The sequence below is a fragment of the Phyllostomus discolor genome, chromosome X, assembly GCF_004126475.2.
Source record: "Phyllostomus discolor isolate MPI-MPIP mPhyDis1 chromosome X, mPhyDis1.pri.v3, whole genome shotgun sequence".
Lineage (NCBI taxonomy): Eukaryota > Metazoa > Chordata > Mammalia > Chiroptera > Phyllostomidae > Phyllostomus > Phyllostomus discolor.
In genome coordinates, this window is record NC_050198.1 from 49,121,660 (window position 1) to 49,265,838 (window position 144,179).

At 39.4% G+C, this 144,179-nt stretch overlaps 1 protein-coding gene across 5 annotated transcripts; it reads left to right on the top strand.

The window, feature by feature from the left end:
- Window positions 1-34,326: 34,326 nt before the first annotated feature.
- On the top strand, window positions 34,327-99,895 carry AMOT (angiomotin). Of its 5 annotated transcripts, none has more exons than XM_036017053.1 (15): window positions 34,327-34,417; window positions 35,076-35,278; window positions 42,922-42,996; window positions 49,607-49,754; window positions 51,652-52,585; window positions 59,678-60,161; window positions 63,808-63,952; window positions 64,809-64,901; window positions 67,378-67,523; window positions 82,743-82,892; window positions 83,662-83,852; window positions 92,874-92,996; window positions 93,755-93,987; window positions 95,112-95,777; window positions 96,133-99,895. In XM_036017053.1, the coding sequence occupies exons 5-15, from the start codon at window positions 51,714-51,716 to the stop codon at window positions 96,228-96,230; spliced, it is 3,201 nt and encodes a 1,066-aa protein (XP_035872946.1). In that variant the 5' UTR covers window positions 34,327-34,417; window positions 35,076-35,278; window positions 42,922-42,996; window positions 49,607-49,754; window positions 51,652-51,713; the 3' UTR covers window positions 96,231-99,895. The 5 variants fall into 5 exon arrangements, with proteins under 5 accessions (XP_035872946.1, XP_035872945.1, XP_035872944.1 ...); XM_036017052.1 differs by lacking the exon at window positions 34,327-34,417 and adding an exon at window positions 46,745-46,831 and having other exon boundaries at window positions 34,835-35,278; XM_036017051.1 differs by lacking the exon at window positions 34,327-34,417 and having other exon boundaries at window positions 34,835-35,278.
- The last annotated feature ends 44,284 nt before the right edge of the window (window positions 99,896-144,179 follow it).

The following is a 144,179-nucleotide window of genomic DNA, read 5'->3' on the forward strand; positions in this document are numbered from 1 at the left end:
TTGTAGTAAGTTCCTCATAATTTCCCTGTAGTTTTTCGTAGTTCACACTGAGTTCATTGAGATTCCTTATAACCATTGTTTTGAACTCAATATCTGATAGTTGACTTGCCTCTATTTCATTTAGCATTCTTTCTGAGGATTCCTCCTTTCCTTTAGATTTGGGACTTAGATTTAGATTCCTTCCCTGATTTCCTTTAGATTTTCCTTTAGATTTGTTTCTTTGTCTTCCCATTGTTTGTGGGGTGCTTCTTGTTTGCTCTTGTTTCCTAAATTGATCTGTTTTGACACTCTGACTTCGTGGTATGAACTTCTATGGTGGGAGTCCTGTGAAATACAGTGGTGCAGTCTCCTTCATCGCCAGAACTTGATGTTCTTGGGATGTCCTTTAGCTTTTGATGCTGGTTTTCTGGATGTAATTGGATTTTGATTATTGTTGGGTCATTCTTTTGTGGATCCTTCCCTGCTACTGGTTGACTGAGGGTCACTTTGTCTACCATGTCTTGTGTGCTATTGTGCAGGCACTGCCTGAACAGAACCACAGAACCGAAGAAACAAACCCACACCTGCAAATATAACTCCCCCTCCCACAATCCCAGTATCTATAACTAATGAACCAGTATTAATGAGGATGTAATGAGATTAAGACTATTATAAGAAAAGAGAGTGGATATGAGATGACCTACCAAAAGAGAAATGATTTTGAGAGGGTAGAGGGAAGAGCACTGATAAGAGTTGGGAGTTGGAACAATGGGAAGACAGAAGGTACAGTTTACCTCATGAGTAAGGAAAGAGATGAAGAGTGTGGAATGGGATATGAGAAGGGAAGCATATAATATTTGGTATAAACAGAAATTAAAATAGTATAAAATAAAATGAGAGAGAGAAAGAAAACAGAAGGAAAAATATTAAATAATTAATAAAAATATAGGAGACAAATTGGAGAGAAAGATCCACCAGAGTACTAGCAACAGCAAATGAGCTAAGATTAATATAGGTGGTATGGGAATAAGATGGAAAAAAGAAACAAAGAAAAGTCTAAGAGATGTTTAGAGGAATGGGGAGTGATTTTGCAACGATAGGGGGAGAGGGAATACTAAGAGTGAAGAACAAAAACTAGACTAAATGAGGAAAAAATTAAAATTTGGGATGTAAAGTAACAGAAAAAAAAAGGAGGATAAAGAAAAATAAAAGGGCAGGGTGAAAGAGAAATAGAAAAAAGACAAAAAAGAAAAAAAAACAGGCTAAGAAAGCATAATTAAAATTTGAGTCAAAAAAAAGAGTAGGAGGGGTCTAGTAAAAATGTGTCATTTGAACTACACAATTAGTGAAGCTCTAGAGATAACTTTGAAAAAACAATGCAACAACAACTACCCTACCCACAAGCAACTAGCAAAGTTTGTCACAGATTATAGAGAACATGGATATTCTCTAATAGTTGGGCCAAAGTATGTGAAATGACACTTGACAAAAGAATTTGTTTTTAGTGTCTGAACAGGGGAGAAATAGTAAGAGTGAGGAATGTAAACAAGTTGTAGCTAGAGAGAAAACCAAATTTGAAATGAGAAAATTGCAAGGAAAGAGGACTTAGGTAAGATGGGCTAAAAGAAGGGAGGGGCAAAATGTGTAAATTGAAATACACTACAGTATACAATCTAGTGACATTATATACAAATTTTCTGGACAAGAAATGAATATGATAAAGCTATGCAGGAAAAAAAATGTTACAAATCATGAAGGAAACCACAACGGCTTTCATATTGGTGGTCTCTTGTATTTACCACTTTTTTTTTCTGGATCTGCCTCTGGTGACATCAGATGTTGACCCTGTCTGACCTTAGGCAGCCTGTTCAATATTTCCAGTGATCTGCTGTCACTGGCTGTCTCTTTCAATTGTTAATATGGACCCTCTGCACTTAGCAGTCAGGTTTAAGCACTGCAGGGCGGTATCAAATCCCTCCTGTGGTGGTGGCTATTATTTCCCCTCAGGTAGATGCTGCTTGGAGGGCAGTGGTCTGCCTGAGCAGGATGATTGCTGCATTTTGGGGTTGGCTCAGCAGTGGATCCAGGCAGCTACTTTCTCAGCTCTCTCCCCAAAGCTTCCATCCCCAGTCTCTTTTCAAGTCTCTCTAGTCCACTCTGTGCCTCCTTTGCCAGTGATCTACTGTCTCTGGCTGTCTTCTTCAGTTGTTTATCTGGTCACTAGGACTCAGCAGTCAGGCTTAAGCACCAAAAGGCCAGAGCAGAGACCCTCCAGGGGTCAGGGCTATTGTTTCCCCTCAGGCTACTGCCACTCAGAGGGGAGTGGTCTTCCTGAGCAAAAGGTTGTTGCTGTCTAGGGGATGACTCATCACTGGGATCCCAGAAGCTACTCTCTCAGTTATCCCCCCAAGGCTTCAGTCCCTAGTCTCTCCTCAGGTGTATCCAACCCACTCTGCCCCTACTTTTGCCTGAGTCTTGGGTAAATGGCTGCAAATGAAAATTTGTGTGTTGGGCTTTTAAATGATTCTTGCATCTCCAACCATCTGTTTCTGGTAGAGAGCAACCTTGCTGCTTTCTCCACTGGTTGTTATCTGTGTACTTTTGAGCTCTGGTGTTGTAGGCTGGGAATCCTTGCTTAGGGTTTAGACCTCAATCTTCATCAGGGGATCCAACTGGCCATTCAATTATCCTGCCAACACTGTTACCTATGGGTGCCCATCCAGCCCTCTCAAGTCTCCACCACCCTCCTTACCAGACCGGTTGTGCTGAAGCTGGTTCTGTATGTCTAAAGTTATATGCTTCTCTTAAGCTATTGCTCAGTTTTTTGTTCCAGGTGGTTCCTCCACAATTGAGTTGTAATTCCACATTGGTCCTTGGAGGAGGACAGTGTGACTTCCATTCACTCCTCCTCCATCTTCCTTGGGGAGTTATTTTTTAATGGGTAAGGAGTTTCAGTTTGGGAAGACTACAAAATTCTGAAGAGTGATGGTGCTGACAGTTGCATAATATGAATGTACTTAATGTCACTGAATTATATACTTAAAATTGTTAAGATGCTAAACTTTGTGTTAGATGTATTTTATAATTTAATTTTCAATTAAAATTTTTTAAAAATTAAAATAACTGAATGAAAATGTTTTTCTCTCTTCTTGTCCTTCTTAGAAGATTTTTTGCCTCCCATTTGTCTCCCATTCAACTTATTTTCCATAATGCCATTAGAATGTCAATCTGACCACAACAGTCCCTACTATGGGATAAAATGCAGTCTTCAGCCTGACATAAAAAGCCCCTCACCTAGAGCCTCTGCCCAGCCCCATCTCTTAACACTGCTCTATTTTGTATCTCTGGCCATACCAATTTTTTTCTTATATTTTCAAACATGAGGCATTTAATGACTTCTTGTCTCTGCCAAAATGCCTTCTCAGTGTCCCTTATCTGCCTAAGGAACACTTTATCCATCAAGACTAGGCTTAGTGTCTGCTTTGTGGAGCTTTCTTTGAGAACCCCACCTAAAGCCAAGCAAAACACTGCCTCTTTTGTACTCCCACTCTACCTAATACAGCAGTCTATCCCTGCAGGTAGCATGCTGCATTGCAAAGGTTTGTTTGTATGTCTGTCTTTCACTAGACTGGGAGGACCTTATAGCTCATTCATGTTGTATCCCCAGGGTTCAGAGCACTGTACTTGCAATATAGGAATTGATTAGCATGTTATTAAGTGAGTGAATGGATATGGATAATTGGAAGCACAGATCTGTTCATTTTTATCCGCATTTCCACCACTTCTATCAAAATCTTTTTTTCTTCTATTCTTTTTTTAAATTTTATTTTAATAATTGTTCAAGTACAGCTTTCTCCCTTTTACTCCCATTCCAGCCCACCCAACGAACCCTCCTCACTTCCCTCCCATTACCACCCTCCCCCTAGCTTTTGTCCACGTGTCCTTTAAATTTGTTCCTATAAACCCTTCCTATTCTCCCCTGAAATTCCCTCTTCTCTCCCCTTTGCTCACTGTCAGTCTGTCCCCTATTTCAGTGTCTTTGGTTATATTTTGCTTGTTTCTTTGTTTTGTTGTTTAGGTTCCTGTTAAAGGTGAGATCATATGGTATTTGTCTTTCATTGCCTGGCTTGATTCGCTTAGCATAATGCTTTCCAGCTCCATCCATACTGTTGCATAGGGTAGGAGCTCCTTCTTTCTTTCTGCCGCATAGAATTCCATTGTGTAAATGTACCATAGTTTTTTGATCCATTAATTTACTGATGGGCATCCAGGTTGCTTCCAGCATCTAGCTATTGTAAATTGTGCTGCTATGAACATCGGGGTGCAAAGGTCCTTTTGTATTGGTGTTTCAGTGTTCTTAGGATATAGTCCCAGCAGTGGAATTGCTGGGTCAAAAGGCAGATCCATTTTTAGTTTTCTGAGGAAGTTCCATACTGCTTTCCACAGTGGTTGTACCAGTCTGCAGTCCCACCAACAGTGCATTAGGGTCCCCTTTTCTCCACAACCTCTCCAACACTTGTTGTTTATTGCTTTGTTTATGATAGCCATTCGGACTGGTGTGAAATGGTATCTCATTGTGGTTTTAATTTGCATCTCTCTGATGGCTAGCGATATTGAACATTGTTTCATGTGTCTTTGGATCTTCTGTATGTCCTCCTTAGAGAAGTGCCTGATCAAGTCCTTTGCCCATTTTTTAATTGGGTTACTTGCCTTCTTGGAGTGGAGTCATGTAAGTTCTTTATATATTTTGGAGATTAAACCCTTGTCTGAGGTATCATTGGCAAATATGTTTTCCCATACAGTTGGCTCTCTTTTTATTTTGATACCATTTTCTTCAGCTGTGCAAAAGCTTTTAATTTTGATGAGGTCCCATTTGTTTATTCTTTCCTTTATGTCCCTTGCTCTAGGAGATATGTCAGTAAAAAAGTTTCTGCGTGAAATATCTGAGATTTTCCTGTCTATGTTCTCTTCTAGGACTTTAATGGTGTCACGGTTATATTTAAGTCTTTTATCCACCTTGAATTTATTTTTGTATAAGGTGTAAGTTGGTGCTCAAGTTTCATTTTTTTGCATGTAGCTGTCCAGTTCTCCCAACACCATTTGTTGAAGAGGCTATTTTTATTCCATTTTATGTTGCTGCTTCCTTTGTCAAATATTAATTGATCATAGAGACTTGTGTTTATTTCTGGGCTCTCTGTTCTGTTCCATTGGTCTATGTGCCTGTTTTTATGCCAGTACCAGGCTGTTCAAAATCCTTTTTAAAAAAAATTCTTAAAGAGACTCTGTTGTCAGGGCAGCAAGCATACTAAAACCTGATGATGGGAAAGAAAAGGGGTGGCCAGCCTCAAATGCCTAAAATCTCTGCATTCCTTTTTCTCTACTGCCTTTAAAGAAACCACATCAATCTTAGAGCCAAGGGTGTTTCCCTTTTATACCTCCTGACTGATAAAGGGTTCAAAGTTGCTGCAGTGGACAGCAATGGAAAGGAGTCACTAAGGAAAAGAAACTTTATTCTGGTCTCCCTGTGTTAGAAGTGAGCTTTTTTTTCCCCCCATAGAAATACTATTGTGTATGTTGTACACAGTGCTTTACTTCAAGCACATTATGGGTTAAGTAGTCTTGGGTGGACTGGAATATGCCCATAATTTATAACATTGTTTATATGGGGAAATTATTTGTGAGTTCAAGAAAACAAACGTTTGGAACTTAACTTAGAGACTTCCTGAATTCTTTTTGGAAGTACAGTTCGTATCTCTATGGGAATCTAGAGATATATGAAAATGAAGGGTTTTAATCAGGGGAAAAGTTATCATGGCTATATTTAACTGTAATAGATAAGTATTATGACTATATTATACCAATCTTATGTGTAGTTCTCAAAATATCCATCTTTGCAACTAGTATTCTATTATATAACAAGGTAATTGAAATAACATGGGAAATGCAGGTGTCCATTTTAACCCACTCTTGTAAAGATCCATCATCCAATATAACCTATATGTGTCACACACAATGCTTGCAACTTTGCTTCAGGACACAAGCAGCCTGTAAAAGTGATGCACCCTCTCTCAAATACTTTTACACATTTTCAGACCATAAAAAAATGACTCGTTTGACTTACAGTTCATCATCAGGGTAAAATATCCCCTGAAATAAAAGTCTTCTATGTAGGTGCCCTCTGTATGTAAGCAGATGCATTTGAAAGCCCATATGACCTAAATGGTTATTTCTGGTCATTCACCTTCCCACATCCAAATGTTTGTGATATATCACTGTGTAGTTGAAGGCTGCAAGGCAATATACACGATTTGAGAGAAAACACTTCATTTATTGACACCACACAGAAGAGTTGAAGAAAGAGGGTTTATTCATGAAAAAAATAGAAGCAAAAATCTAAAACTGGTTTAAAGAATCACCATTTTCATGAAAAACAATCATGGATGTCTGTCAAATACTAATGACAGTCTGTCAATCACACCCCAGCCCCACCCCTCCCTGTTTTCAAGAGCTTGTCTTCTTATTGTAAAACTAGCTTTCAACATTTCCAAAGCAACAGAATTAAATTCCTGCTATGTGTGACTGAAATGTGTGCCAGGTTGTTTGGATTGTAATTCGAAGGCCCCAGTTATGTATGATCCTACTTGCAAATACAATGTCCTCATTCAAAACATCCTTGTGTCTACACAATGTCAAACAAATGGCAGGGCATTAAACAAATAATGAGCCGATTCAGTAACCTGTGCAGTGTCTCAGGTCATGCCTACACCATAGGTGGGCAACTTCAAATTATTCTGAGAGGCACAGTCATGCCTGCCCCACAGCAACAGTGGAATTGTCTGGGCCACCCTCCCACAGTCCTTCTGGATACAGAATATTTAACACATAGAACACATTCATTCACTAAATATTTAAATGAATGAACATTAAGAAGGCTCTTAGGTCTTTGTGAGATGGACTAAAGTCATCTGATAGTTTTTCCTATTTTAACCACCTGATTCATACTCATTTAAAGAGCTCATCTACTCAGACATACAATATTTTTCAATGTTCTCCCAGGGGCATCACTGGCAAATTAAGGGTATGGTTTACTGACTCAGGCCAAGGCTAGATTAAAAGGAATGGATATGTTAAAGGTGGGGCCTGTGGAAGGTAGATGGGGTAGACAATGGGCTGAAGAGTTCAGGGAAGGTGACAGAAGATATGGCCCTGGGGCCCTGCTTTTTAAGGGGGCTAAATTTGGCCTCCTTACCTCTGCTTCTCTCTACCTCTGAATCCATGCTTTCATTCTTCCCTGCAATCTCAAAACAACATGTGCACCAAGTCATAGTCCAAAATCAACCTTCTTGCCTTCCTATGGACATTTCTAGCACTTATTGTCACATTTAGCATGGACAACTCAACTGACTAACAGCCATTGCCATGGCTTGCCAACACAGCTGGATTATAATCTACTTGAAGAGAGGGATCTTGATTTCTATTTCTTAAAATAGCTGTACAATTCTATTCTTACAGTTCCTGCTAGATGTTTTAACTTGCTCTTCTTTGCTTACCAGTGTATATAGGACCTTCTGACCGGTAAAGACAATAACAACAAAAATATGACTCTGCCTTCCCTAATATTTTATCATCAACCTGGTTCTCTTCTTACTTTGTTCTTTTGCGTAGGTGATATTATCCAACCTCAGGATTTCAACTATAAACTGTGAAGATGGTTTCTAACTGGCTGTCATCAGTTCTAATTTTGCCTCAGAATGCCAGTCCTAGGTCTCAAAAGTGACTGATGACTTAAATAACCTGCTGTCATCTTGTACTTGCCTTTGGAACAAAATCTTCCCCTTTCTCCCAAATTGACTTTTGCTCCCTGATATACAGATTTCTGCTAATGGGGCATGAGTCTCCAAATTGTTTGTTTACTATGAACAAGACATTGACCCCAGAAATCATGTTGGTATCTTTAAATCTTCCTTCTAAATCTTTCCTCTCATTCTCTGTATTCAGTCTATCCTGAAATTTAGTAAATTCTTCCTTGAAATGTCACCCAAATCCAAACCTTCCTCCCTATTCCCCTTGCCACCCACTTCAGCAGTCCCAGAATTCATTATCTTAAACTTGCATTATAATAGCCTTCCAGCTGGACTCCATGCTAGAATCTCCTTCTTCTATTGCAATGGTTCTCAAACTTTGATGCATATAAGGAATACCTGGGGATCTTTTTAAAAATTTAAGGCAAGGACTATACCCCATACCATTAAATCAGAACCTCTAGGGTTGGAACCAAAGCATCAGTATTTTTTAAAGCCCCCAGTTGATTTTAAAGCATATCCAGATTGTGAACTAGTTCTTATTCCATTCTACTCACTACTGGCAGGACTTCTAAAAATACTGCTTTGATTTTGTGACATACTTGTTCAAAACTTTTAATAAGCCTCCATTGACCAACTTTAAGACTCCTTACAATCCGACTCAATTCTATTTCATGGGACCTATGCCTTCCCACCTCGATAACCATCTGCTGGAATGCCTTTCCTCTGCCTGTCCAAAATTTGTGCTCATCCTTCAAGGTCCAGTTCATTAAAAAAATGCGTTCCCTAGTGGATCCAGATCACAGATTATCTAACCTTTGGGTACTTATGGCACTTTTGTCCTGTATAGTCATTTCCTAAGCATCACCTTTTACTATAGTAATATTCTCTGTTTTTGTCTCATTTTCCTAATTGCTTTTTAAGTCCTGAGAATTTAGTCTGTATCTACCATATGAGCTAACTGTATTTATTCCAGAACTATGAATATTATATACATTCAATAAATATATTGATTGATTTATGTCCATACTATCATAAATATTTCAATCAACATTTAAGAAATTTATGTTTGTGCCATTGTAATATTATAAAATTAAGCAGTATGTTTAATCTCTATTCTTTTCAATAGACAGACTGACAGAAAAAAAGATAGCCTCACTTTCAGATGGGAGTGTTTGTTTTACATACTTTCTGGGTAAAGCTAAGACCTGTAGATATTCTGTACCTAATAAACCCAAGGGAGGCTATAAACAATTCAACATTTCCTGTTCACATAAGAGTGCTAATTCCACTTACCAAACAAGGATAGAAATATTGTTCCTTTAGATTGAGCCTCCTTTTTTGGCTCCTCAGGGCCAAGTATATACTCTCTAGTGGAGCCAGAGAAGGCAGAAAACCCTCCAACTGACCGTCTCATCAATGGGGCAGAATGTTGGGATAACAATAAAGATTTTTATGCTCAGGGGTGTTGAAATGGGCCATTTGTACCTGGAGTTCATGGTAGTATAGTATAAAAACCACTAGACCTGGTGTCAGAGGAGTTGGATTCAAATCTCAGCTCTGTCACATAATGGTGACAAATCACTAGGCCTATATGGACCTCAGTTTCAGCATTGGTAAAATGGGATTAATAATAAATAGCATAGTGTTTGGATTTGTTAAATAAGAAAATACATGTAACTGTCCTTAGAACACAGTGGGCATTCAATAAGCATTAGCATATTTGGATAATAATGCTAAAATAGCTTATTTACTTATTTAGCATAATAAATACACAAGTACATTAACAAAGGGGAGGCATTTGGTTTCCCAATAATTGTTCAATACAGTTAAAAATATTTTATTTGAAAATAATTTCCTTCAATTATTTAAGTGTATTTTATTGATTATGCTATTACAGTTGACCTATTGTTTTCACCCCTTTATGCTCTTATGCTCTGCACCCCCCTCCCACCAGCATTCCCTGCCTTATTCATGTCCATGGGTGGCACATATATGTTCTTTGGCTTCTACATTTCCTATACTATTCTTAACCTCCCGCTGTCTATTTGGACCTACCAATTTTGCTTCTTACTCCCTGTACATTTTCCCCCATTCTCCACCCTCCCCATCGCATGTGATAACCCCCCATGCGATCTCCAATTCTGTGATTCTATTCCTGTTCCAAATGTTTGCTTAGTTTATGTTTTGGCTTGTTTTTTAGGTTCAGTTGTTGATAGTTGTGAGTTTGTTGTCATTGTATTGTTCATATTTTTGATCATCTTCTTTTTCTTAGTTAAGTCCCTTTAACATTTCATATAATAAGGGCTTGGTGAAGGTGAACTCCTTCCACTTGACCTTATCTGAGAAGCACTTTATCTGCCTTTCCATTCTAAATGAAAGCTTTGCTGCAGGATAGAGGAATCTTGGATGTAGGTCCTCATCTTTCATGACTTCAAATACGTCTTTCAGCCCCTTCTTGCCTGTAAGGTTTCTTTTGAGAAATCAGATGATAGCCTTATGGGAACTCCTTTGTAGGTAACTTTCTCTTTACCTCTTGCTGCTTTTAGGATTTTCTCTTTGTCTTCAATCTTGGGTAGCTTAATGATGATGTGCCTTGGTGTGTTCTTCTCTGGGTCCAACTTCTATGGGACTCTCTGAGCTTCCTGGACTTCCTGGAAACCTATTTCCTTTGCCAGATTGGGGAAGTTCTCCTTCATTATTTGTTCAAATAAGTTTTCAATTTCTTGCTCTTCCTCTTCTCCTTCTGGCACCCCTATGATTCAGATGTTGGAATGTTTCAAGTTGTCCAGGAGGTTCCTACACCTCTCCTCATTTTTTAAAAATCCGTCCCTCTTCATTCTGGTGTGGTTGAATGTTTATTTCTTCCTTCTGCTCCAAATCATTGATTTGGGTCCCAGTTTACTTCCTTTCACTGTTGGTTCCCTGTATATTTTTTTCTTTATTTCACTTTGCATAGCCTTCACTTTTTCCTCTATTTTGCAACCATACTCAACCATTTTCTGTGAACATCCTGACTACCAGTGTTTTGAATTCTGCACCTGATAAGTTGGCTATCTCTTCATCACTTAGTTCTATTTTTGGAGTTTTGATCTGCTCTTTCATTTGGGCCATATTTCTTTTTCTCAGTGCACCTGTTCCTTTGTAAGGGGCAGAGCTTTAGGTATTCACCAGGGCAGGGCAACTCATGATGCCGTGTTGTGGCACTGCTAGTGGGGGAGTGTTCAGAGAGGGAACAATGCTGCTTGCTTGGCTCTCAGCTGGCTTTCAGTCACTTCCCCTGCTACCCACATGCAAATTGGGCCCTTCTGGTTCTGACTCCCAGGTAGGTTGGTTTGTATACATTCTAGGACCCTGTGGGTCTCTCCAACAAACTCTCCTGTGAGACTGGGAGGTTCTCCTTCCACCACAACCTCCATGGGTTTTACAGCCAGAGGTTTTGAGGCTTTATTTTACCATGCTGGAACCCTGAGTAGTGTGGTCTGTCTCCTTCTCCAGTTGTTCCTCCCAATTTATCCACATGCAAATGTGGGAATGCCCAGTCTGCCGGCTGCCCCCTTGCCTGCCCGAGTCCTCCAGCCACCACCTTGCCACACATCCTCTCCACCCCAGCTGTCCATCTCTGCCCCTCCTACCAATCTTAATGAATGTTTCTTCTTTAACTCCTTGGTTGCCAGACTTCAGTACACTTTGATGTTTTGGCAGTTCTGGTTACTTTTTGTTTTTAAATTTGTTGTTGTCCTTCTTTTGGTTGTGCGAGGAAGCAACGTGTATCTACCTATACCTCCATCTTGGCTGGAAGTGATCCCAAATTTGTAATCAGAGTCCAGCAGCCAATGTTTTCACGGGGCCTCTCAAGCATGCTGCATTACAGGGAAAAGCCACAGACTATTCTGCCAAGTCTCCTGCAAAATGTTCCTGGTGGCTATCCCTACCTTTATATAGGAGTTCATGGAATTGTATTTCTACCAAAGGGCTGAGAGCTGCCTCATCCTCCTGGTGCTGTGCAGCTATATCTTTATTTGCATCTACCAACCAATTAGAACAGCTCTGTGAGGACCAATCAGGATGTGCAATTTTGACCATTCAGGACAGTGCTTTTTGGACCAAAGAAACTGTGCAAATGTGGAGTCTTCATTTGCACAGAAATAGACCAGTCAGAGATCAGGGCAGGCAATTCCTATATATAAGCATGTAAGTCAGCTTCCCATTTATCTTTGGGAGTACACTTCCACTTTCCACTGGTGGCTGTTTCTCTGCTTTGTGAGCTGTTCTCATGAATAAAGTCTCTCCTTTTACTGAACCCCAGATTGATGACTACTGTTGTCACTGGATTGGCAGCAGCAACCTCTTTTTGACAGTAAGGTAGGACCAGATATTTGAGGAACTTGAATACCAACCAAAATAATCAGAAGTGTTTCATTTAGAGGCTTGTGAAACTGATGAAAGTGATATTTTATGAAAGTTAACCTGGTGATGGTTCAGAATGGTTTAGAGTGTGTATAAACTAGAGGTTAGGAAGACATTACAAAGCATTAAGAACAAAGAAGGCCAGTGCCAGGAATACACCTCTTATACATTCCATCCTGTTCTTCTTGATGCATAAATGCTTCTTAGTGAGGGATCAAGACTGACAGGTACCAAGCTTGACTTTATTGTGTCTTTCACCACCCCCTGAAGAATACCTTAATCATTACATACATCATAGTTCACAACCAAAGTCCACACACCTATCCTGGTTCAAGAGCAGCCAGACTGAGCCGGCAGGGCAAGGCCAGCCAATAGCCAAGACTATGAAAATGTTTCAAGGATACCTGGAGGTTTCCCCCCAATACAAATGTCTCTTTTACCTGCTGTTGAGTATTCAGAAGCCAAAGACATTTTATGACCTCACAGAAAGTCAAGGAGATAGGTTGACTAATGATTCCAAAATCAATACCACCTGTCACATCTCTTATAAGATCTGTGTATCAACCTGCCTGCTAAAATTCCTCGAATATTACATAGACATCTCAAAATTAACATGTAAAAAAACAAACATATCATCTGTCCATTATTCTCATCTGCCACCTCCTGTATTACCCATCTCCGTGAATGACACCACCATTCACCTTATTGCCTAACTACCCTAGCCAGAACCACAGATCTACAAAACTCCCTGCCCCCACAACTATCTCTCTGAAATCCTTACCTTTTCATTGCTTATTTCTTTACTAGTTGACTGTTGGAGACTTGTCTTATCCATTACTTTTTTGAGGAACGATTCCTCAGCTCTCCTAGTGTGGATTAGATGTTCTGCTATTTTCAATGGTACTATGGTCTTGCTTTGAATATAAAACTAATTATGCTCTGGCTGGTGTGGTTCAGTGGATTGAGTGCTGGCCTGCGAATCAAAGGGTCACCAGTTCCATTCCCAGTCAGGGCACATGCCTGGGTTGCAGACCAGGTCCCCAGTAGGGTGTGTGAGAGAGGCAACCACACAGTGATATTTTTCTCCCTCTTTCTCCCTCCTTTCCCTTTTTAAAACTAAGTAAACAAAACCTTTAAAAATAATAAAACATAAAATGAATGATGTTTTACTATATCATTATGATCTGTCTATTTTTCCCACTAGAAAATGAGTTCTTTAAGGGAAAGTGTTCATGTTTTTTTTTTTTTTTTCCTATCAATGATGTCTAGATATAGTACATCTTCCAGAGTACTTGTTACTGGGATGGATGAATGAATTTGAATGTGTTCATATGATATATAAAAGTTTGAAAACTGATTCCTTTTGGAGAGCAGGTTTGATAAATACAAGAAGGGAAAACATCATGGTGACAGGAGATTGAAAATATGGGTGCAGGGAGGATGTTCATATGTGGAGGATTCAGGGATGCTATGAGTAGATAAGAAGTCATACTGATGATACCACAGAAACTGCCTAAGGCTTGGAGAGGCCAAGCCTTAATGATATAAGAATTTGTATTTCAAAAGAGAAAAAGTGCAACCTATTTAGGAGAGTCAGCTGATTTCTGGGAGGTGGGATGTTAGCAGTGTAGTGGAGGTTAACAGGAGGCTATTGCTTACCCAGAGAGAAATTGTACTTATATTGTACAAGGAAGACTTTTAGGCTTTTGCTTTCAAGAAAACATCTGAATGAAAGCATAGCGAACCACCTATCCCTTTTCTCCCTGACCCTGACTGACTCTCTGCATGAGAGTTCCTTAGACCTTTGTAAGACAATCTATGAGATATTCTAGGGGTGTAGGAGTAGCCTTGAGGCACTGACTAGATGATATTATTTGAAGGAAATATATTTAAGTTCTTAGAGGGTATGGACATGCTGTACTCATTTCCACCTCATCCCATAAGGATCAAAGCAGAATCTTGCAGATAAGGAGGCACTCCTTTGGTTTATAACATGTTTAATGAGGCATTTCTGTACAGAAGAAATAGTATGGGACTGGGAAGCAGACAGACACTTTTTTCGTGTATAACACACACCCATGTTTTTGGCCCAAACCTTCAGGAAAAAAAAATCTTTCATTTTAATTTTTAATTCAATTATTTATTTATTTACATTTAGAAACAAAAACTGATTACTATATTTCAGTGTATTTTTTGCAAACAGATATCATTGCATTCTAGTGTTACACTTTTAACACATAAGCATAAACAAAAGAATAAAAACATATAGACACAGAATTAGTACTACCCATGTATAATATACACACTTATTTTCACTCAAAAATCTGGGCAAAATAGTGCACATTATACATAGCAAAATATGGTAGTTCTAACTTTCACACATTACTGCTCTGTAACCATGGGAAGCCACTTTAATTTTCTGTTCCCTCAGTTTTCTTTTCCTTAAAATTAAGATGTCAATATCTACTTCATGAGGTTGTTGTGAAGAATACATGGAGCTGAATTAGGTAAATAAAATGTGTGGCACAATCAGGCCAGGAGTTCATGCTTCATATATATCCTTTGTAACTGAGTATGTGAACATGACAGGGTACAGGACCTCCCCAAAAGGGCTCATCAACTGCATGCCCATTCTTCATTAGAGCTATATTTCTTTTGGTTGTGAGGAATTTTAATTTGTAAGATAGGCTTCCTTTAAAATAAAAAATAAGTCCTGGCTGGCGTAGCTCAGTGGATTGAGTGTAGGTTGCAAACCAAAGCATCGCAGGTTCGATTCCCAGTCAGGGTACATGCCTGGGTTGCGGGCCACATCCCCAGTGGGGTATATGTGAGAGGCAACCACACATTGATGTTTCTCTCTCTCTCTTTCTCCCTCCCTTCCCCTCTCTAAAAAATAAAAATAAAAAATAAATAAAATCTTTAAAAAAATTAAAAAAAAGGGAGACTTCCGGGCAAGATGGAGGCATAGGTAGACATACTGTGCCTCCTTGCACAACCAAAATAAGGACAACAAAAATTTAGAAACAAAAAAAAGCAGTACTGACAGAAAATTTAACTGTATGGAAGTCTGGCAACCAAGGAGTGAAATAGACACATTAATCCAGACCAGTAGGAGGGGCAGAGTCAGGTGGTGGGGCAGAGAGGGGTCGCAGCAAAAAAAGTGGCAGCTGGCCAACCCTGGGCATGGGGTGGCAGCGGGTGAACCCAGCGAGGTGGTGGTTTCTGGACGTGCATGGCATGCAAGGCGGCTGGTGGACCGGGTGGTCCCACACTTACACTCATATAAACCAGGCCAAACTGGGGAGTGAGACAGACCATACAACCCAGGGCTCCAGCACAGGGAAATAAAGCCTCTAAAAAAAATTGAAAATACCTGTGGGGTTTGAGGTGCCAGTAGAGACTCCCAGCCTCACAGGAGAGTTCATTAGAGAGATCCGCAGGATCCTAGAATGTACACAAACCTACCCACATGGAAATCAGCACCAGAAGGGCTCAGTTTGCTTGAGGGAAACAGCAGAAGGGACTGAAATCCAGCAGAGAGGAGAGCAAGCACCATTATACCCTCTTGAACCCTCCCCCACAAATAGAGCCACACTGCAGCTATGTGGGATGCCAGCCCTGGTGAACACCTAAGGCTCCGGCCATCGCTATGTAACAAGCACATCAAGACCAAAAAAAAATGGCCCTCATGAAAGAACAGATCAAAGCCTCAGAACAAATACAGCTAAGCAATGAAGAGATAGCCAACCTATCAGATGCACTCTTCAAAGCACGGGTGATTGGATGCTCACAGAATTGGTTGAATTTGGTCACAAATTAGATGAAAAATGAAGGCTATGTTAAGTAAAATGAAGGAAAATGCACAGGGAACAAATAGTGATGGGGAGGAAACTGGGACTCAACTAAATGGAGTGGACCAGAAGGAAGAAAGAAACAATCAAACAGGAAAGAAGGAAGAAACACAGATTCAAAAAAATGAGGAGAGGTTTAGGAACCTCCAGGACATCTTTAAATGTTCCAACATTTGAATTATAGGGGTACCAGAAGGAGAAGAAGAAGAGCAACAAGGGGGAAAGTTATTTGAACAAATAATAAAGAACTTCCCCAATTTGGCAAAGGAAATAGACTTCCAGAAAGTCCAGGAAGCTCAGAGAGTCCCAAAGAAGTTGGACCTAAGGAAGCACACACCAAGGCACATCATAATTACATTGCCAAAGATTAAAATGAAAGAGAGAATCCTAGAAGCAGCAAGAGAAAAGGAGACAGTTACCTACAAAGGAGTGCCCATCAGACTGTCAGCTGATTTCTCAAAAGAGACCTTACAGGCAAGAAGGGGCTGGAAAGAAATATTCCAAGTCATGAAAGACAAGGACCTACATCCCAGATTGCTCTATCCAGCAAAGCTCTCATTTAGAATGAAAGGGCAGATAAAGTGCTTCTCAGATAAGGTCAAGTTGAAGGAGTTCATCATCACCAAGCCCTTATTATATGAAATGTTAAAGGGGCTTATCTAAGAAAAAGAAGATAAAAAACATGTACAGTAAAAGGATAGCAAACTCACAATTATTAACAACCACACCTAAAACAAAAACAACTAAGCAAACAAGTAGAACAGGAACAGAACCACACAAATAGAGATCACATGGAGGGTTATCAACAGGGGAGTGGGAGGAGGAGAGAGGGGGAAAAGGTACAGAGAATAAGTAGCATAGATGGTTGGTAGAAAATAGAGACGGGGAGGGCAAGAATAGTATGGGAAATGTAGAAGCTAAAGAAAGAACTTATGACACATGGACATGAAATGAAGGGGGGAATGTGGGTGGGAGAGGGTATGCAGGGTGAAGGGGAGTGAAGGAGGATATGGGACAACTATAATAGCATAATTAATAAAATATATTAAAATTTTTTAGAACAAAAATAAGTAAAATAGTTTATGAAAGTTAATACCTTATGCTGACCCCTTATCAGTTAGTACCCTAGCAGGCAAAATTACCATAGTGAGCCAAACAAAGAATGTAACAGGACTCAAGAAAGGGCACTTACTGGGGATAGGCAGAGGGGAGAAAGTGGAGCATAATACAAAAGGGGGTCTTCAACCACAAATGTAGAAGTGAAATAAAGACAAATACTGCCTACTTCCTCAATTTGCTAAGGGCTTATCATGGTGGCAGCAAGGTCCAAGAGATAAGGCCTAGACTCTGTTACTGGGGTTAATATTTACTTGATATTTAATATCCACTTTCCCCCCACACTCACAATAAACCCTGAAGTGAAAGCTCATATTGTGATATAAATTTAACTATTTTATTACATCTGAGGAATGAAGTAGTGCCACAGTGTGGTGCCTGAACAGTGTTTCATAAAGTGTGTGAGGAGCTCCTCACTTTAAAGCAGGAGAAATGCCACTGGTAATATGGATTCATTGGGTAAGGTAAAGGCAGGAAACAAAATAAGAGCATTCCTACAAACTTTCTCTTTTCCACTCTCCTTTGATGGCCACCGCAGATGGGAGGGAGCTGTGTGAATGACTGTGCCCCTTGATAAAAGCAATTGTCAGAAATGCCCAGAGAAATCTGATCTTTAGAACACTTACACAGTGCATATACAGGAGAAAATAAGGCAAAAAATATATGTCTTTGCCAGGTCACAGGGTAGAAAAAGACATATGTGGGGCCCTGGAAATGCCCTAATTTGTCAAAGAAAACTGAAGTCTGCTTTAACCCAAGAAAATATGGCCAGTCTTAGTTCTGTATTCCCCCATGCCTAGCATAATGCCTGACACACAGTAGTCATGCAGTAAATGTCTCATGGGTACCCAAATAAGGTCATATATTAGTTTCTTATGGCTGCTTAACAAAGTGCCATAAACTGGATGGCTTAAAAGAACAGAAGTATATTCTCTCACATTTCTGAAGATCATAAGTCCAAAATGAAGGTGTTAAGAGGGCCACACTGCCTCTGAAGATTCTAGGAGAAGTTCTTTCCTTGCCATTTCCAACTTCTGGTAGTCACAGGTATTCCTTGACTTCTGGCAGTATAACTCCAATCTCTGCCTCCATCTTCACAGGACCATTTTCTTTCTGTGTGTTTCTAGTAAAATATCTTGCAAGTAAGAAGTACTCAGTAAATTTATATAATTTGATTTAGCATTGGAATCAGAAAAATTGATACATATGTAAAACATTATTGAGTACTTATATGCTAGCTGCTATTCAGTGTATTGTATGTGTATAAATTCATTTAATCCTCACAACAGCCTTAAGAAGTACCATTATCAACCCTATCTTTCATATGAGAAAGCTGAGACAGATATTAAGTAACTTGCTTAAGTTTGCACACCTCATTTGTGCAGAGCTTGGACTCTCAGAGCTAATGTTCTTAACTACTATACTTTGTAAAAGTATTCCATTTCATTTTTTTAAAAAATTATGGATCATCCAATGTTGTAAAAGGTAAAGCAGACCTGTGGAAATCATCCAGATTACATGAGGCTAAAGAGACATGAAAACTAATTTAAATACACAATCCTAGATTGGGTCCTGTATTGGAAGACAATATGTTATTAATGCCATTATTGGACTAATTGAAAAACACTTGCAAACAAGTGGTAGATTGGTTAAAATATAATACCAATGTTAAGTCACTGAAGCTATTAACTGTACTGTGGCATGAAAAAGAATATCTGCATATAGGAATTATACACCAAATAATTTAGAGGCAAAGTTCATGTTGCATGCAACTTACTTTCAAATGGTTTGGGACTACAGATATATTTGATAGTTACATAAAAGAAAATGGGTAAAATGCTAACAATAGGTGAAACTATTGTTAGTAAAGGGTATGTGTGCGTTTTATGTGCTATTTTATTCCTACAACTTTGATGTTTGAAATTATTTTCAGACTTCCAGCCAAGATGGAGGTATAGGTAGATACACGTTGCTTCCTCGCACAACCAAAAGAAGCACAACAACAAATTTAAAAACAAAAAGTAACCAGAACTGCCAAAACATCAAAGTGTACTGAAGTCTGGCAACCAAGGAGTTAAAGAAGAAACATTCATTAAGATTGGTAGGAGGGGCAGAGATGGACAGCTGGGGTGGAGAGGATGTGTGGCAAGGTGGTGCCTGGAGGACTCGGGCAGGCAAGGGGGCAGCCGGCAGACTGGGCATTCCCACATTTGCATGTGGATAAATTGGGAGGAACAACTGGAGAAGGAGACAGACCACACTACTCAGGGTTCCAGCATGGTAAAATAAAGCCTCAAAACCTCTGGCTGTAAAACCCATGGAGGTTGTGGTGGAAGGAGAACCTCCCAGTCTCACAGGAGAGTTTGTTGGAGAGACCCACAGGGTCCTAGAATGTATACAAACCAACCTACCTGGGAGTCAGAACCAGAAGGGCCCAATTTGCATGTGGGTAGCAGGGGAAGTGACTGAAAGCCAGCTGAGAGCCAAGCAAGCAGCATTGTTCCCTCTCTGAACACTCCCCCACTAGCAGTGCCACAACACGGCATCATGAGTTGCCCTGCCCTGGTGAATACCTAAAGCTCTGCCCCTTACAAAGGAACAGGTGCACTGAGAAAAAGAAATATGGCCCAAATGAAAGAGCAGATCAAAACTCCAAAAATAGAACTAAGTGATGAAGAGATAGCCAACTTATCAGGTGCAGAATTCAAAACACTGGTAGTCAGGATGTTCACAGAAAATGGTTGAGTATGGTTGCAAAATAGAGGAAAAAGTGAAGGCTATGCAAAGTGAAATAAAGAAAAAAATATACAGGGAACCAACAGTGAAAGGAAGTAAACTGGGACCCAAATCAATGATTTGGAGCAGAAGGAAGAAATAAACATTCAACCACACCAGAATGAAGAGGGACGGATTTTTAAAAAATGAGGAGAGGTGTAGGAACCTCCTGGACAACTTGAAACATTCCAACATCTGAATCATAGGGGTGCCAGAAGGAGAAGAGGAAGAGCAAGAAATTGAAAACTTATTTGAACAAATAATGAAGGAGAACTTCCCCAATCTGGCAAAGGAAATAGGTTTCCAGGAAGTCCAGGAAGCTCAGAGAGTCCCATAGAAGTTGGACCCAGAGAAGAACACACCAAGGCACATCATCATTAAGCTACCCAAGATTGAAGACAAAGAGAAAATCCTAAAAGCAGCAAGAGGTAAAGAGAAAGTTACCTACAAAGGAGTTCCCATAAGGCTATCATCTGATTTCTCAAAAGAAACCTTACAGGCAAGAAGGGGCTGAAAGACGTATTTGAAGTCATGAAAGATGAGGACCTACATCCAAGATTCCTCTATCCTGCAGCAAAGCTTTCATTTAGAATGGAAAGGCAGATAAAGTGCTTCTCAGATAAGGTCAAGTGGAAGGAGTTCACCTTCACCAAGCCCTTATTATATGAAATGTTAAAGGGACTTAACTAAGAAAAAGAAGATGATCAAAAATATGAACAATACAATGACAACAAACTCACAACTATCAACAACTGAACCTAAAAACAAGCCAAAACATAAACTAAGCAAACATTTGGAACAGGAATAGAATCACAGAATTGGAGATCGCATGGGGGGTTATCACATGCGATGGGGAGGGTGGAGAATGGGGGAAAATGTACAGGGAGTAAGAAGCAAAATTGGTAGGTCCAAATAGACAGCGGGAGGTTAAGAATAGTATAGGAAATGTAGAAGCCAAAGAACATATATGTGCCACCCATGGACATGAATAAGGCAGGGAATGCTGGTGGGAGGGGGGTGCAGAGCATAAGAGCATAAAGGGGTGAAAACAATAGGTCAACTGTAATAGCATAATCAATAAAATACACTTAAATATAAAAATAAATTTAAAAAACCACAAAAATTTGGGCCTGGTTTATCACAGGGGTCATTTTTGACAAGTATATTCTTCTCCAGGTCAACTTTAATTACATAGCTCAACTGAACTTTTCCTAGCCTCTACCCATACTGTCTACTCCCTTTTACTGGAAACAAACCAGAGTTTTTCAGATTGTAACCATCGGTAATGATATTATTGCATGAACTTGGGATGTCCCCTACTAACTTTCTACCTATAGTAATTCAAGGAGTCTTCATTGAACACATTCAGTATACCTTCTTTGCCAAGAAAATTCATGGGGCTCTCTTCCCTATTACAGCAAACCTGGTTACAGCATTCATATTTTCAAAATAAAATGATTGTGTGACAAATATATTTGTGCAATCAGAAGGACAATCCAGAGAGGCTGTTTAAAATTGAGGTTATTCTCTCACCTGAATTGTATTAGTTAACCCCTTACACAGTTATTTTATCATTTGTATCTCCAGCTATCCTGGAGTTTTTGGAGGCTGAGTCCAAGTTTAGGCTTCTTTGTACCCCAAATGGCCCCCAATCATGTGCTAGGTATCTCATAGTTATTCACTAAGTATTTGTGTTTGGACTAACTGCTGATGTTCTTTGAGTCTGATAACAGTGAATGGGTGTGGCCCTCCCTCAGTAACTACGAAGGTAATGCACAAAGAAAACCAATGAGTAAGATTAAATTCTGGCAGAAAATCCATTTTAGCAGAGGTGATTAGCCCTTCTGCTGAGTAAGCTGAGCCCTAGTAAACCGATCCTGCCTTCTCCAAAGAGCTATGGAAATAAATCACCTGGTGGGTAGAACAGTTAGTTTCCATTTGCAGTGGTATTTTAAGTGTCTCAATGGTTTAGTCTTCCACAGAAATTTCCCCATATTTAACATCTGCTCCATCTTTAAATTAGCTTGGGCATTTTTCTAAGACCTGGGGAAAATAAACAAGGATCTCCCACTTTCCAAGTGTCTATCCAAGCCAAAGAGGGGAGGGAAGGGAGCTGGGAGCTAATTTCACCAAAGGAAGTTAGTTTATTCCTGGGGAAAGAAATGAAACCTTAGTTCATGAGGTACAACAGAAGCCTTTTAAACTCTTCACAGCTAGACTAGAAAATGAATGGAACACATAAATGAAATGGTAAAATATGGCAATAAATAAGTCAGAAATTTCCTGTAACTTGGGAAAGAAGGTGATAAGGTCAAAACTGCTTAAAACTCTGCTTTGGATATTGTGGGACATTCTAGGGGCCAGCAAAATTTTTCTGTAAAGGGCCAGATAGTAAATATTTTAGGCTTTGCAAGCTACATACCTAGTCTCAGCGACACACTCTTTTCTATTTCTTTTAACAACTCTTTAAAAATGCTTTTAAAAACTCTTAGTAGCAGTTTGTCCACTCTTGCTCTAGAAGATGGTGGTATAAATTTCAATTTGATCTTTACTTGAAAAATACTTATTGTGGTAAAATCAATTCTGCAGAATCAGAGGGTGGAAACCCTCTTAGGCCACAGGGATGTCAAACTCATTTTCACCATGGGCCACATCAGCCTTGCGGTTGCCTTCAAAGGGCCAAATGTAATTTTAGGACTGTATAAATGTAACTACTCCTTAACTAGGGGCAAGGAGTTTGGTGCTGCTGCAAGGTAGAAACAAGGTGCTGGGCCAGATAAAACAAGGTGGAGGGCTGGATTTGGCCCATGGGCCTTGTGTTTGCAACCTGTGCTCTAGGATAAATGTGAAGATGATTTTGAATGAGTGAAAGAGTAAATCCAAGACTAATGAACCAGGGATCCTCAGCCTGCAAATAAGGCAACTACTCCTACCATGAAGAACTAGCTGGAGTAGGGGCCAGGTTTGAGTGAATATAAGGGTCTGTGCAAAAACTATTCAAATTGAAAAAAAATAATTGGGGATGTGATTTGAGCAGGACATTAAACATCTGGTCAAATTGAACCTGGGGAGTTCCCCTAGGAGCTTTCAGAGTAGACCCAAATGTAAAGCCAGGGCTCAAGGAGAAACAAACCCTCAGGGTGTTTTTTGACCACAAAGACAGAGGGGGGATGTCCTAGGATTTGTACGGAGCAACCAAGCCTGCACTTTGGGAATAAGTAAAATCTCTGCAAAATGTAGTTTACCTGCCTAGGATCAGTATAAAATACCTTATATAGTAGACCCTTAAGGATATAAAGGAATTATGCCTGAAAAATTGTAGTCTGGGGACTCTGAGAGTTCTGATGGAAGAGAGGAAGAATTTAGACATGCTGGCTTTCCCTTTCCTCCACAGGAACCACTTTTCACTAGGGAGAAGAAAACAGGCCTGAAGGTAGAAACTACATAGCATCTAAAGAGCACCTGAAAAATATGCTGTTGAGAAACCAAGGGAGGGGCTCCCCCTGATGCTTACTAAACAGACCTGAGGGCAATAACTCTTAAGCTTAGATCAACTTGTCAAGATGATAGGAAAAACAATGCTTTCCTTCATCCACTATACCCCCAAGCTAGAGCCTTTAAGACTGAATAAATGCTTGGTGTCTAATTGAGTGGAGGAAGGGTTAGTGTAAAAATAACCATATATTTAAGTTATCAAGGTTTCACAAACATTGTTTGATCTGAAGCTCACAGCAAGCCAGTGTGGTCTTAAAGGACAGGACAGAGATTGTTCTCCCTATTTTTTACAAATGAAGAAATTGAGAGTTACAAGGGTCGAGCTACTTGTCCAAGTTCTCACAGCTTGCCAGTAGCAGCATCACACTCAAATCTCTCAAGATTCCAAACCTAGTGCTACTTTTACACTACTGCCAGTGTTCATAGAAACATGAAGGTGGGAAATGGCTGGCAAAGAAGTACATTGCTGGGAGAGGTGGCTCAGTTGTGAATCGGAGAGGGTGGGATAGAAATGAACAATTAGGTTAGGATGGAGGAGTTGTGAAAAAACTTAAGGCTTTCAGAAGGCTGGGAATTGAAAAGACCTTTAAATTGAAACAGTTCTGAATCTAGAGTTTGTGTTCCAAGGAAACAGGGTGATGAGTTTTTGTTTCAATGTTCAGGGTAACCTGTGAAAGCCAGATTGGGGTTGGGATGGCTTTAAAGGGTTTCCACCTCGGGCAGAGGGATACACTAGAGCAATGAGTTTATCTACTCAGTTTACCAAAATGCTGAGAAAAATATATTTGATTTTCAATTTAAACACAAAGCAGTATCACAGGTAGGCACGGGTAACCAGGCTTTTGGTGTTCATGTACAAAGAACTGAACTGAACACACAGAGTTTATAGCAGAGAGCAGATTTATTAAGCAATAGTACACTCCACAGAACATGGGAATTGGCCAACTCTGGACAGAGACTGACCTCTGGGGCTGGAGGGATTCTATTCTTATAGAGTGGATAATTCCTGGCTATTTTGGCAGGGATTTATTGCACATGTATGAGTAGTTATATTACTTTAAAGCTACTGTGCCTGAGGTCTCCCCTGATTTTCCATGATTGGTCACCAGGGAAGGGAGTCCCACAATATTAATTTATTAAAATGATATTATAATGAAGCAGGGGTCCTGTAACATCTGCCCAGATGCATTCATGATTCACCATGATTCAGTGCCTTTCCAGAAAGCAGGAACAACCGGTCTTAGAACAGGCTCTTTGTCCTGTATCAATGTCTTTTATCTTAGCCCTGGGGCACCTCTGGAGTTTCTTACCTCCTGACTATCTACTGCCTCAGCAGGATGGGGAATTGAAAAGGATTACAAATGCCTCATTTACACAAAAATCTGTCATGAAATACAAGTTTCTTTCACTCAATAAATATTTCCTGAGCACCCACTATGTGCCAGATGCCGTATGTGCTAGGTGTTGGGATACAACAGCAAATAAGACATTATCTGTGACCTTGGGGAAACCTGAAGTCTAGTTGGGAATCCAGAAAATAAATAATGACAAAATAATGTAATAAGTAATCTGATAGAGGGACACCTATGGTAAGAACTGAAACCTAGGTTAAGGGAGAGGAAGAGAGGGTGCTGCTAGCCCACAGCACACAATGTTACTGTAACACCTGATCAATGCCTGCCCCACTCCTACAGGAGTGGAGCAGTAATGGAAATGCTGGAAATGTGATAGTGCATGAAACATGACACCTTGTGAAATGAACTACCAAAATTGTGAAACATAAGTTATGGTTCTGTTGTTCTGTAACAAGGTAAAACTGCAACTTTTTTAAATCAAGCTAGAAACTATGAACCACGAAAAATTATGAGCACATTCCTTTTCTTGCCCCCTTCTGACACTATGCTTCTAGAAAGGGGACTGTGGGACTAGAGAGGTAAGGTATTGAATTCATATTAAAACTTTGGTTCTTTAGTGTCACCTGAGTAGGAGCATGACAAAAATAATTGTAAAGCAGGGTTGTCAAACTCATTTTCACTGGGGGCACATCAGCCTCGTGGTTGCTTTCAAAGGGCCAAATGTAATTTTAGGATTGTATAAATGTAACTACTCCTTAACAGGTAAGTGAGAGCTGACGCTGCTGCCTGGTAGAAATAAGGTGCTGATAGGGGACTCAAAACTTGGAAAATTTTAGCTTAAGGTAAAAAGCTGTAAGTCTAGAAAGTAATGTGTATGTTAAGCTTTTGTTTCAGAAACTACAGATAAGGCCCATCCTGGCTCCTGAGAAAAGCAGCCGACCTCCTGGGGCACTGGCTAGAGATTAAGGCCTGGGGACTTGTTGGAGGCATCAGGGCCTTTTGTGTGACCACTCCCCACCCCTTGCGAACAGCTAACTGCCAAGAACAGGAAGGCTGCAGCTTTGCTCACCTAATCCTCCCTGATTTTCAAAGCCCTCACCGCACCTTTCTGGTCCTCCCCCACCCCCCTTATAAAAGATCTGGCCAGGAAAGAGAAGGCAAGATGGTTTGTTAGGGTATGAACCCGCCATCTTCTCGGATCGCCGGCCATCTGAATAAAGCGCCCATAAAAGATTCAATCGCTGCCATTGCTTATTGGATTTGGTAGTGACAGGCAGCCCGAACACCGGTGCCTTTTCCGGTTACAGTGCCAGGCCGAATAAAACAAGGTGGAGAGCCGGATTCAACCCACAGGCCCTGTGTTTGCCACCTGTGTTATAAAGGCATGTCATGATCCCATATTTATGCTCTTTGATCACCTGGAGACAATGAAGGAGGAAAGCTTACCCAAATGGAGTTTAAACCTACTGCTTAGGGCCACCCTATAGTAAATTTGGCTGTAGTAAACCTCTACTGAGAAACCTATAGTAGAAAAAAACTGCCACCTAGGATGGAAAAACTCATACAAGCCACTTGCTATTACTGTTTTGCAAGAATTTTGTTCATCTCTGTTATCTCTTATACAGAAATTACCTGGCTTCACCTGAGTTTTCTTCAAGGGTCTTTTAGCAACCCCTTGGATAGAAATTTAAGTTTGTATAGAAATTACGTGGCTTCACAGATGGTGAGCACTTTGTTAAAATGTAATACTACTGCTACTACTACTAATTATTATTATTATTATAAAAACACTATTTATTGAGTACCTACCATGGTCCAAGACTGTGTGGACAACATCACAAATCCTCAAAGATCTTTACATGTCTACCCACCATTCCCACATCTCTCCAAAATGTAAGCTCCATAAAGGCAGGGATTTTGCCTATTTTGTTCACCAGTGTATCCCAAATGATTAGAACAGTGTTGAACACACAGTGAATACTCAATACATATTTGTTTAACCAATAAATTTTAAAACTGAGACTTGAGAGTAAGTGCTTTATCCAAGGTCACATAACCAGCTGATTGTGGAGATACTATTTCAGTACTGCCTGAATGAAAAATGTCTGTCTGCAACTACACTGAGCTGCTTTTTAGTAAATCTATTCCTGGTTTGCAGTTCTGATTGGGGTATAGGAAGCAACATTATCCATAAAATTATCTGGAACTATCTTCTTGCCATCAAAGGCACCGAGACAGCCAGTCACACTCTAATTAATCTATTCCCTACTACTCATGCCTGCACTTTCTTCTGATCTCACTTATTTGCTAGGCACGAAATAAACATACTACCTTCTGCTTAAAGAGTTCACACCCACATTTCTTCATCACACTTTAAAACTCCCCGTTATACACCAAGATCAAGGAATTGGGAGGTGGGAAGATGTGGCTGACACTTCTGCTATAGCTCCACATTCTAGGATTTCATCAGCATTCTGAAAACTGTCAGCAGTCAAGAGTTACAAGGAAACCTAAAGATCACTTAGTTCAATATTCCCACCAAAGGACAGGGATAACTATAAAAAATTACTAACTCAGGCCATCCTATGGGTATCCATAAGGAAGCAAAGGAAGTAAGTAAGAAGGTGTGGGGTATACACAGTGCTACAGAATAAGCCTAAAGCTTCTCCCTTGACCAATAATTTTCTATACTGGGAGACAAAGTTAAATAATTTACCTATTGAATAAGTTAAATATTATATCATTTTATATTAAAACTACTTCTGTTTATCATATAGAATACGCAATTCACATGAATGTTTAAACATAAATATGAGACTGGGATAGAGGTTACCACTCAGGGGATACCTGTCTGAAGAAGTGACATTTATGCTGAAGCCTGAGAAATAAGATTGAGTTAGCAGTATGAAGAGCGGGAAAAGAGTAGATAGAGTGCAGGGGTTATGTGTAGTGTCATAGGCAGAAAAAAAATATATATGTAAGTGTTCTAAGGAAGGGGAAAGTGTGGGATTTGAAGAGCTATAGACCTGAGTGTCCCAGGCTCACACTCCACAGTGACAACATTCTATTATCCCAGGACCTCCTTTAGTACCTCCTAAGAGTCCTTTTTGCTCACCTACTTTCAAAGCACTATGAAAATCCTGTAGGGATTTTCCTGTAGGAATGGAGAAGTTCAACAGCCTGGGACCAAAGGTTTCTACAGATGCTCCAGTACCACCCCAAATTCCTTACCCAAGACTAGGAAGCCAGGGACACATAGCTGTCACCACTTAAGGATTTTCAACACTTGGTGAAACCATTTACTAGTTTAGATTACAAACTGCTTGTTATAACAAGAAGTAAACACTAGTCAGCTCATTGCACAAAATATTACAAATAACAATATCAGTTAATGTTTGTATATGGCTGTCGTTTTATCTTCACCACCACCCTATAAAATAGGTGCTGTTACTATGTATTTTACAAATGAAGGAACAGGCTCCAAATGTGTCCAAAGTTACATAGCTAGTGAGCAACAGAACACATACTGTGATACTAGGTCCTTTTGGTACTAAAGCCCATATACTTAGTACCATATTGCACTGCTGAGAAAGGTTGATAGGCAAGAGTGATTACAATGGACTTGATCCCTGTAGGCCACTAAGCAAACCAATTGACCTACCCCCCAGAATTCCCTAAAAAGACTGAATGGAGGGACAGAAAGTAATAAACTGTGTTAAGTGACTACTAGATGCCAGGCACCATGATATGGCCTCTAACTGTTATTTCATTTAATCCTCACGGCAACCCCTCACAGTGGACAAATTACCCCCACTTTACAGATGAGGGAACTGTGGCCCAGGGGGGTTAAATAATTTACCTCATTAGTCAATACTGGAGCTGTGACTGGCATCCAGCCTTGAGTGACTCCAAAAGTCTATACCTTTTCTATCAGAGCACACCAAAGATGGTTTAATATTTAACCTTTCCCAGGTTACATATTTGTACCTTAACAAGGGTCTTTCCTGGTGAATATCACAAGACCATGGCAGATCTGAAGAGGAGGCTGATTGAGGTCTGCAAGTTGGGCCTGCTTTAAATCACATGGGAATGGCATTGACCTAATTTCTGTGTGTAGTTCTTGAAGTTGGGCAGTGTGCCAGAGAAGATAAATCTCCACTGCAATCACAGCCTACTTCTCCTCCTCTAGTTGGGATAACAACTCTCAGACAATTTGGCAACTATAGAGACACAGAAAGCACCAAATCAATCAAGAGTTTATTTACAAAGGGTAATGCTGGAGCATGAACTTCTTTTCGATTGTGCAAACACTGTACATTTAAAGAGTTACTGACTCAGAAATTTCATTTCTATCTGACTCACTTTCAGTTATTTGTTTTTATCACTTGACTAAGTCACACTCTTCCTCCTATTCCACCACCTTTTGGAGTGCAGACTTTGATATGTATTCCTTGGTCTTCCTACCTCCCTCTTGCTCCAGCTAACCTAGGATTTTGCCAACAAACCCTATTGAGAATTATGGCCAGTCTGGCACTTTCCAGAAACTCAAGCTGCTGAAGGAGATATGGTATTTAGTAAAGCTGAAGTGAAGCCCTGCATAAATCATAAAGAGGCAAACCCAGGTTACTCAAATAGGACCCTAAGAGATGCTTGGGGAATAGACTTGCAGGCAGCTTTATTTTTCTACAGTCAATTTATTTCCAAAATGCTGGACCCCACAAGTACCCCAGGAGTAACTTGGCTCCCAAATGCTGCAGCAGGTCTTGGCCTTGGAGCATAGTTCTGGTGCTGTTTCCTGAATTCCCACATTGTTGTTTCTTACACATGGATCAGGCTTCAAACTTCCTGTGTCTGGACTGTGTGTGTGTGTGTGTGTGTGTGCGCGCGCGCGCGCACACATGCATGGAAAGAGTGGGAAGGGGGGAGAGGGATCCAAAAGGAAGAACATTTACCTCAATGCTTGTATTGTACATGTGTCCCTTTGTTCCTCTTGCATTCAGATAAAGCTGCTATTTTGTGATCAGCTGGCTTCTACATGAGCAAGGCTAGTATCCTTGTGAAGAAATAGGAGACTGGTTTTAGGAGGTGTGCTAGAGGAGGCTGCTTTTCAGTTTTTGTCTCACATATTTATAGGGTGGGAGGGGAGAATTATGTAGAGTAATAAATCCTTATGATTTATTTATCTGGTATAGGTGCTTGCCTTTGCTTTTGTTTCCAAATGCATTAAATAATTTAGTTGTTCACCAGGCAATTAGAAGAAGATGCATTCATTTCACACTCACAGTGACTTGATGGGTGAGTAAGAATGTCATTCAATACAAAGCACTATAGCTTTGTGGTCTTTTCTTCTAGAAGAACGTAGCCAGGGATTAAGGAATAGATTGTGAGTTGTGTTCTTCCTACTTTTCCTGTACATTGGGCAAAAGTATTGCATTCAAAAGGCAAACTTTTTAAATTAAAACATTTATTAATTGCTAAAATTAAGAACCAGGAGATTTTACATTAAAACATTTCATTTCTGGTTTCTCTTGAAAAATCAGAAGTCCTTGCCACATTGGGCCTACATTTCCCATTGTGTTGACCATGAAAAAGCTGCCCCATATACATGGGTCCTGCCTTCTTCTTGGCAGCCTCCATCATTGGTCTTGCTTCCTAACACCAAGCCTGAGGGTTGTTACCTCTATTTTTTATTGTGGATATATTTATATCATCTTTATCTATCTATATATCTATCTACAATCTATCTAAAATTTACAGTTTTAAGTGTACAATTCAGTGATGTTCAATACATTCAAAATGTTGAACAACTATGACCACTATTTCCAGAACTTTTCCATCATCCCAAACAGAAACTGTGCTCATTAAATAAGCACAGTTTCCCATTTCTCCCTCTCCTCAGGCCCTCCTACCCACTATGCTACTTTTTGTCTCTATGAATCTGCTTATTCTAGGTAGCTCATACAAGTAGAATCATACAATATTTATCCTTTTGTGTCTGGCTTCTTTACTTAGCATAATGTTTTTAGGGGAGACTGATTCCTTTAGAGCATAGACATTGATTTTATTGCATATTAAAGGAGGAGTTGTGTTTTATTGAAAAAAGACAAAGGCCAAACAAGACAGGTAATTGGGGATGGAGACTCTTGACTTTTAAGCTTAAAATGATCATTATATCCATTATCAATATGTGGAGGTTCTTAATGTACTTAGGCAGCCCAGTGTCTTTACAAAGGTGTTTTACAGTTAGCAGTTAATTCTCCTGGTATCTGCCAGAGGCTTCTCCATATTTTACAGTCATGATATAAAGACATAGGGATGCTTTGGGGATTAATTAAATGTGCACGGCATACTTTGCTGTATAAACTCACACTCTGGAACTAGTTTTAATTCCCTGCTTTCAACTTTCACAGCTCTCATTGTCCATCCCATTTACTTAGTGCACAATAAATGTTTGTTAGTTGTCTTTTTCTGCATATAACCTTGAAGGCAGGAGCCAAGTAGCATCCCTCCTGGCTTTTTCAATTTTGTGCATAATAGTAACTCAATCAATGTTTGTTGATGTTTGCCTCCCCTCCCCCTTCCTTTTAAGTAGAGCTAGCAAAACATAGCTTTAAATTCAAATTCAGTTTAAACAAATTGGAGGGTTTTCAGGGTAAAAAAGGAAAGAGAGTCTTGAGTAGCAGGAGACAAGGAATACCTAAGATGCTTAGAGACCTGGACAAAGCCTCCAAGATACCCCAAAAATCTGTTGTTTGCCACAGGCTAACAAGGGACTCACATACAACCTGATCCACCATTCATTTCAGAGCTTTGCTCATTCTTCCCTATTAAAATTTAAATTTGTAAGAGAAAAATAATGCTCAAGGCAGGATTTAAGGAGGGAGTATTAAGGAAATCATGTGTTTTAGGAATTTTCATTGTATTAAGGCCCCTTAGCTGTGGGGAAGGAGGTTGGAAAAGTCTTTTGAGTGCAACTTCAAGGCTGGGGGCAGGCATCCTAGAAACAAAGCCACCAGGCCTTTGCTACTAGGATTTATTCCCCAGCATTTTCTGTAATGGCAAAAGATGGGAAATGGCCAAAATCACCTCTCAGAAGGAGAATGAGAAAAATAATTTTGTCATATTGCCATGGTTGATGTGGTTGAGTGGACTGAGTGCCAGCCTGTGAACCAAATGGTGGCTGGTTGGATTCCCAGTCAGAGTACATGTCTGGGTTGCAGGCCAGGTCCCCAGTAAGGAATGCATGAGAGGCAATGACACACTGACGTTTCTCTCCCTCTCTTTCTCTACTCTAAAAACAAATAAATAAAATCTTTTTAAAAAAAGAAGTTTGTCATATCTATGTAATGGAACACCGAGCTATCATGACTAGGAATGAGGTAAAGGAAATTATCCTGAGATGGAAGGATATTTAAAGGACAATATATTTTGAAGATTACACATAGGCATAGAGAGAAAGGGAGAAAAGAACTATGAGAATGGAGTGGTAGGAAGGAATTCTTCACTCTTTTTAGTACAGTTTTAATTTTACCATGTTTATATTTTACTTTTTTCATTTTAACAACATTGTTAATTTTAACAACTATCCTGTTGCCATTGTTGCCAGTAGTAGTCTGCAGCATTTACCTACTTTGTCAAGCTCTGCTGTCCACCCCCAGCTCTGAATAACAAAGCAAGAATAATCTTCCCTTGACTCATAAAACAGGTGTCTCCATGTCTTTAACACTCAAAATTTCACCTTGCCCATGAAAAATCATCCGAATAACTTCACTTCACACAGAATCATACCAAGAGTACATTTTGCCTATGCTTCTGCTTCTGAATCTTTTGGCAGCACTAGGAGAGTGCTCTGCATACTGAGGTTACTGAGATTCTCTTCATGATGTGACAATGTTCCCTAAGAGCAAGCACACTTTGTCTTGCATGCCTTGATCCATGGCCCTTCAGAAAACTCCTGTTAGGTAGGCTTGATTTGGATGTTAATTTTTCATTGGCATGAATTCACTATAATAGATTTGTGTTGTAGAGGCCTTTACATGTATTTAGACTTGCTTCCTCTTTCTAACATTTTTCTAGGAAATATGAATCTGTAGAGAATGGTGGTTCCCACGGTAAATGTTCCCTCATATTTGTTTTCTCAAGTTTACTTCTGATATACACAGCATGATTTCCTTTTTCAGTACCAGCAGTACAATAGATTTAAGCTGTGGTGCTACTGAAGAACTGTTTAAAAAATAAATTTCACCCACCCTGGTTAGAAAAAGGGTAATTTATTACTCTAACTTCAGGGAGCCAACTTTATATCCACCCCAAAAACTGTAAGAAAAGGGTTGACTTTAAAAAATATAGTCATGAAACATACACACCGTGGATGTAAATGTTTAAAACAGATGAGCGAAATATTTGATTTTCAAACACTTGTGAGTCTCTCCACTATGTGACATGCGCAGGTAGAAACACAAATGGGCGTGAGATGCTTTGTGACTTACAGAGATTTCACATACTATTTGTTTTATTTTCATATACCAGTGCCATTAAGTTAATAGGGTATATCTTACAGCCTTTATTTACAGAGGAAAATGTTAAGTGACTTAAAAGTCGCACAATTAGTCCTGGCTGGTGTAGCTCAGTGGATTGAGCGCAGGCCTGTGAACCAAAGCATCGCTGGTTTGATCCCCAGTCAGGGCACATGCCTGGGTTGCAGGTCATATCCCCAGTATGGGGTGTGCTCGAGGCAACCACACACTGATGTTTCATTCCCTCTTTTTCTCCCTCCCTTCCCCATCTCTCTAAAATAAATAAGTAAATAAAAATCTTTAAAAAATAATTAAAAAGTCGCACAATTAGCTGATAAGTGCTACAGTCCTATATGAGTTCTTTACTTCCAAATTCCATGTTATTTGACAAGTTTCTGTTTACTACCCCTGCACTGTTTCTTTGTGCTTGCATTTCCCACATGTAAAATGGTTGATTTTCAGTGTCCCAGGATGATGTTCTTAATCTTGTGTTCTTAAGCAGTATCATTTTTTTCGCTGTAAGGAAACGTGATGACACTTCACATACTTTACCCTCCTCATGGCTTAATGAATAAAAGCGAAACGAAAGTTCACCTATTCCCAGAGGGCAGGACAATGCCATAGGGTGTACTGGAGCCGGCCAACACACTCTCTTAGGATTCTGAGAAGTCAAGCACCTCATCTTTTTCTTCTCAGCTGTAGCTGGGGGAGACCGGAGAGCTAGACAATAGCCTCTTGTTTCGTTTCATTAATTTTGAGGGCGGGTGGGAAAAAAGGATTGGATCGATGGCGTACGCGACCAATTGCAAGCAAATCCTAGGCCAGGCTTCACCAACCGGTAGTTGCAAAAAATGGTGGGTGGGGCTTACACTTCGCTTGCTGCACCCAGGTCGGACGTCAAGCCCTTCCAAGAGGCGGAGACTCCCCAGAGTTCCTCCCACGCCGTCCTTGACGCTAGCGCGGCCGCCACTGGGAGGGGGGTGGGTACGTGGGGGTGGGGAGGAAGAAAAGAGGGTGTCTTCCAGTGCTGCGACCTGGGTGGGGGCTTGCTGGCAATAGGAAGCAAGAGGGGAAGGAAAACAAACGAGCGGAGTGCTGCGCCTTTCCGCATATTTTAAGTAAGCTTTGTGAGAAGCGACTTTTCAGCATTTCTATTTTTTTCCCTTTCTCCTGCTGTGGGGTGAGGAGCTGTACTGGCTCTCCCACGCGACTCTGCTGCGCTGTTGCTGTAGATTATTATTGTTGTCTTGCAAAACCCTTTCCTTCCTTCCAGCCAGTCCTCATGTAGACTGTAACCGAATGGTGCCACGTTAATAGGGTAAGAGCGAGGACCCGGAGCTTTCGCCGAAGGGGCGGGACCCCGCCGTTCATTCGTTTGACACTTCCCCCGCCCTCTGGCCCCGCCTCTCTTCCTTCCCCTCTAACCCACCGCCCCCCTTGCTCCAGGGTCGAGGTAGGCTCCCTCCCTTTAGTCCCCGCCCTCTACTCCGCCCCCTACCATAGTCCATCCTCCCGACACCCCCCCCCCACCCTCACCCAGCCTCTTGCTCCTGGGCGGTTCTAGCCGCTCACCGCTTAAAGAAAAGCCACCCATTCCTTCCCCTTCCCTACCTCCTATCCTTTGCCCTGGAGCTGCCTTCCTCGCAGTCACGCCCCTTCCTTCCGAGGAGATTTCTGACTCCCCTAGCTGGTTGTCCCTGATTTATTCCTTCATCTCCTCTCTCTTTCGCTTCATCTTCTCTGGGTTCTCACTGCCCCTTTCACTCCCACCTCCAGTCTGTCTTGCCTCCTACCATCCGCTGCCCCACCCTCCTGCCCGGTATCCTGCCTGTCCACCGCCACCAAGGAGAGCCTGTAGAGAGCAGCGAGGAGAGGAGCAGCCGGGTGTTGGGGCTTCCCCCCTGCTCATCCCTGGCCTTTGGCCCTGGAACGAAGCCACTTGAACGAGAGTCGTCACCTTGTCTTCGTTGCCTTCAGGGGTAGGAGACTCGTGGTTAATTTTTGTGGGGAACTGGGGCAGGATCCATGGTGGCATGAACTTGACCATGCCCTCGGTGTGAGTCGATCTACAAGCGTGTGGGGATACCCATGTTTTATATTTTCTTAGCAGCTGGTCATGAGTTTTCCGAGATGTGCAGCAAGTTAAATTGGTTAAAAATGGGTGCCCCTTTCCCGTCCTATGGAGATGCTAGTGGGTGTCACAACTTGGTACTTTCTTGCCTCCTGGGGTTCTTGTAGGAAGGTAGGTCTTGAGGTTGTGAAGCACAAAAGAAATTAAAAACTTGAGGGAACTTGAAATCTACATTTAGCTTAGCAGGGAAGCCCGTGCTTATCTCAGATTGCTAGATGCATTCCTCCTAAATGCTTGGGGCTGGGGTGGGGGCTCACACTTCCATCCCCTGAGGGCCCTGAATTCTTGAAGTCTTGAAGTCTGGGAGTAGTCTACAATAATAACACTCGTGTGTGTGTGTGTGTGTGTGTGTGTGTGAGGTTGCCTCTTATCTGCCTTATATGTTAGTGATTAGTTTTGTGGGATTATGCAGGTGTCTTCAGGGTCCCAAGCCTAGGTCACTATGTTGGTGCTTCAACAGCAACATGTATTTGTCCATATATGAAAATGAAGAGAAGGGAAAGTGACAGTCTTTGTAGATTGTGAGCAATCCCTGGTAAATTACTACTAGTAATATAATAATAATTTGCAGTAAAGGATGAAATACAATCAAATGAGAGAGGAAAGGGAAAGTTTGTGAGAAACAGCATTTCTAATATCTAGCACGTATTTTAGAAAGAATTTTCTGACACCTTGGAGTGTCTAATTTGTTCTTCTCTCTTCCTTCTGCCCCACTATGAAGAGTGGAAGTTGGGAGGCATTGTAAAACTTTTTTTTTTAAAGATTTTATTTATTTATTTTTAGGGAGGGAAGGGAGGGAGGGAGAGGGAGAGGGAGAGGGAGAGAGAGAGAAAAACATCAATGTGCGGTTGCTGGGGGTTATGGCTTGCAACCTAGGAATGTACCCTGGCTGGGAATGGAACCTGGGACATGTTGGTTCCCAGCCCGCGCTCAATCCACTGAGCTACGCCAGCCAGGGCTGTAAAACTTTTTTTAAATATAACCCTCTTCTCCCATTCAGAGAGGAAGATAATCACCATAATCTTCAATAATGGAGGACTAAGGTTATTTAAGTCTTCTTGAGCTAGGCTTGTGAATACTACTTTCTCAAGCCAACCTTTCTGAAGCCACCTCAGTTAGACCTTTCAGCACCCTCATTTAGCAGCTAAGAGTAATTTGAGATGCCATTTTGGATGGGGAATAAATCTTCACCCATCTTTCACCTATCTCCAATTGGGCAAGCACGGCAGACTTACAAGAATGGTGGTGTTCAAAGACCTGTTACCAAGATGTTTACAACCTCATTGCTTATTTGGGAACAAATTATTGACTTATATCTTAAAGTAATTTCATTGGTTGATTTTAATGGGGGAAAGGAAAGCAGGAAGGGAGAGAAGGAACCTTACAGGGTGACAATTTTAAAGGCTATCATGTTTCACATCAGCTGAGAGGGATAAGTTGGCCGGACCAAACTATATTTTATAACTGTCCTGGGACATTTTAATAGCCAGGTGGTTGTAAAGTAGTTGCATCTATTTACAGATGATAACTCAGGTTCCAACTATTTTGTATGGGTTCATGCTGTGTCATTTATAGACTGTCTGTGGCCCTACATCATACTTCATTTTAAGATACTTCTTTCTTTGAAAAAAACTGGGTCTCTAAAATTGAAAGTGCTTTTCCTAACTTCAATATTCTCGATATGAAGTAAATGTTTGACCATGCTTGTATATAGAGTTTTTATGTGAAATCTGTGTATCTGTTTACTTATTTAAAAGTTTTTAGGAGGGAATTTTAAAATCATATTCAGTACTCTTTCGAATTTGGAAATTGAAATCGCATTTCTGGTTTATGAAATAGGATTTATTAGACTGATGGACAACCAAGGATTCTTGTGGAGTTACTTTATCTGAAGTTTTGTAAAGAATGAATCAGAGTCTTTCTAGAATGCCTTAAGAACAATCTATTCAGAAAGCAGAGGGATAGATACTATGACCTTGAGGTCCCACTGAGTGCCAGAATTCTAAGTAGGTACATCTGCTTCTTCGCCTCTCCTAAAGCTCTCTCAGGGCCTGTGCCTTCTTTAAAAGGGTGTCTTTGTAATTAAGCAGTCTTCCCCCATCCCCCTTTCTTCCTTTGATACAGCTTTTTAATGTGTTTTTTTTCCATTTGGAGACGAGTTTTTCACACTCTTCTACTTCCCTTTTAAGATTTCTTTTTTCTTTCTCCTACATTCTCGGGATAATTAGAAGTTCTTTTGTTTTGTTGGTTGTGGGGGTGTTTACCAATGAGGAGGAATAGAGGATATATTCCCTCTTTGGAAATGCCTATGGCCAGGTAGCTTCCTCCATGTGGGCTGAGCATTTGGAATGCATAAGAACAGCCTATTTTTAGGGACAGTCTGGAAGACATTGTCCTTTGTACCCATTAAACCCAGCTTAAAACCACTGAAAGGGTGGAGAGAGGTATGTGTGTCCATGCCCAAGCCTTTTAGGATAGTAAATTGGTAAATGTTACCAGATCTCCTAGTATATCACCTTTTTATCCCCATGGATTCAGTGGGTTTGAAGATCTGCTTGACAAGTTAATTAGCTTGGGGCTAAACCAACTTGTTTAGAATTGTGCTCCATGGATTTCTGGTCCCCAGAAATTTTTGTTGTTGGTTTACTACTCTGAGATGATGTCTTCAGTCTTGCTTACTTCTTTATTCCTTGTTGCCTTTTGTAGACTTGGGTCTAAATTTTAGGCTCCTACCCCCAAGTCAAGGGTTCGATCTAAGGAACAAAGAGTGCAATAAACAGACTGTTTATACTGTATTACTCTGCTTTGTGGTGGGTTTTGGAACCATTTTAAACCAGAGAAAGGAGGCAAGTTGCCCTGTCCACTCACAACACAAAATCTGGTCTTAAAAAATGGAAAATAGGAGGTAATTTGCTTTATAAAATAATCACTACAGGTTTCTTTGAAAGAAGTAGCTTTCCTATTTAGTGCCTTTGAGCTATTAGTTGATATATAAAAATTCACTGTAACTGAGCCTTCCCAGAAACCTGTATTGCAGAACAGGAGACATTAGAATTTTGTTGTAATGATTTTGTTTGAATTAAGTAAGGCCATTCATTAGTTGTCCTTTGAAACATTTTTGTTGCATGGGATGGAATTAATTGTCTGAATCATTTTGGCCTGTAATAATGCTGGCCACATTTAGTCCTAGCCTACAACCACTTATAGAAGGGATCTAGTATGACTTTCTGGAAATAAATCAGATTTCACAGATTTTTGTAACTGAAATAATGGGAAGGTCTACGCCATATACGTGAAATATTTTAATTTCTGTTGTTGTATTTGACTAACCCAAGGACACAGAAAATTGCTTTAGGTAAGTAACAGCAACTTAAATTTAAGAAGCCATTCAGTTTACTACCCTTAGCAAATTTCTTCCTCTGTGAATTGTGAGGGTTGGGCAGGGTGATTTTGAGAACCAGTTCTCAGGAGTTTATGGTTCTCTTCCTAGGCCTCGGTTTCTGGTGTGAATATGAATGATTCCTACTAGAATGGGGTGCAACGATTGTAAGAAATACAGTCATGTCATATGGATATTTTGTAAAAGTCTGGAATGATATCATCAATATAAATGCATTCCGTTTTTTATTTTAACAACATATCTAATTAAAAACCTAAGACCCTGCCCAAAACTTTGTCAAGAATGCCATCATCTAACAGATCACCTGCTTTCATTTTTTTCTAGTTCCTTTCAGTCCTTGTTTCTGAACTTATGTGAATTTTACATAGTCATAGAAATGTCCACTGTTGCTTTTAAATAGGTGCCCACCTAAGACTTACCTTTGTAAACCTGTGTGGAGGCCTGAAGTCAGAACCTGGCTGAATTTACATGAAAAATCGCATGTTTGTTTCTCGAATGCCAGGAGAAACTAGGTGTGATCATGCAGCTAGCAGGGCTATTAATTATACTTTCTTCACCTGCCATCACTCCTCCATCGTTCTTTTTAAGCAAAAAGCAAACGAGGGTTCAGTTTGCTTTGTCTAAATCACTAACAATGAGCCTCAAATCACTGTAGCATGATGTCCCATCAAGAGGGTACAAATTTGCGTAGACTATGAAATCTCCCAAATGAGAAAAGCAAAGCAAGAACACACAAAGATTTTACAGCTTTGAAAACAATACATTTAAGTTGCACAAAACAGTAGTAAGGAAACAAAGGATTGTAGACAATTAAATAGAGATGTAGGTGTAGTAAGATAACACACTTTAAATGGGTTCTTTGTTTGAGACATTCACCATATAGTGCAAGTTTAGTTACAGGGTCCTTTAATTTTCCTTTGATAGTAAAGTTATACATACGATCTTCAATTTTTTGATGGACTCATTTTTGGAAACCAGTGGTTTATCATAAATTGGATTAAACTTCTTTAATTAGAGTAGGAAGATGAAGTATGGATTTTTAGTACTTAGTACCAAATTCAGTACAGGAACATTTTTTATGATATGTATTCATGGGGAAATGCAAATGGATATATTTGCCAATATCTCCTAAGATAATTTCTGAAAATCTACTTTTTGAGACAATTAAATAGATAGAGATTTTCAACTCTATCTATTGTCCTTCACATTTGTAAAGTCACTTTCACTATTGCCCTCACTTCATGAAATATCATTACACTGTGTGACTTGAAGCTAGCATCTGGTTTCTCTGCCCAACCCTCTCTGATTTTCCATGTGAGCCAGGGTAAATGAATTAGCTACTCTGAGTTTCAGTTACCCTTCTGGGAAGTAAGGATATTAATACTTCACAGAGGTGTTCAGGCATGCTTCATATTGGGCACAAGCTTTGAGGTCATTGGAAGAAAGGCGTTTGCATGATGGCACAACACGCTTATTATAGGGTCCTGAGCAGGTGTTGACTTTCAATAAGATTTGCTCTCTTACAGTGTCCTTTGCTTCATTGCCTTATTGACTATAATTGGTTGTACCGTTATTGGTATTATTGACCCTCTTGGTTCTTAAAATAATTAAACATTTCATTCCATGGGGTAAGTTGAAGTTCTAGTAAGAGGACTCTGACATCTCCCAAGGTGATTAAAGATATCTTACAAAAGAGACATTAGTTGGAATGTGCCATAAAGTTTAATGAGTTCTTCACAGCTCTTCCAGAAGATTAAAAAGAGTAAAGCAAATTTCTGTGTGTCTATCTGCATGTAAGTGTGTGTGTGTTTTAAAGGAGAAAGTTTTGAGTAATATTTGCTTGTGACACAACACATACTGATGATAGCCAGTAACTGAAACCCAGCCATTGTGTTTTATATGCAGCTGGCTTTTATTAATAATGGAATATTTATGCTTGCTGTACAATTTGTGGCTCATTTCCATGTGTATGTCAGGACTTAAATACCCCCCAAAGCAACATTAAGATAACATTAAATATGAATGTGGCCAAGCTGGAAAGGGTGTGTTTTGGGGGGGTCTCTCTTATTTGTATTGGTGTTGCTTCAGATCACAATAACTGCCCCCCAAGTTTAGGCAATGATACCAGTCTTTTTTTTTCTTTGTATAACTCATAGCAACCTTTACATTTTGATCATTTTGATATGAACAAATGATTTCCCCTCCCATCATAATGAAGATTAAACTGATGTATGTGTTTTTTAAGAGCACATTTTCCCTGCACATGATTCTCATTATCTGAGAGGCCTGGACTCAATCAGTAAAGGAACAGAGAAACCACATAATTGAAAGGAGAATGACGGTTGTGCATACTTGGAATATTTGTGGGAAGGGGATTGCTGACATCAGAAAATTTAGTAGCCTGAGTGTTAACAGCATTGAAAAGAAACAAGCTTTTTTGTGTGTTTCTGTGCATTGAGAATTATTTTTAAGGGCATAAAAATATGGGTCAGGTTTGACATCCTTTTGTGAAGTTGCCCTGGAAACTTTGATGAAGGTTATTATAGAATAGTTCAATTAAAACCTTCCCTGTTAGGAAGCTAATTAGTATGTTACTTAATCATTTGGGTTGTTTTTAAGAGCCATGTGTTTGTATTGAATTAATAACACTTTTTCTCTTGTGATAGGAACCTGAGATAAAATCACAGGTGGGGGAAATTACCTATATGAAGAAATCTAATTTTTCATTATTACATTATGTTTTTAGTTCAGATTTTTGTTTCAATCTGTTTATATACTATGATCACATTTCAGTTTAGTAGCCAGGTTTACTTTCTTGAGCATGGACTGTAAACCAAAGCTTATTAATTTGAGTTTTCTGTATGAAATGGAGAAATATGACAAATGACAACAAACCGTTTTATTAAGATAACATTTTTTTCTTCAGTTCGTGTTTGCTCTGTGTGTATGCATTTGGGAGAGGCAAATTTTTTTTAAAGCAAACAATTTTTGGACCTAAAAAAATTCTGATGATACCCCTTTACTCCCAAGAACATTTTATTTGCCTTGAGCTCTCAGTTAGGCTTCCATTAGGTCAATGTGATGACTTTTCTGACACAGTACTCTTTGTGAGTAGGCCAGTAGTTATCCCTTGGCAGCCTGAAGGAGAGTGATGGGAACTGGAGCACAGGATTCCTAGCATGTTATTTCTTTTGTACTCCACCTTTTTAAAGTGAATGAATGCTTGATCCTGAGGTTTCAGGGCCATTTGAAATAGAATAAGTGCTCAGCTAAATATGTAATGTGGTATGCTGTGATACTCACTTCCCCCCAAAATAGTAAGAGTCAGTCATTCTGTACATATATCCCCTGACACTTTACCTGCAGCATATGTCTGCACTAAAGTTTTGGAGAGTGGTCAATTTGGCTGAGTTATATTACTTGTAGTTTAATTGATTTTACTCTAGTCTTTCCTGGGAAAGCAGGGTCTCGATTTAGTTTTGCTTGCAATGGCAACTCAGTCAAGGCAGGTTCTTATGGCTTGCAAGTCAGGGTGAGGAGGGCTGACTTTGGGGAATGACTCAGGCCCTTTGGTATGAAGATATGAAACGTTGGCTCCTGTCCCTGCACCTGCTGGATTCCACACCTGTAGTCAGCACCTGAGCCCCACTCAGCCACAAAAAAACAGACTGAAGGCAGATGGGGCTCCCTTCTAAAGGGGTACAGCAAAACAGGGAACTCCCAATTATGTTAGAGGAGAACCGCTGCAAATTATATTTACCTGTTGCAGTGTTGGTAAGGGGAAATTTTCTTCTAGGTGCAGTCCACTAACTTGTTCATGGTACTGTTGGAGTCTGGAGGAAATCTATTTTCCTAATGAATTTATCTGGTGAACTGTCCTCTTAAATACTGGAGAGTCAATTCTGTAGAGGTTTGTGTCTAATAAGCCAGCACAGGGCAGGAAGTCACAAGACCTGGATTCTTATTCTGGCCCCACCAGTGAGCTGTGGTGAAACCTTGGTCAAATTAGTTATCATTAGCTATCTGCCCTGGACCTAAGCTTTGGCAGTTGTAAAATCAAATTAATCACATCTGCCTTTATTTCCTCACAGAGCTGCTGCGAAGGACACATGAGATAACAGAAGTGAAAGAAATTTCGTCTTAGAAGAAAGACTGAGAAAATAAAGGTAATGGTATTATTGTTATTGCTATTCTCTGACTTTCATTCCTTTTCTTCTGTCGACTCTAGCAAAGTCTTTGGGAAGTTGTTATTTACTCAATATGCAATTATTAAGCATATTTTATCTACCAAGTAAAGTTCTGGCTGTTAGGAATGACGGTAAAAACTTGCACTTAGCCCATGCTTTCTAAGATCTTGTAGTCTAGCAACTTCATTTCTGGATCAAACTATTACAGTGATTTCTGCCTGGGTACTTAGAAGCTTAAAGGACAAAAATTAACTTCTTTTTCCTTTCTGTATTCCAACTAGGGACTTTCATTCCTGGAGCAGTATATCCCAAGGTCTAGATAGAAGGTATAAGGGGAAGGGGTGCAGGGGGAGAGCCATGGGTAAATAAAAGGATTTCTCTCTCACTCTGACACTTGCAAAGTACCTAACATGTGGTCACTTATTTTCAGGGTCCCAACCTAGATTCATCTTTGGTTCCATTCTGTTCCTGCTCTATGTGGTCCAGCCCACTCTTTGACCTTAGCTGTTATTCATATGCTAATCACTCTCCAAAATATATCTCAACCTATGTTTGATGCCTTCCTTTCCATGTTCCCCAACCTCAAGTTGGTTATCAGATTCCATGTCTCTTACTCAGCTCATAGGTCTTTTCCTCTGCGAAGCTTTGCTTAGGTGGCTCAGAGTTTTTGCAGGGTCCTCTGTGTTGCCAGAGCAATCTGCTTATACCTCTGGTTTCCTGTTGGATCCTGCCCCACTGCTTGACTTGGAGCTCCTTGAGGACTGGACTCTGTGTTATTTCTCTTTTTAAAATCCACCCTAGGGCCTATACAGTGTCTGGCTATAGTTAAGTGCTTGATAAATGTTTGTAGAAAATAAGGTATGATAAGTGCCCTAATAGAGATGTATATAAAGTCCAGTAGAAACACTGAGGAGAGAGAATTAGTTTTCCATGTTGAGTGTAGTTGGGAACAGGGGGATGATGGAGGAGGACTAGGGAAAAACCTTAGAGGAGAAGGTGGAAAGCACTATCCTATTCAGAGAATTCTCACTAAGCAGCCTGGGGAAGAAATGCCTGTTGTGTCTGCTCTTGCTAAGGCATCTCTGGCCTGTTTCCTCCCTTGCCTTAGGACTAGATGACTTTTATGGTTGAGTGTGCAAATAAACAAACCTCTGTCTATAACACATTGACCATTTAAGACAGGTGCCACTTAGCCATATAATATTAAATTGTGCTGACCTTAAATGTGCCTCCTTTAACTGTGGCTGAAAACAGAGGTACACAGGCTCATTGGTTATGTATGCTTAGATCTATATAGCACATTGTCCTTTGAAATATATTGAATATTGGTATCTGAAAACTAACCAATTTAATTCTGAGAATTTAGCAGGTTGGGTCAATAGAACTGAATGAATGCCTTCAAGCTGACTGTCAGATCATTCATTCCAAAGGCAAAAATGAAACATGAGATAAACCATTACAGGCCTCTTCAAAAGGAGAGGCCATGAACCTGTTCTTACCCACCTGATGCTTTTACTAATTAGCTTCTTGGCTGGGTGGCAATTTGGGACAAGTGCATGCCAGCTGGATTCACAAGGGAGCCCACATTCCACTCTGCCATTTTGAAAGCCACTGGGATACTACTACACTGGTTCTCTTGGCTCTTTTCCTTCCTGGGACTCCTGCTTTGCTGTGGTGGAGAAATGGGAGGAAGATAACTTTTCATTAAGTGAAGGGAAGATTTCATGGGGCTTTGGTGTTATGCTAGTTTTACTTTTTTAGTGGGTTTAATGGGTTTTTAGTCTGTTTACTTTTTTAGTGGGTAAAAAACATTCATGCTTCTTGACTCATTAATTTTAGTTTTAGGATTTTATCATTAGGAAACAATCCAAAATATTGAAAAAGACTAAATCACAAAGATGTTTTTGTAACTTTATTTAGATTAGAACAAAATTAAAAGGAATTTAAATGTCTGAATAATTGGAAAATAGGTAAGTGAATCTTGATACACTCATTTAACAGACTATTACACAGTCATTGCAATGTTTGTTATGAACTTCATGCCCCAACATGCAGAAGGTGCTTATAATAAAGTGAAATGTAGGATCCCAAGTTATATGTACATTCATATTTCATTGCTTTGCAAAAACACAAATACACAAAGAAAAAAGCTAAAGGAAATATTCTGTGTTAACAATGTTTGGGTTTAGTTGTTAAGATTGTGAGTGATTTTTCTTTGTTATAAGTATTTGTATATTGTGCATATATTACTTATAAAATAAGGTAAAAATAAAAGTGGGTAGTATGCCATTGAAGAGAGGATATTGGTAAAGCAGACAGCTTCTAGGTATATTCTGAAACTTTTCTCAGTTTATGCTCCATCTGATTTTGTGGACTGCTTATACTCTTCCTGAGGCAAGAAGAAATGGAATGTGATAGCTTGTTCTATTTATTCCTCCCTTGGGACTGATGTGTGTGGAGAGAGGTGGAGGGCTGGTGGCAACAGTATTTTTCTGGTCACCCAGTAGTATACATTTTAGGGTTAATCAATTTTGTTGACTTTTAACATGATAACTTAATTGCTTTATAATACAGAAAAATAAAACTGGGATCAAATTGAGCATACCTTTAAGTTGCCATCTCAGAAACAGATAAGTGACACTGATTCTCAGTAAGATTTGGAAGTGCAAAGGCCTTACTGTGGTTCTTAAAACAAATTTCTAACCTAATCTAGATTGAGGTAGAGATAGGAGCAAAGAGATGGGGCTGACCCAAAGCTTTTACTTAAGCTAGTGTTAGACATAAGTAAGAGTAAGGACCAAGTTGTTATATTGACAAGACCTAGAACAGGGGCCTGGAAACATTGATCAGTGGAGATTCCTGTTACTCCCTGACCTATCTGTATATCTTCATCTAAAAAGGAGAGACTGTGTAAGGTGCTTCTGCTGCCATACTTTTTACTAAATACATCCCTCTTACCTATTTGGATTTATCCCACTGCCATTGTCATTTTACTTCCAGTTGAATTGAAAAATTGGTGGTATCATTAAGCCAGGTCATAGTCTCTTAAAACTAGAGTCAATTCAATTTAATAAATATTTATTAAGCATCTCTAATGTGTAAGCTAATATACTATATAATAACCAGGGTCTGGCAGAAGTAAAACTTGCTTAAGTGTAGTTGGTAGGGTATGTGAATCTCTCACACAACATGGACAACAATTTGAACATTTCACCTAAAATGTCATGTTGTGCTTGAGTGTGATATTGTTTGTTACATAATTACATGTTTATATGATTTTGTAATAAAAATTTGTAATAAAAAAGGGACATTAATTGTGCCAGACCCTGTATTTTAGTGGAAGTACTATTCTGCTATGAATAATAAAACCTGTATTCTAGCCCTAGCTCTGACCGCTTTTAAGCTCTAGTGTCTTCACTTATAAAAAGAGGGGGTCAGACCACTGGATGGTCTCCCAAAAGTTTTTCTTGTTTGTACATCCACTGACTGAAGAACCTCTGCATACAGGCTGAGTTGCAAATAAAGGTTTTACAAAAACAACCTTACTTTATAAAATTGCTGCAGCCTTCTAGGGAAAAAAGCCACATTGAAATAATAATATTAACAGCTAACTTTTATTGAGCCTTTACTATGTACCAAGCTCTGTGTTTACACTTTACAGGGATCACCTGATTTCATCTTTATAAAAACCTTATGAGATATAAGCACCATTATCCCTATATTGCAGATGGTGAAATTTGAGACTTGAGGACATCAAGAGACACATATGAGGTCTGTTAGTTAGCCATAGATCCAGTATTTCAACTTGGACAGGGTAACTCTGGGCCTGGGCTCTTAACCATGGTATTTATACTGCCTGCCCATTACCCACTGAAAGTTTAGGGATAACCTGTAGATTGTCATTGTATTTTAGTTCTCAAAGGAAGTGAATTAGTATCTTGAGTTACAAGACTGTTGGGAAAGCTGTTCCCTAGACATTTCAGGCCACAATATGGACCAATCTCAGAGAACGTGAGAGAATTCAGTGGGCCATTTTGCCTCTCTTTTTGTGTGGGAAGTTTGTGCATGTGTGCGTGTGTGTGTGTTATGCACATGTACATACATGCAGATATAGGGAAAACTTTGAACTGGCTTCTTTCAATTTAGCTGGAAGTAAAGTTGTTTGAACAAGTTGACCAAGATTTTGCAGAGAAACAGGTTTCCTAGACTTAGATTCTTCATCCTGGTTGGTGGAGTGTGGGATGGGGGCAGAATAGGAGGAGAAGATAGAATGGGTAGAGAGAAGGTCTTATAGGCATATTTCAAAATTTATTTGAAGGGTAGAAATTGGGTCTGCCCTGGCCACCTTGTAATGTTGATTTTCTGGGAGTTGGCTTGGAAAACTTTGGGCTCTCACTAATGTGTTTTGGCTCAATCTCCCAGGTATACTGGAAGAGGCCAATGAATGCAAATGAAGTGAGAATTTAGTTGGGCCTTGCTGCCCTGTTATTATTACAGAACTATTGAATATATAGACTCAAATTGCACTTTTACAGAGAAAACCATGGATATCCTATCTTCCTCTATCAAATATCCTCAGAAATAGTGTGTGCAGGAAAAGCAAGGTTATTTTACTGATTGAAGATGATGTCAGACCCCTAGCAGTTGCTGTGATTAAAGCTGTGGGCAGATTAAAGGTTGCAGAGTTCATACCACTTTAGTTCTTGCACATGAGAACAGGAATATTTTCCTTTCATTTCTCTATTAAATAAATGGGGTAGTGTCTTCCTTTTTATGTTACTCTTAATGTGTAGACTAACGTAAGTTCTTTAAGAAAAAACATCAGCAAACTGGAGAGAAATCAAAGCTTTTTTTTTCCTTAGGCTAAGTTCTTTTCCTCTTTTAAACAGAAACAAAAAAGGCCAGGGGGTGTGGTAATGGGGAGGGATGGTCTGTGTCTGACTGACATAAAATTATTTGGGTTTTCAAAAGGATATGAAAGAGAGAGGATAAAATTAAGGGAAGAGAGTAAGACTTTGGACAAGTAAAGTTTTCTTGGTCAGGAGCAAGCCCGTCAAGATTAACATGAAGAACCTAAATAGTACTGGCAAAGAATTATATGGTGGTTTTTATCCAGGGGTTCTAGTTTAAAAGACTTGGGCTGTTTTCTGCATGTTTTAGTTGAAAAAAAAAAGACAACTTGTGTTCAGAATTGGACAATAGAAGCACAGTGGTTATTTGCCATAGCTGTGTCAACAGTCCAGCTTTGATTTCAATTACAACTTCCTCTCTTTGAAATTAGGGAAGACACCCCCAAATAATTACCTTGCAGATTAGAGACTGTTTTGCTTTTGACTGTGATTACACATTGGGCTGAAACAAGGTGGAAAGATAGATTTCCGTGTTTGCTCACTCTGTATCTGTTCAGTTTATTTTTGGCAATGTTGCAAGGAAATAATGTTAAATTAATGACTGTGTGGTTTTGTGGATTTTTTAAAAATTTGGATGTTTTGGACATGCTCTCAAAATACAGAGATGCATGTGTGCTTTGTTTGCATTGCCTTGCTCCACAAATGGTGTCTCTGGTGCAGATTAAAGTCTTTCCTTTAAGTGATAAGTGTGAGTCACAGATAAGCCAGGACAGAAAATCAGTATGTGGATCGTGTGAACACCACCTAAACACAAATGCCTGATAAACATTTTGGTGGGACCTGCAGGCCTTTTCTGAGGGACAAAATGGTATTTAGAACTGAGAACTATCTCAAATCCATATCTGGTCAGTGTTTGTAACTAATCTCTATAGTGTGAATCTAGTCTTTTCCTTTTGCAGAGATACTAGGGCTGTGCAAGTGCTGAGAAAGCAAGTGGGGGCATCCTCTTGAAGGACAAGGGTTTCTCCTAATGCATTGAGAAGGGTAGTTGCCTTTGCTACTCCAGTAAGAATGAATGGTCCATTGATCAGATTGTAAGCTCTGTGAGGGCAGGAACTATATGTTATGTGTCTTTTGTATTCCTCATTGAGTTTAGCATGAGACTGGCATATGTCTGGAATAGCCAGTATGCAATAGATACTTAATGACTTGGTTAAAAAGGAGTTTGGGGATGCTTCTGCCCATCTGAGGCTGTAGCAGTTGAATCAGGAGTTCCACTGAGCATTTATCTTTGACCAAAAACCTACCTTTTGATGACTGCCTTTCCTTCTAGGATGTGGGGCAGTAAGCTTCACTCACCTGTCCTACCACTGATAGCAGTTAAAAGGTTGCACCCTAAAGGTCACAGTGGTTGTGGCTTCTGTCATCACCCGTCAATCCAACTCAGAAATGAAGCAGCAGCTTTTTTGTGGCTGTGAGGCTAGAAAGAGCAAACTTTCAAGTCTCAGACCTGCACATTTCCACCTCCTGAAGACTGGCCAATCTCCTGAACACACTGCTGGATAGTGAGGCTCCTGTTTGTCCTGGTGGAAATGGACCCTGCCACTCATATAAAAGATAAGCACATGGGAAGACAAGTTATTCCCTTGGAAGGACTGGTTTGTTTAACTGTTGGCCATTGGTGGCAAAATGGAAACAACATTTTTATTTCTCCTTCCTCCCCTTCCTGAACATTTCAGAGTAACCACTGGTTGGACTTTGGCGGCGCTTAACGTGAACCTGAGTGTTAGGGGAGAGGTAATCTGCTGTTGCGGTTTCTGGAGCTGCTCATAAGCAAGAATTCCCTATCCTGATCAAGGCTTTACGCCTAAAAGAAAGCAGAAATAGGTATGGATCATTGGTGTATGTGCATGTCTGCCTGTGTGTGTGTTCATGCCTGTGTGCATGCAGGGTGGGGTGGGTGTGGAATGGGAGGGGGTATTGTACTTCCTTCAGGGTCTGGGGCAGCTCAGTGTCTGGATTTTCCTGCCTTGCAGGAGGGGTTTATAAGTGATTTTTGTGTAACCATACATACTCCTGTTTCCACTGTGTGAGCAAGGAAAAGTGGTTTGGTAGTCATCTTTCCAGTTTTTAGACATCAAAAGAGATATATATGTCATACTTGTCAGCCTATCAGAAATTCCCAATCTGATAGTTTAAATACAGGAGTTTGAATGAGTCACTGGGAGGGAGGGAAAGAGAACTCTACTGCAGGTTGCTCAAACCCTTGGTGTACACTTCCCCCAAAATTGGATTAATGAGACTTAAAAGGGGCCTTTGGAAGGTTAACTGTGGGGTCAAACTACTCTGCCCAATAATTGGAAAGTAGGTAGCAGTAAGCATGCAAGAAGTGTGAAAGGAGAGCAGATGACTTCTCTCCATCTACTATATACATCTTCTGGGTCACTCTTTCCCTGTAACATTAAAAGAAAGGGGTTCATGTTTCCAGAGAGACTGGAGGCTATTTAATATAGAAACCAGGGCCTTGGAATCAAAGTTCCAGAATTCTGATCTAGGAACCTGAAGGTGGGTTAGGTTGACCTTTACTGTGACTTTTTGTGTGACATCATGTCCATTATCCAATACTACTTAAGATTCTTAGAGTGAAAGTATCATTATTGAATAGTAATGTGAAATTGCAGTACATAATGTGAGACACAGATTGTGTCCAAAGACTTTTTGAGCTTGTAATGAGTTTGTGTGTACTAATATACCTACCATACAGAGGGAGAGAGAGACAGAGTGAGAGGTCACCTCTACTAATCTTCAGGTGTGGGGACAAAAGACAATAAAGGAGGAATCAATTGTTTGGGTTATCCTGTAAAACCACGGCATGCTTAGAATTTGAATTTTGAGTTGTCTTACTACTATGTTTCACTCAATCCACATTACTTCCTTAAGAAAAATTAGTGGTAGGGAAAGGATATTATAATTATACCCTTTCCAAAAGGACGACCTTCTTATGTTTCAGTTTCTAAATACTGTCAGAGTCACAGTTCAAATGAAAGAGGGTTTTCCCTCTAAACTCATCCTACCCAATAACAACATCCCAAACTGGCTGAAAGAGAAACTTTGTCAATAACGATTGTCCCAAGCCCTTTTCTTACTAAGCCAAGGAGCATCCAAAATGGACAGTACAAAAAAGATTTGTGTGTGTGTGTGTGTGTTTCAGAGCTTTATGAGATCAGAGAAAATTATTTTCATTAAGCAGGGATCATTTCTATCTGATGCAAGCCAAGCTCTCTCCACTTTTTATTTATATTGCTTATTATTTAGGATTTTATAACTTCCTTTACATGCTGAACTGCTTTACAGATCCTGTCTATGAGGTAACTTCTCTCAACTGTCCTGCCTCCACTGCCTCAGCCATAAGAGTTGGATATTTTTTTTTTTATTTAAATAGAATACAGAGAGATAAGCCTTGTAAGCAAGGACCTAGGGAATTTGTTTTCTATGATTACTCTACTTGACTGCTCCAGGCTTTCCCAGTCCTCTCAGGAGTTAAGTCAAGATTGAACATTTAACCCATGCTAAAAGTGAAACAGGAAACAAAGTTGCTTATGCCTCCAAGTTCCTCATCATATCAATGCTAGAGTCAAGAGTCACAAATAATTAATCTATTAATTCTAGATTCAATTTTCTGTATCTGCAATGGAATCCTCACCCCAAATACCCATTTTCTTCCCCTTTAGAGGAATGATTTATCCATCAACTGGGTGTTAAGCTTCCTGTTTCCCCTTCCTAGGTCAAGGGCAGCCCAGGTGCCCAATTTCCCTCTCTCTTCACAAGGCACCACCAGCAATAGAGATGAGAAATTCTGAAGAACAGCCAAGTGGAGGAACCACAGTGTTGCAGCGTCTGCTACAAGAGCAGCTTCGCTATGGCAATCCTAGTGAGAATCGCAACCTGCTTGCCATACACCAGCAAGCCACAGGAAATGGCCCTCCTTTCCCCAGTGGCAGTGGGAACCCATGTCCTCAGAATGATGTGTTGAGTTCCCAGGATCACCACCAACAGCTTGTGGCACATCCTGCTAGACAAGAACCCCAGGGGCAGGAAATCCAGTCAGAAAACATTATCATGGAGAAGCAGCTCTCCCCTCGTATGCAAAATAATGAAGAACTCCCAACCTATGAAGAAGCCAAAGTCCAGTCCCAGTACTTTCGTGGCCAACAGCATGCCAGTGTTGGAGCCGCTTTTTATGTCACTGGAGTCACCAACCAGAAGATGAGGACTGAGGGACGCCCATCAGTTCAGCGGCTTCATCCTGGGAAGATGCACCAAGATGAAGGACTCAGAGACCTTAAGCAAGGACATGTCCGCTCTTTGAGTGAACGACTAATGCAGATGTCTCTGGCCACCAGTGGAGTTAAGGCCCATCCACCTGTTACCAGCACTCCCCTAGCCCCACCACAACCCAATGACATCTACAAGAGTCCCACAAGTTCCAGTGATTTCTACAAGACTCAAGGGCTGCCTCCAAGTCAGCATAGCCTGAAGGGCATGGAACACCGAGGACCCCCACCAGAGTATCCCTTCAAGGGCATGCTACCCCAGTCTGTAGTGTGTAAGCCCCAAGAGCCAGGGCACTTCTATAGTGAACATCGTTTGAACCAGCCAGGGAGAACAGAGGGACAACTGATGAGGTATCAGCATCCTCCTGAGTATGGAGCAGCCAGGTAAGAGAGTTCTCTTTGTATAATTTTCTCACCTCCTCCCCAACCAGCGTCTGCTGTGTGTTAGGAATCTGAAGGGAAGGAATGGGCAGGGGTTTGGGATGACAGACTCTGCAATGCATGGCTGGCCCCTGACTTAATAAATTTACTGCCAACCTGAATTTCTGTCCATAATTAGCACTGCATTAACATTCCCTGAACTTTATAGGTTGAGTATGGCCTCAACTGCCTAGTGGATGATTTCAGCAGCTGTGTTTGCTGTTTCATCTCTTAGGATATTGAAAGAAGGGTCAATGTTCCATCTTGTGACTTACTAAGCCCTTCCTTTAGGAGCAGAAGCAAATTCACTTCTACTTATTTGCCTCTGCAAAGCTCTCATCACATATTTTTTTGTGAACACATCTTTCTGAAGAATTACTGTGGTTCTTTTAAGCACCAAACAAACACCCAGATATTACTGTGGGGAAACTATACATATGTAGGTTCAGAATGTAACTTGTCAACTTGTCTTGTACTTCCTTTTAGTTTATGAAGTCTGCATTGCTTCATCTTTCTTTTGTAGAGACTTTGTTAGTTGCCTATTATGTTTTTAGATATCTAATTTAAATTTACATCATATTATATAGAAATTTTGGTTGTATGCTAAAATATAGAAGGCAAAATACACCCAAGACTTTTGTACCACTTGCTGTTAGTTCAGGAGTACTGTACTGTTCCGTATATTTAGTTCTTCTTAAATATAGGAGTGGGCACAAGTAGGCTTATAGCTGTGAGTATGTGAAAGATGGAGTTTGTTTTTGTATTATTATTTATTAATTATTGTATTATTTAGTTGTATTACAACTGTAAACCTACTTTTGCCTATTCATGTATACTTCTGATTTATTTAAGGGCCAACTGTATCAACCAGACCTTAGATTCCATTGTTTCATTCATTGTTCCTATTGTTACTATTGGGACCATGTCTGTGATCAGTAGTATGTCAGCATATGGGACAGAGGGAATGTTTCAACCATGGGGAACAAAGATGGAAGTCATGTGGTATTCCTGCTCTGTTACCATGGGTAATTATGGGCAGCCATGAGATTTGAACTGCCTGGACCTAGGGTGGCCTTATCTATAAGGGACTCCTAGACTAGACCTGTTATCTCTTTGATGTCTCTTTGCCTCCTGTCTCCTTCTCATTCCTTTGGGGAAAAGCCTCTTGGCTTGAAGTTCTTCACTGGGTGACTCAGGAGACAAGGCAGTTATGAGGGTGGAGTAGAGGTCAGGTAAGATCATGCCTCTGCATTTCCTGGTGTTTCATCATTTTCTCCGTCCAGATCCAACTTTTTAGCTAGAGGCAATTCACTTTGGGTTCCACCCCTAACTTTTCCAGTTTAGGATATTTTTTCCTTAATTCAGGTTCATTTCCTAACCCTTTTTCAACCTTCTCTGTGCAGCTTTCAAAGAGCAGGAGCCTAAGTTCTGATAAGTGGCTTGGAACAGGAAATGGGGTAATAGACAGGGTCATTCCAGTTTAAATGAGAGCAAGAACCTAATTCCCACCTGCCCAATGAAACGGAAGACCCAGGGAGAGGTTGGTCTCTTGGATCGCTTAGTTTAGTGGAAACTTGTCCAAGCCAGGAAAATGTCAATGAAGCTGGTTTTTTTGTTTTGTTCTTCCCATTAGTATGGAAGAATCTATGGGACTCCCTACCTACTGTATGTGTATGGGCTGATGTCTGTTGCCTTGTGGGAGGGGAGTGTGTTGGTTGGGGTGTGGAGCAGAATCCAAAGCCCCACTCAGCACATGGCCCCCCTTCCCAGGAAAGCTATTTTCAGAACTCATTCACCAGTATTGTTCATGATCTGAAATGGCTCCCACAGTGTTTAAAGCTAGATGGAAAAGTCCTTTGATCTACCCAAATAAATAATAATGAACCCAAAAAGGGATTTTTTTTTCTTCCCATACTGATTAAACCACCAGAGAAATTTAGCTGCATCTATTTTACAGGAAGATACTGCATTTTCTCTTCCCTCATACATTATCTGTGGCTCTATTTTTCTATCCCCAAAAGCAGTAGAGCCCATGCTGATTACTCTCTCTTGAGCAGTATTTTAATACACAGCTTTGATTTAAAAGTTTTTCTTTTTCTCTGTGGGAAAGGAACAGGGTGCTTGATATGCTTGATGAATATTCAAACTTAAAAGATGCTCTGTGTGAAGTTTGGGTCTACATCAGACAAATTCTGGCAATAAAATGTTTGCAGGGCATGGGACAAGGGAGTGAAACCTATTTACAAATAACTGGCAAGGGGAGGTAGTTGAATTGCATTCCAGAATGTACACTTTTAAGTGGTGATACGTTTGTCCTCCTTATTTCCTTTAATAGGTTTGTGAGTACCTTTCCAAGTAACTGCTGCTAGCACCAAATAATTAGAAGACTAAATTTTTAGTTGTTTTTATTTTTTTAATTTTTAAAGATATGTTATTTATTTTTAGAGAGAGGGGAAGGGAGAGAGAAAGAGAGAGAGAGAAACATCAATATGTGGTTGCCTCTCACATGCCCCACCCCCACTGGGGATCTGGCCTGCAACCTAGGCATGTACCCTGATTGGGAATCAAATTGGTGACCCCTTGCTTCACAGTCCAGCAGCGCTCAATCCACTGCACCACACCAGCCAGGGCCTACATTCTTAGTTCTTAATCCACAAATTACAGATATGGATGCAAAGCAAGCTCTTTGAACAAAGTGCTGTTCAAAAAAACTTTTGTTTGCCTTTCAAGGTACAGTGAAATGTTAGAGATTTGCTGTTAAAATGAACAAAAGGTTATAAACAACATTTTTATTACTTCATCTTCCATATGCCCTCCTTCCCACTTAAAAAATAAATATCCTGAATGCTCAGATGTCCAGATAGCAAACCAGGCCAAGCAAGCCATGTGAAGAGTTAAACGTTTTCTGAATCTTTGGCTTTTTAATTGCTGAGCCTATTTTTGGGATTTATACATTTATCAACTGCCTTTAAAAATTAAGTCTTTTCTGTTTGTAAAACAGCCACCTCCTTTCAGTTGTTGAAATCATGCCCAGATCTGAGGTTTCTTGAAATCCTTGTTTAGTGGAATCTAAGGGTAACCTAACCCTGCAGTTCAGAGAAGAGCTGGCTGTGCAAGAGAAACAATAAAAAATTTGCGGCCCTCTCCTGGATTCACATATTTACCATCTCAGAGCCTGGAAAAGGCCCAATTTCTGTAGGGAGACTAAATTGGGTTCCAGGCTGTTGGTGGCACCTGCTCTGGTGAGAGTGTGAGGGCTTGTACACATGTGGGCCAGGAGTATGTAGTATGTGTGTGGGGGGTGGGTGATTGCATGGCTGGGGATGTGGGGGCCTCCAGTCAGTGAGGTAGCAGGATGGAAGGTGCTAGGTCAACTCAGTGGACTTACCTCTGCTATCCCTTTGTGTCTCTGTAAGCTGTCTATGTCTTGGAGGGAGTTCTCCCCTCTCTGGGGGGATGCTGATTTTGGCCATTGGCCTCAGTCCTGCATGTATGCCCTTTTCCCTTTTCTGCAGAGCACTAGGGACCCATGTTGTCTTAAGAACGGGCGAGATGAAGGGAGAGAAGGGGCAGGGAGGAAGCTCAGGGCTTCCATGGGATCATATGATTCTATTGTCTGCTGGAGGCTTGTTCCTGGTTAATATGCCAGTGGGCAGGAATTCATGCTGCTGTGCTGGGGAGTGTGCTACTAACCCAGCTACCACCTTTATTATTGCTGTTACTCTTATTACTTAATCTTGAGTGTATTTTTACTTCCTCTGACACCCCCCAGCTCTCCCCTACCCTTGCCATTTTTTAGTTCTCTCCTCTAAGTAGGAACTTCACAAGAGTTAATGTGGTTCTGCTTTTTCGTGGTGTGTGGATGCTAGATCCCAGAGGGAGTTCGTTGCCTGGAGGGCTTTCTCTTCCTTTGCAACTGCCCAAGCCTTGCTTCATGTTTGCAAACCTGCCAGGGATGGACTCTCTTGGTTTTCCCAGCACCATGGTGCACTGAAGTCTGCTTCCTTTTCCAGCCTGGGGAAACTGAGGGGTAGCTACCTTTACTCCACTTATCTCTTAGGCAGTGCCTAGAGTCATGGCCAGGGCCACTGCAGTCCTGGGCTTATTTGACTCTGAATGCCTCTTTTCACAGATTTTGTGGTCTTCTCCAGGAGGCTGTGAACTTTTCAGTGCATGGAGGGTCCATTCAGCATCCAGGCAGGAGGGAGACCAGTGGCCCATTTGTTTGAAGGAGAGGCCTAGGTTGCTCCTGGGGCCCAAGGGAGCTGGAGAGGGTGGGGAGGAAGCCCATTCAGAACTGGGCATTCAGTCTTTAAAAGAGAACATCTCCCAGGCCTTGGGTTTTCAAATTCTGACAATGAAGATGAAGGTTAATATGGTCATTTTTTCCCTTAAATTTTGAAATTTTGAGGACTATATTGGAGACCATGAAATGTAAGCTCCTGTTTTCTGCCCAACATATTCAAAAGCCCCAATAAATCCTGGGACATTATATTTACCTCTAGGGAGAATCTCCATCCAGAAAAAGTCTAGCCATTTTAATATAAGGAGAAGAGTTTCTGTGACACGATGTAACCAATCAGCCAAGAAGAGTGAACTGGAATGGACATGTGTGAACAATGACAACTTCACTGTACCAGTCAGTGGGGGTGGTAGATGCTATTAAGTGAGCATGTGTACTGCGTGGCTATTGCATTCAAAATGACTGAGTAAGTAGAGCAACAGATCTACATCAAATTTTGTGTTAAGCTTGAATATTCCCCTGCAGAAACTATTCAGATGATTCAGAAGACCACGGCTATGGACAACTGGTGATTGATAGCTTCATCACAACAATGCACCTGCTCAAGCATTATGTCTTGTGCAGAGTTCTTTGGTGAAACATCAAATCACCCAGGTGACTCAGCCGCCCTATAGCCCAGACTTGGCACCCTGCGACTTCTGGCTTTTCCCAAAACTAAAATTACCTTTGAAAGTGATTTATATTATATATAATATCATACAATTATAATAATTATTATATATAATATTAGCTTTTCCTTGAAGAAAAAGAAGAGCACATAGTCAATTTTACCTTTAAGGAAACTAAGGATCCACAGTATGGAAAATGGAGAAAGACTCTTCCCCAAATAAGTTTGCAAACAGCTCCCAGGCTTTTGATTGGATGAGTGCTTTGAGTTCTTGGAAAAAGGTTATGTAAAGGTAGTAACTTTCCAGTTGTAATCATGAGAACCATGTAACTTTTTCTATCCACAAATAGTTCTCATGCCCTTTTCAAAACTCAGTAATTCTTTATAGTGACATGTATGAAATTTAAAAAATGTGGGGACACCAGAGGCATTGATGGGGCTAAGAGACAGAATCTAGGGCTTGAGCAGGTTTGAGGGCTCTGTTGAACATCCAGGTAATTGGGTATCCATTAGCAAGTGTTTGGAATGATTTTGTAGCTATAAAAAGTCCTAATAGTGAGGATCTTTTGTAGGGAATATATAAATGAACAATAATGATAATTGGAATATGTATGGGAGGGATGTGCTTTAACATCCAGAATATCAGTTAAAAGTTATTTGCTTCTGGTGACTTGTCCTGGTTTCACCATGAATTTTGCAATTTAGTGTAAAGATTAAATGGATATCCCACGAGTAAAATCACTAACAGGGTCAACCAATCTCACTGAGAGGTAGATAAGAGACTCTTCGTAATTCCTGTTCAGCTCCAAAATGAGAAGAGCCCAGTATTTTTGTCATTCATTTGCAACCTCAGGAATGAAATAGGCTCTTGCAAATAAAATAACTTGAGCGATGTTACACAGCTAGTTAGCAGTAGAAATGATATTTAAACTCTGTTGGGATCCAAATCCCATGCCTGTAGCCAACTGTCTTCCCTGGATGGACATATATCAACTACAGTACAAGCATCCACAGGATGTGGGAGTATGAGGTTCACTGGTCATGCTTGGGGTGGGGTGTATAAGCTTTTTGTCATCAGTATATATTGACAGATATTCTTCCTGGTAGTGGTGATGATGGAAGTGATCCATTCATATACTCTGATTGTTTCTCTTAATGGCTAGTAGTACGGTGTTAGGTATAAAAACGGGAGAACTACATTAAACAATGTACCAAGGTTCTCTTTCTGTAACTTTCTATAAGCAATAGGCTGGCAATCTGAACATCAGTGTGTGAAAATCCATATATTATGGTAGTGGATGGACACTGGAAATGGGAATTGGGAAACAAGGGTTCTACTCTGGCATACCACTAACTCACTGTAGTATTTGACAGGTCATTTCCCCTTTCTGGACCTCTGTTTCTCCCTCTGTCCAATGACAGAGTTGGCATAAATCATTTCATTGAGGCCTTTCCAGTTCTTATAGTTTGTTATTCAGTACATCAAAAATTGTATAATAATATTGCATATAATCCCCTCAAAGCCATGGTATTATTACTACTAGTAGACATCAGCCAACTATTAATAACTATAATCAATAACAATTATTTGGTATCTCTAATAAGAATCTACATATCCTCAAGTAATTTTTTGTGGAAATGTTTATTATCAAAGAGACTTGCATATAGCAAGAAAGGGGGGGTGGTTTTGATTACTTTTTGCTATTTCCTTCTGGACAAGTGGAACACATTTTCTAAATTTGATTATTTATGTGTACCAGAGCACATGTAGCATGTCAGAAAAGGTTTACTTTAAAATGAGGTGAAAAAAATTACCTTGTAGAAGACATTTAAAATCCCTCAACTTGAGCACCAAGTGCATAGGCATACATCACTTTGATTTTCACAAAGCAACCTTTGAAGATCATCTGGTTCAGTCTTCCATGGGATGACATTCCTGTCTGTTAGGCAGTCACAGAAGGTCAGGCCTGGAAAGGATTATAGAGGTCTTGGCAGAGATCCCATAGTCCTAGTCTAACACTGCCCGCTCTTCATGTTGCAGGTGTCCTGGGGGTACTGGAAGCCTCTTCATCTGACTTTCTTGTGCCTTTCTCCTCCAGTACCTTCAGAGATAGCTTAACCTTAGCATGCCCTCCATGTTTTACAGGCCAATACAGGACATCTCATTGACGCTGTCAGCCAGGAACTCTCAGCCTCACAGCCCTACTTCTTCCCTCACGTCTGGGGGTTCCTTGTCCTTGCTGCAGTCTCCACCATCCACTAGATTATCTCCTGCCCAACATCCATTGATCCCAAACCAAGGAGACCACTCAGCTCACCTACCTAAGCCGCAGCAACATTTCCTTCCTAATCAGGCTCACCAGGGTGATCATTACCGTCTCACTCAGCCGGGCCTGAGTCAACAGCAACAGCAGCAACACCACCACCACCATCACCAGCAGCAGCCAGCAGAAGCCTATTCAGCTATGCCTAGGGCTCAGCAGTCTTCTGCTTCTTATCAGCCAATGCCAGCAGACCCTTTTGCCATTGTTTCCAGAGCCCAGCAGATGGTTGAGATCCTCTCAGATGAGAACCGAAACTTGCGTCAGGAGTTGGAAGGATGCTATGAGAAGGTGGCAAGACTGCAGAAGGTGAGCCCCTCCTCGTGTTGGGATGTTAGAGAGTCTCCTTTAAATCTTACATGTTTAATATCGATGTAAAAGTCTCTATTTGTGGGTACCTGCAGACTTATGGGCAGGTCTTCAGGATTCTTATAGCTGAAGATTAGATATGGATCAAATTTTGGAATATGCCTCTGCTCGCCTTTCTGGGAGAAGTAACATTTAACATTTATGGGAGGAAAAAAAAACATATTTGTACAGTTTTCCCAAACACCATAGCCTTGAGTAAACTTAATTGATTGTTTTAGAATTCTAGTAGGTAAAGAAGCATCTTCATAGGTTGAGAACACTGGTGATATCTGTGTAGATAAAGGACCCGCTAGTGTAAAGACTTTTGTCTTGATTGTATTTTTCCAAACACTGAATTTGAATTGTAAATATAAAACCATAGTTCCTAGAAATATCTCACCACTGAAGTTAGATCCTCCCTGCCTCTTTCTGCAAAGGGCTTAGAGCACTTTTCCTAGTGCGAGTTCCCGTGGTAACTTTTTCAACACTCCCTTCCTTATCCTCCTTTTTGCTTTGGTCCTTCCTTTCAGTTTAAAGTCAACATCTGCTCTCTTTCTCTGGTGTGTGTGGGGTGAGGAGGGGCTTCATACCACAGCTGGGTGACAGGTGACAGCCCTAGGCTGAGGAAGTAGAAAAAGGAATGACTGTCTCCAGTTCCCATTTTTTCCTGGGCCCCTCCTGTCTCCTGCAACTGGGTTTTTATCTCTTGAATGCCCTAAGCTAGGAACCTTTAGCTCTTGGCTTCCAGGGGCTGTTGGTGAATAGGGTTATGCCTTTAGCTGCCTCTTTGCAGCTTTTGTCATTGTAGAGCCCATGTGGTTTGATCTCAGACAAAATGTGAACTGTTCATCGAGGGGAGAGGAGGGGAGGGAGGGAAGGTTGCTTGGTATTGTTCAGCAACTCTGTCCTTAGGAGATACCCACAAGTGGAAATTTCAGGGGTCTGAATGAAGCTGAAAATTTGTAAACACCAAATCTGGGTCCTAAAGGAGAGAGGAGGACTTACCATAAGCTAAGTATATTTATGTAGTAAAAACACTTACCAACAATGTTCCCAAATCAGGATCGGGGTTGTTGGGGTTAAATGAGAACTGTTTCTCAATGGCTTTTCTTTCAATTTAAAATTTTCTCCCTTCACTCATTTAATTATAAAACCCATCACCCCTGTCACACTGATTCACTAAATGGATCATATTCACATATTAGTGGCAGACTGGCACAGTTTGGCTGATTAGGTTTAATAGTTGATACCTTCCCCAAACTCTGTATTCAGGGTGACCCCAGCCACATCTTTGATGCAATAACTGAAGGATGGACTCAGATTGTCTATAGGCTCTCTTCACCAAAGGATCTCAGGTGAATTTTTTTGAGGGAGAGGAAGGGTGACAGGAAGAGGAGCAGAATAACATTTATGTTGTTTATTCCCAAGTATGGGGAAAGATGCCTCAACCGAGTATAATTAGAACAGCTTGAGTGTTAGGGTAAGTGAAGGCCAACCCAGTACTGCAGTGGATGAGAGGCACAGGTTAGGTAGAAGAGGATAAGAAAGTGGGGAGAATGAGGTAAATACTAGATGGAGTTAGAACAAATAAGGAGGCACAAAGTTTATGAGGGATATAAATAAATAGAATAAGTCTGTAAATTCACCACCACCCTCCCTCTCCCCTGCCCTGACCATCATGCTGAGCAAACTAGAGGATAGTCCCTTCTGTGACTTCTTTTCCTGGAAGGTTCTGTTGACAGGGGTAGAACTTGCCCTTTTGGAGGGTATAGTATTTACACAGGAGGGTAGGGGAAGGATTAGTATAAGATCTTGACATAGTACTCTAAACAATGTGAGTGGAGGGACTGCCTTCCAGGTGTGGCATTCTGTGGGGAACTGGAAAGCCTTGTATTCTAAAGGCTACCCAGAGTAGACCAACACCAAGCTGCTCTTTCAAATGGAAATGTTTGTTTTCTCTACTGAGCACTTGAATATCACGCAGAAGCTTTATGAGGCTCAAGCCTTGCAGATCATGTCGCTAAATGTCACTCACCAGTTTTCCCCGTCTGTGCTGCTATCTTGGTGCCATCTGCAAGGAGAAAAACACTCTCAAGTCTGCTCTTTTCTGTGGTGTAAGCCTCATTTGTTTGCAGTCAGTCCTGCATCAGGCATAATTTTGGAGCAAGGGCAGCTGGAATCTGAGTTGTTTGGTAAACCCACCTTTCCTCAGGTCTCCCACTGGGGACCTGATATGTCTCCCCATAAAGTACCCTGAGCTTTGTTAAGGAGGATAGTGGAAAACTGAGAGGGAATGCAGAATGTTTGCAAGAATCTAATTTAATCTGAAAATTGCTTAATAGACCATGGGGTTTATTTGTCTTATACAAATTATATGCAAATATCTCTATGGTTATTTTATTATATGTGCAATGAAACTATATTGGTTCCAGAAAGACTTTGGAGTCAAATTTCTTATTTTCTTCTTGTTTTGGGCTGATTCATGGCAAAATCTTTTCTTTGCCTTTGATTTTTTGTGTTTTTTTTCCCATTTACAAGATTTTTAGGAGTGTCATAAAATACAACTCCATGCATTTTTGTTCAAAAATCTGTGCTGGTTTCCCACTGACTATGGAGTAAAGGTCAAATGCCTGGCATTAAGGTCCTTTGATGATCTGACTCCAGTCTATCTGTGCAGCCAGATCTCATCAGCTTCCCTCTGTGTACCCTACAGTGTCCAGACAAATAGGAGTACTGGTCATTCTGGGAATGCATTCGTAAATTCAGAATAAAATACTCTTCCTCCACCTCTGCTCACTGAAACTTGATGCAGCTCTTAGGATCTGATTCTAAATGCCACCTTCTCTCTGACATTGTCCTCTTGTTCCTTCACCCCCAACTAGGAATAACCTCTTCCTCCCCTGCACTTTATAGGACTACACCTACTTTTCTTAATAATGTCTCTTTCCCTGTATTCTTTTACTTAATTAACTCAAAAGCTCCTTGAGGGCAATGATAATGTTCTCACTCTTGTTTACGCACCCACAGCGTCTTAAAGATTTTTTCTAAATATTTGGCCCTTGGTAATTTTTTTAAAATTGAACTGAACTATTTTATGAGTCTGAAGCTTAGAGTTTCTACGGTTTGCTTCTGCCACTAACTTCATACTGGGAAAGGCAATGTAACTCCTCTCTGCTTAAGTGGGGATAGGTATTCTTGTGAAGACAGCTATCAGGGTAAATTGAAATAAATCTGAAAGCCCTTTAAGTGCTCTAGGATAACATTAATTATATACTATATACATTATTATTTTCAAAATTAAACAATTCTTACTAAGATATGAAAATCATTTATAACTATATTTATGAAATTTATTCTCTCCTACCAGCTTCTCTGAAGGCAGAAACTGTATTTGTTTTTAACCTGAGGAACTGTCCTGACCCAGTGAGATAATTACTGAGCTGAAGGTTGAATTTTGAAATCCTTCTGGGAAACTTTTCTTATTAGTGTTCTGCCTCCTGGCCATCTAAAAAGCCCTGGGCAAAGCTGTCATTGATTTGCATGTGTTTTCAGACCATTTTTTTTTCCATTGCTCCAACCACTCGCACTATCTTGTCTTTTTTTTCAGGTGGAGACAGAAATCCAGCGTGTCTCAGAAGCATATGAGAATCTTGTAAAGTCATCCTCCAAAAGAGAAGCCCTGGAGAAAGCCATGAGAAACAAGCTTGAGGGGGAGATTCGGAGAATGCATGACTTCAACAGGGACCTGAGAGGTGAGGGAATTAATTCTGAAGCATAAGTCAAGATGGTAAAGGGAAGGGCTATGGAGCATACATTGAGGCTGTTAGGTTTGTTCAGCCTACTAGTATGATTAGTAAATTATAGGGCACACACCAGGCCAGATTTTTGTGACTACAATAGCACTTGGTCCCAAGTTTGCTTAATCAAAGTGGGAAGAGCTGATGTGTTAACAGATGGTACCCAGCCTAGGACTTTTGGACCCACCTGGTTCACCGCCATAATTGGTACTGCCTCTCTTACTTTATAGCTTTTACAGAGGCTGGTCTTATCTTACATTGTTTCTAGGACTCCCACCTTGTATTTTTACCTTAACATAGTAAGATTGAAAATGTTGAGAAATAACACTTTCAAATCCCTTAAAAACTGATGACTTTGACCTTGGAGGTACTATTTTCTACCTTTGATTTTAGGTTATCTTATCTATAAAATAAGGGATCTGAACTAGATGCTGCCTATGGTCCCCTTGCAGCTTTGACATTACATGATTTTAAAGACTTTATACTGAATAACTTTGATGTTTTTCTCCAGGTGAATGAAAAATATATATTCCAGGATTGATTCTTTTGTTGAAATTTAGAATTCTGCACTTAGGTTTTATTAGCAAGGAGTGAAATTGTTAAGTACTCAACTCCTCTTTCTTTGCTATAGGCATGGAAGAGGTCTAGTATTGTTTGGCGATCCACATTTGCAAACCTATGTCTATGTTATCCATTTTTTGTGTAACAAGAAGAAGAAGGCTTGTTTTGCCCAAGATCAATATTGAAAGGGCCAACAGCATGTGCATGGAAATTAGTATATGGGGCTCTGCTGATTGTCTCAATTCCACAGAGCGTCTAGAGACTGCCAACAAGCAGCTTGCAGAGAAGGAATATGAGGGGACAGAGGATACCAGAAAAACCATCTCTCATCTCTTTGCAAAAAGTAAGTCTGAAAGTTTTAGCAGCTGGCATTAGTATGTGGATGGGAATGAGCTGTGGGAAAAGGTCACACAGTTCTATTTAGCCTAGAGCAGCCAGGACAGAGTGAATTTCATCTAGGGAATATTTTTTCCTGTTCAGGCATGAAGTTGGGAGAATTTGTTCTTTACTATCTAGGCCAAGAAAGCTACTTGCTACAACATCTAGTCACATCCACATGGCTTCTTTTTTTAATTAAACCAGAGAAATCTCTTGAAATCCATGCTTTTGTCATGGGTAGCTGAAAAGGACCTTAGTGACCATGGGGTCCTTTAATGTTGACAGGATTTGTTGTTGAAGGCTCCATGTGCTGGCTGTGGTAGAGATGGGATTAGCACACAGGACTGATGGTTACTGTTTGCATACCTAACCTGCTCCTGGAACCCTCTTAGTGAAAACACCTTGTATTATCATATCATTACTCCTTGGTGGGCTACAAGGGTAGCTAGAGGAAGAACACTGCTGTGGCTTGAACTATTGACTCTGTTTACAGAGTTGGAGGGTATGGGGGATTGCAGAACTATGTCTTCTTTATAATAGTGTTTTTTCCTTTGTGTGGAAATACTCCTAAGACCAGAACAATGAATTAATCTCTTCTTTATCATTCCCTAATGGACTCCACCCAGTTAGACAATGTTTCATTCTTTCCAATTGCCACTATAAAACAAGCAATAAAAACTACACAGTGGATTGAGTCCATAGAGAGAATGAGTTCAGAGGAAACATGAACTACCCCCACTTGTGCAGATGCCCTTAGTAGGTGTCCTCTGCCCTCAGCCTCCCTAGTATGGCTCCCAGATGGAGTAGTTCTTGGTGGGACTTGTCAGGCTCTATCTTTGCTGGGCCTATCCATGGCCCTTTCAAGTCATTCCATGTAGCTTACAGTCAGCTTTTACAAGTTTGTTTGATCTTCACTTGTAATACTGCCTTCCCTTTTTGGGTTGTTCCATTGTGCTCTGGCTTCAGAACTGGGGCAGTTTCTTTCTTATTTCCCTAAACCTCCTGTTCTATTGTTAGTATGTCTTAGAGGAAGGAATGTAGTTTTTTCTGGTGTCATCAGTGCCTAGTGTAAATTGTTGTGAAGTTGCTTTTCTGGTGTCAGTTATCCTGGAAGCTAGTTCATTGGTAGAAAGGGTGGCAGCCTCCCAGGACAAAATGAAACAAAACAAAATAAAACAAAAAAAATGTATGGATTCTTGGGCTGGATCTGTTAGTCAACATACCTCCCTATGTGGAGTAGTTATTTCAGGTGTTCTGGTAACTCTGCTACTAATTTATAAAATGTGGTAATGTAGCAGATCAAACTGTACTAACAGCAGAGTGAAAAAGTGTTAAATGGTTCTAGAAGGGAAAAGTGGGCTCTACCTCATAGGCACAGAAGAGGTCATGAATTGTGGCCCTTTAATTTCTATTGCCTCTGGACTTTGCTTTCAGTAGTAACTGTGGCAGGAGCCAAGAAAACCCTCTTGAAAAGCCTCCCTGAGGAGTGTGCTCAAACTACTGTACAGTAGAAAGAGATTAGAGGAGCTTGGACTTAAGTATGGTCTCTACTACTTATTTTACCAGTTGTGGGACCTTTTGCAAGTTACTCAAGTCTTCTGCGTCTCTGTTTTCTCATATGCAAAATAGAGAATAATAATATCTTCCTTATATGGTTGTTTTGAGGAATAAGTTCATATCAATACCTGATATGCACTAAGTATTCAACAAATATTCATTTTTGCCGAGCTATACCTGAATAGATATGTAAAGTCAGAGTGGGCAGGAAGGCGAGGCTGCCCTATTAAAGTTTCTCCTAAAAACTCAAGTATTAATGTCTCAAGAAGAGGGAATACTCTACCTCCAAATGAGAATCAAAACTGCTCGTTCAAGTTTCTGGTACAAGGTCTATCCTAGTTAGAAGGGGAGAGGCCTAGAAAAGCATGGAGAATAACTTTATGGTCATCTGTAGATACAATGCACTTATGGATGGATCTTAGTTAAAAAATGTTAGTGAATTAAGGTGGGATTTGAGGCTTTATGCATTTTATGAAATATAATTTTTAGATTGATTTAATGTACTTTCATGAAGAAGCAATGGGGGAATTGAGAGGGAGTGCTTTAATTGGTCTTTTGCCAATACATGACCATTTGAAGATATAAAATTGATTAGAGAAGCCTACTTGTTCTTCTGATGAGTATGTCTATTCTCCTTTGTGAAATACTTGTAACAGTCTTTATAGCTACTTTCTCATTGCTTTTGCACAACAACCACTGTTAAGTGACTATTCTTAATTTATAAAATAAGTTAGTGGTAGAGCCAGCGATCTTGGTTTCCTGGTTCATTTAGCTATGTGTTAGAGCACAAGAATATTTAGTAATGGATATGCTTGACAGTTATACTCAGGTAAGGTTTTGAGCCAGATTTAGAATGCCAGTGTTGGTATTTCATGTCCTGATAGATAAGGAAAGCCAGCGGGAGAAGGAAAAGCTTGAAGCAGAGTTGGCCACTGCCCGCTCTACCAACGAGGACCAAAGGCGGCACATCGAAATCCGAGACCAGGCCCTAAGCAACGCCCAGGCCAAGGTGGTAAAGCTTGAGGAAGAGGTATGTGTTGTTTCCTCAGATAGCCTGATAGTGGAAGAGTTGGGAAATCAAGGGCACCGAGGGCTCCCAATTTTGTTGAACTAGCAGTTGCATAGTCCCCCACCAGAAAAGTATCATTTGATACTTCTAGTTATATCTATGCTGATGTGTGTGGCTTTTGATTTCTTTTTTTCCACAAGTTTCTTCCTTTTACTCCAGAATAGAAAATCACCACAGTGAAGGAGCAGTTTCCATTTGCTCATTCGTATAATAAGTTAACAACCTCCCCCTAAGTTCTTACTGTGTACCTAGCCCTGCCTTAGCCTGTGACCTCTGATACACTCACACACACATACACACACATATCTGCCCTTACAGGACTTTATTTTGGATGGGCTAGAAAATTATTTCATATAATTTAAAGTACTGCAGTGGTGGGGGGTAAATGCAGGCAACTGTACTTGACAACAATAAAATAATTGAAATAAATACATAAATAAAATAAAGTACTCCAATGGTCTTGAAATTAGAATGGCCCTTGTTTCCCCATGCTCAGTGGGATGTTGGTTCCCTCAGGTGAAAAATGAATCTTGATGACTCTTCCTCTTGTTGTTGGACTCATTTTACAGATTGATTTTAGGATAAAAGCAATCTGGAGGGTCTCAGACAGGATGGTACCCAGGGACAGTTTACATTTTATGGCAAGCCAAAAGATGGGTCCTGGCTTTTACTGGCTAGGTTCTGGAATGTAGGTATGTGGTGGGGTGAAGTCGTCACTTATTTGTGTGCAACGCTGGATCCTTCCCTTGACAAATGCAAGGGCCCCCAAACTACTAAACATATGATTAATATATATCTGATTAGTCTCGATGTAGATGTTACTTAATTTCAACAATAAGCTGTGTTTGTGTGAAATACAGAGAGCTTTGCTACTGGCTTGTTATTAATTGATTCTGGATGTTAGTTGTCATTGTATTAGAGTACTGCTGACTCCTAGATGTTTTACACTTCAGGGCATGGGTGTGTTCCAGCAAAAAAAAAAAGGTGCTAAAGTATAACTTCATAAACAAAATTTCATATCTCACTGACTTATCTATTCTAAAATTTGAATTGTTTTAAGAGAAAAAGCCCCCATTAAAACAAGTTGAAAGTTATATAAATTTGAGACCAAAGTGTTTAGTGAACAAGCCCTCAGCATTCTGGCTATTGTATGTGAGTTATCTTTCTTACCTTCACTCATTGCCTGTTTCCTCTCACTCTGAGTAAGAATGGTTCTAGTTTCTAGAACTATCCTGACTTACAGATATACTTTGCTTCCTTTCTTGGGTATTAAAATGCTTGTTGGAGCTGGGTTATGGGTTTATACTGTTCTAGTAGGTAATACTATCTAACCTATGATGTCCTTTTACTTGAATTGCTTGTTAAATTTCAAGTTGTGTAAAATCAGGCTAATGTCCTGCTTCATGACTTGTCTACATCAGAAATATCATTAAGATGCTTTATTGTAAATGAGGAGTACTTATATATTCCTTGTGTCCAAATCTAGGGAGCTTAGCACACCCTTTAGCCATTTGGTACACCTCATATGTTCCCTTCCACCCTGTTTTTGCAAGGAAATCACAGAGTAAATAAATTATAGGATGAGAATAAGACTGTATTCTTTTAGAGAGGGGAAAACTGACAGACCTGCTGAAGAGAAGTAGCTTGCTGCTGGTCACATGGCAAGTTTTGGGTAGAGCCAGGAATAAAACTGGAATTTCATGACTCTTCATTCCCTAGACTCTGCTGCCTGTTTCCCTGTCTGAATCATCCTTTGGTTCCATTCCCAAAAAGAAAATGTGGGCACTTGTTCAGATTTAGTAACCTTTGCTTCTTTGAATTTTAAAAAATTGCTTTACCCATTGTGCCCTTCTTTTTCAACAGACTATAAGAAGCTTATTCCAACTGCTCTGAGGTTGAGGTGTATGAAACAACCTCACTCTGCTCCTCCAGGAAGGGCACCCAAGTAGTTGGAGAAAATGGGGACAAAGACTCTTTAACCATGTTGGCGTGCATTGTTTGAGGGCTCAATTGTAACTGATTATTAATTATGAAAATAATATACACGTATAGAGAGTATGTTAATCTGTAGTTCCTACTGTGCAGCTCTCCCTGCACCCGTTGCCTGAAATGCATTTCTGCTTTTATGCCAACTTCTAGGCTTTTCTGGGCATTTGTTCCAGCAATTTTTTAGTTTTCCATGGCCCTGTCCCCAAATATATAAATGTACAATTTATAATTTTAAGAAGAAATCCTAAATATTGGCCTAGGATTGAATATAGTGGCCAGATATCTCAAATAAGCTAATTAATTGTTATATTTTAGTCTTCAGCCAATTTGTACTTTTTCATGCAATCTAGTTGTTGGGAAATTCTGAGTTGCTGTTGTTAAAGGAGGTACATCATTTGATGGGTAGAACAGGATGATAGCCTTCTTCCTGAGAGAATGCAGAAACAGAGGCCATGTAATGTCTTCAAGACTCTCAAGTCACATCACCTCTAGCACATAAAGAAGCTTGAAACTATGATGCAGGGAAAATACAATGATTCTTATTTCCTCTTTTGTTTTAGCAGCTTTTGAGAGCAAGGTTTCCTCAGAATTGGTATTAGTTCTTTGACATTTTGCTTTTCTGCTGTGACTCGGCCCCCATTAGGGCTTGTTGTTCCTGGGGTAAATTTTTAAGTATGGAACATTAAGGAGGTATTTAAGGTGAATAGGTAGCTCTAGAACTAATGTAGTAAGGGGTCTTCACTTTGATTCCTTAACAAAATTAGTAGATTTCTAAATCAAGAAGGGCATTATGAATAGAAAAATGTATCCTGCTCTTTGAGATGGCTCAAGTCAAGTCATGTTTGAAGGCAGAGGGATATATCAGATCACTGCCTATGTCTCATGTAAACCGATAGTTTGGTTATGGTTTATAAATGACAGTGTAATTTTTTCTTACAAGTTCTTCCAAAAAAACCCTCATTAGTCTACTTAGAAAATGGTGGAGGGGCTGGAACGGGAGTAGGGGGGAGAAAACTGTACTTGAACAATGATTGAAATAAAAGAAATAAAAAAAAAATCCTCACCCCCCCCCCAAAAAAAAAGAAAATATTAAATAGGGGAATTTATGTAAACTAAGCCTTTTGTCTAGGGAATATTTTGTTAGCCTAAGTACAAAGTAACTCAAGTAACTACTGTGCACTGTGGCAAGATGTTCAGATTAATATATATGTCAAGTCATTGTATTGTGCAACTGAAACTAATATAATGTTATATATCAGTTATATCTTAATTTTAAAAAGATAGTCCTGACTGGTATGGCTCAGTTGGTGGGGCATCATCCTTCAAAGGATAAAGTTGCCTGTTTGATTCCTGGTCAGGGCACATGCCTATGTTGAGGGTTCAGTCTCTGTTTGGGGCACATACGAGAGGCAACCAATCGATGTTTATCTCATATCAATATTACCCTCTCTTTTCCCCCCCTCCCCTCTTTCTAAAAAATAAATAAATTTTTAAAATATATTTTATTGGTTATGCTATTACAGTTGTCCCATTTTCCCCCCTTCACTCCCCTCCACCCTGTACACCCTCTCCCACCCATACCCCCCCCTTTAGTCATGTCCATGTGTCATACTTATAATTTCTTTAGCTTCCACATTTCCCATACTATTCTTACCCTCCCCCTAGCTATTTTCAACCTACATTCTATGCTACTTATTCTCTGTACCTTTTCCCCCTCTCTCCTCCTCCCACTCCCCTGTTGTCCAACCCTCCATGTGTTTTCCATTTCTGTGGTTCTGTTCCTGTTCTAGTTGTTTGTTTAGTTTCTTTTGGTTTTGCTTTAGGTGTGGTTGTTAATAATTGTGAGTTTGCTGTCATTTTACTATACATGTTTTTTCTTTATCTTCTTTTCTTAGATAAGTCCCTTTAACATTTCATAAAATAAGGGCTTGGTGATGATGAACTCCTTTAAATTGACCTTATCTGAGAAGCACTTTATCTGCCCTTCCATTCTAAATGAGAGCTTTGCTGGATAGAGCAATCTGGGATGTAGGTCCTTGTCTTTTGTGACTTGGAATATTTCTTTCCAGCCCCTTCTTGCCTGTAAGGTCTCTTTTGAGAAATCAGCTGACAGTCTGATGGGAAATCCTTTGTAGGTGACTGTCCCCTTATCTCTTGCTGTTTCTAGGATTCTCTCATTAATTTTTACCTTGGCTAATGTAATGATGATGTGCCTTGGTGTGTTCCTCTCTGGCTCCAACTTCTTTGGGACTCTCTGGGCTTCCTGGAAGTCTATTTCCTTTGCCAGAGTAGGGAAGTTCTCCTTTATTATTTGTTCAAATACGTGCTCAATCTGTTGCTTTTCCTCTTCCCCTTCTGGTACCCCTATAATTCGGATGTTGGAATGTTTAAAGATGTCCTGGAGGTTCCTAAGCTTCTCCTCATTTTTTTTTGAATTCTTATTTCTTCATTCTTTCCTGCTTGGTTGTTTTTTTCTTCCTTCTGGTCCACTCTATTGTTTTGAGTCCCAGTTTCCTTCCCTTCACTATTGGTTCTCCATGCATCTTCCTTCATCTCTTTTATGGTAACCTGCATTTTTTCATGTAATTTGCACCCAAAATCAATCAGTTCCGTGAGCTTCCTGATCACCAGTGTTTTGAACTGTGCATCTGATAGATTGGCTATTTCTTGGTCGCTCAAAGGGATGAGTCCTGTGGGACTGATCTGTTCTTCTGTTGGAGATGTTTCTCTCTTTCTCTCCAGTTTTTTTTTTCCTCCAGTCTGGTAGCTCCTGTTACGGTGAGGGGCGGAGCCTTAGATGTTCACCTGGGCTGGGCACCCCAGTCGCTAGATTATGACATTGTATGTGGGGGCGGGGGGGGGGGGAACAATGGTGGTAGCTCCGTTCTCCTGGGATCTCAGTCCCTTCTCTGGGATCCTGGGTTGCACGCTCTGCCCTGGTCCACAATGCCACCTCACTGGGTCCGCCAGCCACTGCTTGCGTACTCAGGGTCCACTGCTGTGTCCCGGAAGGCTTACGCGCTCCCTGTTGCCTTATGCACCCAGTTCTCCCCAATCTCCGTGCACTGCAACCCACGCCCGCTCCTCCTCTCAGCCCCTCCTACCGGTCTGGATGAATGGGTCTACTTCAACTTCTTGGCTGTCCGACTTCCATTCAGATAAATTCTCTGTCAGTTCTGGGTGTTATTCTGGCTCTAAATTGCTGTTGTTCTAATCTTGGTTGTGCATGGAGGTATGGTGCGTCCACCTATGCCTCCATCTTGCCAGAAGTCTCAAAAAATAAATAAATTTAAAAAATTTAAAAGTTTTAATAAGGTAGTCAGGGAAAGATTATGCCTACTTCAGTGGTTTGAGAACCCATGCACACATTTATTTATCTTTCTCTCTACAAAGTCATAATATAGATGCTTCTTCTGAAATCCATTCCATTTTTCTAATCCTATTAAGTCTCTTGCCCATGATACTCTATCACTGTGTTGTAAGCTCTACAATTAAAATGGTGCCTCAGGCTTACAGAAAACTTTCTCCTGCAATCACAGCTTTCTCTTCAAAATTCAGCACAGATTCTCTCATGGACCCTGGTCTGCTGACATGGAGGGAGGTATCTTGCAGGGAAGGGGATAGCAGTCCAACTAAAGAGCAGACCTTTTTTTTTTGTGAGTTACTATGATCCAGGACTTGCCACCAATCTTCAGCCTATGCTATAGGCAGCCAGCTGAGGCAAATGGTGCCTTTCCATCCTTGCCCTTATCTTTCGAGACACGTAGGTTCTATTGAAGTGGAGGCTCATTAAACTCCAAGTCAAAAGAACTTTGTGTCCTACAGCAACCGTGGTATTCTCCCATTCAAAAAGACCTTCCCCTTCCTCCACTAATTTGACCTCTCTGGAGAGTTTCAACAGATGCCTGGCATATTCACTCACAAGACTCAAGGCAGCCTAGGCTTTTGGCTGGCTTCTGTCTTATGATCTAGAGCTGAACCACCACTTGAGTAATTGTTTTAGGGATGGTGGGAAAAGGGCCCTGGCAAGATCAAAGAGGAAAGATGCTGTGAGTGGGCTGCTTATACTGAGCAAAGTGCACAGGAAGGAGCAGAGTGGAATGTGGAAGGGCTGGCAGAAAGATAAGTGAGTCTTGTTCTTTAGCTTTAGGTGAGAATGACAACCATAGAAATTTGGAAAAAAGGGGCTCAAGTGTTAACCTTTTCTTTGTTTCCGTCTTGTCTTGTCCTGTCTTGTCTTGTCTTGTCTTGTCTTGTCTTGTCTTGTCTTCTCTTCTCTTCTCTTCTCTTCTCTTCTCTTCTCTCTCTTCCTCCTTCTCCTCCTTCTCTTTCTCTTTCTCTTTCTCTCTCTTTCTCTTTCTCTTCATTTTTATTTTTTATTTTTTATTTTGGAGAGGGAGAAGGGAAGAGAAAAGATAGGGCCCCAACCAGGAATCAAACCAGTAACCTTTTGATTTGTTTGCAAGACGATGCCCAACCCACTGAGCCATGCCAGCTGGGGCCCAAGTGTTAACCTTTTATGAACTACAATGGCTGGTGATGATTTAGGCATCACAGTGATAACTCTTAGTGGCAGTACATTTTCTTGAGCCCTTTTGTCACTTTTACTTAAGTCTCTAAACTAAAATTGTTTACTCCATTTCCACCATTAACAGTCTATGGCTAATATTTCCTATTATTTCTAAGATATCTTCTACTCACTTGATTTGTCTTGTCTTTGGTTTTACGGATACATAATTTTCTGCCATCATACCTATCCATGCACTACCATAACTAGTGTCCTTGTTTCTCAACATTAAAGGAAGGTATTCTAGGCATTGACATTGATATGTTTAATCCAAAATACTCTTCAAACAGTAAGATTTTCTTGGTGTAGTCAAAACTTACACAATGGTTATCATGGATTATAAATCTAGATAGATGGAAGGTCCAATGATGTGAATTATGTATGCATTTAGAGTGTTGATAGGAATTCATGTAAAGTACATATCCACCAGGAATCTTCCAGAATGTTTTGATGACTTTGTTGGGTTATTCAAAGGACATTTCATCTAAGGATGGCATTTCCTATATTTATGGCAGCATATTTTCTTTGAAATAGGTGTTGCTCCAACCAATATGTTAAGAAAGTATGCTTCTGTGCCAAATAGAGATGGATTGATCTTTCTATTTATTTTCTCAGTTTTTCCTGATGATTTTGGCTTTTACATTTCCCAAATTGGAAGGCCTGTGTATTTTTCTTTGGTTTATTTAACAGAATGAACTTCATTCCCTTGGTAGCAGGTTTCTAGAGATGGTTTCTATTCTTTAATTCCTTTAATATCCACCAGTAGACCACATTCACTTGGCAATGGACAGAGGCAGCTTGCTAATACCAGGGTAGCATATTACCAAATTGCTTCAGAGGGAACTGTTACTTGGAACCAGGGACTCCTGGGTAAGGCTAAATCAAATCAAACAGAAATCAGTGAAAGCTCATGGAGCAACATATAACTAGATATATAAAGAAGAGGAGCATGAAAGTACACTTCATTTGTGACATTAGTGATACAATGAGTGTTTGAAGTTGTGGGCAATAGATGGAAAGACATAATAAAAGATGTCCTCTTTTGTTATGTGGCACTGGACCCAGTTCTGTATTATTAGTTCTCAATGTGCCTTAGTCAGTGGAGTGTTTGTATGTGTTGGGGTTCATCCAGCTAGTAATAATAGTCTACCCCATTTACCTACCTACCTATATATTTTTTTCATTATTTATTAAGACTTTATTTTTTAGAACAATTGTAAGTTCACATCAAAATTAAGGGGAAGGCACAGAAATTTTTTACATATTTCCACTGTCCCCACACATGAATATCCCCCCACATTATCCAAATTTCCCATCAGAGTGGTATATTTGTTAAAATTGATGAACCTATTTGATGCATCATAATTGCCCATGGATGGGCAAAAGTAGGTTTACAGATGTTCATATGGAAAATAATGGAATAATGAATAAATAGTAATACAAGAATAAACTGTTTCATGCCCTCACAACTGCAAACCTACTTTTGCCTACCCCTGGAAATAGTGACATGTCTCTATCAATATGGTATCATACATAGTATTTTCACTGCCCTAAAAATCCTCTTTGTTCTACCTATTCATTCCTACCCCCAATTTTTTTTAACATTTTGAAAACATTTCCAAATATATTATTGTACCCCACTCTACAAATCTTTCAAGTGTTATATTCTTTTGATGGATTAGCAAATCAAAGTGCATACAGATTATACAGTTAGTGATAAATCTAGTGGAAAACCCAATCTCTTAATTCCAAAATATCCCAGCCTGTGCTTTGTTTATCAGTGAATAAATGGAGAAGGTTAATGTTAAATCATTTCCTTGCACACGGCTGAGACAAATTCATGGCTTTAGGGTCCCTAGAAGTAATTTTCTATACAGCCATCCTTTAAAAACTGAATTTGAAAGACACCCACAGTTGTTGGAAGGGGGGAAGAGTTGCCATCACATGGTATTCATTTGCAAGGATCAGATTTTCCTGAGTCAGAAGGGGTTTAAAATATCTTCCAAATGCTTGGGAATGGGTTCAAATTGTTGTAGAAATGCAATGGAAAAGTGTGATTGAGCTCGAGTATTTGTTCTATTCTTCAATAGGTTACTTTCCTGCTATTCTTTCTCTTAGTTTTTCCCTTTGAAAACTTCTCACCTATAAGAGGAATCTAATGAACAAAATAAACTAACAAACAAAATAGAACTACAGACGTGGAAACATGGAACAGACTGACAGTGACCAGAGTGGAAGAGTGAGGGGGATAAAGGGGAAGGGACTAGTCAGACAACATGTATGAATTGCCTGTGGACATGGACAACAGTGTGGGAATTGACTGCAGGAATGGGGGGTGGGATGGGCAGAGGAGGGCAAAGGGTGAAAAATTGGGACAACAATAAGGGAATAACAATAAAAAATCTTCAAAAAATTATCTCTTAATAGAAAGTATTTGAAACCCTTATTTTGACTTATCAGAGTAAACACATTTAACAATGTATGTTTTTTTGTTTGTATATTTGCAGTTAGCTAAGCTATGCTCATTTTTTTTTGTATTTTATAATTATTTACTAACTGGTCACCAAGAGTAAGCAATGAAGTAGAACTAGAATCTATGAGACACTTGAAGGAAAATAGAAGGGCCCTGCCCTTAAGTGGTTTATGAGATAATGCCCTCAAATGGGGCAAGAACTTTGTCTGGCTTCCCATTGTGTAACTCCTGCTCTTAGTTATAAAATAGGGCCTGGCATGTGATAATCATTCAGTAAATATCTGTTGAATGAATGAATGAATATACAAGATCTTTCTGGAAAAAGTCCAGCCAATGTTAATATAACCAGAATAGTTTGCATAATATCAGTGTTACTTGGCAGCCAAGGAGAGTGGACTGGAATGTGCATGTATGAACAATGTTGACTTCACTGGACTAGTCAGTGGGGGCGGTAGATGCCATTGAGTGAGCATGTGTACTGTGTGGTCATGCACTCAAAATGAGTGAATAGAACAATGAATCTACATCAAATTTTGCATTAAGCTTGAACATTCCTCCATGGAAACTATTTGGATGATTCAGAAGGCTGCAGCTATGAGCAACTGGCAGTTGGCAGCTTCATCATGGTAACGTGCCTGCTCATGCATCACGTCTCATGCAGAATTCTTTGGTGAAACATCAAATCCCCCAGGTGACTCACCCCTCTACAGCTCAGATCTGGTGCCCTGTGACTTCTGGCTTTTCCCAAAACAAAAATCACTTTTGAAAGAGAAGAGATTTCAGACTGTAGGTGAGATTCAGGAAAATATGACAAAGCAGCTAATGGGAGAACTGTGTGAAGTCCCAAGGTGCCTACTTTGAAGGGGACTGAGGCATCATTGTGCTGTATACAGTGTTTCTTGTGTCTTGTAACTTCTTCAATAAATGTTTCTATTTTTAATATTACATGCCCAATTCCTTCTGGATAGACCTCATCATATATATTAAATAAATCTTATGAAATGATTGCTTATAGTGTACACACTATGTATGAGATGTTCTAGGGAAAAACAAGGAAGGACTCCTGTAGAATTTATTAATATGTTAAGAAAAGATAAAATGACCAGGCTGATGCAAAGGTTGATCACTTGCATTGTAGGCCTGGTTAAATTTTAAAGCAGTAGGAGCCTAGAATATTGTTCAAAGGCATTTTTAAGAGGCATTTTACAGGCATTTTTAAGAGGCATACTTAGGCTGGACAGGGGACAATTAGATAGTAGACCATGGGTGAATTGAAAAGCATTAAGTGGTTTGAGATACATGGGTGAGAAAGAAGAGCTCTTGTCCAAACAAATGAGAGAGGAGAAATAAAAGTGTCTTGGATATAGCAGTTACCTAATCAATACTGCTTGAATGGATATACTAGTAGTAGATTTCTTTTCTTCTTTAATAAGGCAGTTTGATAATGTACTACTTGGGGGACTCTGTTATAGCAACTGTAGGATGGATGGATTGTGTGTGTGGATGTGTGTGCTTGTGTGTAGATGGGAGAGGGTAACTGAAAGTAAGGAGATATGTTATAATAACTTAGTTATGAAATAAGGATTTAAACTGTGTAGGCTATAAAATATAAGGAAATAAAAGAATGTGAGATATGTTAGTTAGAATTAAGACATAGTGATAGATAAGATATGGTGGACAAAGGAAAGAATGGAATAGCAATTCCAAAATTTTGAGACTGAAAAGGTAAATAATGATAATGACTAAACTATCCAGCTGTTTGGGGGAAAGTGAAAGCAGTCTGGAATATATTAAGTGTCCAAGTGAGAAATCTTACACTCAACTTGAGTTCTATGATGAAAGAGATCATGATAGCCTTAAAAACAGGAATAAAAGTAACTGTTGAAAATATGGCATGATGGAGATCTCCAATAGTGCTGAGGTATAGAACAGAGTTTCTCAAGTTCAGCATTATTGACATTTGGTGGCAGATAATTCTTTTTTTCTAAGGAGCTGTCCTGTGCACTGTGGGATATTTAGCAGTATTCCTGGCTTCTACCCACAAAATGCCAGTAGCAACCTACCCCCAGCTGTAACAACCGAAAATGTCTCCATACATTGCTAAATGTTCCCTGGAGGGAAAACTGTGCCCAAATAAGAACTATTGGTATAGAGGCAAAAGAGTAAACTACCATAAATTGGACTTTTGGGGTATAGCAAAAGGTGAGGGGTAAAGTTGGAAGGAAAGGTGGGTCTAAATGATTAAGACAGAAAGTAAGAGTGATTTAAGGGACCACAATAGGAGAATATAGAATTAGGAAAAGCAAGGAAAAGGGGGCTTTGCAAGTTTTTGAAAATTGGCATTTGGTAAGAAAATTTGAATGGATGGAATGATGTCTCCAATTTGCTGAGTATATAGAGGGAATTTGGTTTAAATGATGGATTTACCTCACTGCTTCTAGGGACCCATGGCCACCCATCTCTAGACCTGAGTCCCCACCTTGGCTTTAGAAACATTTCAAGTGAACTTTTATTTCCTTGAACACTGAAAACAGAGAAATAAGTCATCTAAGATCCCATGGAAACTATACACATTTATGTTCTGTCTCTTGCATGCATATGCCTGTATGGAATTCTAGGGTCCCATTTTCTCTAGTTCTCCTACATACTGGTTAGTGTTGAAGGTTAAAGGAAGAAGCTTAGATTCATAGAATATTTGTGAATTAAAAGGCTATTAGAGAACATCTGAAAGCATCTGTTTAGCCCAGTATTGTTTAAACTTCTTAAAACCTAGTGCACAGGGTGTTTCTAAGAGGCAGAATGTCATATCTAAAGGTAATGAGGGATGAAATACCATGGGGTCCTCATGAATCTTTTAAGTTATGTAACCATGCTCAAGTATTAAGTGTGAGAAAAATGAAGGAGTGAGGTAAAATGGGAGTTCCATTCTCTGGGGAAGATAGACAACATACAAATAATATTCATTCTAAGAGTTAGCAATCTCTTTTGAAAATGGAATTTTATGTAAAACCCCAATATATAAAATACATATCAAAGGACCCACCATAGTGACCTCTGAAGCACTCCACAGAACTAGTACTCTGGAACAGTTTGAAAATCATTCCAGGGCCTGACAATCTATCTGTAAAGGACTGGAGAGTATTTCCAGTTATGTGGATCATACAGTTTCTTTTACAAACGGAACTGGTCATCACTGCCATTACTGGAGGAAGACAGCCATAGCCAATCCATAAGTGAATGGGCATGGCTGGATTTGGCCTGCTGCTGACTATTTCGATTTGCTGAGTCCTAAAACCTCCCTCACTTTTTACAAATGGGGACTCTGGAGCTGAAAACAGGTAAGCATATTACGATTAAGAGTAGAGCTAGGACTAGAATCCTCCCCTCCCCTCCCCTCCCCTCCCCTCCCCTCCCCTCCCCTCCCCTCCCTCCCCTTCCCTTCCCTTCCCTTCCCTTCCTCTTTCTTTCTTTGTTTCTTTATGACAGGGAGGGAGAGAGGAATAATCAATTTTTATTGTACCGCTTATTTGTATATTCATTGGTTGATGCTTGTATATGCCCTAACTGGAGATTGAACCCACAACCTTGGTGTATCAGGGCGATGCTCTAACCTAGTGGCATACCCAGCCAGGGCAAGAATTATCTTTTTCTATCCTTATTTATCTAGAGATTAAGCATTTACTAGGTGATCATGGTGTTTATGAGTGCACTGCACTCTTTCTTCTTTTAAAGAAGGCAGAGGAATTATACCAGCAACAGAGGTCCTTGTACCTTGTGGGGACATCATCCCAGTGGCAAAGAAAGAAAGTGTAATGGCATTTTTCTGGGTCTGCTTTGTGGAAGTTGTCTGGTCTGCATGCCTATCTTCAATCAACTCAGAAAACTGTCTGGTCCTTTATTGTTTTTCCCTTCCAGAAGGGTGGCTCAACTATAGAATTTTCTGAGGATGCTTTTGATAGATACTGACGTTTTATTTTGCAAGAAAGGCAGAGCATGGAGAAAGTTACCTGACTCTAGACTGCTTATTTTTCAGTTCTCTGAGCTTACATCGCAGTACTTTACCATCAAGGCAAGAACTACATGCTATGTAACTTTAATTGCCTTTAAATATAACTGCTGTAAGCCTCTGTAATTATAGTTAACATTCTTTGCATTAACATTTCACTGCTCCCCTAGAGTTTTCAGAGTGATTCACAAATAAACACATTCAACTTTAAATAGCTTATGAGGATTATAGAACCCAAAAGGTGAAAGATAGAGGATATATCCTGCTTTCCAATTATTTGAAGCTTAGCAAATTGGAAAGTAGAGGCATCCATGGCCTAAGGTCTTCATCACCCTAGTCAGTGTTGTTACCAGTAAGTAGTTATGGATCCAAGGAAAGGAAGGTTTAAGCTTATTGAGGCAAAGAGAATGATAATTTTTGTTTGTTTGTTTTACTTCTTAGGAAGAGGGCTAATGGATAAAAAAAACCTAGATTAATAACTCATCTCATCTGGTTTATAAGGTTAGATTGAATTAGACCTCAGAATGAGAGGAAATCTCAAGAAAGTCTAGAAAAATATTTGAAGTTTCTTTTCTCAGTCACTTAGGGAAAACATACCATGGGGCTGCTACGAACATAAAATACAGGTTTTCTTTTACCTGGAGAAAGTTCAACAATTGTAATTTGAGGAGAGGGCAGTTATAAGACAGGTGAGTTCCCCATTAGAACATACCATTGGTGTCTGACTGGGCATTCTATATAGTATTGATTAGGACTAATTACCATTAATCAGTTACCTGGTTTCTGCAATGGGGAAGTCAGGTTTTGCTGTCTTGGCCCCAGCTAAATGGGTATCGGCAATGCTGGTAGAGAGCTCAAGGGCTTAAGAATTTGTTGAAGGGTTACAGCTTAGCTGAATTTTTGAATTTCCTTTTAATTCACTTATCAATAATGTTTTCAGATTTAAATCATAATAGTGAAAGTATCCCTAACCCCAGCTTCCATGAAAATGATGATGACAATTGGAAAATTTTCTGCTTTATAAAGAGTCCATGGGTTGATTTCATTAGCAAGAAAGGTATTCTACAAGTCTTATAAAATGCATATCTGTTTATTTAGTAACAAATTGGTAAGGATGCACGTTCCCCTGTCTTCTTAGCTGTTGAGGGTGTGTATACATTCTTTAAAGGGAGCCACTCTTTCCTTCATTGCCATGGAGCCAGGATTTGGCTTGTAAGTTTCATGGGTACAAGAATTTAAATTCTTAGTCCCAGCCTACTTCTGCCTTTGCTTTCAGATATGGTTCATAGGCTTTCAGAGAGGAAGAAGGCCTCAGAGAGGCTTTCTTATTTGACTTAGTTAGCTTTAGATTTGATTTATTAATTTGAGTCTTTAGGAGTCTTTAAAGGTGTCAGAAAAAATGGTTGAAAGATTATAGTCCAATATTATCAACTAAGGCAAGGCTCATGTGTGAGGCAGAAATTGCAAATGATCTCTGTTCTAATAAAAGGTAATGACCAGGAGTTAAAAAAAAAAACAATTATAGACTCTTTGTATTTTCAACAATTGACCACCCTTTTTCTCTCACTAGGAGAGGAGACTTCTTCATAAAAGGGGTGTGAGCTTCCTTCCCATGCCAGTTTTTTTTCCCTGGAGAGTCGTCGTTGTCGCCGTCGTCTTCTTCTTCCTTCTTCCTTCTTCCTTCTTCCTTCTTCCTTCTTCTTCCTTCTTCTTCCTTCTTCTTCTTCCTTCTTCTTCTTTTTTAGCATTTCTCTATTGTAATGACCAAAGTAAGATATACCTTCCCTCAGAATATTTCAGTTTGAAATTAAGAGCAAAGGTGAGGACATCCAAAATAGGAATCTTAGGAGCTGGCCATGTACTATTATTTCCATCAGTAGAGTGTATCTTTCACTCTACTACTAGAAAAAGATATGAAGGAGGAAGAGTTTAAAAAGGAGCCCCTAATTCCTATCCCTTGTCACATTCTCTGTGTGATAAATTCAAGGCAGTCTGCTACTCATCATGAAAAACCTCGTGATTTACTCTTTTAGAGCTGGACAGGAAAAGATCTAAAGAAAGGGCTGGATTGGGGGACAGGAAGCTGCATAACTGATCTTGTTCTCTTTCCTTGAATCTTGTGATGGCCTGAACCTGGGTTTTCAGCTGAAAAAGAAGCAGGTGTATGTAGATAAGGTGGAGAAGATGCAGCAGGCCCTTGTACAGCTCCAAGCAGCATGTGAGAAACGTGAGCAGCTGGAGCACCGTCTCCGGACACGACTAGAGAGAGAACTGGAATCCCTCAGAATTCAACAGGTTTGGAAAACTTGAACATTCCTGATTGCTCATTTTTTTTCCTTGGTGTTTGACATGAAGACAAAAAACAAACAAACAAAACAACAACAACAACAAAAAAACACCTCATGCTCATCTTTAGGATTTTTGCCCCACCTGATCTTACTCCACAGTGCCTCCTAATTGTGAAGATGAAGCCTGCTTACTTAGCTTCCAATCCCAGCAAAATCCTTAATGCTATTATTTTGCACCTTTTATTTTTGCACATGAACCCCAGAAACAGTAGACTCAATAAGAAGTGAAGATGCTATACAAACAGACTCCTAATCATTTTAGAATTGGAAATGGTCTGTAGAATCATCTGGTCATACCCCTCCTCATTTTCACGTGAACAAAAACCAAGACCAAAAAAAGTTGTATCATTCACTGAAAGTCAAACAACAAGTCAGGGGCAAGGTAAAGACCACAACCTAGATTTGTACTTCCCACTTTCATTGTGTACCATACAGGCAGTTAGGGATTGTGGTTTGTAAAACATTGATCCACTTTCTGAGCAGCATGACAATTTGATATGGCAAGCTTTTTACCTGATTAAGGGAATTTCATATTCAAGCCCAAGACAGACAGTCCTGTGGGCTTAGGAGGAAAAAATTCCTTTTGCTTTGGAATCAGAATCCAAACTGAAGTGGCTTGGGCAGTAATCCTTTTCAAATACAGGGACTCTTCAGATGGGACTTGTTCACCATGCTTCTTCCACTAATCTGAGAGGTCTCGGCATCTCCCCCAACAGCGCCAGGGAAACTCTCAGCCCACCAATGTTTCGGAATACAATGCTGCTGCACTGATGGAGCTCCTTCGTGAGAAGGAGGAGAGAATCTTGGCCCTGGAAGCTGATATGACTAAGTGGGAGCAGAAGTATTTAGAAGAGAACGTGATGAGACATTTTGCTCTGGATGCTGCTGCAACTGTAGCTGCTCAGAGGTAAGTACTTTGCTGGTGAAGTCACTCCTTGAAGGGCAGAGGGTGGGTATTGGGTGTTGGGGAGAACGGAAAGTTGACTGATTAATAGATTTTTCCAGTGTGTTCTTTTTTCTTCCATAATGTTCTGTTTTTCATCCCAGTTTCTGCTTAAGTGTTTTCTTTCATCTGGTTATGCAGGAACTAAATGACTATAGGGGCAGAGGGTCAGGGATTTGAAAATGAAAGTTACATATAAACTTGTTGGAGTCATAGTTCAGTTTTCCTCAGGAGCCAGAACAATTATAGATGGGACCAACTGAACATTTGCACACCTACTTTGCCAGAGCCACAATTTCTTTCAGCCACATGTGTAGGTTTTTTTGTTTAGTCCCCAAACTGGAGTAAAAAGCTCTCCAGAGAAATGCCACTCAGAAGTGAAATGTCTTTCGGGAGTGGCTGCTGCCATTTGATAGCTCTGGCTCATCCAAGGTATGCCAAAGGCTATGCTTAACGTGAATCCATCCCTGCCCTTTGAGAAAGTCTATATTTGAAGGCTACATTCTCTGTGTCCATGAGTCTATCACATGTAAGCCATCACATTCTATTTGATAAAGGAGGGAAAGTGGCAGGAGGATTTAAAATATATTTTTACTTATTTGTTCCCCTTTTCACAGTATAAGTATTGATTTTTGATATTTGGAGGAAACAATGTCCTAATCTAGTTTTCCTGGCTCTCTGCTGTTCATAATCATTAGTTGGGAAGAATGAAACAATGACAAACACTAGATACAAACTGAGATGATATGGGTTGTGAAGATAAAGACAGAGCATTGATCTGAGTTGGTATTTAAGGTGGGCTATGGCATATTGCACCCAGCTAGGTCTCTATCCAGAAAGTTACTAAGAACCACAGTGTTGTTTTTAATATTCTCCTGAACATAGTGAGCTGAAAGAGTCTGGAAATGCTTGCCACACTTTGAGCTGGGATGTGTGTGTGTGGAGGGGACAGTTGATACACTTAGTTTTGAGTCTCTCTTGTGCCAAATCAGAGGGAGGTCAGCTTAAGAGCTGGACTGGTAGTTTGTAAAAACCTATTCCCATTTCTCCAGGAAGACATCATACATTTTTCTGATGTGCTCTACCTGTTTTCAGATATCCTCTGTAAACCATAAATAGATTAAAATCACCTATGTCTTGATTTTGGGTTCCTCATGGATTTAAGCTTACCTGTCTTTGTTTCTTGAGAACAGTGTGCTCAGTACATTCCAGTGTAGCGACAGAGTGCATAGAAACCCCTGCTATGCTAGAAAATGGTTGAGAAGTTTGTAGGTAGAGTAGAAGCAGAATTTATTCTAAGTTTAGCTCCTTACTCCCAAGGAAACACCTGTGCCCAGCACTTGTTCAGAATTTATTCAGGAAACCCTAACACCAAAAAGTTGATTTAAGGTAGTTTTGTTATCTTTGGGCAGAAACTTAGAAAGATATGGTTCATGAAGTTAGGCAGTGTGAGAAAATGTTGAAAAGCCAGGATTCTTTGTACTGGGTGGTTCACTGCTGAAACTGACTTCAGAATAAGACCCCAGGTCAAGATGCAGGAAAGTGTGAGGAGGTTGTCACTGGGGCCTGGTATGAAGAAACAACCCCCCTTTCCTTCCTTCCTTCCTTCCTTCCTTCCTTCCTTCCTTCCTTCCTCCCTCCCTCCCTCCCTCCCTCCCTCCCTCCCTCCCTTCCTTCCTTCCTTCCTTCCTTCCTTCATTAGGAGAAACCCCTTTCAAATGGTTTTCTTTCCAGAATCTGTTGGCTCCCACAAAGTAGATTTAATTTAAATTGAATTCCTTTAAATCACCAGGTAGAAAGTTTTCTGTTTTCAGTGAAATGTACATGCTTATTATTTAATACAAAAACAGCCAGTTCCCTTTTAGTAGGAACACCTTATGATAGTTCCTCAGGCAAATGTTTCATATTGGTTCTGTGTGCCTTTTGCATGCCTATTATTCCAACCCATGGGAGAGATTGACAGATTGTATTCAAATTCCTGTAAAAAAAAAGAAAGAATTGGGCTAGATGATTTTTTTTCAAATCCTTTCATTTCTAGAATTATACTGTGTTTACAAAAATAGTATCCTTTAATGCCCTGCCATAGACATTGGTTTCCATGTCTTACTTTTTTCCTTTATAAGATTTCAAATTTGGAAAGTAACATTCAGAAAACTTTAGTTCAGAAACTGTGGGCTCTTCTGCCTTCCCTTCCAACATCCTCCACTATTCCTTTTCTGTCTGATGGTTTCACTCTCCCTCCACCAAGCTCTAAATATATGTATTGACCAAGATCTGCTCTTTTTTGTGGTAAAAGCTTTATACAGTATTCTATTTTCTTCCAAAATAATTTTTAAATGCCCAGGATATTGGCTGCAGATGGAGAGTGGCCAACATATATTTCAGTAAGAAAGGAAGGGGGGAAAAAGAAAGGAAAGAGAAATCTATAATTGAGATTCCTAAATCTAATGCCCCATTTTAATGGCATGCTTGGGTTCTATGTATGAGGTGTCCCACCTAAACACTGAATTTATTTATAAAAAATGTGTATGTATTCTTACATGTTTCAACTTTAGTCGCCTTCAAAATATTCCCCATTTGATGCAGTATACCTATTGAGACTTTTTTTCCAGTGCTCAAAACAGTTTTTTAAATAAATATTTTATTGTTGTTCTATTACAGTTGTCCCAATTTTTCCCACTTTGCTTCCTGCACCGTTCCCTGGCTTCCACCGTCAATCCCCACCCTGTTGTTCATTTCTGTGGGTCATTCATACATGTTCCTTGACTTGTCCCTTTCCCTTCTTTCCATCCTTATCCCCCTCCTCCCTCCCCTCTGGTCACTGTCAGCCTTTGTTGTTGTGTCCATTAAGTTCCTCTTATAGGTGAGATCATATGGTATTTGAACTTGTCATCAATTTTGATACCTTTTAGTGCTTCTGTTGTTTTTTGTTTAACCTCTTCAACATCAGCAAACTGTTTCCCTTTGAGGGCTTTTTTCTTCCAGGGAAACAAAAAATAGTCTCTTGGGGAAAGATTGGGTGAGTAGGGAGGGTAGAACATTGGGGTCATGCCATTTTCGGTCAAAATCTGCTGAACAGTTGAGATGGATACCAGGCCAGCGGCATCCATTGCTGCAGATGCTCGTCAAAACACGAGGAAAACATACATATGGACAACTGAGTCCTGTAGAGAAATAGATACAAAACAGCCACTCTCTCTAGTGGAGAGCGCCTTGGCCACCCTCTCTAAGTGGAGAGCGCCTCATTCTCCTGCTCATGCAGGCTTTTATTAAACATACTGATACAGTTTTTTAACTACAGTCTGACCAGGAAGATAAAACAAGTAGTTAGCTTTGAAAGGGAGTGGCAGATCTTGTGCTGGGATTCTGGGCTTTTGGGGTTTTATCATTTAAAAAGACTACAGGACCTAAAAGACTAGTTTCATTTCCTGCCAGTGCCTTCATATTCTAATTAAAGAGCATCCTCCAGCAAGAAGATCTTACAGGATCTTTCATATTCTGTGTCTCAGGTCTGATTACCCCAGGGGTCCTCTGACTCTGGTCTGGACTGCACCACCCCTGTTATTTCCACAGGCCTGAGTCAGGCTGAGGAGGCAAAGGCAGCGGGAAGACTTGGATTTCTCACAACTAAGAACAAGGACTCAGGCTTTGACGAAGCCCGAGGGGGCAGGGGTCAATGTCACCCCTTCATTTCCACAGCCCCCCAAGTGCTTCCCTGAGGCCTCCAAGTGATCATGCCTGCCTTAGGCGATTCACCCCATGGGAAATCTTACCCATCATTGGCTAACTGATCAAGTACTGGGGGCTGGCACAGAACAGGTAGTGTCCATGCCAGAGAAATAAGTTTTGTCTCCTTAGTGTCTCCTAGTTCAGAGGCCTCTTACTCAACCTTAGCCACAGGAAGTTACAGTTTCCTGAGACCAGGCAGGGTGGACCTCAACAAATACTCAGCATGGTGTGGGCAGGTACACTCTTAAATCACCCAATATGAAATGGGCAAACACATTGAAAGAGTCTTCAAAAAAATTCACTGAAGCCAAAAATACCCTGTCACTACAACACCAGCTGGTACACTGATACAGATGGGTTCCTAGAATACTCACCTAATGGGGGAAGCCTGTTCTACAAGGGGCCTGCCCTCTGGAAGATAATTCCAGTTTTGGGGGGGTTCCCCTAGTATTCTGCTAATATCTCACACTTAATATATTCCTATGATAACAGCTCATATGTAAATAACAGTTTGCATGACTATGACATTTTTTTTCTTCTTTCTTAAAAAGACTTTATTTATCTTTAGAGAGAGGGGAAGGGAAGGTGAAGGAAAGGGAGAGAAATATAAATGTGTGATTGCCTCTCATGTGTCCCATACTGAGAACATGGCCCGCAGCCCAGGCATATACCCTGACTGGGAATCGAACCAGTGACCCTTTGGTTTGCCAGCCCACGCTCAATCCACTGAACTACACCAGCCAGGGCTGACATGCTGTTTGGATGGTATTATTGGTAGTTGTAGAATTTTTTCAATTAAGGTATTATTTGCATATTAAAAATTCACCTATTATAAGTATATGGTTTGATGAATGTTAGTAATTGTATGCACTTATGTAGCCACCACCACAACCAAAACAGTAGACACATTCTAAAGTATCTTTGTTCCTTTTTAACTGAATCCCTTCTTCCCACACCTGCCCCCCAAAAGCTTATCTGCTTTTTGTCATTATAATTTTGCCTTTTCTAGAATGTCATATGAAAAGAGTCATATAGTATGTACTCTTTTTGCTTGACTCCTTTCTCTCAGCATAATTATTTTGAGATTCATCCAAGTTGATGCATGTATCAATGGTTTATTCATTTTTATTGCTGAATAGTACAGATTTATCACAGTTGTTTATCCATTCACTTGATGATGATATTCGAATTGTTTCCAGTGTTTAGCCTTTGCAAATAATAAAATACAGATTTTTAACATAGGGATAGACAACTATCTTTCCTCAGGAGAGAATACATATTAGGTGATTTATTTATACCCCTTCCAACAGTTTGATTCTGTGAAGTCAGAAAGATGTCAAAGCAAGAAATCACATGGAGTATTTACTATATGAGGTACTCTTCTAAGCACTTTACAATTACAGAGGCATAGTTTAAATAGTTTGCCCAAGATCACATGCAGCTATCAAGAGACAGAAGAAACAGGATTTAAATCTACATTCTTGACACCTTAAACCACTATACTCTGCTCCCAGAGTCTCCCAGATATTGATGATTTCAAAGATAATGAAATAGGGATTATTACCTGTTCAAGAGTTGCTATTTGAAGCTTATTATTTAGTCACTTAAAATATTATAAATACTCACATAATAGGGCCTATAGTATGACTCTGTATTATTGTGTCCCTAGAGATTCCTCTCTAAATGCTTAATATAGATGAGGAAAATTATTATCAAATAGGAGTTCAATCCCAGAAGAACTGAGTTGGCAGTGCAGATTTTTAGTTTCAGTTCACAAACAGTGAATTTATTTTGGAAGAGCAGTAAAAGGATAAAAGATAGATCAGCCATGTAATTTATGAGCTTACATTTATTAAGTCAGGTTGTTACCTTTTTCAGAATGTTCAGGTTTTATTTTTATTTTGGGCAAAGTAATCCTGGAAAAAGAAGGAAGAAAGGGAAACCAGGAGAAAGAAGCTGGTTACACACATTATGTGTGTCTACCTTTTCCTTCATTGTAGACCTTTCTCAGTTTCCATCCTCAGCTTTTTTCCCATTCTCCATTGTCTTAGTTATCTTGTTCTGTACTGTAGCTTCAAATAGTAACTCTGATATCTCTAGAATTAAAGTTAGAATTTGCAACAACTTGTTGGATATTGCTATATGTCATTTATGTGACACCTTAATTCCAGTGTACCTAAAATCAAAGCCCATTATAGTGTTTTTTGAAAAAAAATCTCTCCTCAGTTTTCTATCTCAGAAAATGTGTGGTATGCCATCTAGTGTAGTCATTTGATTAGAAACAACAAAGTTCTTACTCATTCTTCCCTCACCCTAACATACGAATTTAAATAGTCTCCAAGTTCTAGCAAATGTGCCTTCTATATAGTCTGTTTCCATTTTCCCTTGCCACTTCACTGGTTCCTGTTTTCATTATCTCTTGCTGGGATTATTACAATATAACCGTTCTGACCAGTCTTCCTGAGTCTAGTATTATTGCTTCTCTAATCCCTCCAACACATTTCAGGAGGAGATAATGCTATCATACTAACACACAGCTTGGATCCTTGCATTCGTCCTGAAAAGCTCTAATTATTTTCAGTGCCTGTTGGAGTAAAGTCCAAACTCATTTCTGTAATCGTTAATTATTAACTTTTTTGTCTCCCCATACAAGTTTCCTGCAGCCAGGGACTAGTCTTATTCATGTCTAGCCACTCCCCAGCCTCCTAGTAACTTCTTCTATAGCACTACACTCATGGTTGAGTTCACATGTTAAATAAACAAAACGATGTTACCTATATGAAAAGATGAACTTGAAGTTTAAATGGCCACTTGATGTTTCAATTAGGAAGTCATAGATGACATTTTAGAGAGCAATGTAAGTAATGTGATGGGGATAACTGTTTTGGAGAAAGGAAGGAGCAAGAAAATGACTAGAGAGATAATTGCCAGAAACTGTTTACTTCAGAATTGGAGATGGGAGATGGCAAATTCAGAGATATAGGGTTTGAGATTTGCAAGTTATGTTTTCAAGCTTGGCATTTTTTCTACTGATGTGCATAAGGATTGTCTCACAGTATTGGAAGTTAGTAGGTAAAGTTGCTCCTTCAAACTTTGTGCTTACTTGCTTTGGCCTAAGTCATTTGCTTAGTAGCCCATCTTTTAGAAAGAAGATTGATGTTGAAGGCTGTCCTGGCAGCTCTATATGAATTCAATAAGTGCCCCACATTTTCAGGCTCTATTCCTGAGGAGCTCACAGTGTTCATATCAATTAGCTGGCAGGGTTCTGAATCCTGTAAATGGTCTTTTATGCAATGAACATGGCAGTGAGCCAGCACTGGCTTCCCTAGTGACAAACCATATGCTCAAGTTCCCAGTGTCCATAGATACCATGCACTTTTTAGAGAGGTCTGGCTTGGAAGCCTCAGCCATCACCTTGGAACTCTGTACTGCAGGAATTGCCAGAATTATACCAAGAGCTGAAATTCTTTCAAGTCATACTCTTTTGAATGCTATTCACCTTCTACATATACTTTTCTCTCTTAATAATATATAACTTTGTTGAACGCTTTTAGTCTGTCTGGCATACTTCACTTTCATTTCCTAAAGATCCCATGAGATATAGGCACAATTACTATTTCCATTTTACATCTGAGGAGACTGAGACTTCAAATAGTTAACTGACTTCCTCAATTCATAGAGTTTGTTAGTGGCAGTGTATTTGGGAAGGCTGGGACTTGACCCTGGTGTGGACTATAGTCAAAGCTCATGCTCTCAACCCAATACAATACCAGTTCTTCTTGGGTACTTTGAACACAAGGGTGATTCCCAGTAGGTCTTCAAGTATGTGAACTGCACCAGAACAAGTGTAGAATTTTGAGATGCTAAAAATTTTGAATTTAGCAAATCATGAGAGCCATTGTAGTCCTTTCCCTTCTTGCTCTCCAATTATTTCCATATTCAAACAAATTGTTTCAGTCTTGCATATAAGGCACAAGTGTTTGGAGGAATAGTATTTTTGCAAGAGCACACCAAAATATCCTAACTTTCTGCCTCTTCATTCCACTGCCCCTTTACTTTCATCTGCACTGGTCACAATCTCCAAGTTAAGACAATACAACTAGCTGCCAGCAGAAAATATGCCTGGAGTTCTCCCACAGATGTGCATTCTCATAGGAAATATAATGAAACAGTGCCAGGTCATTGTTTTCCCAGCCTATTGTCTGATTTCCTTTGAGAGCAATATAATTACACCAATATTATTCCTAGCCTCTTTTCCTTTTCAAAGTTATTCAAATAAGGTCCAGTTTTCTTCATTTTGTTTTCTTTTTTCTCTACGGCTAGTTGTAAATGAACTAAAGGAACATGCATGACCTGACTTATAACAGGATGAAAGATTTCCATATGTTTTTTGACTTGTGGTATTTAGGCATCAGCCTTACCCATGGGCTAGACCCATTTCTTTTTCTCCTCTCTCTCTCTTACACACACACACACACACACACACACACACACACTTTTTTTATTAATTATTCTTTGAGTCAGTGATCTGAGACACTTTAAGATAGAACATGATGATCTCTCATGCTGTTGGGATGCTGGAAAGAGAACAGTCGGAGGAGACTCAATGGTTTGGAACCAGAATATTTCAGATATATGTTACATTGGGATCACATGGCACAGACTCAAAGAATAATTAATAAATTATTAATTATTAATAATTATCCTGCTTTTCACTCAGCTCATGTGCCCTCCCTGTTGATATGTCTATACTTTCTTTCTAGCTCTCAGGTGTAGTTACTGCTATTCATCTGTAGCAATAGCTGTTTAATATATTCTTCAACTTCCTTCAAAGTATAGCTTTTTATTTTGTGACTGTCATGGGAATCAAATGGAAATATATAATATCTTACATGTAATATAATACAAAGTAAACATATAAATATCAATATATTTCTGTTACCTGAGCATAATCTAAAAACCAGAAGATTTTGGATAGTTATCTGCTTGGTGTTGAAGGCAAACCCATGCATACCTCTCATAGAACGCCTTACTGAGTTTTGCAGCTTCATCCATGCCAATGACCTTTTCTAACTCGGAAAGCTGGACTTTCCTACCTTGAAAGCTCTTATTAGCAAGTTACCCAGAAACCAATCATTCATAATAAGTTTGATTTTAGTTTAGGGCGTTCCCAGCAATGTCTTTGACTTAGGAAGGATATAGGATTTATTGATTTTGCTGCCCTCCCATTATTATTACTGCCATTTTCCTTCCCAGGGACACAACAGTCATCAGTCATTCTCCTAACACCAGCTATGACACAGCACTAGAAGCTCATATTCAGAAGGAGGAGGAAGAAATCTTGATGGCCAACAAGCGTTGCCTTGATATGGAGGGCAGGTAAAATGTTGATCTGGACCTTGGTGGATCTGAGAAGTTAGTATGGAGACCAGATAGGTCAATAGGGAAGGGGCAAGCATCTTCATTCACAACTGGGAAACCTGATAATATGCCCCCACCCACCCCTATACCCCTGCCACCTTGTTACTTAGGATTTGAGATGCAGTGACCTTTACCCTGTATTCTCCCTCAGTGTGGAATTCCAAGTAGTATCTCTTTCCCTCGCTGGCCTTGATAATTGCTTTCCATCTGCCCTCTGCCAGAGCTAAACTATTGATATTTGCACTCTGGGGTATTCTTTCTAGCACTACACATCAGAGTGCTCAGTAAAAGGACATCCATTCATATGGTACCTGATGTCTCTTATAAACTCAAGATTATTTACTTATTACCTAAAGGTTGTGGCCCATCTAAAGAAGTTCTTACCTTCTCACTGACTTCATTTCTGTTGACTCAGATTCTTTACTCTACCACCATTAGCAGTTTACTCTCATATACAGCTTTTTCTTCACCAATATTTTACTTTGGCTTCCTAAAATTTAAGCAACAACTCCTGGATGCTCTTCCCTATCCATTTGGATGTGCAGAAAGGCATTTTAAAGAAATGTAGCATACTCGTCCTTGTTTTACAACTGAGAAATAACTAGGATACCCTTTAGTCAAAAGAATAACAGAAGCCCAAGCCCATGTAGGCAGTGAAACCAGAACATGGAAGCAGCAACATGGTATTTATATGTTTTTTTGTCTTTGACTCCCAGGATTAAGACCCTCCATGCCCAGATTATTGAGAAGGATGCCATGATCAAAGTACTCCAGCAGCGTTCCCGGAAGGAGCCTAGCAAGACAGAGCAGCTGTCATCCATGCGGCCAGCAAAGTCTCTGATGTCCATTTCCAATGCTGGATCTGGCTTGCTCTCCCACTCTTCCACCCTGACTGGCACCCCTATTATCGAAGAGAAACGGGATGACAAAAGCTGGAAGGGGAGCCTAGGTAATGACAACAAATAAGGAAGATTAAAGTGACATGTTCAGAGAGAGCTCTGACTTAAATATGTGCCCACACAGCAAGGGAAAGGAGTCATGGTCTAGATTCTAGAGAGGAAGATATAGCATTGGGGTTTTGTCCTCCTGAGATGCTAGCTGCATATCAGGAGCTCCCCCACACTGTGAAGTCTGACTGAGAGAGAACATTGGTTGAAGCCAAGGCCTTAGAAGATAAGAATCCTGAGTTCTATTTAGGTGGGAAGAAAAATAATTTTTTCCTCTAAAAATTCTCAGATTTGGCCTTTACCATGTGGGATCTTTTGCCTGTGTTCAAAGCCCATGCAGCCTTCCCTTCCTGCAGTAATTTTTTTTTAATTTCATTTTTTTCTGCGTTATTTTCTCCCACAAAATTCGAGGACTCAGAGTTCTTGTTAAACTAACTGGAGCTGGGTGGCAGAATGGTCTGATATGAGAATAGAATGTACTTTTTCAGTTCTTCCCTGTCCATTGCTTCCCCTCTAATCCAACCCCAGAAGTATTTGAGATACCATGAGGCACATTGTTAGAGCCTGAGGAAGTAAGCTGTGGTATTTTAATTTTCACTCTTTTTGTTGCTTCTAATACCTTTCTTGGTTCTCTGACACTTTCAGTGTCCTTTGGTTAGAGTAGGCATTTTGGGGACCATGGTCATGGTTAGAACCTTAGATCACACAATTATTATTACACTCATCAATGACTACAAACATCTTCCACCAACCCTTTCCATCTCTCTAGTAATGGATGGTGTTGGTTATAAGTGGAACCAAGTAGAAGCATTCTGACAGCTCATTGGAAAGCAATCACCATTGGAAAAACAAATCAAAACACCTACCCAAGACACTTAAAGGTTTAATATAATGTGTTGGGGCTTGGAGAATGAGAACCAGAAGGGATGTATCAAGTCTGAAAGAAAATTTTAGCAATGATAGGGGAGGTGCCTGACAAACTGATTTTTGGGTTTCGTGCGTACAAAGTAAAGAGTTAGACCCATTCATATTTCTCCTGAACCTCCTACAAGGAAAAAGAGATAATGGCATATCTATATTTGAATAAAATATACTTTTCTAACCTTTTTCTGCCTTTCCTCTGTAGGCATTCTCCTGGGTGGAGACTACCGTGCAGACTCTGTCCCTTCTACACCTTCACCTGTGCCGCCCTCGACTCCCTTGCTCTCAGCTCACTCTAAGACAGGCAGCCGAGATTGCAGCACCCAAACAGAACGAGGAACTGAACCAAACAAAACTTCTGCTGTTACTCCCATCTCTATTCCTACTACGGTTGCCACTGCCACCACTGCCACCACTGCTGCCACTGCCGCTGCCATTACTGCCAATGCTGCTACCAACACCACCACCATGGTAGCTGCTGCTCCAGTGGCTGTTGCTGCTGCTACTGCCATTGCTGTCCCGTCTTCAGCAACTGCTACCGCTGCTTCTCTTGCTGCTGCTGTTTCTCCAGCTGCCGCTGTTCAGATTCCAGCTGTTGCTGCTACTGTTGTTGCTTCTACTGTTGCCACCACCGCTGTTCAGGTTGCTCCAGCTGCTCCAGCTCCCGTTCCAGCTCCAGTTCTGACTCCAACAGTGCCTCAGGTTTCTGCTCAGGCTCAGACTCAGACACCAAATCCATCTCCGGCTGCAGCTGCTAATCCAGCTCCAGCTCCAGCTTTGGCTCAGGCTGAGGCTCCTGCAACTCCAGCTGCTGCTTGTGGACCACAGCGTTTGTCTATACCAAATTTGACGTGTAATCCAGATAAGACAGGTAATAATTCTCTGTACCAGGTAGCTTTTGATTCTGCCCTCAATTACAGATTTGTTTGTTGATGCCTGCTGTTTGGGTTTTGGAGGGAGGTTCTTCATATTCTAAAGAGGATTAATCAGAAGAGAGGAGGTGGGGAGTTTGTAAATGACATACCTGACACCAGGATGGGAACAGGGATGAGTCAAGGCCTCATTTACCTTAATAGAGGTAAATAAATGTGCAGGTGAACAAGGCAGGGTGGCAAGCAAGTCTCACCTGGCCATTGGCTTTATAAGGGCTTTAAAACTGTCCATTTCTAGAAATTTGTGTATTTATGCTGTCCCTAAGTGTTTCATAATCCCTTATTTCTATTTAGATGGTCCTGTTTTCCACTCCAGTACTCTGGAAAGAAAAGCTGCTGTTCAGATCCTGGGTCAAGAGCCTGATGCAGAAATGGTGGAATATCTCATCTAAATGGCCTAATCAAGAGCTGCAATTTATTAGCAAGAATGATTTTAATCATTTTTTTTTCCATTTGTTGTTCTTATTTTGAGGGTGAGGACAAAGGTTGGGGGAATGTTTTTAAAGGGACTTTTTATTGAGACGTTATAGTACTTACATAGTACCATATGAACTCCAACTATTTTGGTACACTTAGAGAGTACCTCTAAAGACAGATTAATCAGAACATACTCTAAAGATTATCACTTGGATTCATACAAATTCTGGGATGTTAATAGCTGGATATACACCAAATGTGTTCAATGTGCTTAAACTTGTTTATCTTTTTCATATTCCAGATATTTTTTTTTTCTTGAAGAGCACAGTAGGTTTGGAAGACAGTGTGTATCATGTAGTTCAGAAGTGGAAAGCCAGAGAGAATTTGACTATGTGCTGTTTTGTAGAGTTACCATTTAGACAGCATCCAGAGAGAGTTCTTGCTTCAGTGTCATGAAAGGGAATAGTTTTGGGAGTCATGTAAATTGGAGGAAAGGCAGGGAGTATTGGGGTGTGGAAGGGTGCTAGAGCTAATTTTCCCTTCCAATTTTTCAGCTACCTTGTGCCAAGTAGTTGTTTTTATCTTCATTTCAGTGGTGCTTTGGAAGTAGATTCTTTTGGTTCCCTCTTGGAGGTTCATATATTCATATATATATACACACACACTCTGGAGTAATTTATGCATTTGGGTAATTAATATATTGCTTTCAGCTGCTAGGATAGTAAATTAGCTGAAACTTACTCTCTTAGGGGCCTTGATGGGGAATTGCATGAGGGGCTTGCTGTATGTAGACCTCTGTGGTCTGTGTCTAGCCATGAATAGCTTGCTTGCCTTTCCTGAGACCAGTCTACTTAATGTCTGTTTCTTCTTTAGCACAAATTCACTGGCTGTTTCACCAGTCTCAAATTGCCTATCATTTGCAAAATGAGGAAGCATTTTTGGTGACAGGTTGAATGCTTTGAATTTCTGGTGACTATTTTGAAATAACTCATTTTGTTTTCCTAAATTCTTAGGCATATTTGACTATCACCTCCAAGGGAATAGCATCAGAAGCCCAAAGTACTGTGCTGCAGTGGGAGAGAGGTGGGATGCAGCAGTGTCCTCAGCTACCTCTTCTCATGGCCAGTGACTCCATCTTGGAATACTTGTGTAGAGCAGCAGGAGATGCGCATTTGGACAGGGACCAAGCAGGTCATGGCTCCAAGCTTGGCCTAAGGGTTGCCTCCAGGGACACAGAAGGGCTGCCTCTTGCCACAGATCCCTACTGTCTGTCATTTATCCTTCATTCAGATGATAAATACACAGTCAATATCAATATCAGTTTTCAAGGGGCATGGGGGAGGTGTGGGGAATGGGAGTAATATGTAAAGGTGAGGGGAAGAAGTTTGGGGATCTGTTAGTTAGAAACCAGATTAATAGAAGAATAGGTCTGATACATTACATTGTGAGGCATAGTGGCTGGAAGGAACTTTAGCAGTACAATAGCCCTACCCCATCATTTTAGTGACAAGGAATCTGACATCTGGAGAGTTTAAGTGACTTTTCAAGATTGTACAACACAGCTTTCCACTCTGCCAAATACCATGCTTATTTTGGGAAACATGCATATATAAAAAGCCCCATTTTATGAAAAGGTATCTTCACAGCCCAGGGCACAAGAATTTTCTAAAATGTTCCTGCCTTGAGGAGATTCTCTAGGGTTCTGAGTTCCTATCTTGTCACTCCTGCAACGCCTTGTGCAAGGTTTTCCTCTTTCCTGACTCTGACTTCAATATAGAGTCACATGAAACATCTGCCATAAGAAATCAACCTCACTTCTGTTACTATGAGATTGGCTGTCTTGGATTATTTTACAGGGTTCCTCTGTAAGTATAGGAATGACCTATTTAATAGTATTCTTGTGTCATTCCTAATTACCTTCCAAAGAAATTATTTTGTGTGGGGGCAAGGAAGAGATAAGAGGGAAAGGGATGTGATTTTCTTGTAGCCAGTCTTGACATTTTAAATAATGAAGTGATTATCCTACACATTAGTCCTCAGTTATTAAGTGAATCCCAAATAAAAATTAAAAGTAAAGTTGTATTCCTACTCATTTGTACTATCCTTTAGTCATAGGGGGAAAAAAAAACTTAAAGTAAAAACAAGTAGCAAATTTTAGGACTGCTACTTTCTATCTAATTAAATAAGTAAAAATAAAAATCAACCTTTTCATTTACTCTCTTTATGGTTATAACATATTGCCAGAATTTTTGCTAGCTTTGGGAACCATGGTTTTAATTACATTCTGTAAGGTGACAAATGTCATGCATTCCACACTGTGTGGCAGCCATCTCTTTAGGTTCATATGTTTGGGGGAAAGAAGGAAGTTCTTAGTTAAGTATTATTTTGAACTTTCCACAACATCTCTGCCTTGTCATACCAGAGGGGGTCCTTTTGGCTCAGTTTTTAATCCCAGGTAATTTGCTAAAATAAATTGCACATCTAAGAGATGGAAGAAGTCCATGTCAGTGTATTATGTTTACGAAGAAGATAGATTAATAAGCCTTTTTAGAAGGTTCCTAATAGGTATCATTTTTAAAATTAGGTTTATGGAAGAAATCTCAAGGTAGCCACCCTTTCACAATTGTGTCAATGTGATATTTGGGGGATCTTTCTGCACTCCCACTTATCTATGCATTTTACTGACACCTCAGAACAGGAGGGTGACCTTGTTGTCTTACACTGCAAGGCGGTCTCTGGGGACCTTCTAAGTCAGATTTACTTCAATGTCCCATGTACAGAAAAACTTCATTAGAACAAACTTTACTTGATGTAAAATTCTTATTAACAATTTTTATTAAATAAAAGTAGCTTGAGATTTCATATAAAGTCATGTATCTTGATTGTTGTTTTAATGAAGGATTTGTTTTCAGTGCTGCTTTTGAGCTTCAGGATGAGAGGACAGCAGGAACTTGAAATACCTGCCATCATCTGCCATAGGACACATGCTAAGAGACCTGTCACATTCTCTTTTTCTTATTACACAGTTGGGTATGTACAACAATTGGAAAATGAACAAACTTATTGTGCAAACTACTTTTTATGAAAAGTCTAAGCACTAATAATGTGGCAACTTAAAGTGTATACATAATGCACTAATTTTTATACATTATATCCTCATGTCTGTTAGTCATACAATCTCCTGTTATTTCAATTGCTCATTCCCATATAGAATATGTTACTTAAATGTGTGCATTCTTACTGAACATGTTTTCAAAGGAAGGCATCAGCTGTGGACTAATTGCCACCAATTTCAACACGGCGTGATCCTTGGAATGTATCTTCCAAGTGCCATCCATTATCAGTAGGACCAGTCTTTTGGAGGCTTTTTTTTCCCCTGGTAGCAGCAATGGGTTACATAAAGCCATCAAACCTCTTTCTGACATCCCTTTTGGTTAATAGCATGTGTTTGTAAAATGGATAGGTGGGGTTGGCAGATGGCTAGAGAAGAATCACCTTTGGTTTGAAATGTATGTTGCCCCATAATGATTAAGACCCCATTCTATAATCAACTGAGCTAGTTCCAATAAAATTAAGCAGGTTTGAATCCACTTTGTGCCTATCTTTTCACTGACAATAAAGGTAGCTATTTTAAAATGCATTACTGTGTGGAAAGTGCTTTGGTATTTACCTGACAGATGTTTTATCTGAGCTTGTATTAGTGATTACTTTCAATTCAGTATGCAGATAAATCACCCTTTAAAGGCAGCATGCATAAGAATTTGCATTTGCTTAAAGTATGGAATTTGATTGTAAAGTATTAAGACATCACCACTGGCTGCATGCTCTAATCAGGGTGTGTGTGTGTGTGTGTGTGTGTGTGTGTGTGTGTGTGTGTGTATTTTTAAATACTTTCAGGCAGCATATATTAAAAGCTTTGCATCTTTTTATCGTCTGGTTCCAGGGGATAAAGTGATGGCCACCCAAAGCAGACAATTCATCATTTCGTTAGCATTTTGGAAGGCCCCTTGATGTTCCCTTTGTACCCTTATTCTTATGCCAATTCATCAGTTTTGGTTGAGGGAGCTTGTTAAAAGCAAATCAATACCACAAACAAGTTGGCTCTTTTCACTGAAAATGTTAAAGCTGCCTTTACACTGCCCTCCTTGTGCCTCCTGTTTACCACTGAGTCCCAGCTTGACTGAGATGATGAGATTCTCACAGGTTTGTAAATGACACTTTTTGCAATAACATAGACTTGGTGACTGTTACAAAATAAATGGGAGAAGACATATAATTCATTCTAAGTTTTATTTTTTAATTAAGTTGGGCTGCATTCCTCTCCATATTTATAATAAGTACTTTAAAAACTCTATGAGTGAAAGCCCAACCCTCTTTTTTCAGGACAAAGAAGATGGTATTAAGTTAACCACAACCTCTTACAAAGTTTTGTGAAGCATTCCTTTCAGAAATATATTGTGCCTGGTTCTTAATGAATAGTCATTTGTGGGAAGAATAAGCAAGCGTTCCTTCAGAAATATCACACTGATGCCTTTCTAGATATTATCCAGTATTGTAACTGATCTGATTATCTGTGTGGTACTTCATCTCCTTTCCTGTGGACCTGCCCTACTGTGATAAGCAACTTGTACAGTCCACGAATTACACAGTTGCAGAAACAGACACCTCCTGCTTTACACCTTCTCCACCTCCATCTTTTCCTGCAGGAAGGTTTTTATTTGAGAAAAAAGTATAAGTGATTTGGTCTTCAAACACTCTATATTTATTGGCAATTGCCCTGGTATTTGAGTGAAGACCCCTAAGTCAGTGAGTTTCCAAAAAGAAAATGTTCTCCACAACCTTAGAATTTCATACCACATCACAAATATCCATGCCCCAGATGTACAAACTGACCAAGCCCGTGGTATTTGTTTTGGCTCCCATGTTGTTCTCATTTGCTGTTGTCTTGACCAATGGTTTCAGGCATGTTTGAGTTGTTGAATAACTACATATTATATGTCATTATGTAAAAGGCCCTAAAGTTTAAAAACACAGTCTGATTCTAGTTTATTAGAAAAAACTGCTTACACACAGTTAAAATTCATGGTGATATATGAAATGGAACAAGTTTCAAGATACAGGAAAAAAAATGCAAAGAAAGGGATGGGTTGGCATAGACAGAATGTGAAGATAGGGCACTGAGTTGAGCTTTGAAGTATATGTGAGCATTAAAATGGTGAACTAGGGGATGGGGATGAACATTCCCTGCAGAAGAAATAATATGTGTAAAAGCAATCTCATTATGTCACATCTGCAATCAAATGAAGACTGTGTTTCTAATGTCAAAGGCCCTGGAGAACTACTCTGAATTTTAACATCTTAATGGAAATTTACAGACTCACTGGGGTGGTAGGTATTGGTCCATAAGTCAAAAGAACATGGAGTTCTAGTCCTAAATCAGCCACTAAGCAAGGCCCTGGAAAAGTCCCTTAAGATCAGAGAGGTTTATCAATAAAACAAGGATAAATACCTATCCCTGTGGAACTCATGGAGAGGGGATAAAAGAGCTTCACAAAGTGAGAATATAAAAAGATGCCAGTCAGAACAATGGGCTGAATCTGTAAAGATGAAATGGTTTCTTTAAATTTTTATTAAAGAAAACTTCAAACACACACATAAACAGAATAATGTAGGGCACCTCCATGTGTCCTTTGCTGAGTTTCATTATAAACTTATCAATGCATGGCCAATCTTGCTTCATTTATCACCCCTATCCATCCACCCTGTATTATTTTTTCCTGTTATTTTGAAGCACATCCCAGACATTACCGAATTTTATCCAGAAATATTTCAGTATTTATTCATATAAAATTTTTAATAATAAAAAATTGGAAGTGCTACTCCTGGAAACAAAATATATAACTTGCTAACCAAAAAAAAATGATAGCATATTTGTGCTCTGGTATTTACAAACTTTTTTTTTTTGATCCGCACTCCTGCCTTATATTAAAACCTACATTCTCAAAAATAGAGGGGTTCATTCTTCCACAATCCACATATCAAAGAGGAAGATATTTACTTCTAAAGGCTTTCCAGTGCAGGCTCTAAGCTATAATTCATCATCCTCCATTGGATTATCCAGTTATTTCTTGTTTTCTCTCAATGCATTTGGTCACTAACCCAAGGTTTTGGCCCTTGGATTACAGTTGTCCAGTTGTCCTCTCCAGCCCCAAATGACCCAATCAGCATCTTGGCCTATCAAGTTTGTTGACCTCTCCAACTCCTCTGACCTTCACCTCAAATCCAGTCCACTTCAGCCTGCTGTGCTAACCCAGACCTGGTCAGCATGCAGAACTGCTCCACCAAGGGAATCACAAACACAAGTACCCCATTGTCTGGCCAAGGTCGTCCACCCTCCTGGTTCTATTCTGACCCTATTAGCCCTTTGATTTCTAAGAGACCCCAAGTCCATTGATGCCCCACTTCCTCCTACATTTTTAGATCTGACCTACCTGATCTGGCCTTATGTTCAAATACCTGAATCTTCAAATCATTCATATCCCTTAAAACCTCAACCATTCATCAGAAGACAGAAACTCATGAATCATCCTTGAAATTTCCCTCTCCCTTATAGTTGATCCATCACTGATGCTAACAAAATAAATTGCAAAACCATTCACTACCTTCCAACTCTACTGTTAATAGTATAGGGCACTTCCATATGTCCTTTGCTGGGATAATATTTTAAGCTAATATTATCTTTCACCTAGACTATTTCAATAGCATAGTCATGTAACTTCATCTGCCCCTAACTTGTTCCATGCTTTTATATTTATTCAGCAACATATATAATTAGTAACATGTCTCCTGCTTAAAATCTTTCAAAAGCTTCCCATTACAATCATAATAAACTGGGGCCACAAGAGGTAAAACAATTAACTCTGGATTGTGGATTTGAAACCCAGATATCTTGGGCTCTTATTATAGTGGAATCATTATCATGCCTTGTTCTAAGTATTTACACTTACAGGATGCTATTATTGCTATGACATCATTACTGTCTCTGATATTAACCTGGGAAAGAAGTTCTTGAAATTCTTTTTTAAAAAAACTTATTGTTCAATTACAGTTATTTCCATTTTTCCCCCATTACTCTCCCCTGCCCTACCCACCCCCACCTCCAACATTCAATTCTCCCTCTCATTCTCTTTGTCCATGGGTCCTTTATACATGTTCCTTGACTTGACCCTTCCCCTTCTTTGCCCCATTATCCCTTCCTCCCTCCCCTTTGGTTACTGTCAGTTTGTTCTTTATTTCCATGTCACTGGTTCTATTTTGCTTGCTTGTTTGTTGTTGTTGTTGTTGTTGACTAAAACCATCTGTACTGAAATCACCTCAGGTGTTTATTCAGTATGCACTTCCTTGCCTTGCCTGTAGAGAAGCTTATCCTATAGTTCTAGGGTAAAACCCAGGAATCTTCATTCTAACAAGCTTCCCAGGAGTTTTTGATGCAACTCATCCTGAGACTACATATTTTGAAAAACACTGACCAAGGAATTCCTGGTATTTATCTTACTTCTTGTTCCCCTTTCAGTTCCTCTGCTACATAATAGACTCCCCACTATAGATAGTTAAATGATTAAGTCCATTTGGACATTAATTATCATACATACCCTTACTTCAGTAGGTGGCCATTTTATTTTCTTCATTCACCTTTAGTATTGGGTTGATCAAAAAGTCCATTTAGTTTTTCTATAAAATAAAAGACACATTTTTCATTTTCACCAATAACTTTATTGATTTGGATATTTTGAGTATGTCGGCTATCTCCCACATGGTATAACATTAATTGTTCTCAATTAATGTCTTGATTTCATCACTACCAATTTCAACTGGTCTACCCAACTGTGGAGCATTGTCTAGCAAGAAATCTCCAGCACAAAACTTCGCAAACAACTTTTGACACTTTTGATCAGTTACAGCACCTTCTCCATACACTACACAAATCTTTTTTTTTTAGCTTTTCAGTTGGATTTTTACCCTCCTTGAAATAATAAAGTGTAATATGCTGAAAATGTTGTATATTTTCTTCCATCTTCAATATTTAAATGGCCACAAAAATTCACCAATTTTGATTTTTTAAAGGTATGCTGATATAACAGCTGTCACAATACAATCTAAGAAAATTGTTTCAAATGAAGTTAAAGACAACTAAGTGCTACTACAGGTATCTTATGGGAAAAAAGTGAACTTTTTGGCCAACCCAATATTTATGGTAAAATATCTGCCTATTCTTAGATACTTTTTGTCATCCAGGTATGACTCTTAAGTGGCTGGATTTACTGCTCTTATCAAAAAAGACATGTTGGTTACTTTTGTTGTTGGTTTACATGGCTTGTAGTCCTTGAGACAACCACAGCCATATTTATGATCTTGGCCAGTTCATGTAGCTCTAATGACTGTTCTGTAATATGAAGTCATTGGATTATAATCTCTAATATCTCTTCTGGCTTTTACATTACTTGATTCCATGAGACTAAATACTACCTCTGAGGTCAGAAATTCTTTCACATGGATCCAAAATTGGCTATATGGCACAGATAAAAAAATATTCTGAAATCTGAATATACTAAAATATTCCACAAGCCTAAGATCTATTCATCAAGCTTTAACTTCTTCCCACTGGTTCTTCCCACACTTGATATTTTATTTTCCTGTGTTAACTATACCTACTCCATTCTTCTACTACACATGTTATTTCTCAAAAAAGACATCTCTACAAGGATAAATTTCCTCCCAAATATAAGGAGATCAAAATAGGGAAAAGGCAGGACAGTTAACATTTAAGATATATTTCTATGGTCACTTGCATTTATCCAGTTGTAGGGGACTGAGTGGCACAAACAAGCGAAAGTAAAAGGGAAATATTTAATGCATGCATCATGTTTCAGTAGATGGCCAGAGAAGGATGGCAGTCACTGAGCCACCATGATACCCATGAAACTAACTAGAGCTAGAAAAAGGGAAATAACATTTTGTAACCTCCTATGTGTTAGAAACTAGTTGTGTCACAAACACATAACATACATGTTCTTCCCAAAAATCAAATTGAAAAGATCCAAAATCAAAAAGTATGTGTCTTTTAAAACTTATTTTTTTTTCTCTCACATCCAGGGATAGATCCATATGTTGTGAGTCTTGGAGACTTGACAATTTGAAAGGCCCTCTTTATGAAATATTTTTTTAAAAATATGAATATACAACCATATATTAAAGTATTTAGAATTTAGAAATCACAACTAATTACAAATTGTGAAAATGTGATAAATATAAAAAACATCACAACAAAAAAGAAAGACACAATATTTTTTTTTTATTGATTAGCAGCCAAACACACCTCTACAGTACTTTTTTTATTCTTTTGGCTTCATATTTTTGTTTGCTTCTTCATATGACAAAGATTTTGTACTATTTTCTGTCAAGAAAATAGGAAGATAATTTAGTTTTTCCATTAGCATAGTTGAGTAAAATGTATTTTCCTTACTGGTAGTTGGAAAGCTAAAGCATGCAGCTTCACACACTTGAAGTACAACTTATTCAGGTTTGTATTCTACAAACATAAGAATCCTGATAAATTATATTTTATGTAATTCCCACCAAAGAATAAATAAAATATATGCATAATTGAGTATATGATGATGATGATGATGATGATGATGATTGAGTATATTACTTACAGAAGAAAACTTAGACTGTGTTTAGGCATTAGGGATAACTGAATACACTGCATACCATTTTGCATATTAGATATTGACAGAATTTTCCACAAATTAGCTTCTGGACCCATACATTTCAAAACTTTTTTTCAGTACCCAGGTATTTCAGTGCCAAGTTCCACAAGATCCATTCATATAGTGATAAGACCTTTGGCTTTGCACCTTTGTATAGCGTAAGCACCTTTTGCTGTGTAAGTCAGCAAAGCAAGAATAAGCATTTCTGGAAGCCATTCCTGTACCAGAATGGTTTAGCAATGATTTGTCTATAAACAGAACTGACTGCAAACCACATAGCTACATGTTACTAAAGACAAACTAAATATATCTCCAACTGCACTTCCCCTTTGCTGGATCTCAAACATGAGAGAAAGTGTAATAGAGGGAAATTAGACTGGAAAGAGATAGCAGTTATATTAATTAGGATTCTACAGAAAAAATAATAATTACATATATGAAACATGTGTGTGCACGTGTGTGTACATGTGTGTATACACATATATATGTGTATATGTGTTTATGTGTGTATACATCCATGTGTGTATACATATATTCACATATACATGCATATATGTATCTATGATACATACATACACATATTTATATGTATCTATGGCAAGTTTGAAATATTAAGGCAGCATCGCTTTTGCTCTGGGAAACCTCAGCATTTGCTCTTATGGTCTTCAACTGATGGGATATGGCCCATCCATATTATAAAGGGTTATTAGCTTTGCACAGGGTTTACTGATTTAAATGTTAATCATATCTAAAACATATCTCCATAGCAACAGCTAGACTGGTATTTGACCAAACAGCTGGACAGTATAGCCTATCCAATTTGACAGATAAAGTTTAGAATCACAGTAGTCTTAACCAATACATTATAACCAATAAATTATGCTCTCTTATTTCTGCAAATATTATAGAAACACACTACCATGTGATCTAATTGCTAGGGACCCTCCCAGGGCATTGGGATGGACAATGAGCACATGAAATTTATATCCCACATCCAACTTATTAGCAAATCCCATTTTTTCCACCCTCAAAATATACCCAGAATCTGATCTCTTCCACTGTGTTCTATTAGTTACATCTTCTTCTGTTGTATCACCATCTCTTCCAGAGTTTAATCTCTACTTTGACTTTCTCATTCAGAGAGTTGATTATCTAATTATTTTTTAATTTTGTGGAGGAATGTTTGGTTATAATTTTTATCTAGTCAGTGGCAACATTTTGTATGGTGTTTGTTTTTGTTGCAATTTTCACCTTTAAAAGATAGTGTGGAGTACTTTTATCATTACTGTGTTGGTTCCTTTTTTATTATCCATCTTAGAATGGTTTGGATTATTCTGCTCAGCTATTTGCAGGAGATTCCAGTGATGGAAAATGGGCCAGAGTAGCCTTCTTCCATGCTACACTGTCCCAAAATTCTATCCCTTGCAAGCAGAAAAATGCACATCTTACTGCAAATATGGCTCCTCTGTGTGGTTCTGAGGAGGACCCCAGCTCGTGGGGTCTGCCACATTGTGGATGAGACATGAGACAAATTCACGTGGACTACTGAGTACTGTGGAGAAAAAGGGACAGAATGGCTTTTCTCTCAAGGGGAGCAAAAGCCATGGCCCTCACCATGACAGGCCTTTATTTCTTTTCTGGGCACATTACATGATGGTCCTCACTTACTATGCACAGGTTCACTTTAGGTGGTTACCTTTTACAGAAAACAAAGGAGCTGATGCCACTAATCACATCACAAAAGGATAGTTGTAAACGAAAAGGGAAAAGTAGTTGAACCAGTTACACTTGTCCTTGGAAGGTTTAGCATGGATTTCAGGAAGTTACTTTGCAGTAAACATTTGCTGCCTCATTTCAGGGTGAGGGAGTTCTAGCAAAAGCAAGTCTTGAAGAGGCCTAGGTACATTGCAGGGCGGATTCCCCATGGGAGAACTTATCTGTGGGCATGGGTCCTATGCATCTCCAAGTGGGAGCTGGGCCCATGCCACGCAGAATGGTCTCCTACATGGTTCTTTGTCTAATCCCACCTTGTCATCCTCTGTTAGCCAAACCTAGTCCAGGATAACATCTGGAAAAGGTTTACTGCACTACTCATTCTAATTACAGGTCCTGTTGTTGCAAACTAGAGAAATAGCTTTGATACCTCAGGATGTACTAGTCACCTTCAGGAAGTATATTTCTGTTGGAGCTTACCAAGATCTGTTGTACCCTTTTTACACTATCAATATTCTGTCTCTTCACTTCTCATTCCTTCTTCCCAATTGTTCCCCTATCTCGGATACTTTTGGCAGCTGCAAGTTTACTTTTGAGTCTGTAGATTTTATCTATTTAGTAGATAGAATGGAACTTGTACTCTTTTCAATTCCCTTGTTGCTCTTGCATGATTTCTAAGAAGTGAAAAGGAAAATGCTGATTTATGCAGCCATTTTAATATAAATGACCCTATTTTTATTCATTGCTATATCCTCACAGCCTAGAATAGTGCCTGATATAAAGTAGGTGTTCACTTACTGTATATTTTTTTTGATAAATGAATGAATGATCAACCCAGTAAACTGCATTCTCCATTTCTGTATATGTGCTATTGTGGTTGCTGGAGAAAGATGAGTAGATTGGTACTGCTATACATTCTAGAGTCTCCAATTTTAGCTGGGAACCTCTACATTTGCCCTTGGCCAGTTTCTTGTTCCTGCCAGAAAGTATTCCACACATAGCTCTCTTCTCACACAGGCTGTAAAAACCCACCTCCTTTATTCACAGATAGCCTCAACTCCACTTCAGTGTGAAAGCAGAGTTTTCATTTGGCAACCCAAAGTTCATATTAAAAATATATGACAATAGGACTTACAGTCAAGATGGAGGCATAGGTAAACATACCTCACCTCTGTGCACAACTCTAGAAAAAAAATACACCTACAGTACAAACTAAATACCTCAGGAGTGAGGGATCCTAGCCCTAATCCAGACCACACAGCCCAGGGTCCCAGCACCAAGATAAATCCCCAAAACTTCTGGTGGTAAAATCCAGAGGGGGTTGGGGAAGCAAAAGAAACTGTGTCTTCTTAAAGGGCCCACAGTGGGCTTAGGACTCATACAGACCCACCCCTTTGAGATTCAGCACCAGGGTAATAGTGGGAAAGGCACCAGTGGCATATGGGGAAAAAAGTGAAGTGTGAATGGGGAGATAGCTTCCTCCTGGGAAAAACTCTAGAGGCCAGGAAGCAGTATTGTTCCCTCTTCAAGCCCTCTCCTACACAGAGCAACAGAACAGTGATGTGGGTTGCCCCACCCTGGCAATTATCTAAGGTCCCATCCCGTTATTAACTTAACAGGTGTGCTAAGACAGGGAGTCAAAGCAGCTCTACCTAATACACAGAAACAAACTCATGGAGGCTTCCAAAATGAGGAGACAAAGAAATAGGGCCCAAACAAAAGAACAGAACAAAACTCCAGAAAAGGAATGAAATGAAATGGAGATAAGCAACCTAGCAGATGCATGGTTCAAAACACTGCTTATCAGGATGCTCCAGGAATTCATTGGGTACTTCAATGCTATAAAAAAGACCCAGGAAGAAATAAAAGTTGCATTAAGTGAAATAAAGAAAAATCTTCAGGAAAACAACAGTGGAGAGGATAAAGCAGAGAATCAAGTCAATGATTTGGAAGACAAGGGAGCAAAAAGCATTCAATCAGAGTAGCAGGAAGAAAAAAGAATTTAAAAAAATGAAGAGAGGCTTAGGAACTTCTGGAACATTTTTAAATGTACCAACATTCAAATCACAGGGGTGCCAGATGGAGAAGAGGAAGAGCAAGAACATGAAAATTTATTTGAAAAAATAATGAAAGAAAACTTCCCTAATTTTGGTGAAGGAAATAGACATACAAGTCCAGGAAGCTCAGAGAGTCCCAAACAAGATGGACCCAAAGAGGACTACACCAAGACATATCATAATTAAAATGCCAAAGGTTAAAGATAAAGAAAATCTTAAAAGCAGCAAGAGAAAAGCAGACAATTACCTACAAAGGAGTTCCAATAAGACTGTCATCTGATTTCTCAGTAAAAACTTTACAGCCTAGAAGGGACTGGCAAGAAGTATTCAAAGTGATGAAAAACAAGTACCTACAACCTAAATTACTCTATCCAGCAAAGCTATCATTTTGAATTTCAGGGCAGATAAAATGCTTCCCAGACAAGGTAAAGCTAAAGGAGTTTGTCATCACCAAGTCATTATTAAAATGTAAAAGGCACTTATTTAAGAAAAAGTAGATCAAAACTATGAACATTAAAATGGCAATAAATTCACAACTATCAATAATTAAATCTAAATAACAAACTGAGAAAACAAGAAGAATAAGAACAGAATTATGGATATAGAGATCATTTGGAGGGTTATCAGTTGGGAAGGGAAGGAGGAAAAAAAGGGGAAAGGTACAGAGATTAAGAAGCACACATTGGTAGATACAAAATAGGGGGATGTTAAGAATAGTATAGGAACTGTAGAAGCCAAAGAACGTATATGCATGACCCATAGACATGAACATAAGGTGGGAAGGGGGATTGATGGAAGGCATGGGAGTACCATGTGTAAAGGGAGAAAGTGGGACAACAGTAATTCTTTAATCAATAAAATATATTTTAAAAATAAAGTCTTTAAAACCTTGAAAATATATATATATAAAACAATAGATAGAGTACTGCCACTGATCACTCAGAAATCACTTTAACTGTCTGCAAATAGCTGCTTTTGCCACATTAACCAGTTCATAATCAGCCTCAGAAACAACCTTTACTTCCAGCCCTCTCAAACAGCAGACTTACTTACAACTCCATTCAACTCACGTTTTTCTTCCAGTCTGTGAGGATAAGGTATCCTTTTTCTAGATCAAGACTGACATCACTGCTTAGACATTTTCTCTGGACTTCATCCTCATCTCCTTGGGAACTTTGATCCACTCATGAAGTTCTCTCTTTCTTTTATCTGCAACCTCTCCCCTCCTGCCTGATCCTCCCACCCTATTGAATTAATGTGCTCAAGATGCAGGTTCACCTGTCATTTTACAAACTAGGACAGAGATGAAGAAAGAAACTAGGATTCAGAAACTATCAGAATGAGGAAAGAATGCTGTAATGAAAAATGTCAATGAAGACAACCGTACTTGAACAACAATTAAAAAAAAAAAAACACCAATGATTGGAATTTGAAATGGAAGAGGCTAAAGCCAGCCACTTGAGCACTTCCAAATCCAAGTATTGGTTGCTCTGAAAACTGAAACAGGGCTGAATTCTTGGAGTAATTCTTGCAGTAAGCCTAGCTATGGGGAAACTGGGATGGGCAGAGGTAGAGACAAGGTAACTGAGGAGGAGGTGGCTGGTAATAATAGTTGACTTCAATCTGAAGGGTTCTTAAGTGAAGAGTAAGATTTACATTATACTGCCCCTGGGCTAGGTCTAGGAGCAGGGGGTGGAAGCAAAGGGAAGGAAGATTTATGCAAAAAGTGTAAAAGCTTTCTATCAGGACTATTTGATTTGAGGATGATTAGCCCCTCATCTTGTGTATAGTCTAGAGGCCAAATTATCATGAACAGACATTTACCAAACTACACTGTAATTATTTATTCATGAGACTTCCTCAGGGCTGGAATACATATGATTTATTTCCATATTCTCAGCATTTGGCACAGTGCCTGGTTGAATGCCTGTTACATAGTATGTACTCAGTCATTATTAGTTATTAATGATACAAAAAATGGTAAGTTCTTAGTTAATGATCCATAAAATGAATGCATTATCATATAATTAAAATAAGCATTATGAGACTGAGAAGACAAAATTACTTTTCCTAGAACAATATTCTGGTAGTTGCCATAAAGATGAAATAAAGTATATGTGAAAACACTTTGCAAATTATAAAGTGCTATACCAACATTCAAGTATTTCAGTGAGCTCATAATTGCGGCCCAGCCCTATTCTAGGCCTTATAAGTAATTCACTCATATACAAAGCTAGCTCCTTGATTTTGAGAAACTGACAACTCAAGAAGATCAAATAAATGTATATGAAATAATAGGAAAGCACTTCAGTGCTAAATTGATTATTGCTATCTACATAATGGTACTTCTGGTGTCCAGGGGACTAGTGTAGCCCTGTTACTTTATCAGAGGCTGCTGACATTATCTAAGACCTCACTATTCATTCCAACAGTAACTCTTTTGTGACCTGGGGTACTGTTACAGCTCATTTGTATCTATTTGTCTCATCTCTGAAATAGGAATAATAATCCCTGGTTTATTTTGAGGATCAAATGGGGTAACATACTAAAATGTATTTCGTTAAAGGAAATCATGTTATACAAATGCAATTATGATCATCATTATACCAGCATTTCATATCCCTGCTCTGTGATACATAGCTAGTATTCATTTTCCTTGCTTATCATGATGATAATTGGTATCCAGTTTACCAACTTCCCCTTCTTTTATGAGGAAAGGTAATTGAGCCTTACAGAGCATAAATCTACTGGCTAAGGTACCTATTGAAATGTGGGTTAAAGTGGACACCCCTTGGCAAAGTGTACACATCTAGCTATTGAGGATGGCAATGAGTTGAGGTGGAGAATTGGTGGAGGAGAGTGCAGACTGGTTCTTTGGCAGTTGGCTTTGAGTTCTTTTCCTTGTATGATGCATCTTTCTTTTTCATGGTTGGGCCTTTACAGAAGGTGCTTTGCAGGCTGGTCTAGGTGTCTGTTTTTAGATTTCCCACACTATCTTCTTACTATGCACTGAATTGTGTCCCTCCTTCTCCTTTAATTCATAGTTAAAACCCTAACCCTCAATATGACTGGATTTGGAGGTAGGGCTTTTAGAAAGGAGTTCTAAGGTTGAATGAGATCATAAGAGTAGGGTGTTAATTTGATGATTTGTCGCTTTATAAAGAGAGAAAGATATGTCACTTTTTCTTCATGTGGAAAGTCCATGTGAAGCACTCAGCAAGAAGGTAGCTATCTAACAATGTAGAAAAGAGCTCTTACCAGAAGCCCAAGTCTGCTGATCCTTCATCTTGGATTTCCCTGCCTCCAGAACTACGAGAAAATAGATTTTTGCTGTTTAAGCCGCTCAGTCTATGTTATTTGTTATATCAGCCTGTGCTGCCTGAGACTTGCCATCAAACTTCAGGCACATGCAGACTTTTACACAGGGGCCAGAGAAGAAAGGAATACAAATCAGAGGAAAAGAAACTCCACCCTGTTTATATCTTTACTTCCCAACCCTCCACTTCTTTCCTCTCACAACTTCCATCAGTCCTCTATCTAATATCTGGAATCATGTAATATTTTGTTGGGGTCCGCCCTGCCTGGTCTCAGGAAACTGTAACTGCCTGTGGCTAAGGCTGAGTAAGAGGCCTCCGAACTAGGAGACACTAAGGAGACAAAACTTATTTCCCTGGCATGAATGCTGCCTGTTCTGTGCCGGCCCCCAGTACTTGATTGGTTAGCCAATGATGGGTAAGATTTCCCATGGGGGGAATTGCCTAAGACAGGCATGATCACATGGAGGCCTCAGGGAAGCACTTGGGGGGCTGTGGAAATGAAGGGGTGATCGACATTGACCCCTGCCCCCTTGGCTTTTCCAGCCTGAGTCCTTGTTCTAGCTTTGAGAAATCCAAGTCTCCTGGCTGCCTTTCTCTCCTCTGCATGACTCAGGTCTGCAGAAATAATGGGGGTGCTGCAGTCTAGACCAGAGTCGGAGGACCCCCGGGGTAATCAGGCCTGAGACATAGAATATGAAAGATCCTGTAAGATCTTCTTGCTGGAGGATGCTCTTTAATTAGAATATGAAGGCACTGGCAGGAAATGAAACTAGTCTTTTAGGTCCTGTAGTCTTTTTAAATGATAAAACCCCAAAAGCCCAGAATCCCAGCACAAGATCTGCCACTCCCTTTCAAAGCTAACTACTTGTTTTATCTTCCTTGTCAGACTGTAGTTAAAAAACTGTATCGGTATGTTTAATAAAAGCCTGCTTGGGTGGGAGAATGAGGTGCTCTCCACCAGAGAGAGTGGCCATTTTGTACCTATTTCTCCATAGGACTTGGTTGTCCATGTGTGTTTTTCAATGAGCATCTGCAGTGGTGGATACTGCTGGCCCATATCCACCACAATATCTAGTCATTCTTATTCCTAATTATATTCTTCATTTTAATAATGTTGCTTTGGATCTTTGTTCTGACCACTTCTGTACAAAAAATCCTACCTAAGTCTTTGGCTTTTTATATCTCAGCTATAAAATAGCTTCTTGTACCAATCTTCCTTTGAGACAATAGATAATCAAGTTTCTTCAGTCACCAAGATATTCAGCCCCTGTACAGCAGCATACAAGATGAGGTGTGCAGTGTTATTCTCAGACAGCCAACTGGAAGGAAGGACCCACCAAGGGAATGACCCAACAACAACCAAAACCCAGCTATAGCCAGAGAGCCCACAAAAACAGCATAAAGAGCATCCTAAGAGGATGCAGCTCAGGAGTTCAAGGAGATGTACCACTGAGTTTTACAGGTCTCATACCATGGAAGTTCACACCATAAAGACAGGGTGTCAAAGCAGGTCAATCTAACACACAGGAAAAAAAAAGAGAAGAATCATCTAAAATGGGGAAACAAAGAAAAAACCACAATCAAAAGGGAAGGAGGAATCCCCAGAAAGAGTGCTAAATGAAATCGAGGCAAGTAAATGATCAGATGTTGAGTTTAAAATAATGGTTATACGAACACTCAAGGAACTCAGTGAAAACTTCAAAAAAACCACAGAGAAGCTACAAGGAACTTAATGGGAACTACACCAGCAAGAAAATAGTAATAAAAGTACCAATAAGAGCCATAAGGAAACCAAAAATAAAATATCTAAAATTAAGAATACACTAGAAGGAATTAAAAGCAGGCTAGATGAAACAGAGGATTGAATCAGCAAGGTGAAAGACAAAGTAGAAAAAAAACCCCAGACAGAGCAAAAAAATGAAAAAAAAAATGAAGATGGCTTAAGGTAGCTGCAGGACAACATGAAATGCAATAATATTCACATCATAGGGACACCAGAAAGAGAATAGAAGGAATAAGAGATAGAAAAAAATGTTTGAAAAAGTAATGACAGAAAAATTTCCCTAGCTTGATGAGGGGAAAGAGTCATGCAAATCAAGAAACACAGAGGGTCCCAATCAAGATGAACCCAAAGTGGCCTACACCAACACACATCATAATTAAAATCACAAAACATAAAGGCAAAGAGAGAATCTTAAAGGCAGCAAGGGAGAAACAGCCAATAACATACAAGGGATCTCTGATATGGCTATAGTCTGTTTTCTTCACAGAAACACTACAAGCCAGAAGGGATTGGCATGAAATAATACAAGAAATGGAAAGCAAGGACCTGCAATGAAGACTACTCTATACAGCAAGATTCTCATTTAAAGTGGAAAGTGAAATAAGGATTTTCCCAGGGGGGGGGGAAACAGAAAAATACATCTCCACCAAACCAGCATTACAAGGGATGCTGAAGGGACTGCTTTAAAAGATGAAAAAATGAGAGAGAGGAACACAGGTACAAAGATAAAAAATGGCAATGAATAAGTACCCATCAATAATAACCTTAAAAGTAAATGAATAACATGCTCTAATCAAAAGACATAGGGTAGTTGAATGGACAAGAAAAGATGATCTGCATATATGCTGTCTACAGAGACACATCTCAAACAAAAGATCTACAAGACTGAAAGTGAAGGGATGGAAAAAATATTCTAAGTGAACAGACATGAAAGAAAAGCTGGGTAGCAATATATATATATATCAGACAAAATAGATTTCAAAACAAAGGCAATAAAAAGAGACAGAGAAAGACAATACATTATACTTAATGGAGTAATCCATCAACAAGATATAACCCTTATAAACATATATGCACCCACATAGGAATACTTAAATATATAAGGAAAATCTTGGAGGACATCAAGAAAGATGTCAACAGCAACACACTAATTGTAGGGGATTTTAACACTCCATTGCCAACAATGGATAGCTTTTCAAAACAAAGAATCAAGATGGATATTGTGGCATTGAACAATACTCTAGATGAAATGGACTTAATTGATATATACATAGAACATTTTACCCCAAAGAAACAAAATATACATTCTTTTCAAATGCACATGGAATATTTCCAAAGATAGATCACATGGTAGGTCACAAAATGAGTCTCAACAAATTCAACAAAATTGAAATCTTATCAAGCATATTCTTGGATCACAATGGCTTAAAACTAGAAACCAACCTCAAGGAAAAAAAAAACTAAAAAACATTCAAATCCATGGAGATTTAATAGCACACTATTAAACAATGAATGGGTTACAAATGAGATCAACAAAGAAATCAGGAAGTTTCTGGAAACAAATGAAAATGAATACATAACAGCCGAAAACCTATGGGACACAGCAAAGGCAGTCCTGAGGGGAAAGTTCATAGAAACACAGGTCTACTTAAAAAAAAAAAAAAGATAGAAAAATCTCAACCAAAAAACCTAACCCTGCATCTATAGAAGTAGAGAAATAACAACAAACACAGCCCGGAGTGAGTAGAAGGAAGGAAATAATCAAGATCAGAGCAGAATTAAATGACATAGAAACTAAAAGAAAAATTCAAAGGATCAATAAATCCAGGAATATGTTCTTTGAAAAGATAAAGAACATTTATAAACCTTTAACCAGACTCTTCAAGGCAAGAAGAGAGAGGACTCAAATACACAAAAGCAGAAATGAAAGAGGAGAAGTTACAATTGACACCACAGAAATACAAAGGATTATAAGAAATTACTGTGAACAACCACTTGCCAAGAAATTGGACAACCTGGGCAAAATGGACAAATTTCTAGAAACACACAGCCTTCCAAAACTGAATCAAGAAGAAGCAGAAAGACTGAATAGATGGATGACAACTAGTGAAACTGAAACAGTAATGAAAAAACTCCTGGTACACAAAAGCTTTGGACTGGATGGTTTCACAGGAGAATTTTACAAAACATGTAAGGAAGGGTAACCCCTATCCTGCTAAAACTATTCCAGCAAAATCAAGGAGTGGTAAGACTCAAACTCTTTTTACAAGGCCAGTATTATCTTAATTCCAAATCCAGGCAAAGGCACAAGAAAGAAAGAAAACTACAGGTCAATATCTCTTTTGAACACAGGTGCTAAAGTCCTCAATGAATTATTGGAAATCTGTGTCCAACAACACATTAAAAATATCATACACCATGGTCAAGTGGGGGGATGCAAGGATGGTACAATATTCACAAATCATAAACATAATGCACCACATAAACAAAATGTAAGACAAAAACCACATGATCATGTCAATAGATGCTGAAGAAGCATTTGATGTAGGCAAGCACCCATTTATGATAAAAACACTCAGCAAAGTGGGAGTGGAGGGAGCATACCTCAACATAATAAAGGCCATATATAAGAAACCTACAGCCAGCATCATATTCAATGGGCAAAAACTTAAAATGTTGCCCTTGAAATTAGGAACAAGACAAGGATATCCGCTTCCACCATTTTTGTTCAACATAGTATTGGAAGTTCTAGCCACAGTGATAAGATAAGAAAAAGAAATAAAAGGCATTGGAAAGGAGGAAGTAAAATGGTCACTGTTTGCAGATGCCATGATAGTGTACATAAATGGTGGTGGACTGGTGCAGCCACTATGGAAAACAGTATGGAATTTCCTTAAAAAAACTAAAGATGGAATTGCCTCTTGATCCAGCAATTCCACTGCTGGAATTATACCCTATGAATTGTGAAACACCAATTCAAAAGAACCTATGCACCCCAATGTTCATAGCATCACAATTTATAATAGCCAAGTGCTGGAAACCACCTAAGTGCCTATCAGTACATAAGCAGATCAAAAAACTATGGTACATTTATACAATGGGATACTACACAGCAGAAAGAAAGAACTCCTACTCTTTGAGACATGGATGGAACTGGAGAGTATTATACTAAGTGAAATAATGCAGGCAGTGAAAGACAAATACTGTATGATCTTACTTGTAAGAGGAACCTAATGAACAAAACAAACAAATGAGCAAAATAGAGCCAGAGGCTTGGAAACAAGGAACAGACACAGTGACCAGAGGGGTGGGGGACAGGAGATAAGGGTGAAAGGAACAGGAAGGCACCAGTCAAGAAACATGTATGAATGACCCATGGACATGGGCAACAGGGTGAGGATTGTTTGTGGAGGCAGAGGGGTGGGATAGGTGGAAGAGGACAAAGGGGGTAAAATTGGGACAACCGTAACAGAACAACAATGAAATATTTTCTTAAAAAATGAAATAGTATTCCAAAAATTAAAAAAGAAATTCAACCCAAATTTGAGGCCTCTAAATATAGGGGTTGGAGACAGTGATGTATGGTATGTGAATGAGTTATGCCTTTACCCCCAGACAAGGAGCACTGGAATTCAGTGATGGGTTGGTGGAATCAATAACTATTTTCCAGCAGAGGGTTGTTTATGTTTTTAAAAAAGGCTCATATCTGAGCAAAATGCTGAATCTTTCTGTGGTAATCCTGGCTTGAATGAACTATGAGAAGCTGAGTTGTTGAAGCAAGGAATAGTCAGTTTCTTTTTTTTTTTAATGGTCAAGAGGCCTTCTCTAGCAGATGGTATTATTTATATACCTTCTTTGCTGTTTTTTTCCCTGTTTCTTTAGTACTACAAGTAAATTAAAAACCGAAGTTGATTTAGAAATTAAACTATTTCCTGACATCTAAAGGAACAGTGGCTCCTTTAGACTATATCACCTTAGCAGTCAATGCATCAAGTTGGAATGAAAAACCAGAGGCTTGCAGACTGCTTCCTGCATAGATTTCACCAAATGGCCCAGAAAAACATTTGGTTTCCAGATGCTATGTATGACAAGGCCCTAGTTCTCTTTCACAGTCCATGTGATCTGAGCTATGGATGAATCTGGGATATGGTCAGAGTTATTTGCTATAGACAGTTTTCCAGTAAGTGCGTAAAGGTTATGGCAACAGGCCAGGTGAGTGATTTAGGTTAGGAAGGATTCAGTGACATCTACTGGTCAATCTTAACTATCCTTAAGGCACTGCTTTGGATACATTTGGGCAGATGCCTAAAAGTACAGAGTTTTGAAACTTTGTTTCAAAGGATATGATTGAGCAGGTCTGTTATGGGATGTAGGTATCTGCACATCTAGCTAACTCACAAGTTATTCTGATGCACAGGCACCTTTGAAAATTCTTTCCTTAAAGGCCTCCAAAATTACAAAATGAACATTAAGTATACCACAGCCAACCTTAGCTTTCTTTAGCTAGATCAGTTCCAGACCTCAGGCTGTGATGGTTTGAAAAAAGGCAGCTATTTCATATTGATGTTTGATATGTAAGGGGAAATGAATGATTTGTCGTACTTGCTTTCAAGTGAAGAACTATGAGGTAGCACATTGAGCTAAATGAAATGGAATATGCCATTTGCACATTGTGTTTAAGTACCATTTATTAAATATTTAATAAGTCCTGAGTGGGCAGAAAGAAATTTTTCATTTTACTATTTGGTAAAAGAAAAAAAAATTAGTCCTACCTGTTGATGTTGTAACAGCCCCAGAACTTCAACCCAATTTTTTATTCTTTTGTTTATTTATTCATGTTTTGATTCAAACCCACTCATTCATTTATTCATCAGACTACTATTCCAGAGATCATGCTAGCTTTGGGAATATGGTGCAGAAGGCAAATCTCTGCCTTTAAGGACACCAATGATTTAAAAAATAAGCAGCCCTGGCCAGGTGGCTCAGTTGGTAGGAGTATGCTCCCATTCACTAAAAAGTTACAGGTTCTATGCTTGGTCAGGGCACATACTGAGGTTATGGGTTCAATTTCTGGTCAGTGTGTATAAGTGGCAGTAGATCAATATGTCTCTCTCACATCTGCTGTTTCTCTCTCTCTCTCTCTCTCTCTCTCTCTCTCTCTCTCCCTCTCCCTCTCCCTCTCTCAAATCAATAAATGTATCCTTCAGTGGGGGAAAAAAACAAAAAGAAGAAGCAGTCAGGCATAGATGTTACTCAAACAAGGTTGTGTATAGGGTGGAACATACACATGGGAAGAACAGGCAAGAACCTCAAAGAAATACATTTGCTATCATAACACAACAGTCATGTAATACTTACTAAGTACCAGGCACTATTCTAAATGTTTTACATCTATTAATTCATTTCATCCTCAAAATAATCCTAAGAAACAGATACTATTATTATCCCATTTTATACATGAAGAAACTGAGAAAGAGAAGTTAAATTATTCAGTTTTCAAGAGGAAGAGCTAAGAGTCAAAGTATTTTTCTTAACCACTTTATATATTCCCTTCTCTTTCATATACAAAACCTCCACTATTAGAAAGTCATTTTTATTCACTATAACAATCAATAATAGTAAAATTTATCAGAGATTTAGTATATATCATGTACTATACCAGGTATTTAACATATATTGCTTATCTCACTTAACCTTTACAACACTATTCTCATTTTAGAAATAGGAAATTCAGAATCATAGAGGTTAGTTTACTTGCAAAAGGTCACAGAGGTAGTAAGGGGCAAAGCTATGGATAGAAACAAGTTCTGTCTGAAGAGCCCACACTCCTAACTGCTATAACATACTGCCTTCCACAAAGCGGTACACAATTAAGGCAATATGACACCAAGAGGGTTGTGGTTAAGAGCACACAATCTGGAGGCAGAATGCTTGGATTTGAATCTGCTCTTCTACTTATGAGCTATTGTGACAGTGATTCAGTATTTTCATCTATAAAATGAGGATGATAGTAATACCGATCTCATAGAGCTGTCATGAAGTTAAATGGGATACTATAAGAAAGCACTTAGAAGAATACTTGTCAGGGGATCTAATGGCGTTGGAGTAGGAAGGAGCGGATTTGGCTTTCCTCTGCTCAGGGGAGAGAATCCTGACTGATCTGTGGAGTAGAGAGGCAAGCAACCAACATATTTCAGCATTTTTGAGAACAGAGGACCAAGGATTGTGGCAGAACTGAAAGAACAATGAACGGATCCTAAGGGGAGTGCTGCAACAAGACAAAAAAGAATAGGTGGAGGAGGTGAACACCAGGATACCCACTGGAAGAGGAAACCCAACAACAAAGGAACCACTAACAGATAACAGCAGAAGAAGGTGAAGGAGGGAGTAGTAACCACACAAACCTCAATCCAGGACTTATCTGGAAATACAACTAAACAGTAGAGACAGTACCCAATACAAACAACTGAACAAGATTTCTTTAAACCTGGTACACACAGAAGAACCAGCTTCAACACAACCTGCCCTCACCAGCACAACAAAATACAGAAGGTGGGGGACAGAGTGACCCACGTTTAACCAGCTGGCGGGAAGGAACCACCAAAGAAAGACTCAACAACAATCAAAACCCAAAGGCAAACACAAAGCCAACTTAAACGACAGCCCAAGACCAGTGAGCTTGGGGGGTCAAGGAAACAGCACCACTGAAACTCACTGCTACTCTACTAAAGAAGTTCACATCATAAACCCAGGGAGCCAAAACAGATCAATATAAGAAGCTGAGGCGAACAAGAAGAGTCTCACAAACAATGGGAAAACAAAGAAATACTCCCCAAATGAAAGGAAAGGAGGAAGCCTCAAAAAGAATGCTAAATGAAACAGAGGCAATTCAACTATCAGATATTGAATTCAAAGCAGTGATTGTCAGGAAGCTCAATGAGCTCACAATGAGCTACGAGAGTCTACAGGGAAGCTACAGTGAACTCAATGAAAACTACATCAGCATAAAAAAGGAAATAGAAACTCTCAACAAGGGCCAAGAGGAAATGAAGAATACAATTTCTGAACTGAAGAACACAGTAGAAGGAATCAAAAGCAGGATCGATGAAGCAGAAGATCGGATCAGCAAGCTAGAGGACAAAATAGAAGAAAACACCCAGAAAGAGCAAGAAAAGGAAAAGAGGCTCAGAAAAAATGAAGAGGGATTAAGAGAAATGCAAGACAATATGAAACGTAATAATATCCGTATAATAGGGATACCAGAAGGAGAAGAAGAAGAACAAGGGATAGAAAACCTGGTTGAACAAGTGATGATGGAAAACTTCCCTAATTTGATGAGACAAAAAGTCATACAAATACAGGAAACACAGAGAGTCCCAATCAGGAGGAACCCAAAGAGGCCCACCTCAAGACACATCATAATTAAAATGGCAAAATTTCAAGACAAAGAGAGAATCTTAAAGGCAGCAAAGGAGAAAAAGGAAGTAACATACAAGGGGGCCCCAATAAGGCTAACAGCTGACTTCTCAATGGAAACACTCCAAGCCAGAAGAGAATGGCAAGAAATAATCCAAGCAATGAGAACCAGAGGCCTGCAACCACGACTACTTAACCCAGCAAGGCTCTCAATTAAGATAGAAGGCCAAATAAGAAGCTTCTCAGACAAAAGAAGTGTAAAAGAATACACCTCCACTAAACCAGCTCTGCAAGAGATGCTGAAGGGACTGCTTTAAGGAAAGAAAGGAAAAGAGAGAGTCAGAGAGGATCACACGTACATAAAAGGCAATGAATAAGTACCTATCAATAATAACCTTAAACGTAAATGGATTAAACGCTCCAATCAAAAGACATAGAATAGCTGATTGGATAAGAAAACATGACCCACACATATGCTGTCTACAAGAGGCCCACCTCAGGATAAAAGATCTGCACAGGTTGAAAGTGAAGGGCTGGAAACAAATTTTCCAAGCAAATGGACAGGAAAAAAAAGCCGGGGTAGCAATACTCATATCTGACAAAATAGACTTCCAAGGAAGGTCCATAAAGAGAGACCCAGAAGGTCATTTCATAATACTCAAGGGAAGAATTCACCAAGAAGACATAAATATTGTAAATATATATGCACCCAACATAGGAGCACCCAAATACATAAAGAAAATCTTAGAAGACTTCAAGAAAGATATGGACAGCAACACAACTACTGTGGGGATTTTAACCCCCCTCTATCAAAAATGGACAAATCTTCCAAACAAAATATCAACAAAGATATTGTGGCATTGAACAATACACTAGACGAACTGGGCTTTACTGATATTTACAGAACCCTCCATCCCAAAGAAGCTAAATACACATTTTTTTCAAATGTACATGGAACATTTTCAAAGATTGACCACATGATAGGACACAAAACAAGCCTCAACATGTTCAAAAAAATTGAAATTATACCAAGCAATTTCTCAGATCACAAGGGACTGAAACTAGAAACCAACCCCAAGGAAAAAAACCCAAAAGACTCAAATTCATGGAGATTAAACAGCATGCTATTAAACAATGAATGGGTCAAGAATGATATTAGGGAAGAAATCAAACGGTTTTTGGAAACAAATGAAAAAGAACTCACAACAACCCAAAACTTATGGGACACAGCCAAGGCAGTCCTGAGAGGGAAGATCATAGTGATACAGGCCCACCGAAAAAAGTTAGAAACATTTCAAACAAACAACCTAACCCTATGTCTACCAGAACTCGAGGAACAACAACAAAGACAGCCCAGAGCAAGCAGAAGGAAGGAAATAACCAAGATCAGAGCAAAATTAAATGGCATAGAGACTAAAAGCACAATTCTAAAGATCAATGAATCCAAGAGCTGGTTCTTTGAAAAGATAAACAAAATCGACAAGCCTTTAACCAGACTCATCAAGAAAAAAAGAGAGAAAACCCAAATAAACACAATCAGAAATGAAAGAGGAGAGATTACAACAGATACCACAGAAATACAAAGGATTGTAACAAATTACTACAAAGAGCTGTATGCCAAGAAATTTGAAAACCTAGATGAAATGGACAAATTTCTAGAAAAATATAACCTTCCAAAACTCAATAAAATGGAAGCAGAAAGCCTCAACAAACCAATAACAGCAAAAGAAATTGAAGCAGTAATCAAAAAACTCCCAACACACAAAATCCCTGGGCCAGATGGCTTCACAGAAGAATTCTACAAAGCATTTAAGGAAGAACTAACACCTATCCTTCACAGACTGTTTCAAAAATCCAAAAAGATGGAAGACTCCCAAACTCTTTTTATGAGGCCAACATCATCTTAATTTCAAAACCAGATAAAGACACAACAAAGAAAGAAAACTTCAGGCCAATATCGCTGATGAACATTGACGCTAAAATCCTCAACAAGATACTGGCAAACCGCATCCAACAGTTCATTAAGAAGATCATACACCATGACCAAGTGGGATTCATTCCAGGTATGCAAGGATGGTACAATATTCGCAAATCAGTAAATGTAATACACCACATAAATAAAAGCAAAGACAAAAACCACATGATCATATCAATAGATGCAGAAAAAGCATTTGATAAGGTACAGCACCCATTTATGATAAAAACCCTCAGTAAAGTGGGAATAGAGGAAGCATTCCTCAACATAATAAAGGCCATATATGAGAAACCTACAGCCGACATTATACTCAATGGGCAAAAATTAAAATCTTTTCCACTAAGAACAGGAACAAGATAAGGATGTTCACTTTCACCACTTCTATTCAATATAGTACTGGAAGTTCTAGCCACAGCAATCAGACAAGAAAAAGAAATAAAAGAAATCCAAATTGGAAAGGAGGAAACAAAACTGTCACTGTTTGCAGACGACATGATAGTGTACATAGAAAATCCTATAGACTCCACCAAAAAACTGCTTTACCTAATAAATGAATTTGGTAAAACAGCGGGATACAAAGTCAATATCCAGAAATCAAAGGCATTTCTGTACACCAACAATGAAACAGCAGAAGCAGAAATCAAGAAAAAAATCCCATTTGAAATAGCAAAAAGAAAAATAAAATACCTAGGAATAAACCTAACCAAAGAGGTAAAAGACCTGTATTCAGAAAACTACATAACACTGAGGAGAGAAATCAAGGAAGACACAAACAAATGGAAACATATACCGTGTTCATGGATTGGAAGAATTAATATCATTAAAATGTCCATACTACCAAAAGCAATTTACACATTCAATGCAATACCTATTAAAGTACCAATGGCATATTTCACAGATATAGAACAAACACTTCAACAATTAATATGGAACCATAAACGACCCCGAATAGCTGCTGCAATTTTGAGAAAGAAGAGTAAAGTAGGAGGAATCACAATACCTGACACTAAACTATACTACAAGGCCACTGTAATCAAAACAGCCTGGTACTGGCCTAAAAACAGGCACATAGACCAATGGAACAGAACAGAGAGCCCAGAAATAAACCCAAGCCTCTATGGTCAGTTAATATTTGACAAAGGAAGCAGCAACATAAAATGGAATAAAAATAGCCTCTTCAACAAATGGTGTTGGAAGAACTGGACAGCTATGTGCAAAAAAATGAAACTCGAGCACCAACTTACACCTTATACAAAAATAGATTCAAGGTGGATAAAAGACTGAAATATAAAGTGTGACACCATTAAAGTCCTAGAAGAGAACGTAGGTAGGAAAATCTCAGATATTTCACGCAGAAACTTTTTTTACTGACTTGTCTCCTATAGCAAGGGACATAAAGGAAAGAATAAACAAATGGGACCTCATCAAGATTAAAAGCTTTTGCACAGCTAAGGAAAACAGTATCAAAATAAAAAGAGAACCAACTGTATGGGAAAACACATTTGCCAATGATACCTCAGACAAGGGTTTAATCTCCAGAATATAGAAAGAACTTACATGACTCTACTCTAAGAAGACAAGTAACCTAATTAAAAAAATGGGCAAAGGACTTGAACAGACACTTCTCCAAGGAGGACATACAGAAAATCCAAAGACACATGAAGCGACGCTCAATATCGCTAGCCATCAGAGAGATGCAGATTAAAACCACAATGAGAAACCACTTCACACCAGTCAGAATGGCCATCATAAACAAAGCAACAAACAAGTGTTGGAGAGGATGTGGAGAAAGGGGGTCCCTAGTGCACTGTTAGTGGGACTGCAGACTGGTACAACTACTATGGAAAGCAGTTTGGAACTTCCTCAGAAAACTAAAAATGGATCTGCCTTTTGACCCAGCAATTCCATTGCTGGGACTCTATCCTAAGAACACCAAAACACCAATACAAAAGAACCTTTGCACCCCGATGTTCATAGCAACACGATTTACAATAGCTAGGTGCTGGAAGCAACCTAGATACCCATCAGTAAATTAATGGATCAAAAAACTATGGTACATTTACACAATGGAATTCTATGCAGCAGAAAGAAAGAAGGAGCTCATACCCTTTGCAACAGCATGGATGGAGCTGGAAAGCATTATGCTAAGTGAAACAAGCCAGGCAGTGAAAGACAAATACCACATGATATCACCTTTAACAGGAATCTAAACAACAAAACAAAACAAAAAAAAACTAGCAAAATATAACAAAAGACACTGAAATAGGGGATAGTCTGACAGTGGCCAGAGGGGAGAGAAGAGGGAATTTCAGGGGGGAATGGGTAGGGATTACAGGAACAAATTTGAAGGACACATGGACAAAAACTAGGGGTGGGGGGTAATGGGGGGAAGTGGGGAGGGTTGGGTGTGTGGGCTGTAATGGGAGTAGGGGGGAGAAAACTGTACTTGAACAATTATTAAAATAAAAAAATAATAATAAAAAAAGAAGAATACTTGTCAAAAGGTAAGTACTATATACATATTTATTGGTTATTTCTAGTATTATTCTTTGACAAGAAGTAGCTACCAGCCATTTCATTATGAATGTCTATCAGACGTTACCTAGCTTGTCAGTTAGCAATACTATGATAAGCTGTGCTATAGGATTTGTAGGGGGCTTACAGAGAAAGGCATTGTGGGCAAAGGCACACAGGTCAGAAATAGCATGATGTATTTGCAGTTGAGGAATGCCAGGTGTTCAAGACAATGGGGGTAGAACACAGTTGAAGAAGAGTGTTCAAAGCATGAGTCACATCCCATAGAACTTTACGTGCCACAAACAGGGATTTAGACTTAACCCTTTGCAGAGTAATAGAAGGTTTTTAAGCAAGAAAGGGACATGACAAGCTTTACATTTTAGAAAAATTATTCCAGCAGCAGCCTGGTAGATGGATTGAAAAGGGCCAGACTTGAAGCAGATAGTTTCCACAGTTGTTTTTGTTTGTTTGTTTGTCCAGTGAGTAGTAATAAATACATGAACTAGAACAAGTAATAGCAATGAGAATGGAGAAGAGGGATAGATTTCAGAGATAAATGGGAAATGATATTCACAGGACATAATGAGTGATTGAATGTGGTAGGGGAAGGTATAGAGGAGGATCTAAGATGACTCCCAGGTTTCTGGCCTGGGTGTCTCTCGGAATAGTGGGGAAATGTACTGAGTACACAGGAAGAGAAGGCGGCTGGGGAGTAGGGATAATTTGTTCTGGTTTGTGACATGTTAAGTTTGAGATGCCTTTGGGACATTCAAGCTAAGATAGCCAATAGGCAGATGACTATATGACTCTGAAGATCAGGAGAGAGATCTATACTAGAGAAAAAGATTTTGGCTTTATCAACCTGTATATCATATGTAAGGCCATAGCAATGGTTGAGATTACATAGAAAGAGTACAGAGTGCAAAGAGAAAAGGGGCAAGAGAAATAACCTTGGGTCACAACATCATTTAAAGGGTAGACACAAGAATGAAGCCTGGGATGGAACTGTCTCAGATAAAAGAAGAGGACCAAGAAAAAAGGTTTCCGTTGGGAACTGGGGTGAAATTTTGCCAGTGTTACTTTGGCATTTGTTTACAGTACCTTCGTATATTGAAATACTTTGCTGCCAATAAGCACTTTCTCCTCATGAGAATCCCTGGGGAATGATTTGGAAAGAACAGTAGGCAAATGGGGGACAAAACATTACTTTAATAGAAAAACTGAAAACAACGCATGGCTCTCTAGGAAAGTTGAGTTTCAGTACAGAGTGTAGATCAGAGGCCTAAGTAAGGTTTCTATCTCCTCCTAAAACCTGTTACTCTCTGGGTAGAACCTGGAGGAGGCTGCAAGAACAGAGTGAAGGGCAAATTCTATGACCCCATTAGCCACTTAGGTGCCTGAAAGAATGGCAATAGGAGAGAGTACCCCAGTTTAGTGGAAGAGAGAAAATAGATAATAGCAGAATAAGAGACAGAGAAACAAAAACAGGCCAGAGAGGGAGAAGAAATTCCCAGAAAAGGTAGAGGTTCAAGAAAAAGGTGGTCACTAGTGTAAAAGGCCATTAAAAAGTCACATAGGTAAAGCAGCAGAGGGAAGTGTTGGACTCCTGTCCTCATTTTCTTTTCTGATCTCCACACCAAAGCACTATAGCATCTGCAGTGGAACAGGCTACCAATGAGCTCAATTGTTCTTTGCTTGCATGCTTGGTTTGTAAGGATGGGGGAATGTGGGAATCTGATTTACAATGTGAGCTGGGTCCTTGCATGTTAGAAGTCATAGAGGAGGAGCTGTAAACTCATAGTTGCCAGACTTGGTTTATTTGACCTGAGCAGTGTTTGCCAACATAATATAATCAGGAAAGTTCCCATAAAAATCTGGATTTCTGTCTTCTTTTGAAAAATTAGATTTGGCAAATCTTATCTGGAACCATGAATGATCACAAATTGTGGTTGTCACCTTTGGATAAACATGTGCTCTTTAGTTTGCCACCTCCTTCCTTATTATTATTATTTTTTGTATCTAGGCTGCATCACTAGTTCATGTCCATAGCCAGGCATTTCCCAAGTACAGAATTTTGGGAGAACCCTGGCAGTTAAGAGACTGGCATGTACTAGAACAAAGGTTGGCAAACTTTTTTTGCAAAATTTTTCTGCAAAAAAACCCCCAGATAGTAAATATTATAGGGCTTTCAGGCTATGCAGTCTCTGTATCAACTAGTCAACTCTGTTACTGTAGTGTGAAAGCAGCCATAGACAGATTTTTAAACTAATGGATGTGGCTATGTTCCAATGAAACTTTATATAGAGACTCTATAATAGAAATTTCATATAATTTTCATGCTCATGAAATATTATTTTGATTGTTTTGAACATTAACAAATGTAAAAAACATTTTTAGCTTATAGACCACACAAAAACAGGCTGTGTGAGCATATTTAACATATAGGCTATAGTTTGCCATCCCTTGGTTTAGAGAATCAATATGTTTAACATGGTAGGTGGCATGTAGATCAGCGCTACCCTTTCCCCAGTTAAGACATGTGATTATACATATAATCTTGGAAAATATGGTTATGGGTATCACAAAGGCAGAACTACCTTGAGGACACAATTAGTGATGGATAGAGAGATATACTACACAGAGCTGACTTTATAAACAGCCTCCATTCTCTATGAAAGTCCCAAAGACAAGACAAGAATAAAGAACTCAGACAAAGACACTCACCTTAAACCAATCAGGCAGACGAAAGCTGATGCCAAACAGTGACCCAAATCAATTATATTCTTTTGTTAATCTCTTTGGCTTTCTTCCTTTTCATAAATGGCATGAGTATTCCCCAGGTCTTAGGGGACTTCAAGTGGGCAAGGAGAGAGAAAGGAAGGAGAGAGACGAGAAGAGAAGAGAAGAGAAGAGAAGAGAAGAGAAGAGAAGAGAAGAGAAGAGAAGAGAAGAGAAGAGAAGACGGGAGGGGAGGGGAGGGGAGGGGAGGGGAGGGGAGGGGAGGGGAGGAGAGGAGAAGAGAAGGGGGGTGGTGAAAGGTGGCTGCTTCGCTCCAGGCAGAGTGATTCTGGGCTTCTGTGAAGAGGAGGGAAACTTGCTGATCGGTGGAGGAACAGAGCAAGTGGCCTAGGTTACTGAAACATTTTTGAAAACAGGATATCAAAAATTATAGCGATCATTGAAAAACCAGATGGTAAGGAGGCTGCTTCAGGATAAAAGAGACCCAGGGATCAGCTCAGGGACTGGGGGGTTGCAGCCCCCAGGCCTGGTGTTCCTGGGTCTGCCTCAGGGCACCCAGGAGAGTGGAGTCTCTGCTCCCTCCTCGGACAACAGGGGTTGAACAACACCAGGGGAGACCTTGTGGCTTGAAGGCACAGAGAGGGGAGTTGGACTGGGAGACAATCATGCAGGGGCTGCAAGCACCCACCCATAGCCCTCGGAGAAGTGAGTGCCTCCAGCCAGCATGACCAGGGGTGGCCTGGAAGTGTGCCCGCATCCCCAGCCCAGTGGGAGTGTGGTTTGGCGGAAAACCCAGACCTCGAAGCCCTGATCAAGGAAAGGGCATGGGCATTCTCAGGTTCCTGGAGCCTGCAGTGATGAACTGTGGAAGCCCATGTCCCCTCGGGAACCCTGACTCTCACGCTGTGAACCCAGAAGGGACGTGGCGCTTAGTGCATTCCTAGAGCCCAAAACTCAAACATTTGGTGGATGGGCGCACCCTTTTATGATCCCCAGAGATTGCACTGTGAATCCAGAAAAGTTGCGAGTGCTTCCCGAGAACATAGCGCCTGCCACAGTGGAACTTGGGGGAAGGGCACATCTCCTTGCAATCCCCGGAGCTTGCATCATGAAACAGAAAAGGCACAGGAGCCCTGTGGGACCCCGAAGCACGGGAGACCATGGCAGTGAGCTCAGGAGAGCCTGCTTGGGAGCGCCGAGGGTCCTGTAGGGGAAAGTCAGATTGGCTCTGGGGAGAGCACCCTGCTAGCCCTGGGGATAGTACCTGAGAGACTTAACTGAGATTTCACTGGGAACAGTCATAAGCATTTTAAATGCCCCTCAGCCTGCTGAAGCCAGCAAGATGAGAAAAACTGGTCTGGCCAGTTAGAAACCAACAAGAGGTTTTGGTGTTTTGTTTTGTTTTGTTTTGTTTTGTTTTGGCTGTTGTTGATTGATTTTATCTTGTGTTTGAAGTGACTTTTTATTTTCCAATTCTTATTATTTTTATATCTCTAAATCCCTTATGTTTCTCTTTCATTCATCCTAGTATTATTCCTTCCATTCCAAATTTATCTCTCCTGCACTCCATCTTCTGCTTTTTTCCCCTTTTTTTGAGCTTGCAAGTTACTGCAAATTTGTATTATCTTTTTCTCACTTTTCTGACATTTTTTATTTTAATAGTATTTTGGTATTCTTTTTCTTTCTGTATAATCTTCTTTGCTTGGATGGTTATACTGTCATTTGATAGGTTCCCCCTGTTATCTCAGTCACAGTGTGTTGATAATTTACTATCTTTCATCTGTGTTCCATTAGTACACGTCTCAAGGTTCTATACTTCTTATTCTTGTTATCTAGATCTCATAGATTCTGCCACATGATTGTTGCTTTACTAATACTGTAAATAAGACCTAGTTCATACAATTGTAAATACCACCCAACACCGCTACCTGATCTCAGCCCACTGGGCAATTTCCTGAACTATATTACTGTGGGGGTTGTCTCTATTCTTTTACACACTACTCCTATTTACTAATCTTTATTCCCACCCTACCTCAGAATCTGACCTCCCACAGCCTCACAGCTTTCTAAATCCAACTAACAATCCTTTCGTCCCTGATAAGAGTCTTATCTTCTTTCAATCATTTCTAAAATGTGGGTAGTGGGGTGCAGGATCACAGTTAACACTATAAGTAGCCAAAGGATATCTCATCTCTTCTCTACTGGCTGCTAATGTAAATATCATAGCATACTGTCTTGCTGTCTTAAACCATTTCGCCTTACTCCTCCAACTGATCACAAAATAGGGTAGGGGGAAATTCTGAACACCAGCATACATGAAGGAGACTGCACCACTGAATCTCACAGGTATTCTACCACAGAAGTTCACACCATAATCACAGGGAACAAGAACAGATCAATTTAAGAAACAGAGGCTAACAAGAAGAAACCCATGAACAATGAGAAAACAAAGAAACAATCCCCAATTGAAGGGAAAGGAGGAAGCCTCAGAAAAAATGCTAAATGAAACAGAGGCAACTCAACTATCAGATATTGAGTTCAAAACAATGATTATCAGGAAGCTCAATGAATTCACAATGAGCTACCAGAAACTACAGGGAAGCTACAATGATCTCACTGCAAACTATAGAAACATGAAACAGGAAATAGAAACTCTCAACAAGGGCCAAGAGAAAATGAAGAATGCCATTTCTGAACTGAGGAACACAGTAGAAGGAATGAAAAGCAGGATTGATGAAGCAGAAGATCAGATGAGCAAGCTATAGTTCAAAGTAGAAAACAACACCCAGGAAGAGCAAGAAAAGGAAAAGAGGCTCAGAAAGAATGAAGAGGGATTAAGAGAAATGCAAGACAATATGAAACGTAATAATATCCATATAATAGGGATACCAGAAGGAGAAGAAGAAGAGCAAGGGATAGAAAACTTATTTGGAAGAGTAACGAAGGAAAACTTCCCTAATTTGATGAGAGAAAAAGTCACACAAATCCAGGAAACACAAAGAGTCTCAATCACGAGGAACCCAAAGAGGCCCACCTCAAGACACATCATGGTTAAAATGGCAAAGTTTCAAGACAAAGAGAGAATTGTAAAGGTAGCAAAGTAGAACCAGGAAGTAACATACAAGGGAGCCCCAATAAGGCTAACAGCTGACTTCTCAATGGAAACACTCCAAGCCAGAAGAGAATGGCAAGAAATATTCCAAGTAAGGAGAGCCAGAGGTCTGCAACCAAGGTTACTTTACCCAGCAAGGCTCTCAATCAAGATAGAAGGCCAAATAAGAAGCTTCTCAGACAAAAGAAGTGTAAAAGAATACACCTCCACTAAACAAGCTCTGCTAGAGATGCTAAAGGGACTGCTTTAAGGAAGGGAAGAGAAAGAGAGAGAGAGAGAGAGAGAGAGGAACACATGTACATAAAAGACAATGAATAAGTACCTATCAATAAAAAACTTAAACCTAAATGGAGTAAATGCTCCAATCAAAAGACATAGAATAGCTGAATGGATAAGAAAACATGACCAACACATAGGCTGCCTACAAGAGACCCACCTCAGGATAAAAGACCTGCACAGGCTGAAAGTGAAGGGCTGGAAACAAATCTTCCAAGCAAATGGACAGGAAAAAAAAAAATCCGGGGTAGCAATACTCATATCAGACAAAACAGACTTCCAAAAAAGGTCCATAAAGAGAGACACAGAAGGTCACTTCATAATAGTCAAGGGAAGAATCCACCAAGAAGACATAAATATTGTAAATATATATGCACGCAACAGAGCAGCACCCAAATACATAAAGAAAATTTTAGAGGACTTCAAGAAAGATATGGACAGCAACACAATTATAGTGGGGGATTTCAACACCCACTATCAAAAATGGACAGATGTTCCAAATGAAATATCAACAAAGATATTGTGGCATTGAACAATACCCTTGATGAAATGGACTTTACTGATATATACAGAGCCCTCCATCCAAAAGAAGCTAAATATACATTCTTTTCAAATGTACATGGAACATTTTGAAAGACTGACCACATGATAGCACACAAAACAAGCCTCAAGGATTTCAAGAAAATTGAAATCATACCAAGCATTTTCTCGGATCACAAGGGACTGAAGCTAGAAACCAACCCCAAGGATAATAAAAAACAAAACACTCAAAATCATGGAGATTCAATAGCATGCTATTAAACAGTGAATGGGTCAAGAATGATATTAGGGAAGAAATCAAAAGGTTTCTGGAAACAAATGAAAACAAACTCACAACAACTCAAAACTTATGGGACACAGCCAAGGAAGTCTTGAGAGGGAAGTTCATAGAGATATAGGCCCACCTAAAAAAGGTAGAAACATTCCAAACAAACAACCTAACCCTACGTCTACAAGAACTCGAGGAACAACAACAAAGACAGCCCAGAGCAAGCAGAAGGAAGGAAATAATCAAGATCAGAGCAGAATTAAATGACATAGAGACTAAAAGCACAATTCTAAGGATCAATGAATCCAAGAGCTGGTTCTTTGAAAAGGTAAACAAAACTGACAAGTCTTTAAGCAGACTCATCAAGAAAAAAAGAGAGAAGACCCAAATAAACACAATCAGAAATGAAAGAGGAGAGATTACAACAGATACCACAGAAATACAGAGCATTGTAAGAAATTACTACAAAGAACTGTATGCCAAGAAATTTGAAAACCTAGGTGAAAAGGATAAATTTCTAGAAAAATATAATCTTCCAAAACTCAATGAAAAAGAAGCAGAAAGCCTGAACAGACCAATAACAACCAAAGAAATTGAAGCAGTAATAAAAAAACTCCCAACACACAAAAGCCCTGGACCGCATGGTTTCACAGGAGAATTCCACAAAGCATTTAAGGAAGAGATAACCCTTATCCTTCACAGACTATTTCAAAAAATCTAAAAAGATGGAAGACTCCCAAACTCTTTTTATGAGCCCAACATCATCTTAATTCCAAAACCAGATAAAGACACAACAAAGAAAGAAAACTTCAGGCCAATATCGCTGATGAACATTGATGCTAAAATCCTCAACAAGATACCGGCAAACCACATCCAACAGTTCATTAAGAAGATCATACACCATGACCAAGTGGGAATCATTCCAGGGATGTAAGGATGGTACAATATTCACAAATCAGTAAATGTAATACATCACATAAACAAAAGCTAAGAGAAAAACCACATGATCATATCAATAGATGCAGAAAAAGCATTTGATAAGGTACAGCACCCATTTATGATAAAAACACTCAGCAAAGTGGGAACAGAGGGAGCATTCCTCAACATAATCAAGGCCATATATGAGAAACCTACAGCCAACATCATACTCAATTGGCAAAACGTGAAATCTTTTTCACTAAGATCAGGAACAAGACAAGGATGTCCATTTTCACCACTTCTATTCAGTATAGTACTGGAAGTTTTAGCCACAGTGATCAGATAAGAAAAAGAAATAAGTGGCATCCAAATTGGAAAGGAGGAAACAAAACTGTCACTGTTTGCAGATGACATGATAGTGTACATAGGAAATCCTATAGAGTCCACCAAAAAGTGCTTGACCTAATAAACAAATTTGGCAAAACAGCAGTCTACAAAGTCAATATACAGAAATCAAAGGCATTTCTGTACATCAACAATGAAACAGCAGAAGCAGAAATCAAGGAAAAAAATCCTATTTGAAACAGCAAAAAGAAAAATAAAATATCTAGGAATAAACCTAACCAAAGAGGTAAAAGACCTGTATTTAGAAAAGTATATAACACTCAGGAAAGAAATCAAGGAAGACACAAACAAATGGAAACATATACCGTGTTCAAGGATTGGAAGAATTAATATCATCAAAATGTCCATACTACCCAAAGCAATTTACACATTGAATGCAATTCCTATTAAAGTACCAATGGCTTATTTCACAGACATAGAACAAATACTTCAAAAATTTATATGGAATCATAAATGACCCTGAATAGCTGCTGCAATTTTGAGAAAGAAGAGTAAAGTAGGAGGGATCACAATACCCGACACTAAACTATTCTACAAGGCCACTGTAATCAAAACAGCCTGGTACTGGCCTAAAAACAGGCACATGGACCAATGGAACAGAACAGAGAGCTCAGAAATAAACAGAAGTCTCTATGGTCAATTAATATTTGACAAAGGAGGCAGCAACATAAAATGGAGTAAAAAATAGCCTCTTCAACAAATGGTGTTGGGAGAACTGGACATCCACGTGCAAAAAAAATGAAACTCGAGCACCAACTTATACCTTATACAAAAATAAATTCAAGGTGGATAAAGGACTTAAATATAAACCATGACACCATTAAAGTCCTAGAGGAGAACATAGGTAGGAAAATCTCAGATATTTCATGCAGAAACTTTTTTACTGACTTGTCCCCTAGAGCAAGGGACATGAAGGAAAGAATAAACAAATGGGACCTCATCAAAATTAAAAGCTTCTGCACAGCTAAAGAAAACACTATCAAAATAAAAAGAGAACCAACTGTATGGGAAAACATATTTGCCAATGATACCTCAGACAAGGGTTTAATCTCCAAAATATATAAAGAACTTACATGACTACACTCTAAGAAGACAAGTAATCCAATTAAAAAATGAGCAAAGGACTTGAACATTCACTTCTCCATGGAGGACATACAGAACATCCAAAGACACATGAAACAATGTTCAATATTGCTAGCTATCAGAGAGATGCAAATTAAAACCACAATGAGATACCACTTCACACCAGACAGAATGGCCATCATAAACAAAGCAACAAACAACAAGTGTTGGAGAGGTTTTGGAGAAAAGGGGACCCTAGTGCACTGTTAGTGGGACTGCAGACTGGTACAACCACTATGGAAAGTGGTATGGAACTTCCTCAGAAAACTAAAAATGGATCTGCCTTTTGGCCCAGCAATTCCACTGTTGGGACTCTATCCTAAGAATACTAAAACACCAATCCAAAAGAACCTATGCATCCCAGTGTTCATACAGCACAATTTACAATAGCTAGAAGCTGGAAGCAACCAAGATGCCCATCAGTAAATGAATGGATCAGAAAACTGTGGTCCATTTACACAATGGAATTCTATGCAGCAGAAAGAAAGGAGGAGCTCCTACCCCTTGCAACAGTGTGGATGGAGCTGGAAAACATTATGCTAAGCGAAACAAGCCAGTCGGTGAAAGACAAACACCATATGATCTCACCTTTAACAGGAACCTAAATAACAAAACAAAAAAACAAGCAAAATATAACCAAAGTCACTGAAATGGAGGACAGGCTGACGGTGACCGGAGGGGTGAGAAGAGGGAATTTAAAGGGACAGTGGGAAGGGTCCACAGGAACAAACTTAAAGGACACATGGTCATAAGCTAAGGGGAGGGTGGTAATGGGAGGGAAATGGGGAGGGTGGTGGGGGGACTGGATTGGGAGTACAAAGGAGAAAACTGTATATGAACAATGATTAAAATAAAAATAAATAAATATATAAATATGTCCCAAATATTACATGGGACATATGTATTTATTGTTTATCAGAAAAAAAAACCAAAAACTATAGTACATTTACACAATGGAATTCTATGCAGCAGAAAAAAAGAAGGAGCTCCTACCCTTTGCAACAGCTTGGATAGAGCTGGAAAGCATTATGCTAAGCGAAACAAGCCAGGCAGTGAAAGACAAATACCTTATGATCTCACCTTTAACAGGAATGTAAACAACAAAACAAAGAAACAAGCAAAATATAACCAAAGACACAGAAATAGAGGACAGGCTGACAGTGACCAGAGGGGTGAGAAGAGGGAATTTCAGGGGGAAAGGGGAAGGGTTTACAGTAACAAATTTAAAGGACATATGGACAAAAACTAGGGGGAGGGTGTTAATGGGAGGGAAGAGGGGAAGTTTGGGTGAGTGGGGTGGAATGGGAGTAAAAGGGAGAAAACTATACTTGAACAATGATTAAAAAAGAGAGAGAGAGAGGGACCAATTTGCAAGGCTGGTGTTTATCTGTTCATTTCACTTAGCCGCGGCATTTACATAGTAATGTTTTCAGTTTAACTTGGGAATGTTATTTTAAATCATATACATGCTGCATATAAATGTCCAAATGAAAAAAAGAAGAGAACAGGAGAGAAGAAAAGAGAAGAGAAGAGAAGGGAAGGGAAGGGAAGGGAAGGGAAGGGAAGGGAAGGGAAGGGAAGGGAAGGGAAGGGAAGGGAAGGGAAGGGAAAGGGAAGAGGAAGAGGGAGAGGAGAAGGAGAAGAAGGAGAAGAAAGAAAGAGAGAAAGAGAGAGGAAAAGAAAATGGGAGGGAGGTGAAAAAGAGAGATGGAAGGAAAGAGAATATGGATATAAAAACAATCCTTTATTTGTTTTTCTTTAAAACAGAACATCTTCTTCCTAAACATGGCACAAACTCATTTGAAGAAAAACTTGATATTAACAGACATATGACTATCTGTAGTCTCTGTTAATCTTAAATAGTATACACAGTCAAACACATTGTTTCATACATTTTAATGTGTTTAATATTGAACTTATCTAATTGCTGTCTCAAATCCAGCTAAGTGAGTGGCACTAAATGTCATAGGCACTATATCAACATGTTAAAATCTTTAAAATGTTGAATTCAAACATATTTTTGGCCTCAAGGTTTTCAGATAAAGGATTTTGCCTTATAATAGATACATATATTTATGTTGGTATATGTCATTTTTCTTTTTCTGGACAATACCATACAAAATATTTTACAGTGATCTTTGAGAAAGGTGTTGGGATGGTGGTGAGAGGTTTGTACATTTCATTTGGTACCTTTCCATAGTTGAATTTTCTAACCTTTACATGTCTGTTCCTTTTTTTTCCTATTTAAGGAGTTTAATTTTCTTGTATGATTAAATGTGCTTGCATTTAAAATTATGTAGTTGATTTAATTTAAATGTTATAACATTTAAAAACATGCTTTATTTTTGTATAAAAAATTCAATAGCATTAGAAAGGGAAAGATTATGGTTCATTTTTTTATCTCTCCATATTTAAAATAAATATGAAAGTAATTAAATTGTAAACAAAAAATTTTATTTAAAATAATATAAATAAAGATAGCTAAAATGGGAGAGCAGTCTGTGATAAAGATTAGCAGGTGCACATGCCAACAGCCACAAACATTAAGAAGTGTGAATGATTCCTGTAGTCAGAGAGAGCAAAAGAGAGCCATCATGGGGGTGATGGGATTTTACATATATGTAGAATTTGGTTGATAGAGATGATAGGGAGTTCAGATGAGGAAAGTGGTCTACATAAAAGGCAAAAAGTGAGAATAATCTCCAATAATCTGAAAACTTGGGAGGCTGAGTAAAAAGAGGGATACCACCTACCCAGAGGGTTCAAATGACACATATTTGACTCTGAGTGTTCCTCTACCAAACTGGAAGGTATGTAGCTACAGTTTGCCTACTACTTCCAGTCATCTTCACCCCCCCATTTATTTCCTTTCTTCCACTCTTTCATCGGCCTTCCATTAAATAGCTTCATTTTTTTTAAAGTTCTCAGGACCCCAGCTGATGCTCTAGAAAGCTACCACTGACATTTATGTGCATGATAAAGATATATATGAAATCATCTTGAGGGGAGAAAAGCCTTTGGAAATCAGCTAGTTTACCTATCTTATATAGTAGGAAGGGAATATGAGATCATGAGAGGTGAAACATCTTGCTACGTTACATAGCCCACTACTGAAGGGATCCAAATGAAAGCCAGTTTTCCACCTTACAGATCAGTTAGAATCTACCGTTCTTTCCTTTGTGTTCATTGGTGGCACATTTGTTTCCCAGTCTAGCCTGTGATCTGCTAAGACTTCAGCATGATATTGATGTCCAGAAAGGGTGAAACAAACATAAAAACTATGGAATCTGTTGGTCAGTAGAGAAGCATTATGTTGTATAGATTGGAGCCTGAGTACTAGTGAGTTACCATGACAACATCTGGGCATACATTTCAGGCTCCAGGAAGAAGACAAAATTCTCACATAAAGCCTAGCTTCCCATTCCTGTCATGATGGGATTCATCACTCAGAGAGAATGGGCCTCTGTCAAGTGCGTGTGGGGTTGGGCAGGGTGGAGATGATAGGAAGGTGGACATTCTTTTTCTTGTTTGCAATGTCCTCATTTCTGAAGGTAAAAAAGGGAAAGAAAGGAATGGAGAGGAGTAAGGAGGGGTTTTTTTTTCCATTGGTATTTTGCTTGTAATATAAAACACTAGGCTGCCATTAACTCCTCCTGGCCTAGAAAAGAGATGTTCTGGCTACATCTCCTTCCTTAGAAATCTCTGCTTACTTCTCTCTTCTGATTCCATAGGATGCAAGAGGATTTGGCTAATAGTCTGACAAGGCTAAAAGATTCACAGGCTTCTATAGCAAAAACAAATGTTAAATTTCTTAAAGGTCTCTCACCATCTCTGCCAAACCTCAAAAGTCAGGGTTAGCAATGAAGCAAGAAGTTTAAATGAGGGCACATAGGGAGTGTGATGAGGTTCTGGTGCGGATTTTAATTGCTTTGGGATCCTAAGGTAGAGAATGGACCAACTTTAGTTACAGACCTCATAAGGCTTACTCTCCTGACCTAGTTTATGGACCTTACCAAATGTCATGGGGTGCTGAGAAGACATTGTGGCCTTGAAAAGTGAGGGTATACATGTGGCCATGGAGCCTATTTGGGGGAGAGTCAAGAGGGATTTAGACAGCATGAGTATCTAAAATGAATAGAGTAGGGCAGGAAAGCAAAAGATTGCCGCTTCTGGATTGGAGTGGCTGAGTGGTGCTGTTTCAGTACAAAGGCTGAATTGTTCAGTCTGTGAGGCAGGAAGGATAGTGTCATCAGTCTGAGTTCCTACATTTCTCCATCACTGGCCTCCGGAACAATCAGGATAGTCTATTCTCTTTACTCCACACACACCAGGCTCATTTCTACTTTCTATTTCTGCGGTTTTCCCTACTTGGAATCCTCTTTCTCCTTTCTGTTTTTCCAAATTCTAGTTTGTGATTCAAAATTAGAGTTCTGTCTCCTCTATATAACATTCTTTTTTTTTTTTTTGCTCCAGCTCATGATAATTACTCCTTGCACTAGCTTACTTAGATTTTGCATTACATAGTTATTTAATTTCTCTGCCTTGATGGGCTATATGAGGATAACAATAGCATTCACATCTTAGGTTTCTATTGAGTATTTAAATAAAATAATGCACATAAAGTGTTTAGGGCAGGACTTGACATAAGTGATGTCTGTGCTCAATAAGTCATATTCATTATTGTTTTCACAGGAGGGCATCATATAGCTTCAAGTTAAGATTATCACACTTTGTAATATGTGATACATAGCACTGTATTTTAAAGCAGCAGTTAAGGAATCTATTTGTACTATGGATATGCAAGAGGATTCCTTGCCTTCTGGAATAGGTAAAGATTAATAGTTAACGTTTGTTGAGTGATAACTAACAAGCCAAGCAATATTTTGAATGTTTTACTTGTATGAACTTGTTGAATCCTATAAAACCAAGAGTTCAGGGATATTATCACTGTTTCCTTCTACTGTCTATGAAAGAGATCCAGATAAGCTGGGTAACTGGCTTCAAGCCACACAATTCAGCTAGCCAGCAGTAGCAGAGCTGGATATAAACCTAGACAGTGTGGCTCCAAAGTCTGGACTCTTAACCACTATGCTATCCCCTTGCAAATTGGAAGCTGAAACCCTAGGGAAGGGTACGTGAAATAAGAAGGCCATTTAGAGAAGTGAAGGGGATTTAGCTGGAAACTGTCAAGACTCTTAAGAGAACAGAGGTTTTGGGGTGGCCTCTATCTGTGCAGGATGAAGAAGCCTTGGATATGAACTGGGTATAATTATATTCTTCCTGTTCTCTGTGACAGAGTAGTTTCAGTTACATTCAGGAAGTCTAGCCTGAGAGTCTGTGGCTGTCATGATGACTCCTTGTCAGGAAGGGGACAGGAGATAAGAGAAAAGGAGAGGGGTATTCCAAGGCTGTGGATACCAGAAGAGCCTTGGCAAGTCCTGGGGTGGTGGCAGTGAAGCTAGAAGACACAAGTCTATCAGAGGCTGCTTGACCCACTGAGGGATACAAGCAGCTTTCAGAAACTGCACTTTATAAATCAAGCTATAAGGTCTTATCTCTCACTTCTTTCTTGGCTTCTTATTGGCCCTAATTTTATTGTTTATCTAGAAGTAATTTTGAGTGTTACACAAAGCTGATAGGGAACATAAATACTTGGTTTCAATATAATAATGCTCAGAGGAGGATTAGAAAACTCCTAAGAGCCAGGGCTAGGTGAGGGGTTTTGGAGAAAGGGACTCTGTCACAGCTCCCAGACCTTGAACCACTCCTGTGGTTTGAAACCAAGTTTTGTTACTTGCTTTGCCTCAGGCTATTCTCAAATCTCTGGTGACTTCACAGATATTTGGAATATTACATTACACCAGAAGAACTGCTACAGACCTACAGATCTTATGGGTAGGATACATATATGGTTTTCCATCATAGGGGATATAAGACAGAGCCTCGTCTCTAAAATATTAGTTGTCCCTATAACTGCAATCTTACCATTGACATTTAATATCTTTGAGCCTTTAAGTTTCCCCCCAATCTTCAGGAATGTCCATCTAAGAATTAGAAGGCCATATGAATAAAAAAAAGAAAGGCATCTGAAGGTCATCTGATCCAACTCAGGTAATGTCCATTAAAGTGTGAATACCCTTTGATGTAGGTAGCATAGTTGAAATTAACCTGAGGTTTATAGGTTCTCTAAATTTCCTGAAATCATATGCCGAGTTTCGTGTGCATGTGCATATGTGCATTTTTACCCATTGAAAAGTTATTATCAGGCTGGAATGTAGTCTGTTGTGTTAATACTTGAGATTCAATGTAGTTCTGACATGGCTTTGAATTCTTGTTCTACCACTTACTAGCTGTGTGACCCTAAACAATATACTTGACCACTCTGAATATCATCTGTGTATGAAAACAGAAAAACATAACAGTGCCTAACTTGAGTTGGTATTGTAAGGATCCAATGAAAAAAGGCAGATCAAGTGCAAAACATAGTTCCTGGTGCAAAATAAGTGTTCCATGTTCATTGATGCATTCAATAAATATTTACTGAATTCCTACTCTGTTATTCACTCTCCTATGTCCCAGAGTTACAGCAGTGAACAAAAATCTCTTTTCTCATGAGGTTTCTGTTAAAAGTCAAATAAAATAAAATAGCTAAAAGTATGATAAGCACCATGATTAAAGTTAAAAATGGGGGCTTAGGAGGAGAGCAAATTCAAGGTGTAGGCCAGCTGCATTCCTTACTGGAGACTCGGGAAGAATCCATCTCTGAGCTCATTTCCTTTTCATATTTTCCACGTGGCTCCCTCTATCTCAAACCAGCAAGAGTGGCTCAAGTCCTTCTCATGGTTGAAATCTGATTTCCTTTCCTGCAACTTTCTGCTTTTAAGGGTTCATAAAATCACATCAAGGATAATCTTTGAATCTTAAGGTCAGCTTATCAGTAACCACAAATACACTTGAATAATTTATTTTGCCATGTGATATAAACAGAATAACAAGTGTGACACCTGAGGATAAATGTTATTGGGGCCAAAATTCTGACTACCACAGATAGAAAACATATTCTAGGCAGAGGGAACAGCATGAACAAGTTCCCTGAGATGGACTCTAGGTAGGCATATTTGTGGAACTGAAAAAGCCAGTGTAGCTAGAACTTTGTGAGTAAGGAGAGTGGGAAATGATCAGGGGAAGGGATCTAAGAAGCCATAAAGAGGTTAAAGCTGGTAAATGACATGGTCTGATTGACATGTTAGGAAGATAGTTCTTGCTACTGTGAGGAGAATGAGTTGGAAGGGAGCAAAAATGGAAGGGAGAAATTTATCATGCAGAGTAACTATAATGATCCCCATCTTTAATACTAGAGCTTCTAAATCTGTGTTAGCAACATAGCACTAGAAATCAAGAGCTCTTTATGGAGTATCATGAAATATTCATATTTAAATTATAAAGTATCTACAAATATAATTCCATGATAACTCAAATAGGAGAAACATTTATGGGAACACATTCTAACCATTAACTTAATGCTCTTCCTTGAAAATTTTGGGGAAAAAGATCATTTCCTTTTCTTTCATTTTATTTTTAGTGTCATAATATTCTGGTTTTGTTCATAGAACACATATTCTCTCAGAGGATAGTTTTAAAATCATCCTTAAGAGAAGAGCAATATAGTGGTGCATAGAGACTGACGTCGGCTGGACACAAGACCTGGGCCCTTCCTGTATTCTCTCAGCCTCCTTTGATACTCTGCCAGGAGTTTTAGTTAGCTGTTTGAAATGCCTTATTACAGTGGGAAGAAATACAAGGTCCAAATGCTACACAGATGTGAAAAGATTCAGTGTAGCTTAACTCATCAGTGGGAATAAAGTTCCTTTGGACTAATTCCTACAAGGGTCCTTTGGCCCTAAGTAAAAAAAAAAAAATGCTCTGAATCTACCTGGTAGCATGATAAGACAGATTACCATGGACTTATGCCCTGGAGCTCTTTGAGCACAAAATC

Excerpts from the sequence above, each read along its gene's own strand:
- AMOT (XM_036017053.1), top strand. The coding sequence starts at position 51,714 with ATGAGAAATTCTGAAGAACAGCCAAGTGGAGGAACCACAGTGTTGCAG. Across the intron at positions 67,524-82,742 it reads TGGTAAAGCTTGAGGAAGAG|CTGAAAAAGAAGCAGGTGTA; the intron begins GTATGTGTTGTT and ends CTGGGTTTTCAG. Across the intron at positions 82,893-83,661 it reads AATCCCTCAGAATTCAACAG|CGCCAGGGAAACTCTCAGCC; the intron begins GTTTGGAAAACT and ends CTCCCCCAACAG.